Here is a 144,179-nt window from a genome sequence, read left to right as displayed (position 1 = left end):
TGAGTACCCATCTCTCCCAGTTGCTGAGAGCCATAGCTGAGTCCGAATGACGCATGGTTGAGAGGTGACACCAGCAAGCCATTGAGATGATAATGGTTATGTTAAGCTGTGTATATTAGACCCCTGCTGTCCGCCTGGGCCTGCTACTTTGGAGTTCTCGCGGGATTCCTGGAGAGTTCCCATTGGTTGGGGAAGTGCCGGAGTAGGGATTTCCGGTTGGTGGTTCCTGGAGGAGCCGAGTGGCGTTCTGGAGGGTTCCCAGGGAGCGTGTGTGGAGTGTGCTGGTGAACTTCAGAAATAAAGTTTGTTCCTGCTTGAGTGTCTCGTGATTTGTGCCCAGCCAAACTGCGGCACCCAGTCTCCTGGTCTCACCTCTCCTCCTCACCACACATCTGTAAAATGGGTATTCCAACCCAGGCAAGATCGCCTTTGAGCCCAGAGATCCTCAGGAGAAAACGATCACATTATTCTCAGCAGCTCTCTGGAGTTTCCGAAGCTCAGACAAGGATGTCGGCTTTAAAGGAGAGATTTCACCCCGGTGAAGGGTGCTTACATCCTCGGCTTTTCTCTCATCCTCTCTTCATTCTGGTTTTTTAACCCGGCTGTGCGTGTATGCGCGTGTGCACACACACCCACACAATTGATCTGAAATAACACTCATGAAATCTCAGTAGCATATGTAGAAAAAGTCATATCCCTCCATACAGATGGGGAAACTGAGTCCCAGAGAGGGAAGGAGAGGATGAATCAGTGGGTGAACGCAGGGACCAGCACCTCCGGGCCCTGGGCTTTTCTCTCTGCATCCTGGTCTGCTTAGAGGAAGCCGAGCAGAGGCGTAGTGGGACGGGGGACGGCTGAGCTGGGACCCACCTGCAGCCCTTCTGAGTGCAACCTACCCAGTGATGTGCACCACGTCCTGGCCCCAAGCCTGGGGATCGGGCTCTCTGGGATAAACAAGGCTTTTCCTCCTACCCCCAGAACACTCATCTCCCCTCTCTGACCCTTGGTGCCAGCCCCACCCGGGGAGCCTTGCGTCACCACAGTCAGGGCGCTGGGGCTTGGTGACCTCCGCAGGAACTCATCCATAAACGTGCAAACAATGGCTCAGGAAGTGCAGCCCTTTGAAGTGCCCAAGGGACGGGGGGCTCCTTTAAAGTCAGATGGCCCCTTCTCCCCTCCTGTCGGGCTTCAGAGCCCTGTCCTACTTCAGCTCCTCGGGTCTCTCCAAGGCCCTGCGGTGGATAAACCATGGTCATCATTTCCTTTTAGAGACATAGAAACAGAGACTGAAGTGGCTCTGTGGTGGCATGCTGCTGACCTAGGCCAGCTGTTTTCGGGGCTGTGGGACCTCTGTCTCACTGGGCTTCGGTTTCCTCATTTGAAGAAGCTGTTGCTTCTTGTGAGATACCGCGAGGATCCAGAAAAGTCAGCCTCTTTTCAATGGCACTTTGAGAACCATCAGACAAAACAGAAGGAAGCCCACTTTTTGGCCCCGTTATTCCAATGACCTAGTAAGTTAATGCATGAAAGAAGACGAAGCCCAGGTGTACTTACAGCTATTTTGAATGAGCCTGAGCTTGCCAACAAAATCCTTCTCCTCTGAGGAGCAGGGACCATAGAACTGAGCAGAGGACCCACCATTTGTTTCCTTCTCTTCCGAGCCACTCCTGGGTGGTGTTTAAATAGTCCCCAAACTGCTCTGTTTGCCAAACTTGTTAATGAGGTCCTCAAGGTGGGCATTACAAGAGGGAGGCAGTCCTGGTAGTTTCAAAGGCAGCCTGCCCCAAGATTGACTTTCTATTTCTGCATCGTTTAAACAAACAGCCAAGTTGACATTGGGAAAAGTGACAACATCACTTTTCCTTCAGTATTTTTAGTGTTTTGTCTTTCCACAGTTTTTATGATAAAATATTTGGTCACTGATTTGTACAGACCCGGGGGGTAGGTAAGGTGAGCTACAAATTGACAGAATTTGGATAAGAAAGACATGTAATCTGTAAAGACAAAACTCAATGTAGCACAATAGGGTTGATGGGTTGTGGAATAAATGTTATATTTTGTTGCAGTGTATTAATCAGTTCTTCATTACTATGAAAACTACCTGAGAAAATCAACTTACAAGAAAAAAAAAATTTATTTTGGTCATGTTACAGAGATTTCAGCCCATGGCTGCTTGACTCTGTTGCATTTGGGCCTGGGGTGAGTAGCACATCATGACAGAGGCTCATGATAGAGGAAAACAATATACCCCACGGTGGCCAGGAAACACAGTGAGTGTCAGAAAGGGGCCAGGCTGCATCCCAATAGTGCCAAACTGAGGACCAAGACTTTAACCAAGGGCCTTTGAGGGGAACTCCATAGCCAAACTGTAACAAGCAGGTGGAATCTATTTCCTGAGAAAACACCTATTTTCAGAGAAATCAGCTAGACCAGAAATTTGTTATAGCCTTCCATACTTTTCTGTCTTCATTTTATTGGAGCTTTGACGGGTCATCTGCTTTTCTCCTGCTTGTGAATTTGAAAGTAATTCTGAGTAAAATGAAAAATGATTTCAATCCCATCCATGCTGTTCACTGGGCCTGTGTTAATGACTTAAAAGAAACAGAGGCAGCTTCTCCTTCTCCTTCTTTTGTTTTTCTAAAAGTTACACCAAGCACAGAGAGACTTTGCTCCAACAATCTCAACTTAATTAGAGCACTTTCCAGCTCAAAGTACCAACAAAGCAGATTATGGAGTCCAAGAAATCTAGAAAAATGTTCAAGTTTTTTTTATTGACAACAACTTTATGTATATATGTGTATAAAATGAATTTAGGGGGAGTGTCTACTATGGAGAAATGGATTGAAATTGTGTAGTAGGAATTCAAACAAGTCCTCAGTAAGGGGTCCTGGCCTCTCTCAACTCCAGCTCCCTAAATTTATCTTTCTTTGGGGCCCATATATGTGCAACGATTTATGAAGCTACCTCACTTTTGGAGACTGAGCTCCTACAGTAAGCCCCAGCCCCAGACCAAAAGGGAACCCCTCATGATAGCGCCATGGCATCAAACTAAAACCTTAAGGAAGTAAAGACATCCTCAAACAGATCAGTGCTTCCTAAAAACAGGAGATTCACAGCAACCAATCAAAAGGGGCCCAGATGACCTAGGTTAGCGTATTTAGTGAAGTTCCCCCTACTTTAATCCCTACAAAGAGAGTTACCTGAAGAAACCTGATATTAACCAATCATTTTATTTTTATATTATTCTGTTTCCTTGTTCCTGCTCAATCTACCTTATAAACAACAACTTCTGCGGTGCCCAAGAGAATGTCTTTCTGTTTTTGTTTTTAATAGACAGGGTGCTGCCTGATTCATGAGTCATTAAGAAAAACCAGTTAGAGATTTGAAGTCAGGTTGTTGAAATCTTTTCTTTCAACAGAAACGAAGAAAGACTTAAAATCAAGACATTAAATGACCAGATGAAGTAGCTAGAAAAACTGTAAGCAAATGAAAACCCAAACCGGAAGAAAGATAATAATAAATATAACAGCACAAATCAATGGGAAAGGGAAAATAAGCAACAGTTATAACTAACAAAGGCAAAAGTTTCATAGAAATAACAAAATGAATAAAGCTATTAATTTTACCTCTTAGCAAAAAAATAATCATTAATAATAAGACCAACAGAGAATGAGAAAACAGATTGCCAACGTTAGGAATAAAAGGCGATCACTAAGACTACACAGAACTCAAAAGGATAAAATCGGAATATTAATGAACATCATTGCAATAAATTCAACCGCTTAGATGAAACTGATAAATTCCTTGAGAAACATGACATATTAAGTTAAAAATACAAACCCCACCAAATATTAATGAGACTTTAGAGCAATCAGCCATCTTATCCATGACTGATGGGAACATCCTTCAATATGGCTACTTTGGGGAAAAGTTTGGCAATTTCTTATAAAACAAAACCTACAGCTACTCCATACCCAGCAATTCTGCTTCTCAATATTTGTTCAAAAGAAGTAAACAATTACATTCATGAATATTCAGAGCATGTTCATTTATCATGGTAAAAATTCAGAACAATGTAACCACCTCTCATCAGAATGGATGAACAACTTGAAGTTTACTTTGTGGAGTGCTGCTCTGCAATAGAGGTATTCATCACTGTGCACGAATCCCACACATCATGCAAAAGAAGCTGGATGACAAAGAGGATCTTTATGTGTCTAATGTATTACTTTATAACTTCATTGACATGAATTTCTAAAACAGGCAAAGTTGATCTGTGGTGATAGACATTTAAACAGTGGTTCTCTCTGTGGTGATGGGGACTATGGAATGCAAAGGGACTTGAGGGAAATCGTGGGGGTGTGCTTCTGTAGTGTCCACATCCCACTTAGGCTAGGGCGGCATGATCGAGGGCCAAGAGACCAGAGAAGACCCCTGGGGATGGGGGATAAGATAGGAGGCTTACTGAGAAATGCTCACTGGGGGGATCCATGGGTAACAGGCTGGACAGGTATTTCACCAGAAAAATCCAGTGGCGACGGACTGGAGAGGTCCACCTCCATTTCACACAGTGCCTCCATGCCGCCATGATGCTTTGTCCAGGGGCAGTAGGGGGAGCCCCTCTGCCTCCATGATGTTCTGATCTGCACCACGGGGGGACTTCATAGGTTAGGTTTCAGAAGCAGCACCAGCCAGGCTGGCTTGGTCCGCCCCCAAGGATGTCAGCATGCATGTAAGAAAGTAGGTGTCCACAGATGGCCCTCACTCGCCCTAATTCCCAGCACACAGTGTCCTTCGTGATAATGTGCGTCTGGACATTCCGTCCCAGACTCCCTCTCACTGTTCCCTTAACTTGGCTGGAAATTTGAGAACAGAAAAGGGCATTTTAGAACATAGTGTTTTATGGTCCTCCTGGTCTTCAAGGAGGACACAAGTTTACATGAGTGCATCCCACTAGAGTTGTACACTTCAGTGTGTACAAACTTCTACTTAAAAGAACTATAAAATTAACAAAAAAGCATGAGCAAACTTTTCATGAAGGGTCAAATTTTATCGCATTGCCCTTTGTCTTCATATTTCTATTTCCTAAGTGCATGCTTAAAAACCTTTTATTAACCACCCCGCCACAACGTTGTTTTTTGTTTGAGACTTAAAAATGTTTTCTCTATTGAGTGTGTTGAATCGAATGTATTGTAAATTTTTTACTAATATCAAATATGAAGGTAAACTTTCATTGGAAATGTGTCTTTTAATGAGATGGTCAGGATTTCTTTCTAATCAACTCACCTATCTATTCATGAGCGTTGCTTATTGCTAAAAAAAAAAAAAAAAAGACTGAAGGCCCCTCATCAATAAATATATTTTTATTCATATAGATGTAAACCCCGAACAAAATATTTCCATGTATAAGAGATGGGAATGGAAGGATTTGTTGTAGAAAAAAATTAATTACTACTAAATTATTTGCCAAAAAATCATGCCGTGATCTATTATTTGTAATGACCTACCAGCTACCAAGTTTGTCTGTTCTCCTTTAATTTTATTGGAAAGAATCAGAACCATGTAATTTACAAAAAAAAAAAAAAAAAAAAAATTATTCCTTTGTTCCATGCCTAGGAAATTCTTACGCCCCAAGGTAAGGTATGATCTTAGGCTTCAGGATAGTTGTGAGGTGTGCTTCTTTCTCTGTAAAGAATTAACAGGAGACATAAATGTGGAAAGGGTCTTTCTTTGAGACCCCTGAAAGGGAGGCAGATTAATTTTAAGAGGTCATGCTCTCCCTTATCTCTCTTCCCCAACCAAGCTAGATTTCTGCTGGGCTCATGGTTAAGCCTAGCTTTTTCCTGAATAATTTTGTTTAACCTCAAGAAACGCTCTTCTCCACTCTAGCGCATTTCTCCTGCCTCACAGCACAGAGGGCACTTCCACACTTGGCATTAGGCACAGATCCCTTTTACATCTTAGTACCAAGTACATCTTATTTTTTTTTAATTCATCATTATTTATCATTACAGGTTGAGTATCCTTTATGCAAAATGCTTGGGAAAGAAGTGTTTCTGGATGCTGGATCTTTTTGAAATATTTGCACGTTATACGTAATGAGATCTCTTCGGGACGGACCTCAGTCTAAATGCCACATTTGTTTATGCCAAATTAACCCCAAGGTAATTTTATCCAATATCTTTAGTAAGCCTGCCTTGTGACTGTGACCCACGACATGAGATCAGGTGTGAATTTTTCTGCTTGTGGCAGTGTCCCTGCTGCCCCTCTTGAATGCCCGCCCTGACTCCCCTGGTCCCTCCTCAGGTGGACTGGCTGAAACCGCCTGGGCCCAAGATGGAGAACAGACACCTCTGACTGCGTCCTGATAAAATTCAGGAACATTCTTCCTCTTCCTTAGCCTGTCCCCTCCCCACCCCTTCTCTTATCCTGAATCTGTGACCTCCTGGCCGCCCCCTGGTGGGAAGAGGGTCTGCTCGTTCTTGGCCAAGGATCTCCCTCCCTTACTGGTTCCACCATCCTGACAGGGCAACAAGGGACCCAGCCTTTGGGGCCTTGGTAACAGCCCATGGTGGGTGGTCCAAGAGCTTCCCATTTCGGAGAATTTGGGACTTCAAGTTTTGGGGTTAGGGATGCTCAATCTGCCCTTTAGGCACCCCCCTTCTCCACTGGTCTCCGTCCTGTGAGGGCCTCGTCACCATGGACTTCAAATACTCGAATTAACGGCTGAAAGTGAATGAAGGCGGTAAGAAGAGTCTATCCAACATCTCCCCCGTCCTTCCACGATTCCCTCTGTGACTATGAGTGCCGCGGCTTTATGATAAAGCTTGACACCTGATGTGGCAAGTGGCCCCCCATCACGCACCTGCAATGTGCTTGCTGTTTTTCCATAATCTCTGCGATTTGTAGCACTTTTCAATTCCATATATACTTTATAATCATGTTTTTAGACTAAGCTGATCAGTAGAACACACACACACACACACACACACACACACCCCACACCGCAGAGGGAGCTTTATTGTAATTGCCCGCCATTTATAACCTACCAAGGAGGAATTTATGTGTATATCACATGAGGTCAGCTTGTAAATTTAATCATCTTCCTACTTTTTCCTCCTAGCTTTTACTGAATGTGTTTTGATTATGTTTCATCATTTTCTCAATAAAATGATTGTAAACGTGTTTTAGATGTACTCTTTCTTTTAAACATTTCATTTTCCAATGGTTGACTGCAAGTGTATACAGAAGTCATTCACGGGCAGTGGTCTTGCTGACTCGTGTTATTTCTGAATAGTTGTAGATTCCCTTAAACTTTGTTTATGCCTTTTATTTCTCTCCTCTCATTCCTGCGTTTTCTCGTCTTCCTGTGCTTGTTAAGACCTCCATTGCAATGGTGACTGGGAATAAGGGAAGTAGGTTCTTGTCCTTTCTGATTTTAGAGGAACATTGTCATAATTGATTTTTGCTAGAAGTTTCTGGGAGATCATCAAGTCAGCTTTTTTCTATCCTTACATGGTCATAAGTAAGTGAAGGATTTCATAAAATATCTTTCTCTGAATCTATTGGGATTGCTGTGGTTTAGATAAGTGGCCCCGAAAGACCTGGGTGTTGGAGGCTTGATCCCAGTCATGGCACTGCTGGGAGGGAGTAGATACGTTAGGAGGCTGGACCTAGTAGAAGGAAGTTAGTCAGGTGGGGATGGCCTAGAAGCAGATATTGGGACCCTGGCCCTTCCTCTTTCCCTGTTTTTGCTTCTGAGGCACAGTAAAGTGAACAACTTTCTCCACCACATGGGCCTTGACATGTGCCACAAGTGCCACAGGCCCAAAAGCAGTGGGACCAACCAGCCATAAACTGGAACCTTTAAAACCGTGAACCACAATAAACCTTTTCTCTTTCAAGTTTATTTTCTCAGGTATTTTGTAACAGTAATGAAAAGCTAACTAACAGAGTGATGATACTACGGTCTTGCTTTCTAAAGTTTATAGAACATTATTATAGGCAGAATAATGACCCCCTTTAGATTTCCATTTCCTATTTCCTGGAACCATTGAATATGCCATGTCACATGGCAAAGGGGAATTAAGATGACAGGTAAAATTAAAGCATGAATCAGCTGGTATCCTGGGTTACTCAAGTGGACCCTTGAAAGCAGAAAAATCAGAGAAAAGAATTTAGAATGATATGATATGAGAACAATTTGATCATCTTGGAAATCTTTAAAGATGGAGAAAGGGAGCCATGTGCCAAGGACTGCAGGTAGCCCTGAGAAGATGCAAAGGTGGCAAAATACATTCTCTTCTAAATCCTCTAGAAGGGAAAAATGCAGCCTTGTTGATATCTTGATTTTAGCCCAGTGAGACCCAGTAACCTCCATGATTGTTATTTTAGTCACTCAGCTTGGAATAATCTGCTATAGATACCACTACAAACTAATACAACATTCATTTAATTACACAAAATATATTTTCTAATATTAAATCTTCCTTTAAATTCTGGATGAATTCAACATGATCATAAATTAATTTTTATCATACAATTTTGAATTGGATTTAATGATTCAGTCTATATTCACAAATAAAACAAAATCATTATTTGTTATTATTGCCTTTTGGGTTTTGGTATCAAAGTTATATTCCTATATATTACAATATAATATTAGAATTATCTACTTACTGAATGTTTAATACGTGTAACATCACCTGTGTTCTTTTTGAGAGTTGGTTTTTGAGAGTCCAGGAGGTTGGTTTTGACTACTAATTGAATTTCTCTAATGATTATGGAATTATTCAGGATTTTTCTTTCTTCTTTTTAAAATATTTTTATTTTTAACTGATACAGTATAATTATATATAGTTGTGAAATACAGTGTGATATTTTAACGTATGTATACAATGCATCTTCTTTAGCTTTTTCTTAAAAATATTCATTTGATCTGAATTTTCAAATATATTGACAGAATGTGTCTCATTGTGTTTTCTTATGATTTTTAAGAATTTCTTCTCAGTATGAGCTTAGTATTCATATTCCTAAAGTGGTTTTTCTGTTTGTTGATTTTTCCCAGACATTTTAAACAACTGACTTTTTTATTTGGAGACAACTATAGATTTGCAAGTAGTTGAAGGAAAAAACACAGGGAGATCCTCTGTATGCTTCATCAGCTTCCCCATGCTAATGTGATGGGAAGTCACAGCACACATCACAGCCAGGATAACTCATCGGCGTGAGTAAGAGGCATCTGGGGGGGACTCTCCCGGATGCTGCTCATAGCTGCTCTGCTGTCCTTCTACCCCCCTTAGACTCTGAAGCCTCCGATCCATTCTCTAGGTCCACCATTTGTCATTCAAGATTATTGCACACATGAAATCATCAGTGTGAAAGTTTGGGGAGTGGCTTTTTCCACTTAGCCTATACTTCCCTGGAGATTCACCTGGGCTGGTAAACGTGTCAATCGTTGGTTCCTTCTTCCTCCATGGCGTGGAGGTATTGACGGTCAGCTGCGGTGTTTCCAGGCTTGTTACACAGGCCCACAATCCCAGCGGCTCAGGAGGCTGAGGCAGGAGGATCACGAGTTATTATGAATTAAGCTGCTGTAAACATGTATAGGTCTTTGTGTGAACAGAAGACTTCATTTCCCTAGGATAAATGTTCGGAGTGATTGCTTGGTCATAGAGTAGTTAATGTTTCTTTCTTTCTTTCTTCTTCTTCTTCTTTTTTTTTTTTTTTAAAAAAAGAATCTGCCAGGCTGTTCTCTGTAGCAGCTAGACAATTTTACATTCACACCACTAGCATTGTATGAATGATCTACATCCTGGTCGGTATTTGGTGTGGTCACTTTTTTTTATTCTAGCCATTCTGATAGGCATGTAGTTGTGTCTCATTATGGTTTTAATTTTCATTTTCCTGATGATTAATATTGTTGAATATCTTTTCATGTGCTTATTTATCATCTGTTATACCCTCTGCGGTAAAATATCTGTCTAGATCTTTTGTACATTTTCTAACTGGATTCTTTCACTTTTACTGTGGATTTTTGAGAGTTCTGTATGTATTCTAGATACTACTTTTTGTAGTATTGATTTGCAAATATTTTCTCCCAATGTGTAGCTTATCTTTCGAACTTCTTAACGAGATCTTTCACAGAGCAAAATATTTGAATTTGGATGATGTCCGATGAATCCATTTTTGTTTCATGAGATCATGCTTGTCTTCTCGTGTGTGTAACTCTTTACCCACTCTTAGGACCTGCTATGGTTTGGTTGCTATTCATCCCACAAGGATTGATGTGGGAATCCTGGTCCCCAGCATGATGAGGTTAAGGTTAAGGGGTGGGGCCTGCTGGGAGGTTGCAGGTCATTTACTTGCCATCAGAAAGGACTGATGTGCTCTGGGACTCCAGTTCCTCTTGGGCTTCCTGTCTTGGATGTGAACTCTCTTCCCGCCTTGTGCTCCCTCCACGATGCCATCTGCCATGAGGTGAGACAGCCAGGGCTCTGTTACCTGAGCTACCACTGTACCGTTGGGACTTTCAGCCTCCAAAACTGTAAGCTAAATAAATCCATTTCTTTCTGAATATCCCACTGCAAGGACCTAATTATAGTAACAGAAAACAGACAAATATGAAATGAGATGCCCACACGTTCTTTTGAACACTACTCCACGTGTGTGTGTCTGCGAGGACATTTCTAGATGAGATTAACATTTGAGTCTGTAGAATAAGTAAAGCAGATTGCCTGCTTTAAGTGTGCGGACCCCTATCCAGCCTGTTGAAGGACTGAAGAAAACAAGAAAACTGAACCTGTGCCCAATAAGAAGAAATTTCCTCTTGGCTGGTTGGAACATTGGTTTTCTTTTTTTTCTATTCTTGCCTTCAGACTTGATCTGAAACATTGGCTATACTAAAATCTCCAAACTGCAGATTATGGGACCTGTCAGGTTTCATGATTATATGAGCTGGTTCTTTGTAATAAATCTCTATCTACCTATTACCTATCTGTCTATCAATCATCTATTGTCATCTATCTATCATCTGTCATCTATCATCTATCTATCTCATCATCATCCTCTCTCTCTCTCTCTCTCTCTCTCTCTCTCTCTGTCTTTAGAATCGACTAATATTTTGACACTGGAAAGATATTAAAGAATTTTAAGGATGAGTTTTCTGAAATTCTATCTGGGTTTCCGAAATTGACTTTCTGATGTGGTGGCATTTATGATGGTAATGACTATGTTTGCAGTGATAAACAGACAAGTTTAGTCCACAGCTTGATCTAGCAATGGGTATATGAAAATGTCAACACTGGATATTGAGAAGAAGCAAGGAGCTGGGTGACTGTGTACGTGATGCTTTAGATAATTTTTCCCAAACTGACAAATAGAATGAGAAGGCTTGTTTGCTCCTAATGTCACTGGTCAAAGGATGGAAAGCAGAAGATGATCCCAGAGATTTGCAATCCCAGCTCCAGCAACATATAAATGACCTAAAAACTTACATATGAGCCCTGAAAGAGACCCGTATCTCATGTAGCTGCAGGACGGAGACTTCTGAAAATTGAACGCAGAGTCTCATCCTGCAACTTGCCGAATCACATCACAAGTTGAGCTCCCACCTTTGTGGAGTGTCTACCATTAAGGTGAAGGCACTCATTGGGAAGGAATGGGGTCCTAAAAGTTAGAATAGGGACATGTGGGAAAACGCCACCGAAAGGGGGACATTTGACCCCTAAATTCTGGTACGTGGCCAAAAATTTATACTGTAAATCTTTCTCCCAATCTTCTCCACAAGGACTTTTTTTTTTAAATCAGGGTAACTGCATTGTGGAAAAGTGACAGACCTATAGAGGATGACTGGGACATTGGCTCTGAAAGGAAGATAATTTTAGAAGACTCAGAACATCACTGGGGTTCACTAGTCAGAACAGAGGCTTGTTACGCATGCCCCTAATCCCAGGGGCTCAGGAGGCTGAGGCAGGAGGATCACGAGTTCAAAGCCAGCCTCAGCAAAAGTGAGGCACTGAGCAAACTCAGGGAGACCCTGTCTCTAAATAAAATTCAAAACAGGGCTGGGGGTGTGGCTCCGTGGTGGTATATCCCTGTGTTCGATCTCTGGAACCCACAAAAAAGAATAGAGGCTTATGGAGATCAGGTGATCAGAAGTGAAGTGTAGTTCAGTTCCATCTCCCAGGGGGTCCGGTGAGTCCCCGAGCCTTGCCTGTGGGACGATTCTAGAGTGCATGATCTGAACAGAGGATTCTAGAGTGCATGATCTGAACAGAGGATTCTAGAGTGCATGATCTGAACAGAGGATTCTAGAGTACATGATCTGAACAGAGGATTCTAGAGTGCATGATCTGAACAGAGGATTCTAGAGTGCATGATCTGAACAGAGGATTCTAGAGTGCATGATCTGAACAGAGGATTCTAGAGTGCATGATCTGAACAGAGGTATCAGTACTGGCAGAAACCTTGCATTGGTTCCCCGAAGTGTGGAGTGAGCGTGAGCATGGTGAGAAAGGCCAGTGGCTGCCAGGGGGAGAACGACCTCTACCTAGGACAAGAGTGGACCCCAGGCAAGATTGCATTCCTGGAGGAACTGGATCAATATCACCGTGAAGGTCCTGAGAGGTGCAGGGTGGGGATTCCCATCACATCTCCTGTCAACCCACCTTTTGGGCCTGATGCAGAAGAGTGACGTCTTGGAGAAGGACAGCCGACGATGGTGTCATCAACCAGGAGGGTGACCCTAGTGGCATCTTCTAGACCAGGTGTGATTACTTGAGCAGATGATCACTGTCACTCACGCCCTGTGCACAGCTACGGCTCTGACAAATGCTTTTTCCCTGTGAGTAAGAAGTTTGCTTTCAGCTGGCAAAGCAGGCAGCTTCTCGGCCCTACCTCAGGGATAAGTCACAGTTTAGTTTTCAGGGATCCTTAGCACCTTTCCCTTCCCCAAGATATCATCGTATGGGTCATTACATTGGTGATTTTATCCTGATTGGACTCACTGAGTAAGAAGAAGCTACTCACGTAGACTTATTTGTAAGAATTGTGCGTCGGAGGTAGGAAATAAATCCGACCCCAAAATTCAGGGAACCTTCGATCCCAGTGAAATTTCTAGGCGTCTAGTGGTGTGTGGGGCATATGAAAATATCACTTCTGTGGTGAGAACAAGTTGTTGTATCTCCCCTATGACCAAGAAAGAGGCTCAACCCTTAGTGGGCCTCAGCAGATTTGTAGGAAGCCTTCTTTATTTGGCTGTGTTCCTCCGGCCTGTCTACCAAGATAATTGAGAAGCTGCTACTTCTTTGTGGAGCCCAGGACAAGAGAAGGCTCTGGATAGGTCCAGGCAACTGGGCAAGTGGCCGTAACACACAGACCAAGTGGCCTAGATGGTCCCATAACTTGAGTGGCACTGATAGATAGGGATGTTGGCTGGGGTCTGTGGCAGGGATGGGTAGACCAGGACACATACCTTAGGGTTTGGGAGCAAAGACTGCTATCCTCTGTGGTGACTCCTTTTCTTCTGAGAAATAGCTTTTGGCTTCTACTGTGCCTCAGTAGAGACTGAATGCTTAACCATGAGCCATAAAATCACCACGTAACCTAAGCCGCTCATCATGAACTGGGTGTTGCTGGACTCACCACTCCATAATGTTAGGCGAATACAGCAGCAGTTCATCAGATGGAAGGGCTGTAGGTGGAATCAGGCTCGAGTAGGACCCGAAGACACAAGTAAGGTACAAAACGTGGCCCACATGCCCATGGTACCCACCCCAGCTACGCTGTGCTCCCTTTCCAGACTGCACTTCTAGCCTCATGGGGGGCTCCCTATGGTCAATGGACAGAGAGAGAGATTCAGACCTGGCTTATAATTGGTCCTGTGGGATCAGCAGGCGCCACCTCACAGTGCCAGCCATAGTACTACAGCCCCTTTCTGGAAATCCAGGAAGGATGGTGGTGGGGAAAATTCTTCACAAGGGGCAGAACTTTGAGCCGTGCACTTGATTATTTTGTTTTGACCAGACATGTGATTACAGACCATTCCCAGACTGTGGCCCATGCTTCGCCTGGATGACGGTCAGGGACTTGGAAGAAACACAATTGGAATACCAGTCACAAGGAAAACTGGGAAAGAAGTTTGTGGTTAGATCCCCCTGAACAGGCCAAATATGTGAAGGTATCTGTGTTCCATGTGACTGCACCCTGGAGGGAGAGCTCAGCAGAGGAGTGTTTTAATCATCAAGTGGATAGGATGGCCTTTTGTGGATTACAGTTAACCACTGCACCAGCCATTCCTGACGTTGTCCAGAGGGCTCATGGATAAAGTGGCCAGGTTGGCAGGATACACCTGGGCTCACCAGTATGAACTTCCACTCACCCAGGACAGTCTGGCTACATCCCATCTGCTAACAGGTGACAAACATTTCGTCTCCAGCATGGCTAAATCGCAAGGTGATCAACCTGGTGAAGGTTTTTAAAAGTGTGTCGCCCACGTCCCCAGCGGGCAACAGAGGCAAAGTCACCCCGCGTGAATTGGGCTGGCAATGAAAAGACCACACAAACACAAAATACCTTTTTGGGGGGTCAGGGACAGTTCTGCGACCTCAGGGGTCAACTCCACACTGGGCAGTACTGGAAAGAGCAAGAGAGCGAACACACACACACACACACACACACACACACACACACACACACACCCTATTTATTGGGGAGAAGACATTCAATAGAATATTCCCTCCCAATAAGGCAAGGGGTAGGATTTCAAAGGTGGAGTCTTGCTTGGAGATGTCCTGTGGTCAGCAGATTGACTGACATCTTGGCAAGTCACACCCATCTCAGGTGCTGTGTGGGATCACAGGCAAAGCGAGAGGAAAGGCACATTTGCATTGCACAGATCAAACAGCACACCAGTCCCCTCATGCGCTCAAATGTGTATAGCTCACACACACAGCCCATGGATGGCTCCAACACAGTTGGATGGCCACCATCATGGAAGGGGAAACATTGTTCTTACTGGTGGGCACACTTAACTCTAGATACAGAGTTCCTTCTGCCCAAACTAAAATATCTGGGGGTTTACACGTTTCCTGATCAACCACCATCGTATTCCACACGATACTGCTTTGGATCAAGAAAGTTCACTTTAGAGAGAACAAAGTGCAGAGAAGTGCACATTCAGCATTCATAATAATGTCCATCACATTCCACCCTCATTTCTAACCACAACCCCCTCCTTTCCCCTCCCACCCCTCTGCTCTATCATCTAGAGTTCGTCCATTCCTCCCATGCTCCCCCTCCCTACCCCACTATGAATCAGCCTCCTTATATCACAGAAAATATTCAGCATTTGGTTTTTTGGGATTGGCTAACTTCACTTAGCATTATCTTCTCTAACTCCATCCATTTACCTCCAAATGCTATGATTTTATTCTCTATTATCGCTGAGTAATATTCCATTGTGTATATATGCCATATTTTTTTATCCATTCATCTACTGAAGGGCATCTAGGTTGGTTCCACAGTTTAGCTATTGTGAATTGTGCTGCTATAAACATTGATGTGCCTGTGTCCCTGTAAGTATGCTGTTTTTAGGTCCTTTGGGTAAAGACCGGGGAGTGGGATAGCTGGGTCAAATGGTGGTTCCATTCCCAATTTTCCAAGAAATTTTCATAGTGCTTTCCAGATTGGTTGCAACAGTTTGCAGCCCCACCAGCAATGTCCGAGTGTGCCTTTTCCCCCACATCCTCACCAACACTTATTGTTATTTGTATTCATAATAGCTGCCAGTCTGACTAGAGTGAGATGAAATCTTAGAGTGGTTTTGATTTGCATTTCTCTAATTGCTAGCGATGATGAACATTTTTTTCATATATTTGTTCATTGATTGTATATCTTCTGAGAAGTGTCTGTTCAGGTCCTTGGCCCATTTATTGATTGGGTTATTTGTGGTTGTTTTTTTTTTTTTTTTTTTTTTTTGTGTGTGTGTGTGTGTGTGTGTGTTTGGTGCTTAGCTTTTTGAGTTCTTTATATACCCTAGAGATTAGTACTCTATCTGATGTGTGAGGGGTAAAAATTTGCTCCCAAGACGTAGGCTCTCTATTCACCTCATAGATTGTTTCTTTTGCTGAGAAGAAACTTTTTAGTTTGAGTCCATCCCATTTATTGATTCTTGGTTTTAATTCTTGCACCACGGTGTCTTATTAAGGAAGTTGGGGCCTAATCCCACATGATGGAGATTAGGGCCCACTTTTTATTCTATTAGACCCAGGGTCTCTGGTTTTATTCCTAGGTCCTTGATCCACTTTGAGTTGAGTTTTGTGCATGGTGAGAGATAGGGGCTTAATTTCATTTTGTTGCATATAGATTTCCAGTTATCCCAGCACCATTTGTTGAAGAGGCTAATTTTTCTCCAATGCATGTTTTTGGCACCTTTGTCTAATATAAGTACTCTACTAACTGAACTACATCCCCAGCCCCTATCATTTGATTTAATTCCTTTATAAAGTGACATTTCTTTCTTGCTGCTTGTCAGATTTTTCCTTTGTCTTTAGAGACAGAAGTTTGACTGTTATTTGTCTTGATATGTTTTTATCTTATCTGAGGTTCACTAAGCTTCTTGAATCTGTAGTTTTCAGTCATTATGTCTTTGAATATTTTTATAAGCTCACTTTCTCCTTTCCTTCATAGCCTCAGTATTATACTGTTTGCTGTAGTCCACGTGTATCTGATTAGATGACTCCTATTGCTCTATCCGCCCATTCACTAATTTTTCCCTCAGTTCTTTCCATTCTGCTCTTGCCTAAGCCTTAAATTTTGGCCATTTTATTTGTGTTTTAACCTCTGACATTTGTTTGGTTCTTCTTTTTATCTTCTACTTTCTAAAACTTTTTGCTGAGACTTTCTATTTTTTTTTATTTGTTTCAAATACATTATTAACTGCTCATTGAAGCATTTTTGTGATGGCTAGTTTAAACTATTTTCCAAGTAATTCTAACATCTTTGTCAGCTCAGTGTTTATATGTATTTTCTTTCTTTATTCAGTTTAACAACTTCCTATTGTTCTTGGAATGATGAGTAATTTTCAATTAAAACTTGTCTTTTGTTTCATTCATTTTTGCTCTTTATTAATTTTCTACTTTGATTATCTGTTCTTTCTCAACTTGGATGCATATCTTATTGTTTTGCCTTCTCATTTGTTAATAAGAAGTCTCTCCAGCTATTGGTATAGGTATATCCCATAAGTTTAATTATGTCTAAGTATGATTTTTTTCTCTGCCACATGTATTGCTTTGATGTGTTTAAAATTGAATGTATATTTTCCCCCTAAACATTTCCTATTGAGCCAGAGTCTTGCTTTCTGCTTAAGAGGTCAAATTTCATAAATGTCCTACATATCCTTTAATTGTGCATGCTATTATTTATGTCCATTTAAATCATACATTCTTTAGTTGACTTGTTCTAATATTTTACAATCTCACTAGTTTCCATGTCTGCTCTATCTATTACTGAAACATTAAATACTCCCTCTGTGATTATGGATTTATTATTTTTTTCCTTACAAATATCATTTTTTTCTTTTCACACATTTGATGTCATATCATTTGGTGGCTGTATGTTTAGCGTTGTTAAGGGCTAATTTGAAAATTAAGTCTGGATGACCCCATTCTGCTTGGGCAACTTATCCTGTGCAGAATTGGCCCCTTTCCTCATGAGCCCACTTGCCTAGGAGCTGACACCCCACCCACTTGCACCCTGACCACAGTGTCTTTCAACTATGAAGCTAATAGTTGCTCCCTGTGTCGGTACAAAAGGTGCAAGTTTCTGAGACTTGGTCCTTATGAAATATGTCTTATGATTGTACTTGCCTCTCCTGCCTCCCTTCTTTGTGTTTTTTGTTTGTTTTTAAGCTGCTCCTACCAGCGTTCAGTGTCATGGGCTGCAGAACTGTCTGCTTTCTGCTCCCTTGGCCCTGGTCAGAATCAATCCTTGGTCTTTGCTTCAGAAAGACCAGGAGTTGTATTTGGGATTTTGGAATAGCATCTTAACAGCATTACTATGTTTTCATAGAAAGAATAATTTTTACTATCATATAAGGACTGACTCTGTCCCTCTAGTATTTTTCTATTAAGATTTGTTTGTTTTAATATAAATACAATAGTTCCCCTTTGTTCAGTATTAGCATGGTATATCCTTCCAACCTTTGGTGTTCAACTTATAACTGTTGCAAACTGTATAATACTGGATTATGAACTTTAGCCACCTTGATTATTTCTTGTAATTTAAAAGTTTAATCTATCTATGTTAATCTCATTATTGGCTAATTTGGATTCATTTTTACCATTTTTTAATGTGTATGTGATATTTCTCCTTTCACCACATTTATCTCTTTTATGCCTTCTTATTTGCTTAATTTTAAAATTCTCACAACACTTTGCATATTTTACCTGCCATTTCTGTTCTTTGAGTGTTTCCTTTAATATCTGATATGGATGATTAATAAAATCTTACATAACCCGTATCTCAAACTTCCTCCTGTCCAAGATCTCAACACTGAGCATTCCCTTCTCTTGGTAAATGTTCGGGATGTGGAGAACTTCAGTTTCTCTTTTGATGGATAGCCAGTTGCTGCCTCCACCTGCTCCTCCTCCTCTTTCTTTAAAATTAACATTAAAAAAAATGATTTATCTACCTGTCCACCATTTCATGTGCTTACCATTCATGTTCTTCTGAGTTTGTTTCCCTTTTTCTTCAAGTATATACTTTAGAGGTTGCTTGAAGAAATTCTGTGTGTGACAAATTCTGTTTTCATTTATTTGAAAATAACTATTCCCAATCCTTTTAAATGAGCTCAGTAGGTGTGTTAGCTTTTCATTACTGGGATCAAAATAAACAACAACAACAAAAACAGCTTAGAAGAGAAAACTGTCATTTTGTGGGGTTCATGGCTTCAGAGGTTCCGTCCATGGTTACCAATTCCGTACTCTGGCCCCAAGGCAAGGCCGAACATCATGGCGGAAGAGGGTGATGGAAGAAAGCTCTCACCTTATGGAGGTCAGCAAGCAGAGAGAGAGAAGGGGAAGGGGCTGCAGGACAGATGAACTAAGGCATGTCCCAAGTGACCCACTTCCTGTGGCCACACCCCACCTGCCTACAGCTTACCAGTCAGTCAAGATAGACGGACTGGTTGGGCTATAGCTCTCCCCAGCTCATCATTTCATCTCTGAAAATGTCCCTGTGTTAGGAGAGCACTCATGTCCAAGCTAGAACAGTAGGACACACATTCTACACTAACAATTATTCTCTCTCAGCTATTCGAAGACACTATCCCAGCCTTCCTGCTTCTGCGGTGCTGCGGACAAGTCTTTCAATGCTGTTCACAAGCCTCTCGCGGTAAGGAATGTGTCTGCTCCAGGATGCTTTCAGGAGCTTTGTCTTTTGTTTTCTGCAATCCATGATTTTGAATTGAGATTTAAATTTAGTTTTGCAAGTTATCCTTGGGGTCCACTAAGGAACACAAGGGGTTCATATCTATCGGCGGTAGGATATCGTTGCCTTGTAGCTCTTCACATAAAGCCTTTCTCTCATTCTCACTACTCTCCAATCACAACTGCATGTGTGCCAGCTATTTTTATTCTTTTACCTTCCCTTTCACATTTCCTCTTTGCCTCCAAATCCCCCTTTCTAGTTTCTTTGCATCTATTATCAGTTTCCTGACTCCTTTTATAGTTGTATCAGTATTTAGAGTTTTACTTATTTATTTAGTGTAACATATTTATTTTCCTAAAAACTCTATTTCTAGAAGTTTCTTTAAATATAGCTGGTGTTCTATGGTAATATGTCGTTAGTTGCTCATATTTTTCATCTTGTATTTCCTTAAAAAAATTTAAAGTCTTATTTCCAATTTTACATTCAACAATTACAAAATCCAAAGATTCTGAGATCTTTTCCTGCTTTTGATTTATGCTGATTCTTGCCTTATTTCCTTGCATGTTCTGTAAGTTTAGAGCTTTGGTTTGGCTACGCTGTACTTGGTCATCCTACACAAGTTAGGTTGAAGATCTGTCCCTCCAGAGAAGACCTGCATTTGCTTCTGTCATGCATCCCAGTGAATTTCTTAATTCTTAGTTTAGGGTTTCACAGAGAATGCCAATAGTCTAGATTTCAAACCTCAAATATGCATGAGGCTAGGTCTGTTTTAAAATTGTGTGTGAGTGTGTGTGTGAGTGTGTGTGTGTGTGTGTGTGTGTGTGTGTGTGCACATGTGCAGGCACACGTGTGTATGTGGAGGTAGATGGAGTAATTGGTACTGGCCTGGCCCTCCTGTCATAGCATACCATTCGAATGGACAAGATACACGAAACGACTATTGTTAGACTCTGGGCAAAGGCAATACCAGATTGTCATCCTTAAGAGAGAAAACAAATGCAGTGAGAAAATGTCTGCAGTGGATCTCTGTCCAGAGAATTTTCTGGACTGTTTCCTGGGGTGGAAGGGCCTACAGAGAAATGTCACTTAGCTAAGCAGACAGAGATGGAGCCTGGGGAGCCTGGGGAGGCTGGGGAGGCTGCCCTGGTTGAAGTGTGGGGTGTGCTGTTTGGATAAAGAGCTCCAGAAACCTGCACAGGGATCCCTCCGAGCTTGGTGGACTCCTCCTATGGACTGAACCCCTAAGCCCTCCTCCCCAAACTCATATGCTGAAACCCTAACATCCAGCTGACTGTCTTTGGAGATGGGGCTTTTAGGAGGGTCATTAGGGCTAACTGAGGTCATAAGGGTAGGGCCCCATGCAACAGGGCTGCCGTCCTCATGAGGAGAGGAAGGACACCTGAGTGTCCTGGTGCTCCGGATGCACTTGCTCTGTCCCTCTCTCTTCCTGCACATAAAGAGAAGCCTCGTGAGGACATAACGCAAAGGCAGCCATCGACAAGCCAGAAGAGAGGCTTCATCAGGAACCAACCCCGAGGGACCAGAACTATGAGAAAATAAGTTCTTCCTGTTGAGCCATCCAGCCTTGGGTATTTTTGCAGCCTCAGCAGATAAATACAAATACTAAGCTGCATAGGTTGAAGTCAAGCCTTCCTGAGACCAGACGAAGGACACCTACTGGGGAAAGAAAAGCTACAGAGGTAGCTGTTAGCCAAGTATCTGCGGAGCTCACCCAGGTGGGGCCGGGTTGCACTTCTGAATAGGCAGAGTGGAGAGACCTTGCTAAGTACTTAGGACTTCAAAAGAGACCCAGAAAGTCCACACTGTGGGAACAAGGCTAATCTAATCTTACAGTAAGGGACTCTACAGACGCTTTCTAACAACGGTTTAAACCAAACCGTAGAAGACTCAGACTGATCAGCATATTAACTATCTGGATGAACAAAACTCAGCGCCCTCTAAGGATCACAGCCAATCGTGGACACCCAGTAGACAGCATCTATAAGGTCCCCGATACAACATGAAATCATTAAACCGGTGACAAAGGAACTGTGACTCATGAGTAGGAGAATAATCAGCTAATAGAAATAAACCAGCAGTGAGAGAGAGAGAGAGAGCTGATAAAATAGGAAGCAAAGACTTTGAAACTATTATTATAAGTATATCCAGAAATTGGAGAAATGTGTGAACATAATGAGGAAACATTATCCAAACAGAAACTATGAAAATAACCACGTGAAAATTCTAGAAGAAATCTAGTATTGGAAGGGCAACACTTATACTGCAGAAGAAACCATCAGTGACGTTGAAAAAAAAAGAGTAACAGAAATTACAGGAACCCAGGTACACCGAGAAAGAAAGTCAGGAAAACAATGACCAGAGACTCGGTGTGTTAACTTTCTTTCTGTTGTTGTGTCAAAATACCCAAGAAAATCAGTTTAAAGGAGGACAGATTTGTTTGGCTCATGGTTCTGGAGGGTTCGGTCCATGGTTGGCCTGGTCACTTTGGGGCTGGTGGTGAGGCAGGAGGTCAGGGTGGCTAGAGTGTGTGGAGGCCAGGGAGTCAGGGCAGCCTCCAGGGGCCTAGATCCCTTCCATGAGGCCCCGCCTTCTCCCACAGCACCACGGGCTGGGGACCAAGCCTTGAACACATGAGCTTCCGGGGCACATTTAGTATCCAAGCCATAACACTCAGTGACCCGTGTGACAATCCAGGGGGTTTAAGTTTGTCTAATTGGAGGAGATAAATGAGAAATATTAAGGGCAGAAAAACATTATTAAAACAAAAACTGAAGTTTTCTGCATTTGATGGAATTCTAAACTTACAGATTCAAAAAGTTTGATAGTGGGTTAACAAAGGAAATCACACCAAGGCAAGCCATAAGAAATTTCCTAAAGCCAGCAATGAAGAAAGAAGGTTAAAAGTAACCTGGCCATAAAATTATCTACGAGAATGACGAAAAGAATCCTTGTTAATTTCTCCTACGGGCCGATAAGGGAAGGAGGCACTGGAATCTTTTAATTCCTCAAGGGCTATGTGTGGATAATTATGAATTTATAAAGAAACCTAAAAATAAAGCCAATCTGGAATTATCCAGCACCAATATTCTTCGAAGATAAAAATAAAAACACATTTGGACAAAAGAAAGCTGAGAGAATTCATTTTCAGCAGGTTTATGCTAGGAGAATGGTTCAAAGAAGCTTTTCATGCTGAAGAAAAATAATGGAAAAGTGGAATTACACAGAAAGAAGTGTGCCAGAAACAGAAAATATGTACACTCTTTTTTTTTTCTGTCTCTCAACTTTTTAATTCTCTTAAGGGTAACTGGTGGAATAGCACAAAAATGATAGAAGTGTCTCTTGGGACACAGAGGGAATGTTTGACAACAGCCCAAATAATGGGGTAGGATAAAATCAAAGTACGTTGTTGTCAGGTTTACACATTATAAGTAAAAAAAAAAAAAAAAAAAAAAAAAAGTCTATTTTATTTGAAAATAAATGTATTGACATAAAATAAAACCATTGAAACTGAACAAATGAATCATTAAAATAAACAAAGTAAATAAGCCAAAAGAAAATATAAAATGATACCACTCTTAAAAATTAATCCAAAAGAAATAGAAAAAGAGAAGGAAAATTCCAGGCATAGATACAACTAATAGAAAACAGAAAGCAAGAGAGTAGACTCAAATCCAACCACGTCAATAACTACATTAAATGTGAGTTGGAGAGAAGACGCTCCCATTCAAACACAAAAGCTCTGAGAGAGGATTTTAAAACTCAGGATCTGGGACTGGGGATATAGCTCAGTTGGTAGAGTGCCTGCCTCGCATGCACAAGGCCCTGGGTTCAATCCCCAGCACCACAAACAAACAACACAACAACAACAAACTCAGGACCCAATTGGGCCACAAAATATCCATTTGAGATGTATATTGCAAATAAAGATACAGACAGGGGAAAAGTACAAGAATAGAAAAAGACAAATCATGCCAACCGTAATCATAACAAAGCTGACACGGTTGGCATGACTATGAATAATATGAATATCAAAAATAATAATAAGAGAATTAGATAAGAGAGTTAACTAGTCAAGATTACATAAAAAAAATAAAGTGATTATAAACCCAATGACAGAGCATCAGACCAGCTGACAGCTGATAAAACCACAGCATAGTTTGAAACTTCATATTCCTGTGTCCATAATGCTGAACAAGTGGACCAGAGAATTATTAAGACAATACCAAACTCCCTTAGCACCATCAACCAACTGCCTCTGTATTTATAGATCACGACGTTCAGTAATTGCAGAATACACGTTCTTTTCAAGTGCACACACTCATTCACCAGGATGTAACACAAATGGACCAGAAAGAGAGGGTTAAAACTTAAAAAAAAAAAAAAAACTGAAATGGAAAAAAATGAATCAGAGGTTTCTGCTCATTCTAGAACTCAGGCCAAGACAGAAAAACTCCCTCATTGTCTTTCTTTGCCAGAAGACGGATCTCTCCAGTTCAGGTTTCTCTGTTGCTGGCTCAGCCCCTTTCAATGTCTGCTTTTCTCCTCTGAGATCTCAGTTCCAAGTCCCCACCTGATATAAAAACCTTATCTTTTGTCTCCCATGGCCACAAGACACCAACCCTGTGTTACTGAGGCTGACAGATGTCTCCAAGACAACTAGCCTTTACATAGTTTTTGGCTTTCATTTATTTAAAAATATTTTTTTCTTGTTAGTTGCCAATGGACCTTTATTTTGTTTACGTGCGGTGCTTAGGATCGAACCCAGTGCCCCACACATGCTAGGCGAGTGCCTGCCACTGAGCCCCAGCCCCAGCCTTCAGATTTTCTTTTTGTTTGAGGAGCATTTCCCTCTATATCTTGCAGGCTCATCTGTGCCTTTCAAAATATGCCTGAGATATTTTGTTGACCATTCTAAGGATTTTGTGGCCAGAGGGTTCTCAGATTATCTAGTTGACTTCTTTCTGGAACTGAAATAAAACCTGACATGTAATTCTTTAGTTATTTGATGGGTTCAAATTACATTGGCCTAATCAAAAGTTCCCTCATTTAGCGCCAGACAGCACTGGGTTTGAATTCCAGCCCTGGTATTCTCCCATTATGTAATTCTGAAAAAGGAATAAGACTTCTCTGGGCTTTGATTTATAAGAGTTTTAGAAATCATAACTCCAGGTTTTCAAGTTTGCTGTAAAGATTTTCTCTATTCTTGCAGCATAGGACACACAAGAAGCAGAAGCAATGATGCTATCATTCATCCATTCATCAAATATCGAGTGTTCACTATGTGTTGGGGAACCTTTTACATACAAGGATGTAATAACATAAGTGTGCATGCAACTGGAATATAATTCCAGATAATTTTAATAACAAGAAAGGTAATAGGATTGAAAATGTCTGTAGAAACACAGTAGGCTTTTCTTATCCGTGATGGGTAATTCCTATTTGATGATATGACATTTGATTTAAAATCTGTAGATGAAAATGTTCTAAAATTAGACAGAGGTAATTGTTAAATAAATACACTAAATTATATACTATAAATGGGCAAATTATATTCCAATAAAGCTACTGCATAAAAATGAAAGAAGAGAAAGTGGGGTGAAAATCTTGGGGAAAGAGCATTCCTACTGAGGGACAGAGTATGGACTGAGGCTGGAATTGGGCTCAGCCAATTTGAGGGAAAGAAAGATCTGATGTTGGGAGTTCTGTGATGGAGGATTTTGAAAAGCAGTCGAGATATACTCTGCAAGCTGAAGCTGACCATACAGGGCTTTGTAGGAGTATTCTGGATGTTTTCCAAGTAGCAATGGATAGCTTTGGAGCGGAAAAAACAAAACAAAACAAAACAAAAATCAACCTGCCTGGAGAAGAGATACCTGGGTTATGCTCTGGAATGGTCATTGTGCTTTCTCCAAGTCAAGAGAATTGATGAGAGGGGGAAAACCAGAAGCAGCAAATGAAGAGATTCCCCAACAGCTGAAGATGAAGGACCTCATCGCAATTTTGACTTTGTCCTCAGTTTCCTCAAATTCTACTTTATTGATTACACACTTATTCTGACAGGAGAGGTGTGACTAAAAAAAGCCAGGAAGGGATCAGTAAGTAGAGAATTCATGTTGCACCATAAGGAAGACGATCAGCGTAGGATCCTGAAGTTCATCTTCCTTTGGATTCAGAGTGACCTGGACTATTATCCTTATGGGAAGTCACGGGATCTTCAGCTGACCTCGCCTGGGCCACAGAGGGTCAGGAGTGTCACCCTCACTGGACTGGTTTTTCAGTCTTGTTCCCATCTCCACCGCTGATCTCAGAACCCTCCGAACCACCTCTGCTCTCTTCCATTTAAGAACCAAGTCAACATTCGATATCTGGAACCCATAAGAAGGAAAATACTTGGCAGATGTAAATCTACAAATTCTATAAAACATGCTGCTTTATAAACTTGGTTAACAGTACTGCCTCTAGAATCATGCAAAATTTGGCTTAATTCTAAGCTCTTCCATTCAATGAATGACCTAGGAACAGTTCTAAATTTTGCCAAATAAAATTAGGGAGAAAAATATCTATGCTTCACTGAGTGTTCAGGTGAGTTGTTTCTGTAAATCACTTAGCACAGTGAGTGATACAGAGCGAGTGCTTCAAACTGGTAGCTATTATTACAGTTGTGTTACTTTTACAAGGGGAAAATAAATATTATAAAAAGATAAAATCCACTTGCCTTTAATCCCTACATGAAGTTTAAATCATCATACTCTATGTAATCTAGGATAATTCAATTTTTTCCTGTAATAAAATTCATTTAAAATAAATTTTAACAATTACAAAATCTTTAGTAGATTAACTTAACATTGACAAAGTATAAATAAGTCACTTAGCAAACTATTTCTGATGGTGAATTACTATGAAGTATTGATGAGTATGTTTTGAATACTCCCAAAATGAAAATCTAACTCCTACGTTCAGTGTTAGATGAATGTTACACATAGTTACATATACATATATGTACATGTGTTATAGATTTCTGAAGAAATATTAGGTATTTTTAAGATTTACTTTAAAATTTTTAAAATTCTAAAGAATATGACATTAAAGAATTCTATAGATTTCTGAAGAAATATTAATTTTAGAATTTATTTTATTTATTAATTCTAAAATTTATTTTGGAATTTTAAAGATTTTAAAGAATTTTTGTGACAAAGAATTTTAATGACATTGAAGTTATTGTACAAGTAAAAAAGAGGACATTATTCAGCACATACAATGTTATTTTGAGAATGCAAGAACATCAAGACAGAGGTGAGATAAGATATGCTAAACGTATAATAACAATTGATTTAAGGTGGCAGAAGTAAATGTGATTTTTTTGTTTATTCTTTTCTCCACTTTTTCTCTTTTCTAACATGCATCAATTCTTTTCTAATAATGATCAGAAAATGATGCAGCTAATGTTGCAAAAACCAACAAGCTGAGTATCAAAATGCAATGGAAATAAATTGTTAAGAATATGTGGATCTCCACACAGACACTTGGGAACTGTGCTGGGAGAGAATGGTCACCTAGACCCAAGACTTACATTAAATGGGATAAAGAGGACCAGGACTCTTCCAAGTTTTCTACCAGAGTTTGTGATATGTGTAATGAATATGTATCAAGAACTCTGGGAGCGCCTTCATCCCATCAAGCAGTAACAGAGCATTTAATTAATATGCCAATGTAATGATTCAACAAAAACAAATAAGAAAGTTTATCCAAGTGAGTAGGAAAGAGAAAAAGCCCAAGATTGTAAGCAAGTTCGCTTTCCTAGGGAATGGTTTCTTAGTGTGTTTTGATCTTCTTTGCTGATTGCTAAGAAAGCCCATCGGTCCCAATAATTACCTTCAACTAACCACCTTGCATTTGAAGAGTCTGAAGAGGAGGGTTCCTGAGTCTGGGAACCTCATGCAGAGAGCAGAGCAGAGCCTTCTGAAAGGGAGGCAGTCTTCTCCCTCAGAGGAACCACCAGGGACTGGCACATGCCGTCTCCAAAAGGCCAAAAGTAGCAAAGGAAGTTTAAACATGCATAATACAAGCACCCTGGTCTGTAAGTGTCCAAAGTCATTATCTTTCAATAGAACTGTTTGGACTGAAATTTTTCTGATTTATAGATTTTAGGGCCTAGTATTTCTCTCTTCAAAGAAAGCACAGGGCATTTCACGCTGCATAATTGTCACCCTGGCATTAAAGTATATTCACAAGTATTCCTTACAACCTAACCTTGCACCAAAGACAGCTTAGTAATAAATGGCTTTTAAGTAATACCAGCATAATTAAAAAAAATTTCACATAATGGTCATGCCTTACTTTTCTGCAAAAAAATTGGCATAAAATCTACGACAATTATCTCACTCCAGTAAGACTGGCAGCCATTATGAAGTCAAACAACAACAAGTGCTGGCGAGGATGTGGGGAAAAGGGTACACTTGTACATTGCTGGTGGGACTGCAAATTGGTGCGGCCAATTTGGAAAGCAGTATGGAGATTCCTGGGAAAGCTGGGAATGAAACCACCATTTGACCCAGCTATTGCCCTTCTCGGTCTATTTCCTGAAGACCTTAAAAGAGCGTACTATAGGGATACTGCTACATCGATGTTCATAGCAGCACAATTCACAATAGCTAGACTGTGGAACCAACCCAGATGCCCTTCAATAGATGAATGGATAAAAAAAATGTGGCATTTATACACAATGGAGTATTACTCTGCACTAAAAAATGACAAAATCATGGAATTTTCAGGGAAATGGATGGCACTAGAGCAGATTATGCTAATTGAAGCTAGCCAATCCTTAAAAAACAAATGCCAAATGTCATCTTTGATATAAGGAGAGCAACTAAGAACAGAATAGGGAGGAAGAACATGAGAAGAAGATCACCATTAAACAGGGTCGAGAGTGGGGAGGGAAAGAGAGAGAGAAGGGAAATTGCATGGTAAAGGAAGGAGACCATCATTGTTATACAAAATTGCATATAAGAGGAAGTGAGGGGAAAGGGGAAAAAATAACAAGAGAGAGAAATGAATTACAGTAGATGGGGTAGAGAGAGAAGATGGGAGGGGAGGGGAGGGGGATAGTAGAGGATAGAAAGGGCAGCAGAGTACAACAGACACTAGTATGGCAGTATGTAAAAAAGTGGATGTGGAATCGATGTGAATCTGCAAAATGTATACGGGGTAAAAATGGGAGTTCATAATCTGCTTGAATCAAATGTATGAAATATGATATGTCAAGAGCTTTGTAATGTTTTGAACAACTAATAATAAAAAAAATACCCTCCCCAAATTAGTATATAAAACCACAGTGCATTTAACAGATTTAATAAACTTAAATCTTCACTTTAAATCTTAAGAGGAGAAAAGTGTTTCTGGAAGAAGTCACTGTTAAGAGGGACACGAGGAGAGGCCTGTCTAGTTGTGATGACTGCTGAACACAACCTGTGTCGGGGCACATCCAACCCCTCCAAAGCCAAGTTCTGTATGAATAATAAGGATTGCTTCTTGGGGGTAATGAGTTTTTACCATGTCTGACATTTCATGAAGCTAAAATGCAAATAAAATGACTCATCAACTCCTCCAAGTGCAAACACATCTCACACATGATATTAAGAAGCATAGTACATGGTGACAAAACGGCAAAGTCAATAATGTTTACTGTGGCAAGTTGGTTTATTCAGCAACAGAATCATAAAATAGAAACATTACATTTGAAAGTGGAAGTAATGAGCATAAACCATTATTTTAAAACAGAAAAATGATAGGATCATTTTTAAAAGTCCTACAGAAAGAAAGCCTTTAATTTATAATGCTATTCTTTAATGATTAATAAAAATTAGGTGGGTTTTTTTCCATGATAAAATATCATGGTACCTGAGTATTACATACATTCATCACATATGACAGACACTATTAAAATTATTTAGTAATTATTTTACCTAAGCAATTGTTTCCACTCACCTTAACACCTTTTCTAAATGCTTTCAACATATAAGAAGTAAATAATTACATTTACTTATAGATGAAATTTTCTGGTGTTCAAAAGTTACCCAAGTACATATTTACCCATCAATTTAGAAAACCAACTGCTTACTATGTAAAACCTAGTTTAAAATCGTGATACTTGATCAAATATAATCTCTGACATTCTCATGATACTTCTCAGCTTCAAAAATGACTTTTAAAAAATAGCTTGGGGGTGAATCATTAATACATTCTGAAACATAGCCAAAACAAAGAGTTTGGTGTCAAAGGCTGAATTCAGAATAAGAACAAATTATTTATGTATATTATTTTAATAAATTGGTTCTTTGTTCAAAATCTCAAACATAAGTGATACTAGCAATATGCATACATGAGACCTAATACAAATGGCACTTCAGGGAAATTATTGCTTAACCTGGAGGAGAAATGTTACCATTGGATTCCTGCCTGGGGCATAAACTGTGGTTTTGCATTAATAAAGTAGGTTTTTCAATTCTCTGGCATTTAGTGACACTTTGGAAGCTTCCTGCTTTCCATGTAGATATTTCAGACAAGCTCTAAAATTGGAGAAGACACTTAACAAATAAAACTCCCTCTTGGATGATAAAATATATTAATTCTACTATCACATAAATAGAACCAATCTGATTTATTTATCAGACAAGTGCTACCTTCTGAACCATCCAATCCAAATTAAATTCAACTCTGTGACAAACAATTCATTTTCTCATTAGGCAATCAATGTTCCCTTCAATCACAGCGATTCCCACCTAGCCTCTGGCCACAGCAGTCAGCTTTCAAACAAGTCCTAACCCTGTAGATCACGTAAGAAGATATGGTTTCCTTAGAAGTGGGTTGAAAGAAATCTGCAACACAGATGCATGTTAAAGAGAAAATGAGCCCTCTCTCCCCATAGTCAGTGACCCAAGAAACGAAATTTAGATGAAAAAATGAATCTGTGGAGTGCAAAGATACAACACTTTGCCATGCTTCTCAGACTCTTCTTATTTTCAGAAAGGGGAGGAATTAGAGAAACACAGTATTACTGGTTTTTAGAGGAAAGTGGATTAAACAGTGTTTGTATTTTTTAAAACTCTTTCCAGTGTTGATTATTGCTGACTAGTAACTAGGATGGCCAGTGTATTCATTTGGTTACGCTAATGAAACTGGAAAATCCATAAAAATATACAGTACTTATCACTGGCAAACAAACCAGTAAAGCATAATATAACATAGAAGAGAAGGAATGTCACTTCATATCTGCTGGTTAATAAAAGCATTTTTAGTAAGAAATCTTATCATTTTTATAAAAAAGCTTCCCAATTTTAAATATCATTCCTCACATGCACATTGGAAATACTATCAATTAATGCTTTTATACTTTCAATATTCTTCATGGGGTACTGCGTTCAGTCATCTTTTTTGTCCGAGGTCCGATCTTCATGATCTTCAGGACAGACTTTATTACTTGCAACCGAGGCGGCTGTCTGGACTTCACTGGGCAGTGAGTACACATGGCTTGTCTGGAGGTCTAAGTACGTTGTGAATATCTTAGCATACTCTGGATGTCTTAAGGCAAAACGTTTGAATTCCTCTGGAAGAGGAGGAAAGAAAATCAATAAATTGGGTGAACCTTCTTTCGACAGGATGTAGATTAACAAAGGACTTTAATCATACAGTTGGAAAACTCTGTCACTCCACTCGCACACATGGCTCAGGGGAACATAATTTATCCATCGCTTTGGAAGACAGTTTCCCATTAGCTACTCAACGTGAAGATACACGTACTCTGTGATGCATTAATTCTATTCTTAGATACACCGCCCAGAGAAATCTGTGCAAATGGTGTTCTTGGGGACATGTAGGAGAATGTTCATTGCAACATTATTCATAATAGGTAAAAAAATGGAAATAACTCAAAGGTCTATCAACAGCAGAAACTGATAAATTTTATGTTCATGGAACATAATAAATATTATACAGCAATGAGGAACAGCCATGTGACAAAAACATGTGGGTGAATCTTAAAAGGGTAATGCTGATTGAAAAAAGCCAGATACAAAAGAATACATATTGTAAGAGTCCATTTATATGAAGTCCAAAAAACTTAGACAAGACTAAAATACAGTATTTAAAGGAGCACACATCTGTGGTGCAGTGGTAAAGCAGGGCAGAGACTTCCTGTCTGTGTCTCCCTATGCTGCCCAGGCTGAGCTCAAGCTCCCAGCTCAGGTCATTCTCCTCTCTCAGCCTTCTGAGGAGCAGAGACTATGGGTGCCCAGTGCCCAGATCAGAGATGCCCCCCTCCTTTTTCTTCTTTTTAGTACTGGGGATTGAACCCAGGGGCACTCAACCACTGAGCCACATCCCCAGCTCTTTTTATGTTGTATTTAGAGACAGGGTCTTGCTAGGTTGCTGAGGCTGGCTTTGAACTCTTGATCCTCCTACCTGGGCCTCCTGTGCCACTGCGCCCTTTTAAAGTCCCGGCAACAGGCCCCTCCTTTACAAGTGAGGAAGGGGTTGTGGTTGGGAAGGGGCACACAGGGTTCCGGGATTCTGGAAAAGCTCTATTTCTTGATCTGAATGGTAATTACATGAGTGTTTGCTTTATAAAACTTCATTTTGTTCTATGTTTTATTTCATTTTCTGTATTTTGAGTAATAAAAATATTTATAACTTTTAAATTATTTCTTTCAGTAATACATTTTTTTTTCAAGTTGTTATCCAGGATTTTCTATTATTAGTGGCTTTGAAAGCTATTTTAGCACTTAAGTCTGGTATAGAAAGATCAGTCTTAAAAAGCTGAGCCCTGGCTTATCATTGACAACAGCCTGGAAGGCATATAGAATAAGACCTCTGAGGAGTGGACTTTTTTTTTCTTTTTTATCAAGTGTTTTAGATTTAAGAGCTGAAACAGAGGTGTAGAAGGCTTACTAAGGTAACTACCAGGATTTGAATCTTAAGACTCTAGTGAGCTAGGGTTTTGTAAAATACAATGTTGCCCTCGAGTTTGAAGTTTCTCTATCCTATTCCACATGAGTCTATTTTGCTGAGGGAGAAGAAAACTAAGTGACTTTCAGGGTACCCGAGCGTGACAGTGGATTTACAGAAAGAACTTCAATTTAAGACTTGAACTAAAGTTCAAAAGATTAAGATCATCTGTTGGGATATCAGTGGCCTTAAAGAGGATCTCATTTCCAGTTGGCTAAGCGGAATTTGGGTTTTGACTAATGGAAAACCAAAAAGAGTTTAAGGGATCACATTTATGACACATGTCAACACCTATTTTTAAAATGAAATTATCAAGTACCTCAACATTCCTAAAAAAAAAACTGGACTTGTATAATATTGGGGAAAGAGACATTCTGTATATTCTGAAAAGAAAAAAAATGACTGAACTTCATAAAACAAAGCATACTTCCCTAAAAGGACAAATCATTTTTAGTATTATTTTTCTTTGAAATACTTATGCTGAATAGTTTTTCAAAATTTGGTAATCCAGAGTAATAAAGAATCTTCCTTGTGAAAGGAAAATGGCCACAGAATTAGTATCCATGGGTTTATGAAGTTTCACCCTGGTACAAGTACTCCCCCCATTTCATCCTTTCGTGTTTTTTAATGCACTCAATAGGTTAAGGGCCCTAGGCACTTAGTTACCTAAAAGGAAATGTGGGGCAGCCCAAAGGACAGTAGTTAAAAGCCAGGTATGAGCTGCTTTCCCATCCCAGGGAGTCAGCAAGCTGAAACTCTGAGCGTCCTACAGGGAGGGGAGGTAATGAAGAAATTCAGGAGCCCCCTCCGGCCTGAGGGGGAAGACTGGGGAAGATAAGCCAGCCAGACTCTCAGGGCCACATCAAAGCCGGGGCAGGAATGCAAACGCCAGGGGAGCTAGCTCCCCGTCCTTCAGCACTCCCTGGCCTGTGTGGCCGTGTGGACCTGGGCCACCAGGAGAAGGCATAGGCATCCACCACAGGCCTTCCTCCATGATGTTCCCTCCCGCACAGGGGCTGCACAAGAGATGGCGTGAGACACGAATGTGAAGGCTCACACAAGCTGCCACGTCAACATCAGTGACTGTGACTGTGTGGCTCCTATCATTGTTGGTCCCTCGGTCCACACCCTCTACTGGGGATGTAGTTACAACCAGCTTCATGAACGTGTTCAGGGTTGTCATGCCAGGCTGATGGCTGTCACATGCAGCAGATCTAAGAGGCACCAAGGTACAGTCAATAGTGCAGGCTCTGATGTTCTTTGGCTCGATGATCTTAGAAAATTTACTTATATTCTTTGTCCTCAGTCAAATAAAAGTAATTAAGAACACTGATTAAACAGGCTTGCTGTGAAGATTAATTGAGTTAATGTATAGAGAATGGTCACAAGATGCCTAGTGGTCAGTAATCAGGTATTGCTTCTGATTGCTTCTGCTGTCACACCACTACCTCTACCATCATCGTGGTCACGGTTATTGCTACTATTAATCTCAAGTTAAGGGAATCACTGTCGTAGGAGCCTCGGTTCATGGTCTAGACTCCCTCCGTGTAAACCAGGAGCTCCTACTACCTACTCACCATAGGAAACAGAGTCTCCTTGGGCAATCTCCTTGAAGAGACCAGAAACATCGAGGTTGGGCAGCCCAAGGGAAGCCTGGAGAATGGTAGAAAACTCTTCCTTTGTTATATAGCCATCCTCATCAATATCAAAGAGCTGGAGGAAAAATAAAATAAAATATAAGACTTTGTCTCCTTGATCCTTTGTGGGATGGAATGATCTTGGAAAATAAACTCCAATAATTCAAACATTCACGGTGCCCAGGCAAGATATATGAATGAAGAAAGTTTGGGCTCAGCTACTCCGACACTTTATGTTTAGTGGTAGAAAGAACCAGAATTAAAATAGAGGCACAGGGACATGTGAATCCTGTGGGCTTCTGGAGGAGTTGTCCCAGAAGATATCAGGAATGGCAGGCGACTACCTGGGGCTCAAGTCAAGGGCCCGAGAGGCAGATGGAAATCATGGTAGATATAAAGCATGTCACCTAATCCTGTAGACGATGATGGAGGGCAGGTGAACGAAAGGCAGTCTTGGAAGTGGGGTGTGGCAGGAGGTGAGTGAGGCTACAGACAAGAAAACCAATGAAGTTTGGGGTAGATAAGCAGGAAAGGCAGGAGGGGCAGAGCTGATGAGCAGCAGAGATGGGACCTGCAGAAGAGGTGTGCAGACAAAGAGGAAGGCTCCAAAGATGGCTGAGGCGCTCTAGGCGGGCAAGTGGGTGAAAGCAGGTTATGTGACCCCAGAGAGGGAACGAAGAGCAAGGAGCGAGGAAGATCAAGAGCTGGACCTGGGCAGGTTAAATTTGAGCCAGTGGAGCCAGGAGAAAATGAGGGATTCAGATATGGCTTTAGGAGACTGGTGAGGCGTGAGCTATGAATTCAGGTGAGAACTGAAGCCTTGGGCATGTCCGCGCTTACCCGTGGCGAACATGCAGTTAGGCAAAGCCCTGGGACAGCGGCAGGCGAGGTGTGTGAAGAGCAGAGAGTCAGACAGACGGAGAAGCATTGGAAGGAGACCAGGAAGAAGAGTGCATACCCTGGACGCTAAGGGAGGGATTTTGTGCTGGGGAAAGAGGTTCTGATGGTGGTAACAGCCACCAGAGAAAAGTGCCATAGAAAGATCAAGCAGGAGGTAAAAAGGTTTGCTCGGATTTGGTGACTTCAGTCCAGTTTCAGGGAACTGGAAGCCACGTGGTCCTGGGAATCAAGGGATGGACAGAAGAGCAAAGGCAGCTGGTATGACCGCATCTTTTAAGAAACTAGCAGTAAAGGGTGGAGATAACTAGGTAGTAGCCAGGCACAGAAGGAAGCTGTCTTCAGGAACGTATGAAGAACGTGTCATGGGTGGAGGGAAAAAGGCAGCCGAACGGGAAGGCTGAAGGTCAGGAATGGGAAAGGCTGAAGGTCAGGAACCAAAGGGGGCAACTGAGAAGCAGTTCACATCCCAAGGTCTCCTAAGACTTCAGTGGGGCCAGCACCGACTCCTCACAGGGGCTGACCAGAAGTCTGCAGGTCACTGTGCGTGTGTCAGCTCTTAACCGGCCGCCACAGGCCCGTTCCGTGAGGGCCACTGTCAGTCCCAGCTTACAGACGGGAGAGTGGGGGCCCAAGACACTTAGGCACCTTTGCTCAAGTCCCACAACGTGTAAGTGGCAGAGCTGGCTTCAGATCCAGACAGATAACGTCTAGAGTTCCTGCTGTGGAGGTCTCTACTTCTGGTTGAAAATAAGATCAAAACCAGAGAAAATCAGAAAAAAATATGGTATGAAAATTATAAAAGAACACCAGGCTCACAGCGAGTAGTGTTTTGATCATTCACACACACTGGGCGGGGGCATGACTTCTTGTCCCCAGAGCAGAAAGCACTGATTATAGGTCATTTCCCACCACTCAGCTCTTGACCAGGCAGGAGATGGTTGGAGAGTGAGAAGAGAATCAGCGAATGAAGAGCCACGGTCCTTATGCACCTTGGACTTGGGACAGTAACTGCGGGATGCAGTGGCCGCACCGCCCCTCATCAGCGCTGGTGCTTCTTCAAGGCCTTCCACTCCTGAGCAATCCCCACAACCTCTCTCCACAGCCCCGGCCCTGCCACATGGTGACCCTCCCTTCTGCACAGGCTCCCTTCACCTCCTTTGCCTCTCCCACACCTACCCCAGGCCCCTCCCTCACCATGGCTCCAGCGTCTCCCTGCTCCAGTTCCCAGACTGATGGGAAACCCGCGATCTGTGCCCTGGTGGAAAGTCTGACACCCTGGTTTCCTCTGGGGGAATGGCACCCCCTACCACTTTACAGAACCCTGCAGGACTCTGCATCCAAACCTCCTGACTCTCCCACCAAACATGTGGCCCAAGGCCATTCAGACCCTCCCTGGAGGACGAAGTATGAACTGAGCTGCAGCTTGTTCACTTTAACTATGGGGGCGCCCAAGGGAGGGTTCCCCAGGGCTCGCAGCAGGGATAGTTGCTGGTGCCCAGCTCTGAGCTCCCTTTGTCCACTCCCTGGCCCTACAACTAATGCCACTGTAGTGTCGGCCAGTCTCTCTGTCATTCACATATGAAAAACTCCACTAATATTTTATCTCTAAAGGTCACTGTGAAGGTGAAGTCAGGTAAAAGACAGCAGTTACTGCAGAGGCAGCCCAGGAAAGGATGGGGAAGGGTCTTATGTTTAAAGGATCCTGTTAACCAAGAAACAGGAGTATGTAAAAACATCTCCCAAACAAACACCCCTGAAAACAAAGGTTAAAGAAGATTAAAACAAAACAACAACAAAAACCAATCTGAAGCATAATCCCTCCTTACTGGAAAAAAGAGCTAACTATAGCTCTAAGTCTTCCTTTCTTCCCTCCCCCACCTCCAAACCAAAATCTAGGCTAGACAAAATTCTCACGACTTCTTTAAAAACAGTAATTACTATACTTAAGGGTCAAATTTTCTATCAGGTCTTTCATTGGTAAACCAAAGGTGACTCTTTGCCCAGCTAGACTTATAATTACACATACAATCCCATAACAGAAACAGAACTATCTGGATTGGAATAAGTTAGTTATGTGTGTAATTTTAGGGTTTGATGATGCATAAGTCTGTAAAAGCTGAAGGTTTTCAACTTTTTCTGAAGTTCTGGCCCTTGCCTTATGACCATCTGCTAAGAATCAACCACTTAGATTGGTTATAGGCCTCACAGTTTACTGAGTTTAAACCAGCACAGGATAAACAGTAAGCTCAGGAAAGCTGTTATCAATGATGGAGCACATGAAATTCCTGAGGTTTTCCCTGGTGGCCTCCAAGACATGAGAAAGAGCTCTGGGTGGCAGAGCCCTGCCAGGAGTCACCGTGGGACAGCCTTCTCAGAGACAGAAAGAGAAGAGCAGAAAACAAAGAGCATGCGCGAGTGTCCATGCCCACAGCTTGGCCAGCCAGGAGGGAGACAGAGACTGTGCTTCACTCACGAGGGGCTCACACGAGATTCGGACCCGCAGGAAACATCATGTGCAAATACAAACAGATGAAGCACCTTCACTCTCACAACGAAACACACTTCTCCATTTCTACTCCTGAGGGGCAAATGAAGTCTGGGTCCCCACAATTCATACTTTCATCAAGTCCTTCTGGGGGCCAGGGACACGGATTTTACTTATTTGCTCCCAGTTAGATCCCTTGCCTCCATGAAAATAATGTGCTAACACAGGAAGGTGGGAACGTGGAGATTCAGGAGGGTGTCCACCTGACATCTTGACAGCAACGTGAAGTCGACCTCAGATGCCACTTAACATATTTCTGACATACAGAATGAGAAAATAAGGGCAGGTCGAAATTTTCCAGATGGTGAATCAGGATGACTAGTGACAAATGGTATTTATAAACCTCCACTTGATGGCTTCAAAATGGAAAGGCTGAAAAGAAATAATCTTTAAAGTTAATTTATTAAATCGCCCATTCTTCCACCTACATGTTGTTTCCTAGCTGCTTCCATTTTTGCTTAAACAAATGAATACTTGTGTTTTCTTTATTCTCAGGAGCAACTGACTTAATCACATTATTCTCCTGTAGATGTCACAGTAGATCTATAAACTCGCAGGACAGATTCACTGATTTTCAGATAATACACTTAGCGTCAACACTTGTTGACCAAGGTGCTATCAGTGGGGTTGACAGTACCTTAAATGCCACCTGGATGATCTCCTCTGTGTTGGCCGGGTGACACAAGACGGCCAGGCCAATCACGTACTCTCTGAAGTCGATGGTGCCATCATGGTTCTGTGAAAGGACGGAGGAAATCGATTAGGCAGGTCACTGTTGAATTACTGCTAATCACGTCACACGGTGAAATTGAAATATGCCACACATCATCATGGTGCCCTCAGCCTGTCTGGAGGAAAGTGCCCTCTTGGGTGGAATGGCAAGCACGTGGTCCCATCATTCCCAATTCAGAAGAAAATTGCATTTCCTGTTTATCAATAAATATAAGTATTTTATTAATGAGGCCATTTACTGTGGACCTCCAGCATCCAGTGTGGGTTCCCAGCTCAGTCTCACCTTGACGGGATCCCCTGTGGAGGCAAGGTCTAGGACTGTCACACTTAGTGCGACCAAAGCATTAATTTCACCATTGCAGGTGCTCCTTTCAGGATGCCAGCACCAAAGGGTCACCAAAGGGTGTTATGGGTTACTGAGCAATCTGCCACATCGAGGACATGGGAAGGGAAGGAAAAGGTAAATGAGGCCTGAGTAGAGACTATATTCTTCCTCTCCTTCTGCTTTAATTTGCAGTAAACCATCAGCAACTGGAACAAACTTGGGCAAACTGGAAGAAACGGTTCAATAGCCCCTTGGGAGAATCAGGTCCCAGAAGATCCTGTGTTTCCAAGCCAATAAAAATGAGCTGTAACTAGTAATGATACACCCCGGAGGGCAGTTCATGATAGCAACATAAAAGAAGAAATGCTCATTCTATTCCAGGCTGTGTGAACACACAGTCTTCCTTACACTTTCACCTGGACAGGAACTCGGAGAGGGTGAGAACAGAAGAGAAAGCTCAAGACAAAGACAAAGCAAAGAGGGATGAGGCAGAAACCGAGGGAGGACCAACTGGAGAGAGACTGGAGAAGGAAGAGGACTACAAGAAAGGGAAAATGAGAGCAAGAGAGAAACCTGGAGAGAGGAAGCGAGAAGAGGGGAGAGAGAAAGAACCCGTCAACAAGTGCAGTGATTATGTTTCCAGGTATTAGAATCATTTTGGCAGCAAAACCTTTAAGTAATAAATTCTCAGAAACACTGTGAGCCAGTAACAACAGGGCTAGAGCCATACTTCATTTGATAGATTAATAAATGATGTTTGGCAATGACAAGAAGGTGATGTTGGACTGTGACTAAGTATCTGCACTTCAATCAAGAGCTCCTTAATGGCAAGGACTGTGTTCTTTGTGTGGCAGTGTATTTCCATTGCCTAGCACATAGACAGTTGCTAAAATTAAAAAAAATATATACTTTTTTCTCATCTGTCCTTACCTACCACTCTGAGATCAGAACTTAACTTTAAAACAGTATGGCAAGCATTCTTCATCGGGGTTTCATGAATGAACTTGGGAAAGGAGGAAGCTGTGGAGCATCTGAAAAGGTGTATGCACATGTTTTTTAAATATGTATTTTTTTTAGTTGTAGGTGGACACAATGCCTTTATTTTATTTTTATGTGGTGCTGAGGATCGAACCCAGCGCCTCTCGTGTGCCAGGTGAGTGCACTACCACTGAACCCCAGCCCCAGCCACAGCCCTGTGTGTACATTTTTCTTAGGGAAAAATCTGGTAGCTTTCATAAGCTTCTCAAAATAACTAAGGCTCAAAATGTCAACAATTGCTTTCACCATATTGCTTTATCTTACTGCAGGGTGGAAACGAAAAGGAATGATAATTTAATTTCACTTTCCTACTAGAGAAGATAAAAACAGAGGTTTCAAGATTTCCCTAAAGTAACAGGGTTTATTCCCAAGATGAAAACTCGGGTCATGTGACTGCCATATTTGTCTGGAAGGTAGACAAGTAGGGAGCTGACTTTTTTTTCTTTTCTTTAATCAAGTTTATTGAGGTAGCTTTTACATTCAGTAAAATGCATCCATTTTAAGTGGGTCGTCTGATTGACACATGGTGCCCCCTGGCAGCCACCAATCAATACTGACATTACATCCCCTGAGAAGTTTCAGGAGGCGGTTCTAGGGAATATAATTTCCTTCTAGGGCCACCACCCTTCAATTTTTTCCGTGCACCACGGAGGGCTGTTTTAAGGAGTCTTAGAGATTGAGGGGCTGACCAAGTCATAGCCGTATAGCTCGACACCAAAAGCTTTCGGTGGCTCTTCCCACTAATCAAAACAGAAGTCTTACATAGAAGTTCTGAAGAATAGATCTAAAAATGATGTCTGAACGCTTAAATTATAATAAAAGATTGCCTGTAGGATTGGAAATCCTCCTTTGAATTTACTTTGTACCTCTATTGTGAGATATCCAAATTTTACCTACACTCCCAAACCTTATGCATAACAGAGGTCAAGAATAGGAACTCACTCTGTGAGGGAGAAGGGGATCAATAATAGGTCCTCGCTATGACCACGAGTCACAGAACAAGGTCAAATTCTAGACCCTTAATTTTCACTAACAGTCTCTTATTTATGAGTAGTTTTGACTGACAAAATTATATTAAGGTAGACCCTTGACTTAGTCACATTAAAAAGTCTATGGAAGTTTTCTTTCTAGTAATGTTCAGGGAAAAAAAAAACAGCATATAAATTATTCTAAGGGATTATCTTACTGTATTAATAAAATAAGACATTGCAAAGGTTCTAAATTCATAATAAAATTTGGAACTGGAAGGAATCTTACAAATCATCCAATTTCTTCATTTTTACTAATAAAAAAAATCCCTGAGATATATATTTCTCTTCAGGTTACAAAACTCACTATTGCTCTAACTGCAACTATAATTTAGGTAGTCTGAATGCCAGTCATTCAAAATAAAGCAAGTGGCTTGATAAAATATATCTAAAAACAGATAAAAAGTTAATAGCAATATACACTGATTTTTATACTTATGAATCAGTTTCATGACACAAATTAATTCACAAATCTATGGCTCTGTCTTTTAAATACTTACCAAGTTCCCTTGGAAGAATTATAAACTTAATAAAAACATCTAGACTTGAAAATCTCTTCAGGGCCATATTTCAAAGTTATTTGGAGGCAGTCCCCAACCCATCTATAATTTGTCCCAACCTGTCGCTCAGGTACAACGCAGAGTTGGAACCAAGGAGTTACTTTGAATCATTTCAAAAAGATGTGTGACAAAGCTCCAGGATGTGGGCCTCATCTCCTTCAGGTCAACAAGGTCAGAAAATGGCCACCCAGCTCCTTCTATCTGCTTAGCTTCCAGGACCAGAGGAAGGTTCCAGGCTGCTTGTTCATTTACCGCCCATTCAAGGAGTAAATGGCCTGATTCTCAAGTTTCAATTCTCTAAGGTTATTTCACAGTTGGACTTATTCAACGTTTCTATTCATATGGGATAAGATAATCTTTATAACTTTTTAAGTCTAGCAATATTTAAGGCCATGTTTGGTATACATTTGGCAATGAAAAACTCTAAAGAATAGGGACTATTTTCATTTTATTGTGTTTTTATAATTGATATAAAATTGTGTCTCCATATAGAGATAATCAATGTTCTCAAAGTAAGTTTAAATGTTTATATAAAACAGATTTTACTAGCCAGCAGCCAACAAAAGTCTTCAAATTGTTGAAGGTAAACTACAATTCAAAGAAATGGTATCATTAAAATACAGTAAATTCTAAGTTATCCAAAGAATCAGAGAAGAGAAGTCTGTTTACTGGGATTGAATCTGTTTCTACCACACAGATAAGTGTGTCACCAATTTTCTTGGAATTAAATATTTTTAATTTACTTAGCATTAAAGCAAACACTTTAAAAAAGTAATTCTGGAAGTTCTTCAAGATCAATACACATTAACATCAGTACCCTGCAGTTGCTTCCACAAATATTTTTTACATCCCCATTCTGAGTATTTGTGCAATGCTGATAAGATTTCTGACTGAGATTGCTTTGTTAGTCAGCTTTCCAAAATACATGCAGTGCTCCTCAAAAATATTTAAAAAGTGACCTTGAGGATGACATAGGAAATTTAAATGTTTTTGAAAGTTTGTGGCTCTTAACCACAAAGCTCCCTGATCCTTTCCCTGCTTTATCGGGTTGAAGAATTTAGTGGATTACATCAAGACGAAGTTATTGTTTTCAAAATCACACGGGATATTTTGAAATTGAAAGTATAAATGGTACAACTTCACATATTTTATCACTAGTTTCAATTTACTACATTGATTAATATTATAAATTTTAAAATAATGGAATAGATACATCAAAGACCTGCGTCTTAGGCTATAGTAGTCTTCCATATAGAAATGGACAAATTTTTAAAACACTGTCAACATTGAAAATATTCCTCCAAAACATAAAAGATTAAATGAAAACTAAGAAATTCAATCACTTAGGTTTGGACTGAAATTTTTAGTAGCCATGCTGGTGACTACATACAAATTTATACAAATTTTACCCAAACTTAGAAAGAACAGAAGATACACTGGGGTTACTTCAGGATGCTTTCTCACCTGCATGCTAGAGAATCATAGGGAATCCCTCAACATGAAGAAGAGGGGAAATAACACCACCACTAATGTGAGATGATTGTCTTACCTTTTAATAAAGCAGTTACAATGATGTTTGACGCAAAAATTTAACTACACATTGTCCTTCCCACAATCATCATGTGGGAAAATTCAATTAAAAACTTGAAATATTTTGAGTCCTTAGAAGACATCTTGGCAGCCTTTTCCTTTCCTGGCTGCTCCAGACCTGACATATTCCTGGCTTCTTCTTGAATATTAATGTGTGGTTGCTGGCAGCAGCCTCATGCTTATATAACCACACCTGGTCTAAGCAGCTTACCAGACCAAGTTGAGTTATAAGTCCCTTGAGGAAAGTGGACGTGCTCTCTGTGCTTGGCTCAGCTCAAAATTACATGTGTGTGGTGTTTCATAAATATTAAATGATGGTGAGCACCCAGGCCCAATTCCAATCTCTCTCAATTTCTCTGGGGATTTCTAATAGGCCAGTTACATCATTGCAACAGTTACAACTTTCTTCTGAATGAGTCAAGGGAAGAAAGAAGAATTCATTTTCCAACTCAGGAGGACCCTGCGAAGAAGCCTGGGATAGAGGGAATGCATTAAAAAACAGAGCAGCAGAAGGGATGGGAACCCATTCAATAGCAGCCAGGGGAGCTGAGCACTTGCAAATGCAGCCTGTCTTACTGAGCAGACTCACCAGGGGATCCTGGATTCTGCATTCTCCACTCTAACAGCCTGTATCAAAGTTATAAAACCAAACTAAGGGTCATGCTCAAGAACGGCACAACTATCTCACCTCCTGGGTGGCAGTTTCTCAGCATCCTATCTTCCTTCTCCTGGACATAGGCAACACTGACTTTCCTGTTTGGCCTGTTTTGGCTGAGACAGATTTGAAAACTATTACAAGGAGACAGCGTACTACAAGTAGCAGTTAGGGCTGTCAATCTTGGCCGGCTCCTCAGAATCCCCAGGGGAGCTTTCAGAATATCCATCTGCACACCCCACCTCTAAAGAGACTATTTTAAGGTATTTGGAGTTGGGCTCAGACATTAGTATTCCTAAAGACCTCTCTTGGTGAATCTAAACTTCAGTCAGGGCTGAGAACCACAGCAACATTTGTTCTCTATATTGCTTCATATTCCATTTAGCTAATTACTATTTGTTTTCTTTGTTAGTTTTTTCCCCCTGCCTACAGTTTTAAGATAAGCAAAAGAATTTTCCTTGCTCTAAGGTAAGGCAAGACATGACAAGCACTGTCTAAGATCAACCAGGCACGCCTAACTTTGCATGATGTACATTTAAGAGTGATCATTTTGATTCATTAAGGCAACTGAAGACATTTTTGAACTAAGGGCATATCCCTTTATTCCTCAATGTCGAGGACATTTTTTAAAATAAATATATTAAAATAACCCCAAATTGCTCTGTTTATTTTACTAGAAAATAGAACTAAAGAATTCTAGAATTTTAGCATCATTTTTTTAAAAAATCTACCTTTACATAAAATCCCTTAATTTCATATTTCTGAACCTGTTTCTATACAATTAAATAGGGTTCCTGGAAAGTACCTTTTATTTTTGTACATAATGAAAAGACCAGATGTGAAATTATGAGAAAAACAGATTTTAAACTTCTCTCCTTCCATTTTTAAAAGAAAATATACCTCTGGAGTGCTCTGTTGATTTATTTCAGGATTAAAAAGAATTTCATTATTAACAACAGTCACAACAAGGACAAAGTTCCAAATGGTTGGAATTCATTCGCCCAATAAGCAACCTCGCCTGAAATTCTACTCCACTAGAACTCTCCCACTACCTCCCCACTACATACATACATACATCTACGAACTCCTGCTATCTCCCGGGCTGACATACAAACCACTGAGCAGTTTTCATTAAAAATCTGTTTTAATTAGGCAGCTAAGGGTAGCCCGGTATCAGAAATGTGCAGGGCTCCTGAGAGGGCTCGACGGGAAGTGACAGCTGTTGGGCAGGGTCACAGCAAGCGTGGGCAGAGTGGCAGGACCTTCAGCAGTCCTGTCCTTCAGGGAGCCTCCTGGCTTCTCTGCCCACTTCAGGAATACATGGTCAGCTGCAGCCATTCTTGGATGGACACCTGAATCAGGCCATCTGCATCTCTATCCAGGGACTTGAAAGCACGGAACATGGCGTCCAGGCGGACCAGGCAGCTGATGAAGTCGTTGAAGTCCATGCCCCCGTCCTCGTCGACGTACCGGCGGACGATCATCTGGTAAAGCTGTTCGTTCAGCTGGAAGCCCGCTGCCTGCAGAGCTTCCCGCAGCTGGGACCTCCCCAGAGACCCGGAACCGTCCCTGACGTACTGCAAGTAGACGCACTGCCACTTCTTGATGTTGTTCCACAGGTACTTGAACTCCTCGAAGCCCAGCTTCCCCGTGGTGTCGCTGTCCATGACAGACACGATGCTGCGGCAGGTGTCCAGGCTAAATCTGGCGGTCTTCAGATGCTGGTGCTTAGCAAGGACTTTGTTGAGAATGTTCATCAGGTCAGTGGCACCCACCTCCATGTCGGGTCCAGCCAGCTGCGCAAACTGGTGCCGGAAACGCCTCACCTCCTCGCTCTCCGAGGCTTCCACGGTGGTGAAGTGCTGCTGGGTGGGCGGCGGCGGCTCCGGGCTATAGTGAGCCGCAGCAGCCTCGCTGATCAGGTTCACGATGCCCCCCACGATCCCGCCAATGCTTCCTCCTCCTCCTCCTCCTCTTCTCTGGACGCCTCCTCCAATGAGACCTCCAAGAGCTTCTCCAAGACCTCGATCGGCCCCTTCCAACAAGGCCTTTGCAAGAAACATGCTTTCAACAAGCAAAAGTGTAAAAATTTCAGCAGCTTTTATCTCCTATACCTGGGAGACGGTACGGGGAGAGCGGGGGTGGAGCGCAGGTAGCTCAGGTGTGGGAGAACTGGCTTTTCAGACCTGCTCCACAGCACCACGCCTCCCCAAGGGAAGTCTCATCTCCACCTGAAGCTGCCTGAGGCCACCAGGTCCTAGCACCTGCCATACTTTTAGAGGGCCTCAATAAAATTGTTTTTGATTCTTCCAGATAAATATTGATACATTATACTATCGCCACACATGAGAATATTTTACATAGAAAATGTAAAACTATACATTTCTACCTGCCATTGCTTTCTTAGTTCTTTTTCTCAGCACCTGAAAGGCGCTATGCAAAGAAATCATCAATTTCTTTTTCTAAGGGATATTTGTCATAAGGGGAGTGTCAAAGAATTATTGAGCATTGGAAAGATACTTACCAATATCCTGACTAGAGCAGAGATTTTCAAAGTCCAATGTTCTTAAGAAAAACCTGGAAGAGGGTTTTTAAAATGCCAGGTGCCCAGGTCCCACCCTCAGACATTCTGATTCTGGAGCCCTGCTTGGGCGGGGTCCATGATTATTTTGGGATTTTTTAAAAGTATATCATTTATACAGAAAAACATACAAACTGTAACTGTACAGCTCAAAGAGTTCCATTGATGGTACATATCTGTGTCCCAGCACCCAGATCCAGAAACGAGCCTCACTAGCACCCCAGAAAAAGCTTCTTTCTTCTTATTCACCTCTGCCAAGGTAACTGATATCCTGACATCTAGCACCATAAATTAATTTTTGCATCTTAATGAAATAATATAGTATATACTTTTCGTCTTCAATTCACTCCTCCTCTCATCCTAATCCTACCTCCTGTCTCTATGAATTTGACTACTCTGTATGGCTTATAAAAGTGGAAGTATGTAGCATTTGTGTCCTCTTTGTGACAGGTTTACTCCACTTAATGTCTCTGACGTTCACCCATGTTGTAGTATGTCTCAGGATGTCATTCCTTCCTGGGGATGAACGATATCCCATTGTGTAAACATGCTCTATCTTTCCATTCATCCGCTGGTGGACACGTGGGCTGCTTCCCTCTTTTGGCTATGGTGAAGAATGCAACTAAGAACATGGGTGTACAAACACCTGTTTAAGTCCCCAATGTCAATTCTTTTGGGTATGTGCCTAGAAGTGGAGTTGCTAGAGGATATGATAATTCTATTTTTATCATTCTGGGGAACTCCCATACTATTTCCCACGTTGGCTGCAATATTCTATTTCCCCCCAGAAGCTTGATGTTGAACATCTTTTCTCTTGCTTACTGGACATACGTTTTTTCTTCTTTGGAGAAATGTCTATTCAAATCCTTCGAACATTTGTTAAAGACTGTCGTTTCCGCATTGAACAGTTTTTGTACCCTTGTTGAAAATCACTCTATCATATATACAAGGGTTTATTTCTGGGATCTCTATTCTATGTTATTGGTTTATATGTCTCTCTTTATGCTTGGACTTTAATTACTATAGATTTGTAGTAAGTTTTGATATCAGGAAACGTGAGACCTCCAACCTTGTTCTTGTTTTCAAAATTGTTTTGGTTATTTCTAGATAACTTGAGCTGTAATATGTATTTTATAATTGGTTTTTCTATTTATTTTTCTTTAAGCGCTTCTTCTCCTGTTTCTCCACTTTCCTTGAAATCTCAGCAGCCGCTTCCTCTGCCTGAACCACTGCTTTCTTTATGACATCCAGATTCTTCCATGGAACCTCTCCAGTCTCAACAGAAGGACAGCCGCTGCTCCTCCACTTGTCCTTGAAGCTTCTCCCCCAGTACACTCATGGGAACATCAGAGAAACAATTGATCTGTGAGGTGATACTGCATTTGTTTTCCAGGTACCGGGAGATACTGCCTTTGTTCTTGGCAGCTGCTGGGCCAATGAAAGTAGAGTGGAAAAGGAGTCCCTATTTTGGTGTGTTACCCCTGGTCTTCAGGGCTCTGGAAATTGGTCCCTTTGCTGGGCCCTAGGAATCACTCAGACACCAGGACTGTGGTTTTTCTATTTCTGTAAAAAAAAATCATTGCTGGAATTTTGTTTGGGTAATACTGGCATCTTAAAATATTAAGTCTTCTAATTCATGAACATGAAACGTCTTCCTATTTATTTGTCTTTAATTTCTTTTAGCAATCCTTTGTAGTTTTCAGTGTACAGGTCTTTTAACTTCTTAGGTTTATTCCTAAGTATTTTATTCTTTTTTGGATGTTACAATAATGAAATTGTTTTCTTAATTTCCTTCTCATATTGTTCACTGTTAGTGTATAGAAATGCAACTGCTTTTATGTAGTGATTTTATATCCTGCAACTTTGCTAAATTCATTTCTCAGCTCTAACTTTTGTGTGGAATCTATAAGGTTTCTACAAATACAATCACGCCACCTGTGAACATGGATAATTTTGCTTCCTCCTTTCTAATTCACATGGCTTTTATTCCTTTTCCTTGTCTAACTGTACTGACTATGATTTCTACATTATGTTGAATAGAAAAGGAGAAAGTGGATATACTAGTCTTGTTCCTTGTCTCAGAGGAAATATTTTTGATCTTTCACCGCTGAGTCTGACATTGTCTGTGGGCTTTTCATATATGGCATTTATTATGTTGAGGAACATTTTTTCTATTCCTAGTGTGTTGAGTGTTTTTATACTGAAAGGTATGGGATCCTGTCAAATGCGTCTTCTGCATCAGTGAGAAGATAACGTAACAATGTGATTCTCCCCCACTTCCTTCTCATAATGTTACGTATTACATGGGTTGATTTTCACATTCTGAACCATTCTTGCATTCTAAGAGTAAATCCTACTTAATCATGCTGTACATTCTTTTAATATGTTACTGATTCTGTCTGCCAGTATTTTTATATCAATAGTCATATGGAACACTGGTCTATAGTTGTAGTATCTTTCTAGACTATGTTATCAGGGTAATGCTGGCCTCACAGAATGAGTGAAGGGATCTGGCCCCTAGCTTTTCTTTTTGGGGAAGTTTTTGACTACTGATTCAGTATCCTTTCTAGTTATTACAGGTCTTTTCAGAATTTCTTTTTTCCTTCAGGATTCAGTCATACTAGATTGTGTACTTCTAGGAATTTGTCAGTATCCTCTAAGTTATCCAATTTGGTAGCATACAGTTATTTATAGCACTTGCTTTTAATCCTTTTTATTTCTATAAAAGTTGATAATTATGTTTCCTCTTCTATTTCTGATTTTTTGGCTTGCTTCCATACTTGGATGCTTTCTTCAACATTACATTTGTGAGATTTGATTTTCTATTTTTAATAAGCATCTTCAGAAGTCAGTCTGTAACAGGAAATCCCACGCATACTTTGAGAAACCCTTACCTTTGATATTAGGTAGAGTCAGAGTTCTAGTCTTCCAAGTATTCAAAAATTGTATTCGTGAAATCACGGACTTACAGACTAAACTATTGTAGCACTTTGGGTCTTAATTTCAAGACTGCAAAATGATGATAATAGCATCTCCCCTGCTTACTTCAAAGTAATTCAAATGAGACTTTTACATATCTATAAATATGCCACAGTGAAACCCCAACATTCTCTATAAGTACTATGCACCAATAAAAAATTTTTAAATAAAAAAAATTCAATCTGATTTATTATATCAGGTCTTAGACCCAGTGCTTAGGATACAAATGCAAATACAACAGCATTGCTGTGCTCAAGGACCACGTAGATCCACAGGGACTAATTGTAGTTATAAGCTGATGACCATGTTCACATTTCTACTATTAATACTAATCTCCTACATTTGTATAAAATATGTTTTGGTATCTAGGTTTCATAAAATTCCTCTTAAAGACATAAAAGTATTCCAGATGAGAAAAAAAGAAAACAGAAGAGTTAAGCAAGAATACATTTTCAAGATCATTCGTCTAATGCATTGTAAATTAATTTTTAAGCCATATAGTGCTAGAACTGAGTAATGATGAGTCCTGCTATTATTTGGGAAAGAATAGTAGCTAGGGGACATTGCTATCTTTAGGACATGGGAGAATATCATGTCTCCTTCTGGTATAGCCCGTGGTTTAAATAAAACTCTCCAATGACTAGTTTTATTTTTCATGGGTTCAATGAAATGATCTCTGTGAACACCAACAGACAAAAGTCTTCCTTAACCACAAAAAAAAAGTACCACAAAAAGACTGCCTGGCTTTTAGGATTCACAGAGGCCATCTGGCCTTGGACGGATTTAAATGCATGCACAGAAGCTTCTCTCAGAGGAAACTGAATGGGCTTTGTTTTGTAATAGTGCAAATTAACTTGATAGCATCCACTATCATACAATGTGCTTCCTTATGCCCACCTGAAGTGGGTTTTTTTGCTACAATTTAAATTCAGTCCCTCTTATTTATTTTCTGTGAAGAAGGAGGACATTTGGTTAACAGTTTCCCATAAGCCATCAGAGAATAAAAGACAGGTATTAGATTAACAAGCTTTTTCTTCTCTGGACTATCTAATCCCCTAAGGCTATTTATTAGAACATTAATAACAACCAGAGTTCCATCTTGGAGGGAACTCTACAGTCCATCCTTGGAGAAAAAGGGTACAAGAAGAGGCCACACCTAATGGAGAATTTCACGCAAATTTGTGAAGGGAGAGTTATCGAACTTTAAACAATGACGTGAATGTTATCAAGGACATTATTCACAGTAGCCTAAAGTGGAGACAACCTGAGTGTCTACCAACTGGAGAATGGATAAACAAAACAGAACACATCCATATCAAGGGATACTATTCAGTAATAAATTAGAATGAATTCTTGATACATGTTACATAGATGAACCTCAAACATTATGCTAAATGAAAGAAGCAGGGGCTACAGCTCAGTGGTAGAGCTTACCTAGCATGTACAAAGCCCTGGTTCAATTCTCAGTCCCATAAAAGAGAAAAATAAGTAAATAGAAGGAAAAAAACAAACACAAGACACCATATATTTTAAGATCTCATTTACATGAAATAGCCAGAAAAGAAAGGCAAGATTATAGAAAGATAGATTATAGAAATTAATAAAAAGTAGATTGATGGTCGCCTAGGGCTGGGAGATAAGTAGTTGACAGGAATTTACAGTTAATGGCACAAGGAGTCATACTGAGTTGATGAAAATGTTCTAACACTGATAACACTGGTGATAGCTACACAACCTGGTAAATGCATTTTTTAAAAAATCATTGCATTTGGGCTGGAGATGTGGCTTAAGCGGTAGCGCACTAGCCTGGCATGTGTGCGGCCCGGGTTCGATCCTCAGCACCACATACAAACAAAGATGTTATGTCTACCAAAAACTAAAAAATAAATATTAAAAAATTCTCTCTTTCTTTAAAAAAAATTTTTTAAAAATCATTGCATTATATACTTGAAGTAAGGAAATTCTATGGTATATAAAATATGCTTTGAGGAAGTTTTGTTTTTAAGTCAATGCTAACAGCATACACCCACCTTCCTGGGCTAGCAGCCCTTCTGCAAATGAAGAGGATGAGCAATGTGCTCCCAAGGCTCCTCTAGCTCTCGAGTTCTATGAGTCTAGATTTCCAGCGACAGCAGCGGCCTTCTCTTACATTCAGTTAAGGGTCCTTTTGGTCCCTGAGCCTTTCCATGCTACATATCAACTTAATCATTCTGTATCTTGAGTCTGGTTCCATTAATTTTGAAGACAAGTGTATTTACCCTTATTCCCACTTTGTCACACTGACTGTTTTTCCAAAGAATTCCTGATCTCAACCCATCAAGTAGGTGGCTCCTTCAAACAATTCCAAGAAGGGAGAAAAGAACCTGGTTTAGAATAACAGAAGGACTTACAACTCTGAGTTTGGGTCAAACCTCTCGATCAAGTGGGAATTTCACCTCACTGCAATGTGATCAAGACCAGACTCTCCTAATTTGTTGATAAGAATGTCACATTGGATGAAATCAAAAGCCTTTCTAGAATCCATATAGATAATATCTATTTTTCCCTTATCATTTTGGACTGTCACTTTGTCATCAGAGGAAATTAGATGGGTCTGACACAATCCATTCTTTACAGAGCTCTGTTCTTTACTTCCTTAAGGTCTTGAAGGAGGTCAATCATTGATCATCTGCTTTAGTTCAAAAGTCAAGATTGAGTTTTTTGCAGACTCCTTCACTTCCTCTGTTCATCTCCCTGCTATACAGGCATTGAAAAGACAAAAGTAAAGTACACGATTCTCAGGTCTAAACAGATATTTCTAGTACAACAGCCCTCAGACAGAGAAAATATAGTGATGGGCTGATGGGAGTCAAGTCAACCTGAGAACTGAAGAGAAAAGGGCTCAGATATATAGAATGACTTGGCTTTCAGGATGACTGAATAGAAAAGTTCACCTGTTCCACCCAGAAAATCATAGCCTTTACTAAAAAATTATATAATATGAATTAGAGTGTGCTTCACATTGCAAGTCCCAGCAAACTGAGATTGGAATCAAGATGCGTTCTCATGTAAACTATTTAATACTGTATTACTTATCAAATCTGAACTGCAAATTTAAATGATAGAGATTTTACAGTTTATTTTCAATCACTAAAGCCACCTAGGTATCCTGCCCCAACTTTCAGCATGAGAAAAAAACCTGTAGGAGACAACGCCATCCCTCCTGAACAGGAAGGGGCAGAGGGGACGCCTGTTATTACTGGCACTCCAGACTGACACTTGAACTGATACCAAGAACAGGACAGGCAGGAAGAACTTGGGGTAAAGAAACATTCATTCCACATAATGAAACATAACAAAAGATTTACAGAAGTTTACAAGAGCCCCAAAGCCTGGGTTGCCAAAGTGCTAAAGTAGACACAAACTTTTCCTGTCTAATATTTAAGCAAAGCACACTGCAATGCCAGAAGCAGCGAGCGAGTACTAGCTAGCAGAAACAAGAAACCTCATGGCACTAGTCCAACTGTTTTTATAGAATGGCAATAATAACCGTCTAAATTTTACTAGGCAACGTTCTATTATATCCTAAGAGGACTGGTAAAAACAAAGTAGGCTCAGACTACAGCTGCGGAACTGAAAATCGATCTTCCTCCTCCTTCTCCTCTCATGTGTGAGGATGAAGGATATATCACTAGTTAGAGTGGTGGGAGGATATTAACAAGAGGAACACAGATTAGTCCAGATTAAGATTCCCAGTGATCTGCTTTCAATCCAATGTGAAGATCCCACAGGTTAACAATGGTCACTGTAAGAACAGACAGGCATCCTTCAATCCATTCCTTAAACCTGCCAGCATGTTTTGTTTGCATCGGCTTACGCGATATACCAGGGATCAGCAAATTACAGCTGTTGGCCAGATCCAGACTGGTGCCATTTTTGGAGATAAAGTTTTATTGGGGTGCAGTTATGCCCATTTGTCTGTGCACTGTTTATGGCCGCCTTCATACCTCAGTGGCAGAGATGAATATTTGCAACAGAGACCTTATGGCCTGCAGAGTCAAAAATATTTTGCTTCCAAAATACTTAGCTGACTCTGGAATATAGCTTGAAATATAGGTTGTGAGCAGGGATCATGCACGCTGTTGTGGCATGGTGTCAGGTGGAACATTAAGCTGGACACATCCTGAGATGGAGGGTGGAAGGTGTGCTAGTAGCAAGAAGACAGACAGCATGGTGTGTTGGCAAACTCACAACAACAATTACGTTCTTACTGAAATATTTGAGGGCTATCTCATAGTACACGAGATACTGCTATGAGGGCAGCATACGGGTCTACTCAACTGCACAGTTTAAGAAGAACAAAATGAATGACACAGACACTTTTATAACTGTAAAAATGACTGCTTTGTAATTGCTTCTCATTTAGACTGTATTATTTCTTAATCTCATTAAATGCTTTTAAATCCCGTCGAGTGTGCTAGCAAAATATGTGGTACTTAATTTGAATTAGGAATATGAAGACACTGAGAGAAGGTCGTGATTTTAAACCACTTTTCCAGGCTTCAGCTCTGGAGAATCCCTAATTAGCCTCTGATCTGGAGTATTCAATACATATTCATGAAGATAAAGATGCTATCTTGAACCCAAAGATAAAAAGATTTGTTTTTTGTTTTGTTTTCCAAAGAGATCGAATCTTTCTAAAGAAATTATTCCAAACTAGTAAACTCTGCTCTGCTTTGGATCATGAATGCCATATTTTTGTTGGACCTTCAAATGGTCTGTCACCAAATATTTGAGATTCTAAAGAACATGCTAGAAGGATCTAATAACATTTTTAAGGACAAACTAAGGCAGAAACTGTTATGAAGTTTTTGTAGACTAGCCAAGAACACACTGAGAAGAATGAGGGAATGATGGAGAGAGAACCAGATCCCTTCTCCATCCCCCAAATCTGAACCACACCTGTAACAGACTTGGAAAAGACTAAGAAAGGAAAATAAAGGGGTGGGGGAGTGGAGAGGAAGGCGATAAAATGGGAAGGGGGTGAGGGAGGGGCTTTGGGAGTTTGGCACTGCAAGAAGTTACAGCTGCTGGAGAGCGACAGGAACTCAGCCCTGTCTCTCCCCCACCCCAGCCCTGGTAAGCCTGAATGCAGCCAGATAGGCTATTCCTACAGAAATCACCGTGGAGCGCCTGAGCCTCCTTGCTCTTCCCATCGAATGTTCCTCAGCAAGGTCCCTTTAACAGACTGAACAAAGGAGACCGGTGTGGAAGCAGGTATGTGCCCAAGGTGTGGCAACATTGCATAGCTCAGCTTCTCAAAACAGAGAGAACCTCACAGGCACAGACATGCAGGTGTGCTAAACAGGGGGAGCGGGAGGGAGAAACAAGAGCCTGAGTCATTATTCTCCCTGATCTTCCAGTAGGCTGAAGAGCCACAAGAAAAGCATTTTCTAGACCAGCTTAAGGTTCATCTCTGGGGCTACATCACATTATTTAAAGAAGTGAAGAAAACTCAGTTATAAATGGTATCAGAGCCTATGGAAGCAGCCACGGAGAAGCATGACTGACCAGTGGGCTACACTGCTCTAGGGTCTCTAAGCGCCTGGGTCAGCTGACTGCTCCAGTTCAAAGTGAGCCAATGTTTTAATGCTCGCTTTGTGCCCCGTCCCCACTCCCAGATCTTCCTAAAATTAACAGTGCCATAGAAACAGTGGGGCTGTTGGTGGGTTATCATCCATCATCAGAAGTCAGAACTAGTGTCCTAACAATTCTGTGACTGCAAACTATGACAGTTTGACACCTCAAGAACAGGGCAACCTCTACAGATACTGTGTTTAATCTTGATTTTAAATCCCAGTGAGCACAGTGTCCAAGATGTGCTATAAACCCCGTTTTGGGTCCCTCTCATTTCCCCCCATCCTGTCCTTGTTTGTATGTCCCTGCCATATTCCTTCCTGACATCAGATTCATACAGAGAAATGCCATTTCAAATTGCATGGTGTCTACAGCCATCATGGTAGCTGCCACATAAATCTTGTAAAAAGACAAGAAAATATACAAGGAAAAGGGTATCTCTAATTTCCCAGTTTACAAAGTTAAATCCAATGACATCCTTCTCCTTTCCCCTAAATCTTCATTACACTTTATAGTCACACTGTAGCATCAAAACATGGTCATTTCATGAGGGAGAACAAATTATTTGTATGCTGTGAGCAAGCAATGACGCAAGGCCCAGGTCCTACATATAGAAGGAGGTTGCTGAAGAGTACCACGGTAAAGAATCATTCATCTGTGAGATCACAGAATAAGTCATTAGGCACACTGGTGTACTCTAGGAAAGAAGAAAAAAACCAAAAAGTCAAAGAAACAAAAATACCCTGTCCTATCTGTCATCAAGTTATAATTTCTTTGCAAAGTACCTTTTTCTGGTAGTTAATACAGGGGCTTCCAGTACCAGTCAAAATGGAATAAACCCAGTTTAGCCTCTCTCTCCCAATTACAACGAGAATCACTGAACAAAAGTACAAAAAGTAACTACCTCTGCCCAAGCCACCCCAGCAGCAGGACTGGTGAGGAAATTCAAAACTTGGAGAATAATCAGTAAGGATGTGAAACCATGGAGATCAAAGACAGGAGGACATCTTTAAATTGTTAGAAGAACAGTCAAGTTGGAATTCTACCTACAACACAAATGTCCTTTAAAAACAATTGCAAAACAGTCATATACTGAGAAGGAAAAATAAAGAGCTCATACCCTAGATATTCACCCAAATGAAATTAAATTAAAATCAACATTTATATAAAGACCTATACACGAACATTTAGATTATATCTGTATTCATCATTATCCATGACTAGACACAAAGCAAATGTTCTGCAACAGAGGAACAGATAAACTATGGTATATCCATACAATGGAATATTACTCAGTAATAAAAGGGGAGAAACTATTGAGACATACAACACTCTGGCTGAATCTTAAATGCATTATGCTAAGTGAAAGGAGACAGACTCAAAAGACCATAATAGTGTATGATTCCATTTATAGGGCATCTGGGAAATGTAAAACTACAGGGACGAGAGCTAATTAGTGATCACCAAGCATTACAGGTAGGACCAAAGCTTGTCTACAAATGAGTAGATAACTACAATGGGATTATTATTTTTTGGGGGGGGCGGGGTATAACTGTTATGTATTTTAAACATAATGGTAGTTACCAGCCTCTATGCATTTGTTAGAACTCAGAGAATTATAACCCAAAGAGTGCATTTTACTACTGATTTTATATGCTAGAAAACAATTAAAAAGCAGAGAGTTTAAAATCTTGATATATTTTCTAGGAAATTTTTTGACAATTCAATTGCATGTACTAATTACATGTATACTTAAAATTAACAAGCAGCCAAGAGTTTAACTGAAACCTTTGTTACAAAATTGAAACCTTTGTTACAAAGCATCGTCCAAAAATAAAATCTATTTGATCTTCACATATTTTTGGATAAATCCAGAAACTCTCAGGACAGAACATTATCACATGAGATTGATATGTAAATTTAGATATAAACTTTAAAATTCTTGACAATTATATAAACTTTTCCATTTCCATATTACAAATGTGGCTATATGGACACAATATTTATTTATCACCTGGTATTTAAAATAAATAGACAATATCATAAATGTTGCACACATACATTATTATTGTTGCTGCTAGGAAAATTAAATCATGTAATTAAACCACAAGCTCAGCCTTGATTCTTTTTTCTTTTTTGGTATTGGGGATTGAACTCAGGGGCACAACCACTGAGCCACATCCCAGCCTTATTTTGTATTGTATTTAGAGACAGGGTCTCACTGAGTTGCTTAATGCCTTGCTTTTGCTGAGGCTGGCTTTGAACTCTCCTTCCTCCTGCCTCAGGCTCCCAAGCCACTGGAATTACAGGCACATGCCACCACGGCTGGTGTTCAGCTTTGATTCTTCTAACACTGGTCTAAAGTACTCTGAATACCTGCCATATTCCTCTTGCTCTGTAAAAACTGATAGAATAAAATAAGATTGAATTTTAACATACCCTGTCAAAGAGAGCAAAAAGTTGTCTCAAGACATCGGAAACAGGTAATTTTAAATACTCAGCAAATTCTTCAATTCCAATTCTTCCACCTTTAGAGGAACGTGCAATAGACGCATATTCATCCAAATGCTTACGGATGCCATCCCAATCCAATCTAAACAAAAAAATATAAATGTTACTAGTTCTTTTCAGTTGACATGGACATTTTATAGACAGTTCTAGTCATTTGACTGAGGGAAAAATATTTTATGTATTAAATATGAATCTGATACATTTTTTCAAAGGAAATCAAATGGGAGAATCAAATGGGTATTTAAAAGTATGTGTTGAAAAGAAATAAAACAGTGTGTTGGAGATTAAGAAAATTTTAAAAATACAAATACATGTTGTACATTAGGCAAGCATTTAGTTTTTAAAAGCATATCTGTATAACTCAAAATACACTAAATATCTGACAGAGAAAAAGTAAATAAGACAAACAATGGGGTGGAATAATAAATGACTTATGAGAAGAAAATCAAAAAGCAAATTTTAACCTCAACATTATTAGCACGTCAATAGTATTTACTGAGTTTTTACAAAAGGTTATAATTCTTGTTTCAAGGAAATTCCAGGATGATAATGAAATTGTATTTCAGAAAATGTTGTGAGAAGGAGATTTGGTAGACTAGAACTTCCTCAAATGTGAGAAATTCTCAGGGTGATAAAAATACTGGAAAATATACAGAAGCTTACCTCACATCCTGCCTTTGCCTTGTAGAACTAAACAAGTAGCCTAATGCATATTTACAAATCCAATTTCAGTGACTGGCTACATTTATCAAATCAAGGGAACATTGTGAACATAATAACAAAACATTTTGTTATCTAGAAGATATTTTTCTATATCTATATACATTTTCTATATCACTTGTTGAAATGTTTTATGTTAATATTGAGCTTTGATATAGTAACAGGTTCTGCAGCTCCTTCCTAGGGAGGATGCCAAGGTCTGTTAAATCAAAGTTGTACAGATTCCTAACAGGGTCGAGAACAGGATGAACTGAACATGAGAGGGTCTGAGGGTTTCACCTTTCATACCAGATAGCTCCCAGGGAAGGTTCTAAATGGTTTAAATTAGATCACAAAAATACAAATTTTTTTAAAGGTACCTTTAAAAAAAGTAATAATAACAAAGACCCAGAAGAGAAGAAAAAAGTTGACCTAGGCAAGTACTGAATGTTCAACGATGGTCAGAATTTCCATTACAAGGTCAATTTATGTTCCCCATGGGAAGTCCTGACTACCATATGCCAGTACCACCCAATGATGCTGTTCTCCCTGAAAGCAGAGGGCAAGACTGAGCAACTGTTCTGAGCTATTTGAGTAGAGAGGCAATTTGTCTGGATTCATGCTTACTATCTTTTGGTTTCTTCCTGGGACTGGTGAACAGATCTCCGGAAGGTTTTCTTTTCTTTTTTTCGCATTTGGATCCAGGGCTTCATATACGCTAGGCCAACCCTCCACCACTGAGCTGCATTCCCAGTCCTTTTTAAATATTATTTTGAGGCAGGGTCTCACTTACATTGGCAAGACTGGTCTCAAACTTATGATCTTCCTGCCTTTGCATCCCAAGTAGCTGGGATTACAGGTGAAAGCTAACTATTCTTGAAAAAACAAAACCAGATGAACAAAATAGTCGGTAAATTTACGACCCTGGCTTTCCTGACAAACATCTGATCCTAGAACTGAGCATCAATAAAGGAAAAGAAAATAAGCACACAAGATTTCAGATTCCTTTTGGACACCTTTATGAAAGTACAATAATTTTAAAATGTACTTACTTTAATTTCTGGCTAATTTTAGTAAATTCCACCAACCCGGCTTCCATGGGCAATGTTAGCTGTCCTGCTGAAATCATCAATCTGCAGTCTTCATAGGTATGATCTGTCACGGGTATCCCCAGAGCTCTAGAAGCATCAAGAATAAAACTGAAATTCAATTTTTTTTTAAATAGGAATGATTTTTCATCAGCTCTGAACTGTTCAACAAATAATAGCAAAAGGAAAATTATTTACTACTTTTTAGGCCAGTAGCTGTGGCTTTCTTTGCCAGAAAGACATATTTTTCTACTTCTTCAAAGACTTAACTGGGGCCCCTAAACTGTTAGGTCTGCATGCTTCTGTCCATACAGCTGACAATTTCTGTTTTGTTGACTTGAGTTTCACGGAAAGCAATCAGAAGACTTATGTCCAAGTTTTTCGGGAATCCTTTACTAACTGTGAACTTTCTGACAATTAACCCAAGCTTCATTTTTCTTGGCTGCACATAGGAACAATTACTGTCCAGGTTTAAGGACAAAATAAGAATGCTAGTAGAGACACTGCTGGAACAGTGTGCACTGGATGTGGACCGTCCATCTAAACCCTTAGCATCTGTGCTTCTTCATCCTTCATAACTAGAGGTCACCTTCTTCCCGAAAGCAACCTTCTAAATTACTGAAGCGAATTGATACTAAGCTGATATTTCTTGCAGACGTCACCTCCCTTTCCTCAAAGGAAACCACAACTCCTCTCTACCTCACCGCTGCTCAGTGAGACTGAGGCTGACAGCAGTGAGGTGGATCAGAAAAGATGTGTATTAGTGAGAACTGCAAAGCACACCGAGTACAAGAAGAAAGGCTGTCCACACATGGTAATCATTTCCTGAAGCTTCTCCTTCACTAAAATTTTATCTGCAAATATTTGATGAAAATCATAGGATTATGTCTTCAATTTTACTTGACTTTGTTGAATCACTGCTAGGAAGACTGACTGACTGAATGAGTACAATTAGAATAAAGCAGTTTTTCTCTATACATAGTTTTTCTGGGCTGTTTTTGATTAACACATATTTTGGTGTAAGAATACTTAAAAGGGAAAATTAAAATGTTAAATATTTCAGGAATTATAATAATAAACAGAACAGCATAATAAAGAAAAGGTTGGGTTTGGGGAACAGGAATGTGGATGTGAGTTCCAGCCCAGGCACTATCTATGATTTGGGGTGACTGTTCCCAGAGTTCACGTCCTCTCTCCCTCACGGGTGGCTGAGAGGTGACGCCAGGCAAGCGAAGGCTCCAGCACAGTGCTTGGTGACCCTCTGCCTCCACCACTGCAGCCACCCCCTCCACCTCACCTGCTTTGCTCCTTTCAACTTCCAGATGCTTTTATCTCCTCCTTTCCTGCTGAGTCTCACAGCAAACAAAGCCAGGAGACGGGCACTTCCCACAAGGGGAAGGAACTTCGGGGAGGACTTTGTGCAGCTGATCGAGGTTTTCCTTACTCTTTAAATAAGGCCATTATACCCTGCTCCTCACAAATTAAGAAAAAGCTGCCTAAACAAATCCCTTCTCTACTTCGGGGCACATTTTGGGGAAGCCAAAATATCTGGTATAAATTATCTAAGTTCTCTGTACTTGTTTTGTAACTTTTGGACAGAAACTGGTATGAAAACATCAGAAACAAAATACAGAAAAGCAAATTTAGTAGCTGGTTTAGAAATTAGATAAAATAAGAATTCTTAAGTACACCTAGAAACAAAAAAAAATTTTGATAATACATTTGTCCTATTTTGAATATAACATTATTATTCTGCTATAAAACATTAAAATATATATGTGTACATATGTCAGAATTACATTAAGATTATGTATGCATATATATATATTATATTTATATCTCAATCAGAATAATCAGGCTATAAGGCCAATTTCAGCTATATTCAGAGTTCCTGTTGAATTCTTACTAAAGAGAAAAAAATACTGCAGGTCTGTTAGCTCCAAACCTCCTACTGGTGACTGAGGGAGGTGGTGGCTGGGCGGGGGTGCACATCTGGAGGGCCAAGGCTGCCTGGGTGGTGTAGCAAAACGCATGCTTTCATTACAAGACGGGGTGATTTATCTAATGAGAATACCAGCCAGCTAAAACACTCTTAAGTGCAGGAAAATATATGCCTATGTTTTGCAGTTTCTAAATCCTAAATTTATAGCCATTCCTTCACAAGAGTAACCTTTTTCCTTTTCTGTGCATCTTTTCAAACCTTTGCAAACTTCCCCTTTGTGGTGCTCACAGCCCTGATGACTCTGAAACCCTCAGGGGTGGGCAGCTGCAGGGGAGCTGAGGGGAGGGGTGGGGTGCTCAGCAGGAGCTGCGGAAGGCCATCACAAGGCGCTGCCTGCAATGACGGGCCAGCTGGGGAGAATCCACCTGTGGACAGTGCCGACTGGTCTCCTCTGGCTGTGCTATCCTGGTCTTTCAGGTAAAGACTCACTTTCATTAGTTTGAGGCTGAAGCTGGGGAAAATATATACATCCCTGGGCACGTTATTTTGCTTATGTACCAAGGTAAGTTGAAGACTGAGGCCCTCAGTGGGGCTGGGGGAGGAATTTGAAAGCTATGTTAAATGATATTTGCCAATGATTTTCAAATTATTTACTGTTTGAAATCTTATACAGTCACTTACTCTGCCATTAAATTGCGGACTCTACTGGCAAAAAGGACAGGATCGTTTTTTTCTGCATCACTTGGTACTTGAACAGGCATAAACTGAAAGACAAATACAACTTCCATAAAAATTCTTAGGCCTAAGACATTCAAATGATAAGTAAATTAATTTATAAACATCAATAAGTAAGTCAACCAATAACAGCTGCCATCCATTAAGCACCTACTATGTGCTGGGTACTTTACATTAGGGGCTTTATATGATTAGCTCTCTCACCAATTCCCTGGGGCCAGCCATACCATTTTCATTTGATGATGAATAATGGGACTTGAAGGGGTTAAGTAATATAGCCACAGCCACAGATAAATGGCAGGGCCATGGTGTGAAAAAAAGAGAAAGTTTTGTATAAGGAGATGCCACTTCTTCCAGATTGTCCTGTTCTCAAATCTCGTTAATCATGTTGAAGATTATGGGCACTGGTGACTCAGAGATGCTTAAGCAAGACAAGACCAGGTCCCTAGTTTTGAGCAGTAACTTCAGCGGTAAAGAGAGGAGGCACCCAAAAAGAAGAGGAGGAGAGCAGGGGAAGGCTGGAGGCCCCCACAGTGATCCACGTAAGGCCTGCACTCAGTCTGGGATGCAGGAAGCAGAGCACGGGTGTGTGCAAGGCACCTTTAAGAAAAAACCGTCGAGGACTTACAGAAGCACATGCTATATGTCATTTTACTTTTCAAATTCATTTTACTAATTTGTCCAAAGGAGAGGTGGGCATGGTGCACAGAGAGCCCTCAGCCGCCCTCTGCTATGTGAGCCTGGAACAGTCCTGTAGTCTTCCAGGGTCTCAGGCCCCTCCCCCGTCAGTGAGAAGCTCTACCAGATGATCTAAGGTCCTTTCTGTAGCTTTCAACAGACCATCCAGTTATTGTTCAAGGTGGAAAAACAAACTAAGCCACCAGAGGTCCCCCTATCACTTAAGTATCCAGAACCACAAACTCAACGAATAAACAAGACAAAAAATTACCCCCGATCCTGAGAGTAAACATTTTTCTATTTGCTTTAGTAGGAAGCTCAAGGAAGCAGAAAGTTGGTTGAAAATCAATGCTCATAAAATCTCCTGCAAAACGGTATAAGGAAGAAAGTTTCAATGCCAAATAATTCTTCATTTTTTAAAAAAGCCAAGTGACTATTTTTAATGTACTTGATTTATAGGTCATAAAAGCACACACTGAAAACCCTGAAAAATAAATGGCTGCTAAACTGTTAACCAAACATCATACTGCGAACTGTGGATTTGGTTTCTATCCGTGCAAGCAATATTTTCCATAAAATGATTTTTAATTACTCTCATATTGGCAAGGTATTTTATTTTTTGAGGAAATACATTCCAACTGGAGTATAAAATAACTAAAAGCCTGGGTTGGACCCTCTTGGGCCCTGAGGGCACCATGCCTCCTGAGAAGCAATTCAGTGGAAACTCTAATAAACAGTCCCCTCTCCTAGGATAAAATCTGGCCCTCCAGACTACATTTCCATTTTGTACCAAGTCATTTAAGATTCATAGCGTGAACACACACCCCTTATTTGGAGAGGAAGATTAGCCAAAAAGAGGGGAACTTGATGGCTACTACCTGGTATGGCCCTTAGTGCACAGTTAAATAAATACCCCAAGGTCTGTGGGACCCCAACTTTCCTTTCCACCTCCATCTTCTCTCATCATGCTCAGTACTCACACTGATGGCCCATGTGACATCTTATCACAGAGTCACTTCATCTAGTACACTTTTCTCAATTCCACCTCAGCCATGGAAGCAAATGTGACCCTTCCTCAGTCAGCGTCCCCATCGGCCACGAGTACTGCTTCTCCCCTCATCTGGTCCCTCACAGACTGCAACAACGTCATGGTCACACCAGGACCTACTCACCCCTCCTTACCCGCCCCGCTCTGGCAACATCTGCCTGGGCGTGGGAGTCAGGCACTTCCTAGAGCCTCTCCGTCACCTGGACACTCTCACTTCTGCCCACCTACAGAGACCACCACAGACCCCCTGGATCCCACCCTCTCCCTCCTGTTAGAGACGGGGGTGGGGGGGGGGTGGGGGGGGGAGGGAAGCTAAAGGAAGTCACACCTGCTGCTGCTGCTGCCTCTCAGGTTGCAATCCCATCTTGACCTCACCCTCCCTGACCAGCAGCAGGCCACTTCCGACTTCTGAAAGACGATGGTCTCTGGGAACTTCTATTCCCTTTGCTACTGCACCTGAGACGGCTCCCCCGCCCCCACACCCCCTTAACTGTACCACCCTTCCCAGGTGAGGACCAGACTAGCTGACACATTTCCCACAGTAACACCTCTAGATCATGCTTTTGGCCCCATAGTCCCCCACCTCCTCTTGGGCCTTAAACAGCACAAGATATTTACAGCTCCCACTAACCAGAGCCAGGCCCGGACATCAATGCTCAGAAAACTCGTTTATTCAATGTGTCTTGACCACATCAAGCACATTCCTCTCTGCTAAATAAATGACGAGTGGGAACAGGCAGACCGATGAGCGATGACACTCTGTTCAATCTTTTCTTTTTTCTTCTATTAGAAAAGAATTTAGAAGATCAATCTTAACAAATGTGTGGCTCTAATTCTTCCTGTGATTTTTCTTTAAGTCTTCAAAGACAGAAAATGCAAAAGAAGGAAGATATTTATGAGTAATTCAATGCTTCTTTCCCAAAAGAAGAGAGAGATACATCCAGATGAGAAGGGAAATAAAAGCTAACAGGCACTGAACACTTGCCACACGCAGCACATAAGAAACCTTATTAAGTCCCCGCAACCCTACAGAACAGACACTACTGTAACCACGGTCCAGAGAGAACACAGGCTCAGGGAGGTTGAAGTAATTTTCTTGAGTACAAAACAGGTAGGCAGTAACAGAACCCGAACAGAACTGCCAGCTAATAAATACTCTATTTACAATGCTCCATTCTCTACTAGTATTCATACATTTTAACCAAGTCCAGAAGAATTAGCTTGGTTAGAACAGTATGTTTTGGGATGGGGAAGGTGGCGAGGAGCGTGTAGTTGTAAGATGGAAGTTGTCTAAAAGGTTTATTTTAGATTCAAAATTACAAATAATTCTTAATGTATCTGGTTATTTTGATAAGTCTACAGCAACCCAATGACTCACCCAGATTTCTACTCCTGTGAGCTCTACTCAAGTGCCTCATAGAGATGTACCTTTTTAAGAAAATCTTTGATACTGTATTTTTATTGCACCTTTTCTGCCTTTAGATTTGCAAGTACTTAGCACTGTTAAACCACCCACTGTGTTCAGCACAGGAACATGCAACACAAGTCTGTGGTGAGCATGCACCAGCCACTATATTCCCCATCTCTCAGTAGTGTAGTAGGCTCCCATCTAGGTCTGTGCAAGTGCACTCTATGATATTTGCACGTGGACAAAACCGCCCCACAACACCTTCCTCAGAGTGTGCCCTCATTGTTGAGGGAGAGACACGACTGTTTTGACCTTCCTTATGAAATTGGCTCTTTGAAAACTAAAAAAGTGACATTTAGGGCTGGGAATGTGGCTCAGTGGTAGAATGCTTGCCTAGCATGCCCAAGACCCCGGGTTCAGTCTCAGCACCATACCCTCACACAAAAATAAATAAAATAAACAGCTGGACACAGTGGCACATGCCTATAATCCCAGCGACTCAGGAGGCTGAGGCAGAGGGATCTTGAGTTCAAAGCCAGCCTCAGCAACAGCAAGGCACTAAGCAACTCAGTGAGACCCTGTCTCTAAATAAAATACAAAATAGGGCTGGGGATGTGGCTCAGTAGTTGAATGCCCTTGATTTTAATCCCTGGCATCCCCCCCCCCAAAAAAAAATAAACTAAATAGAAAAAAGTGATTTATCTGTATAGGTGCTAACCATGACACTCATTATTAACTACAGTCCTTTCCTAAATCAGATACTATTTTCAAATGAGAAAAGAATTCCTTTCTATTACTGAAGGCAATGAATTGCTCAGCAGGATTTTGGGCCTAATGCCAGCCACTATAAGCCCACTAAGAGCTTTGTAAAGGAATTTTACAAAGCCAAATATGTCTACATGGCGACAGATAAATCATTTTAATGCACGTGTAATACACTGAGTGGCTTCTAACATACTTTGAATGCATCCTGAGATACAGCCCATAAAGAAGTCAAGCTTGCATTCAGAAACTGGCTGGTGGCCCCATGGTCTGACTTACCACCAACCGTCTCTTGTCAAGTCCTCTAGGAGGCTCTTAATTTCTGCCATATTTTGCAATGCTTCTTGCTGGCTAACTTATTCCCAATGCCCTGATAAACACTTGGCTTACAGGCACAGAGAACACACGTGGCCGTGAGGGGGCTGCTTGATGAGGTGGTCACTTTTCCACTTTGCAATGTTACTATTCAAAGGGTAATTTTCAGTGAATCATTTCCCACAGTCGTCATTGCTCAAGGATGCCCAGAACAGTTCCACAGGGCATGAGGTTTGGAACTTACCTTTTTAATATCCAAGAGTCAATAAAATAATATCTTTTCCAAAAATAAATCTCTCTGTTGGTGAAGCAGAGAAGGATGGAGAGAAGGAGATAAGAAAATTCCCTATTATATTCACTAGATTTCAAACAAGTGAAGAGTTTGGTAATCATCATTCCTGACTAGAGACGTGTGAAACTAAAGGACACGGCCGTCGATATTCTGAGATGTCCTGTGACTCACAAAATGAAGAGTGACTAGAAGAGCTCTTTAATAATCCTCTCAAAGTTCACTGTACAAGCCACAAACTTAAGACTATCTTCTGGAGTGATATATCTTGAATTAGATTTATCTAGTATTCAAGAAGTTCTAAGTCTGTGTCTAAAACAGTAACAAGGATTTCAGTCACTTTTAAAGTAAAAGAGAAAAGAGGGGAGCACTCCCAACCACCAAGACACTGAAACGGGAACAAAAAGAACAGAGACCTCAAACCAACCTCTATGTGGGAGGCTCAAGTTCTGCCTCCACAGACGGGGTGGAAAAGATGGACCTCAGTGGCAGGGCCCAGCTGCTCACAGCCTGAGCCAGGGCGTGGACAGACTCAGGGACTGAAGGGCTGAGATACACTTTTTAGTTATATCTGAACAGTGGGGAATTTAAATATTCAGATATCATAAAGTAATTGGAGTTGCCGGGTGAAAGGCAGCATTGTAAAAATAATTACATAATAATTAAAAGAAGATGACTAAAGTGAAGTCCCTAAACTCCCACCCTCTCACCCCACACCACAATTCAAATACATCAAATCCCCACTGAGTCAACTGTTTTCAACCGGCTGAAAGCCATTTTGTTCCTGAAGCTACAGAACAAAGGGTATATTCTTTTCTTTGGCCAGAAAATATTATCTAAACAGGTCTCAGAAGCAGCTGGAGAATGCAATATTGTCATTTTAAGAAGAAAGAAAGAAAGTCATGACACAGAAAGGAAATGTGGTAATAGCAGTCAGGGCAAAAATGAGGAATTTACATACCTCTGTTGTAATGTAGTTTGACCGCTGACACTTGTGCGGAACAAAGGGGTACAGTTCTTGTGCACTTCCACATCTGTTGCTAGGTTTTAGCTGGAGAGCAGTCAATTTGGAGGAAAGGACAGAGGTAGGTGTGTGTGTGTGTGTATGTGTGTGTGTGTGAGAGAGAGAGAGACAGAGAGAGAGAGAGAGTGTGCGTAATATCTTTCACATTTGCAGAGAAGACAGCATGGCTGTTTTAACTACGGGCTTTATTGTTTATTTAGAAAAGGAGAACTGGACTAGACTACCTGAGCAGCTATTGCAAAAGAAAGATCTGTGCTCAGGGTATCTAGGAATTGTATGATCTGGGACTTCCTGAAATATACTCTATGGAACATTGGTTTCAGATGATATCCAGAGAAAAATGGCTTCTGTGGTCCAATATTTCAAAGGCCCTAAAAAGTACTGTGAAAAGAGACCTAATCCATTTTGTTTACCCTGGTATTTCCTGAAGGGAATGGATTAGTTGTTGTTTTCTCCTAGAAACATCCAAGAGCTGGTGCTATGTTTTTTGGTCATGCTGAGATGCTGAGCTGGTTTTAAAACAAATGGTGTGAAATAAAACTAACAGTTTCAAGGAAGGCAAGCAACATGCAAATCTCAAGGAACATTTCACTGAAGTTAAACTCATTCTGAAATATAATTTGCTCTCCTATATCATCTGGAATTACTGACAACTTCTAAATGGCTGAGTGGCTAAACCAGCCAACAAAGCAAAATAGACTGTTATGAATTGAATTCCACAGACCCGAATCCAGAGCTCTGTATTACATATGCAAATTGAAGGTTTTCATTCTGTTAATACAGGAACGCAATTAGAAACAAGGCGAGTGTCTTCAGACCCAATATTCTAACCCTCTTTAGCAGTTCCCTGAGGGTATCACTTGGTACCTAAAACCAACCTCCAGAGTCTTAAAGATCTGGCCAGAATTTTCCAAATGTTCTCCTTACTCTGCAGCTCCCTGTCTGCCACTGAAACTCACATCAAGAGACGGCCACCTCCCAGCAGGACTGCCTTAGGCTCCCCATGTGGAATGACTCTGTAAGGGAGAGCTTCTGCCTTCTTAGCTCTCCCCCTGACTTTCACAGGCCTCCTCTTCCAGGACTTGTAGGCTCCACCAGCTACTGTGGGCTCCCTCTCTCCTTTTGTCAGGGAGCAAAAGCACAAGGCATAAGAGATGTGATCAGGGGACGCAAATCTGTCCCGCCAGGGTTGTTACATCTTAGAAGTTTCCAGAAGTTAGATTAGAGGTGTTTCCCTAATATGATTCCACAGGTTCAGTTTGACAGTATGGATTTATATGATTGAACTAGGGGTGCTTTACTACTGAGCTTCATTCTCCACCTTTTTTTTTTTTTTTTGAAGCAGGGCCTGGCTAAGTCACTGAGGCTGGCCTCAAACTTACAATGCTCCTACCTGTTTCCTGGGTTGCTGAGATTATAGGTGTGCACCACCATGCCCAGAAAGACAGAGCTTATTTTAAAGGTGGTAAAACTTCACATCTGGTCTCTCCAGACTAGAAATTCAAAATTAAAGGAAAAGCCAAATCTCAAGTTCCAAGGTTATATTTTGAATGACATACCTCGATTTCCACCTTTGTGAAGGGCTGGCAGAAAGTCAGCACACAAAGCTGGATGCTGAAAAGAAAAAAAGAGAGGGCTATATCTTTATGTGGTAATACAAGTAGCATCTAATGTTACTCCATAGACTTTGTCTACACAAGAATGCCACCACAGAACACTTAATTCACATGCAAATACACACACACACACACACACACACACACATTTATGTTTATATACATATATTTACTATAATGCTACAAGTGCATATAAATGCTACACCACAGGTCAAATACTTCTTGGACTGAGACAACCATTTTAAAGTTAAAATACCAAATGCCATACCAAATATGCATTTGCGAGTCAGAACCACAGCTCAGCAGTGTAAACCCCAATTTGAATTTTCCTTGACAACAACGACTCAAAGGCCTAAGCTGCTGGAGAAGCTATCCAAAGGCACATTTTTAGGGAAGCTCCTGAGTATGGCACTGTTTCTTGAAAGTGGTTAGCTACCTCTTCAAAGACAATTTTTGGAGCCCTTGGGAAAGATTTCTGTGGGATTTTTTAAATTTAGCCTCATTAGTCAGCTGATTCAGAAATCAGGCAGAGTGGATTAGACTATATGTTTAACAAAATGACCAATCAACCCTTTTCTACTAGAAAGGAATTTAAATACTGTTTATTTGTAAAAATTACTTTAAGAGACATACTTGAGGAAGTGATGGGTCAAACAAGAACTTCAGTTAAAACAAGAAATTTCGGAAGTAAATTAACCACTTCCATTAAATATGTTATCGTTTTGGGTCAGGGTCTTAAAATGTGGCATTTGGAAAACACAAAATTGTGCTTTTTAAAGATTTTGTTTGTTTATAAGTCCTAAGAAATCCCTGATTCTTCAAGTATCTTTTTTCACGGTTTCCTGAATTCATTCTCTTGTTTTCTTTTTTCCTTTATCACATCTTCCCAGGTTAGAAGACTAGATTGAGCCACTCTATTTTCTATCCCATTCCCTCTCCAGAAAGTAATTTATTTGATTCACGTCAGCTTCAACTGTTATGTAACCCACACCCCCCAAAAAAGACATACTGACCACACCATGAACCCAGAGTCACTATCTCTATAGGGAACTAAATTTGGAAAGGCCCGAAAGATGACACACATCAGGAAGTATAAATATGTACACACCCGATTTTTAGGAACATCTATTTCTAAAATGTTCGTGACGCTACTTATTTCTCCTAATTCTCTCTTGTATAAAAGCTAAGAACCAGCTACTCATCATCATGGTGGCATGAAGTCTAATGAATAAACAGATTTCTTACAGAGTAGAGGATAATGTACTGTCTACACATTCCTTACGGAAGCATAACAGGACCGTAATTGTTTCACATGTGCGAAGGGTTATTCCACTGACCCATTCGTCACCCATTCTCATTAAAATGTATTATTTCAAAGAATCTGGCAGAGTCCTTGAAGGAAAATGATGATTTCCTTTTAAATATTTCCAAGTGGTCATCACCTATCAGACTTTACAAGTGGAACTAAACAAAAGATCTTAAAGGAAAATGCGGTTCTACAGGTTCCGTTCTTTTTCAAGGCCCATTTTTAGTTTGGTTAATAGTGAAACTGTTGCTGTCCTCACTCAAGTGCTTAGAGAAACTGCTGATCCCTGCACTTTCAAAATTCAAGAACGGAACTGAAATCCCAGTGAGCTGGTTTCTCAACTTACATCAAACACATCCCAGCTATCGCAGAACGTGCAACTAATATGATCTGAACTGCTTAAAACAGGGTGGTAAAGTCTCGATGCAGACCCTAGAGGATGCTCAATCTGCAACGGAAACGAAAGTGCGAAACTCAAGCTAAATATGATGGAAACTGGTCACTGCAATGCTCCTTATAAGTCAGAAGACAAAAACTTGAGGAAATAGAAAAATAAGAAAATAAGAACCTTGAGGCCCATTTGAACACTAGTTAGAATTCTCCACATGGGAGATACCAGGGGTTACTGGGCAAAGTCATGATGCGCTCTGCAGACATCAGGTACTTAAGACTGGTTCAAAATCTTTATTTTTTTGTTTTAAAGAAGAAATAAATGATCTTTTATTTTCTTCCCTGAAGTAAAATGTATTTAAGCTAATCACAGACAGAGATGACTTACAATGTATATCCTTGCCATGTCCAGGTCACAGTATCCTACAATGACAAAAGTATTCAAGCAGTTATTTCAGAGGGAAAACATCGAATAAAACAAAGACCTCATCTTTTTTTTATGATGAACATTTTTATGTAATTTTTAAAAATTTATATAGGACAGCAGAATGCATTATACTTCTTATTATATATATAGAGCACAATTTTTCATATCTCTGGTTGAAAGACTTAATTAAAAAAAAATTAGTTATAGACGTCACAATACCTTTATTTATTTACTTACTTATTTTATGTGGTGCTGAGGGTTGAATCCTCACACATATGAGGAAAGTGCTCTACCACTGAGCCACAACCCCAGCCCCAAAGACCTCATTTTAATATTGGGATTCAAGTATACTTTTCCTGAAATTAAAAATAATGCATTGAAAAATGAAACAAGTACATTATTATTAAAAGTGGTGAAACTGACCTATGAAATCTTAGAATATGTATCTACATAGCAAAATACCCATCTTCCTATGTCACTATGGATCTTTTTGTGGAACAAATTATTCTGAATTTTTACAAAAACTAGTACACATGCTTAGCTATTTTCTCCCAAGATGAACATATCTAGAAAACAAATTTACTTACAATAAACAGAATACATCAGTTCAAAAAAAGAGGAAGGGGTTATTTGGGAGAAAAGATTAAAGTAATGCATACTGAAAGAATTTGAGTATACAGGAAAAAAAAATCAACCCATAAACAGAGGTGCAACGAGCAAAAATTTGATAGTTCTAATTTTGTTTTTTTATTTTAATTTTGTTCATTTTAATTTCATTTTTCCAAGGTTGAGAAAATAGCCACTGAATAGAAAAATGGATTGATGGAGAATTGTTAATATTTTTAATATTCTTTTTGTAATTGACTCTTTTTAGTTATACACAACATTAGGATTCATTTTGACATAATTATAAAAGTATGGAATATAATTTGCTCTAATTCAGTCCCCAGTATTTTCCCTTTCCCTCTCCTCCTCCTTCCCCTGTTCCCTTCCCTCTACTAATCTTTCTGCTTTTTACCTTTAGGGTTTTTTCCAGTGTCTTTGTGGATAGACATGATGGTGAGACTCACTGTGGTATATTCACATATGCACACGGGAAGGTTGGGTCAGATTCACTTCACTCTTGTTCCCTTGCCCCGTCCCTTCTCCTGCCTCCTCAATCCCTGTCATCTACTCCACTGATCTTTCTTCTATTTTGATGGTATCCCCTATTTCCTTTCTTTCTCCTTCCCCCACTACCCCCCTGCCATCTTGGACTACCTCTCACATATGAGAGAACATTTGACCTTTGAGTATCTGAATCTGGCTTACTCCACCTAGCATGACCGTCCCCAGTTCCATCCATTCACCAGCAAATACCCTAATTTCATTCTTTCTTAAGGCTGAGTTATACATTTTCTTTATCCATTCATCCATTAAAATGCAGCTAGGTTGGCTCCATAGCTTGCTGTTGTGAACTATGCTGCTATAAATTTTGATGAGGCAGTACCCTATAGTATGCTGATTTTAGGTCTTTTGGATACATACCAAGGAGTGGGATAGGTAGGTCATATGGTGATTCCATTCTCAGTTTTTTGAGAAATCTCATATTGTTTTCCAGAGTAACTGTACTAATTTGCAGTTCCACCAATAATATATGAGTGTACCTTCCCCCCACATTCTTGCCAATACATTATGATTTGTATTCTTGATAACTGCCATTCTGAATGGAGTGAGATGGAATCACAATGCAGTTTTGATTTGTATTATGGATATTTTTTCATATATTTGTTGGCAAATTGCATTTCTTCTTTTGACACATGTCTGTTTAGTTCTTTTTAAAATTTATTCATTTTTTAAATTTTGGGGGAGGCAGTACCGGGGATTGAACTCAGGGGCACTCGACCACCAAGCCATATCCCCAGCCCTATTTTGTACTTTTTATTTAGAGACAGCGTCTCACTGAGTTGCTTAGCACCTTGCTTTTGGTTAGGCTGGCTTTGAACTTGAGATCCTGCCTCAGCCTCCTGAGCCGCTGGGATTATAGGTGTGCACCAGTGAGCCCAGCATGTGTTTAGTTCTTTGGCCAGTTTACTAATTGCGTTATTTATTTGTTTGTAGTTTTGGTGTTAAGTTTTTGGAGAATTCTCAATCTTAAATAGCGTAGATAACTAGCAGTTACCTCCTGCTTTTTATATAAATTCTCTAACAAACAAAGTCCTCTCAGAACCAAAGCATTCCCCCCCAAAGTCTCTGGGAAACAGTGGCACGATCTACATCCGGAGAACAACATACCCAGCTGTGTGGAAAACAGCATTTCCTGAGCTAACTCTGGACTTTGTACAGGGTGTTAAGTGCTTTCATATATTTCCTTATTTCATCAAGCTACCAGCCACGGGTCACACAGCTCATAAGTACTGAGCCAGTAATTAAAGATCAAGCTTCTCTCAAATTTATCCTGCTGTATCAACCCTTCTCCATCATTAATGACCTCTAAATCAGGAAAAGTCTCCTTCTAGGCTTAATTAAAATTACAAAGTTCTACTATCCTGTCCAGTGAGACCCTACATCTGGGACTTAATCAGACAGTGACAACAGAGGCTAAGAAATGTCTTCCTGAAGCTTCATAAGAAGAAAACAATATTTAATATTGGTATCAACAATGTGCCTATCTTGAAAACCAGCCACGGCAAGCAGAATGAACCTGCTGATTCCTTCACCATTCATCTATCCTTTTCCTTATTCACACAGGAAAAGGGGTCTGAGAGCAGGAGTGCTGTTTGGAATATTTAAATTGCTCCCACAGAAGAACCCGTGCTTACCAGCTTGTTGGGGTATCTGAGGAGGATGGGCTGCACGGGGACTCCGGGAATGAAGGCTCCTGGAACCACATGGGAATTTGTCATATGGTTTTCATACAAATAAGAATTTTACAATAAGAAAAAAATCAATTATAAATGCTATAAGTACGCTGATGGCTTACAAGTACAGATCACAGAATCTATTTGCATGTGTTGGCAAATGCCTAGTGTTTACCAAAATGAGGAATTTTTAAAATTAAGAATCATTCAAGCAAAATATTTGATCCTGTGCTGAAGGCACTTACATATTTCGTTCCTCATTTGTGTGCATTTTCCAAATACCTATTATTCAACAAGATTTGTTTACAAAGCAGTAATGACAAAATCAAGATGAAGAGAAATAAGAATATCTAGATAAAGACAACTCCTTGAAGTGAAAACTACCACAGTTGCCAGAAGTGAGCTATCACTTCGGCGATGTACATTCGAGCAGCCAAACAAAACCATTAAAAAAGGGTCAAGAGTTATGCTCAGGACCACCTGCCCAGTATTAAAAAGGGAGTGAATCACGGAGGGCATTTGAAAAGCCATAATAAAACAGGGACTCCACTTCACATCAGAGTACTCTGGGGATATGCAAGTTTTCCTTGGAGAAAAAGAAAATTATCTACAGTTTGTGTGTGTAGATACACACACACACACACACACACACACACACACACACACACACTCTCACACAAACTCACACAGACCCTATAAGGAAGAAGAGGTTATGATACCAAAAGAGAAAGTGAAGGAGTTAAGTTCTGTGGAATCACATAAAAAACTTTTTTCAGATAAGAGGAAATGCTCAGAGCAATCTAAAGCATTACTTTGTGTATTGCTATCTATAATCATTTGAGAAATCTTCCACACTACTTTGTTATAATACATAAATTAATTTATCTCACCTGGTTTAAAAGTAATCAAACAGGAACGATTAGTACAAGTACCTTCTGGGAAAACTAGTATCTTGGGAGAAAAGGAATAGATTTAATATTTCAGTCTAATGAATAGATTACCTCTTATTCGCTTTCTTATGACTTCACAAACAGCTGCGAACGCTTCGAAAACAAAAATGAAATAAAAAGCTAACACTTGATTCTACTGAAAGCTCGAACCAGATTATTCAATTTTCTTCTAAGAGAAATACAGTTTGGCCATTTAGGTTCTTAGAAAATAAATTTAAGCTTTGAATGGAGAATATGCTTAATTTACAAACATATTACATTTTTCTGAATGATATTTTTACCAATGATCTGAATAAATTTAAAAGAAATACGGAGGCTGTAAGTCTTAGTCAAAGTATACACTAGGCAAAGCATATTAAATTCCCTCCTTGCAGCTACACATCCTTACCCAAATAACCACCTACTTTGTCTCAGTTTTCCCATTAAATGATGTTCACTCCCACAACAGAGTTCACAGAGGTCTTGAGGACAAAGGAGAAAATTGCTTCATGCTGACCTGACTTAGCCGATGGATGGAATACAACTTATTATCTATTTTTTGAAGACGTGTTTTAGCTTTTAATGTATCTCTTTATGTTTTCCATGTGGAGAACAAGAAGTATGATTAGTTCCTCCGTTAACCGACTAGATGGCAGCTTGGTTTCCTGAAGCTTTTAAAATTTAGTTATGAGCCAAGTGCTAAGAACATCAAATAAAAGTAAAATTCTTGCACTCAACGCAGTTAGTAATATGTATTTTATAACAGAGAGGGAAAAGATTATTGAGTTAAATTGCTATAATTGCAGGTTATTTCTAAAATAAAAATTATTATGCATGCAGTGTAATTCCATCCTCCAAACTAAAAAATGGGTTTCCTATGAAAGATATAATGTTGTACTCAGTGGAAATTCTATAGCTCCATCACTAACAAGGAGCAGCCATGGAATGAACCATAAAACCTCCGAGCTGGAAGGGGCATTAGGTCACCCAGCAACAGTAATGTTGAATGTTTTCTACAATAACCCCACCCGCCCACTCCCGCCCTGGAATAGCGGTTGCTCAGCCAATGCCAAAAAATTCTAGAGATCCCAAAGCAAGACTATTCTTCCTCTGGACAGAAAGAAAGTTTTTCCTCAAACAACCAAAATGAGGTGAAATCTACCTTTCAACTCCCACCTACTTATTGCAGATATACTTTTTGATCCAAAGAGAAAAATCAAACCCTAATTACAAATGCTATTCTTCTCAATCACTGTTTAAATCGTTCCTTAGAAGCCTTGGTTTCTAAAGCCTCCTGGTCAGCCATACTCCTTTGGTACTTTAACATCTGCATGTCCTCTGCAGGACCATCAGTATGCTAGAGGTCACCTGTTGTCATCTGGACAAAGATCAAGGGACATTACCATGCAATAAATACTGCCCTCCCTAATCCTCAGCCAGCACTGTGACAAAGGGCTGCAGAGACGGTGGGTGATTTTGATACACCCTCTGAACTAAGAAGCACCACCCAAATACACTTCATAAAAGATGAAAGAGCTGGTGGGGCGCGGTGGGGCACACCTGTAATCCCAGTGGCTCTGGAGACTGAGGCAGGAGAATCAAGAGTTCAAAGCCAGCCTCAGTAAAAGTGAGGCACTCACCAACTCAGTGAGACCCTGTCTCTAAATAAAATACAAAACAGGGCTGGGGATGTGGCTCAGTGGTCGAGTGCCCCTGAATTCAATTCCTAGGACCCCAAAAAAGAAAAGATGAAAGATCTGCACCATTTTTTCAGTGAACCCAACATACTGTTGAATATAATGGGGCTTTGAAATTTCATACACTAAATTATACGATATAGACATATTAATTCATGGTGATTAAATTCGGAGATAGAAAAACCAAGTTTTATGATGGGGAAGTAGAAAATGGCTGAAGAGTCTGGCAGATAACAAGGATAACACAGTGAAGTCCATGAAGGAGCTCAGGTGGAGGAGGACTTCTGATTACTCACTAGTTCATTCACTCTGCATCCATCATGCTGAAGACACCTGGTGTGGGCGTCCACAGACGTTAGCATCTGTGGATCCACACAAGAAAGTCCACAGATGGGGGGTCAACTCAATATGGCTAAATGACCACCGACTGCCTTTTACCTGGGGCCATTCCCCTCCGGAGGTCGCTCGCTTTATTATTTCATTTATTGTGTTCTTTCGGGAATCCGGATCCACACGGGACACCAACACTGGCTGCACGGCCCGTAAGAGACCTTTAAGATGAAGAAAAAATCCAACCAAGCATTTTTTTTTTGACTAAAGCCAGCATAGCAATAGTATAGGATAAAACATAAGACAAAATGGAAAACTGAAATGATAGCAAATAAACAACTAAAAAATACTGCAAAGTTTATTAGAACTTAGTTTCTAGTTTCAAAAAGAGAGGTGGAAAGTTATATCTAAAAAGATCTCATGGGCTGGGGCTGTGGCTCAGTGGCAGAGCACTTGCCTAGCAGGTGTGAGGCACTGGGTTCAATCCTTAGCACCACATAAAAAATAAATAAAATAAAGGCATTCTGCCCATCGACAACAACAATTTTTTTTTTCTTTTACAGATTTCATTAATGTAACAGAAGTATGTGGAGAGCGGATAATATGAAAAGAGGCAAATACAATTTTTCTCCCCAGTGGTCTTCTGCCTTGACAGACATTAAAACTTTGGAATATTCAAGATTGTCGTGTTGAATTTTAGGAATATTTTGAAAAATGATTATCTAAATTCACAGTGCACATAAGTAGAAGGCAACTTTACACATTTTACTGAAATTTTCAAAAAGTCAGTGTTCTCGACAGCTTCCAACCACACGCAAAATAAGCCTCCATTTAGCAAAAGCTCATTGCTACACACTTTCCAGGAAGATAAAAACACATTACATACAGCATTGTGGTCACAGTCAAGAAACACAGTGCCTGGGCTGAAGGACACGGCTTCTAGGACTGCTACCACTTCTGCAGAGCACAGGGGCCACCTTCACCCCCTCTCCCTTGTCACCTGAGAGAGAATCCTGGACAACTGGGAGCTGTGACTTGGAGACTGATTCCTTAGGGAGGGACCAAAGTATCTGATGGGAAAAACACTTCACTTGCTTCATTATTTCTTACGGCAGGAAGCGCTGACTGTTCCTCACCATGATTTTCAGAGGTCCCTCATGGACTCCCAGAGTAACCAGGAAGAAAACAAGGGTTTGGAGAAAAGACTCCGTACGCCTATCAGCCTAACACCTGAACAGAAATTCATGAAAAAGCACGTAAACTGTGCATTGGTTCAATTCTCTCTCAAAATAAATAACTAAATAAATAAAACAAAACAAAAAACAAGAATCAGCATGTCCAGTATTTGAACACTGGTCTTCCTCAGCCATAAATAAGAACAAGACAGGATGATATGATAATAAAAATAGGTATTAAAAAGAATGATGAGGCTATAGATTAATAAAGTCTAGCCTTTTTTCATAAATTCATTCTTTCCATATAGGACCTAATTATAAGAAGAAGAAATATGTTGAAATATTTTAAAGTTTTTTTTTAAAAATTTACCAAAAAAAACCCAATACGATTATTTTAATTTCAAGCATAAGCATGAAAATATTTCATCTGTTACCTCTCAAGTACTTACTGCCAATCATAGGGATCTGGACAGTTTCATACCGAGACACCAACGAAGGCAGTCCAGACACAATACAGGCAATCCCATCAAAGAAGGACGAATGAGGGGCGACAACAAAAATGGGTGCTTCCAAAGCGCTCGCAGCCTTTCCTTTCACACTCACTTTAAATCCCATGGAAAAGTAGAGGGCGTAACCCAGATACCTCAAAACCAAGTGAGTAACTGTCCTTTGAAAATAAATGCAGAAAAGACATAATTAGCTTTGCTGATCGAAGTTAAGCAGCATGGCTTCACTCTAAAATACAAGAAAAAAAAACGTGTCAAAGAATTGCATTTTAAAATATAAGCTTGGGAGATGAACAGCTAACACTTACAGGGAACTCTTACTGTAGGTGCCAGTCACTATCCTTGGCCTAATCTATTGAAAAGTTGGTATTATTTGTTACTATTCCAATTTTACAGGTGACAATAGTGAGGCATGGAGAAGTAATTTGCCCCAGGATATGTAGCTATTAAATGTCTCCATTGCTCTGTGACTATAAAGTGACAAAAATGAATTTTAGCTGGGTGAGGCAACACACAACTGTAATCCCAGGGTCTTGGGAGGCTGAGGCAGGAGGAACATAAGTTGGAGGTTAGCCTTAGAAACTTACCTAGACCCTAAGCAACTTCATGAGAATCTGTCTCAAAATTTAAAAAAATAAATAAAAACTGAGGAAGTATCTCAGTGGTAAAGTATACCTGGGTTTAATTCCTACTACAAAAAATAAATAAATAAAATTTATTTTTAATTAACACATGTTCCCCACTGAGACAACCAAATCAGTACTGCCCTTCAAAAGTAGCCAACTTAGGAATCTCTATTTGTGTCATGAAAATGCTGCTAGTTCCCCAACACTTTTAGACCCTTCACCTGAATTTGTCCTCAGAATTACTTTAGGAATAATTTTTAGAAGCAAATCTCATCTGCATTGCTTAGCCCTTTGACATCATGAATCTTCAGAAGTAGGGGTTGGGGACATAGCTCGTGACAGAGTGCTTGCTGAAGTGCTTGAAGGCCCTGGCTTTGCTCCCCAGCAACCCCCATGCTTCAGGAAATAAATTTGTATCTTGAAAACAACTTCAGAAATGAATTTAGCATCTTACTTCCATGGTCCAGAGAAGCACCTAAGGGATTCCAAAAATCTAGTTGTTTACTTTTTAAAATTAGCCATTGGAGACTAATTTTCATTAAAATCATGCCTGGGCCCATGGTGGACACCCAAGACAGGTAAAAGAAATCTCTGATTTGACAAGCTTGCCGGAGAAGGAAACCCAAGCAGATTCCCAGGAGCACAAACACAGACTGGAGATTTTCGTAAACGAATTAAACATATAGCTTTTCATGACAAGTAAAATAAAATATGCACAGTTGTCCCTTGGTATCCATGGGCAACCCTTGTGGATAAAAAGTCTTCAAATGCTCAAGCCTTTTAAATAATATGGTATATAATAATATCTGTGTATAACCTTGCTTTCAATTGCCTCAGCCTATTTGTAAGATCTAATCCATGTAATTGCTACGTAAATAGGTAGTAAACTGCATTGTATAGGGAAAAACAAGCAAAAGAGTCTGCACTTGTTCAGTACAGATGTATTTTTCCGATATCTTTGATCCACAGTTGGTTGAATCTGCAGATGTGGAGGGGTGACTGCATACTGCTCGCAAGGTATCTTAAGGAGAGCAATCAAAAATGGGCTTCTGACCTACGCCAACTTTCTGGTAATAATACAGTGAGGAATTATCAGCAGCTAGCCTCTGGGGAAGTCTGTGACTTTTATTTCTTAGCAAGAAGTGAGACACAGAAAACCAAAGTACTTTTCCAAAGAGCTCCGGAAATAACACAGCTCTCCTCTTCCCCTTTAGTTTGGACAGGAAATCTCTATTCACACATGGGTATGAAGTGCACCCCTTCACCAACTTTCAAACATTTCCAAGTATTCCTATTCAGTGCCATTAGACACTGACATTTAAATGTTTTAAACATTAAAGTCTGAGGCCACATAGTAACTTCAACATTGCCTGATTGAGGGGAGTTAGTGAAAACTATTTTCACAGAGAAAGGTAAAACTTTATTTTCTACTATTTTTTATATTTATTTTCTGGATTCTGAAGGCTACTTCTCCCATCCTCCTAGACTTACATAAGCCACTAACAATAGAAACCAAAGAGATAATCTGAAAAAAAAAAATCGGAGAATCATGAAAAACGTGCCTTGAGGTGTTGTCTTCTCCTGCACAACCTTGATTATGACACAGAGCATCATGACCTGCCAGCACGGGGTTCACCTCCACCTCAAACCAGCCTCATGTTTGATATTGACATTAGTTCACTAGAACACGCACTGAACAGAAAACTGCACATCCTTAAAAGTTTCTAGAACAGTATTTCCCAAAATTTTTGGAGGACGTATCCACATTTGAGATTTGGATTAAGGAACATATCCTTGTGTGATGGGGAAGGAAAATCGGTGCAAAATTTCAAGAGAGTTCGCTAGTGTCCTAAAACAGATCTATGGATTTGGAATCCACATCAGGAAGCCCCATGTTGATGACACACAGGTGGCGACCATTTGGCTCTGGCCGACACGAATGAACGTTCATCAGCAGCTTCATTCATTATGATCAGTCAGTTCTCTGATGCCAACCTAACTGTGGCAGAATGGAAGTCTAACATAAAATGTTAACATCTGGAAGAGTTAGACTGCATTAATGATTAAGCTGTATTACGATAATCACTAAAGAAATTAAGGAAAAATAATATAATTGATACACTTATATGCCCCTGCAAAAAGCATTTTGTTACTGTGGGGAGACCAAAGCAATTGTGAAAATAGGAAAAGCAAAATATAGCAAACTATTTTACAGTTGCAATATTTGCAGGTATATTGGTGCTGGGGTTGTGGCTCAGGTGGTAGAGTGCTCGCCTGCACATGTAAGGCACTGGGTTTGATCCTCAGCACTGTATAGAAATTTAAAATAAAGAAATATATGCAGGTATACTGAATGACTATCAGAAATGGGGATCTCTCTCTCTCTCTCTCTCTCTCTCTCTCTCTCTCTCTTTCTTTTTGTACCAGGGATTGAGCTCAGGAGTGCTTAACCACTGAGCCACATCATCCCCAGTACCACCCTGGCCCTTTTTTTCCCATTTTATTTAGAGACAGGATTTCATTAAGTAGCTTAGGGCCTTTGTAAATTGCTGAGGCTAGCTTTAAACTTGCAATCCTCCTGCCTCAGCCTCCCAAACCACTGGGAGTACAGCATGTGCCACTAGGATTATCATTTTGGCAATAATTCAGAAAACAAAGTCTTTTAACATAAGAAAATTATAAAGTCAACAGATGATTAACAGAAATGTGTTTGGGCAGTAATCTCTACATAAATTAAGGTCCGTTTTATCAAAGAAATGAATTATTAAATTTGGGTAAGTTAAATAAAAATACACATCAGTGATTTTTTGTCATCTGGATCCACCTGACTTCTGGACTATGTGTTTCTTACCGTCTCCAGTCGGTCACTGGGTAAGTCGGCTTCTCGGGACAGCAAGCTATGAAGGCGGCAGCAAATGGCCAAGATAATAAGAAAAGCAATCCAATCAAAATGACCCGAAGTGGGAGCAGGATGATTCCAAGAAGGAAAGCCTGAAAGTCAAAGTGGATAAAAACAGATCGACTGACATCATTTTAACATGTTGCTATGGAGCTGAACCACGCAACAGGAAAGCTTAATGCTATTCATGCATCTACCCACAGATGAACTGGGTACTGTGCTGCCCACATTAGAATGTAAACACAGAGAAGAACAAGCCATGGCGTTTGACCTCACAAAGCCAATCACATACTGAAGAAATAGTGATGAAAACCTGAAGAGAGCTTGACCTGTACACTGACCAGAGTGAATGGAGAGGCTGAGGAGACAGAGAAAGGGGTGTCTGATTTGGCAGTCAGGGAAAGCTTCCTGGAGGAGGTGCTGAATGGTCTTGCAAGACAAGCAAGTACTAGCAAGATAAGAGGGAGAAAGTGTTATCTGACAGCTACAGGTTGAAGGAAGAATGTGAATGGAGGCACCAGAGTACGAGAAAGTGAGTGTGCTATTGAATATGCCTGCCAGCCCTAACAATAAGGAGATGGAGGAGGATAAAATAAAAGAAAAAAATAAGTAATGCAAATAAGAACAGCAATTAATACATGAATGCTTCCTACAGGCTCAGGCTGTAAACAATGGCATGTAGTAATTCATTTAACTGCAATCTGATGTCAAAGACAGAAGTAGTACAGAGGGTTAAATTAAATTACTTAATAAGATCATATAGTTAGTAAATGGCAGAACCAGGATCTGAACCCAGTTTGGTGGCCTTTACTTATACCACACTGCCTTTCAAGTGAAATAAATTCTCCTTAGGTATAATGCACTGTCTTTTTTTCACATAAAAAATGACACTATTTAACAGTGCCTCTTTCTATCTCTACTAGCTCTTATGTCATCAAATAACTTATAAAAAATGCAAAAAGTATTCTAGTTACCCGATCTCTGCCAACTTATTTGAGTGCATGTGTATGTCTGGTTCAAACATACATACAAGAAAAAGGTCAGGTCTTCACTGTGTAATTCAGTGACCTTGATCTTGATCGGCATGTACTCGTGTAATTGCCACCCAAGTCAACACATGGAACATACCTACCACTCTGGAAAGCCAGCTTGTGCCTCTTCCAGTCCCTGCCTATACTCCTGGGCAACAGAGGATGAATTTCTGTCACCACAGCTTAGACTGATGTGTTCTTGAATGTCACACAAATGGAATCATGTGACGTAACCTTATATGGCATGCTTCCTCCACTTAACATACTTCTTGGTTGAACTGGGTTGTTTTGCATAACAGTAATTCATTCTTTTGGACTGCAGAGTATTATTCCACTGTATAACCCTTTGATGATCTGTTCACTGATAAAGCCACTGTGAACACTCTGATACACGCCTTTCTGTAAATATAAGTCTTCAGTTTTCTAGGAGTGGAATTGCTGAGCCATAGATGTTAATTAACTTCTCTAAGGAACTAACAGTTTTCCAAAGTAGTTGTATCATTTTAAAGTATCACTGGCAGTGTGTGAGAATTACATTGCTGTATATCCTGGCCAATCATTGTTGTTGGTAGTTTTTTGAAAAATCAACTTGTTAAGAGACAATTTACATAAAATAAAAGGCATCTCTTTTAAACTCTATATATTATGAGTTTATCAAGAGCATAGACCTATGAGTATGAATGAATATAATCTATTCATTCATCTATCCTTCTGTAGACACCCAACCGTCTAATTGTGTTATTTTGAAATAAATCTTGAAATCAGGTTGTATGTGACATACAACTTTTTCTGCTTCAACATTTTTTGGGGAGTAAGGTATTCTAGATCCTTTACACTTCCACATAAATTTCAGAATTAATTTATCAGCTTGCCAGACTAATAAAATCTGTTAGGATTTTTATTGGGATTTCAATAAATCTATAGACAAATCTGGAAGAAACTGTCCTCTTAATAACACTGGTTCTGACGGTTTATAAACATGATTTATTTTTCCACTTACATGAGTCTTCATTAATTTCTTACAGCAATATTTTGTTGTTTTCAGTGTAGTAGTCTTACAAGGTCTTGGTTAAAAGCATTAAGTATGTAAGGTCATTTTATTGTTATTATTGTTTTGTTATTGTTATTATACATGCGATTATTTAATTTCATTTTACAACTGTATCCTCGTAGGGTATAGACATAAAATTGATTTTAAGTTCTGATCTTATTTCCTATGACCGAGCCAACTTGATTTATTAGTTCTAGTGGTTAGTTGTTTTGCAGATTACTTAGAAAGTTCTTCATACACAACCATGTGCTCATCTCTGAATAAAGACAGGTGTACACTTTTCTTTCTGGTCTATATGCTTTCTTTACTTTTTCTTGTCTTATTGCACTGACTAGCACCCCTAGTTCAGTGCTGAATAGAAATGGTGAACAAGATAATTGCCTTGTTCCCAACCTTTGGGGAAACCATTATATTAACAGGAAGTACTTCATAAATATCCTGTATCAGGTTAAAAGTTTCCTTTTATTCCTCCTTTATTGAGAACATTTTTTATTATCATCAGTGTGTGTTGAATTTTATCAAATGAGCAACAAAATTTATGTATCTGACAAGATCATAGATTTTTACTATATATTCTGCTAACAAGGTAAATTACACTGAAATTGAAATTTTGGTATGTTAAATTAACATTGGATTACTGAGACAAATCAAACTTGGAATATATATGATATACTATACTTCCCAAATATTGTTGTATTTGACCTGATGACATTTTGTTAAGAGACTTTATATCTAAAACCATGAGAGATATTGGTCTATAATTTTCTTTTCTTGTAATATCTTTTTTCAGATTTTGGTATTGAGGTGATCCTAACCACATAAAACTTGTTGGGAAGTATTCCACCCTTCTCTACTTTCTGAAAGAACTTGTGGAAGTGTTTTATTGTGCTCTTAAAAGTCTGACAGAATTAATAAAGTGAAATAACCTTGGCAAGGAGTTTTCTTTAAATGTGTGTGTATAATTCAATTTTTTTCATAAAGATCTAGTCATATTTTCTAGTTCTTCTATTCATTTTGTTATACTGGATGGATTCTTGTCCTTTCCTACATGTTTCAAGTTTTGATAATAATCTCTTAATAGTCATTTAATCTGTAATGAAATATGTTTTTTTCATTCCTGATACTGGTAATTTGTATTTTCGCATTTATCAGTCTTGGTGGGGATATAACAATTTTCTTAACTTATTCAATTTTATTAGTATACCAACCAAACATTTGAATTAGTTGACTTTCTTTGTGGTTTGCTTTCAATTTCATCTCTTGTATTCATGTTCTTGCTTTGAGTTACTTCTTGTGTAATTTATCATCCTCCTAGCTTCTGGAAATGAGAACTTAAAATCATTACTTTTGAAACTGTTACTTAAGTATTTAAATCTGTCCATTTACCTCTATACATTGCTTTCCCTGAATCCCATAATTTTGGTATTTTGGATTTTCATTTTCTATTTAGTTTAAAACATTTTAAAATTTTCACTGGTGATTTCTTTTTTGACCTAGGAACTCTTTTAAAGTGCTCAGTACGATGTCTAAATATGTGGGCAGCCGTAATGTTAAACAAGTGCCTCTGATTGTTTTCAAAACACACTGAGAAAAGGCTGTGCTGGATGAGCCCCACTGCAGGTCCAAAGAAGCCTTGCAAATGTAGTCATGCAGGCAGCCACCAGCCAGGGCAGATGATGACATTTGTCTGGGAATGGTTCTCTGATGGAGTCCCAATCTTATTCTTTTCCCTGTAACCACCACAGGGGAGGCATGGTTAGCATGTGTAATCATGTGTGATCAGCTTCTTTATCCTTCTAGTTTTTCCTTCCTTCCAGAATCCCTGAAGGCTTTTATGCAAATACAGTTTAGGGATCTGCTGAGAATGTAGGAGGAATTTACATGCCAATTAAGGGGCTCCTTCCTCTCTAGCTTCCTCCTTTCTGGTACTTCCTTCCTCAATTTCCAGTCACTCTGACTGCCGTGAACTCTGTTCTCTGTCGTCTCTCACAAAAGACCAATAAGACTGAAGCTGTCTACCAATCCCTCCCATGGTATCAAGAGAGAAGAACCCTTTGGAAAAAAAGAGGGGACACAGGGAAATTTCACACAGTATACGAACAAATCTCCTCCAGTTTCTTTCTTTTTTTTCTCCAGAGTACCTTCATATAGTTTCTTATAATCTGATCAGGACTAATTGTAATCTATGAGATTGTCCAGTTTAAGCTACTACTACTCCACCATCCCTGGGACCAGAACTAACCCTGTTAAATTTCTTCACCTGAAAAACTGACTTATGAATACAGTAAAACTTAGCTATCATTCTATTTTCTGTACGATAAATTATAAATAAAGAAGACATGGAGGAGTTCCAGAACTATTACTAGGAGAGATCTTGTTTGGCCTTTATTGCACTAACACATGGAATTATATATTTTGTACTTCTTTTTTTTTTTTTAACTTTCTCGGTGAAACGTAAGCGTTAGATGAGCAGGCCCTATTTCTGTAGCTCACTGCTATATCCTCAGATATTAGTACTGCACCTAGTGGAGGCATTCAGCAAATATTTTTGGTCTGAATGAATGGCCCCCAAATTACAACCAAAAACTCATTTCAATTCTGCTCTCAATTGAGGACATAAAAAGGAAGCTACATGCCACAAAATAACAAACTCTTAAGTAGTCAAAAAATGGACCAGGGATGAAATTAAGCCCTAAAATGAGTTCCAAAAGTGACAACAGTTCTTAAGTAAGACACTAGTCATCATTCATTGTCTTGATTTGAATCTGAGTGAATCCTCTTAAGTATTAATTTGTCATTCTTGAATGAAAGTATGTCCATCCTTTAAAATAAATAATGCAGACAACACTGTTCTCAGCCATTACTCTTTACTGGCTAAGGATGTGGCTCAGGGGTTAAGTGTCTCTGGGTTCAATCTCCCACACCAATAAAATAAAATAAAATAAAATAAATTTTTTTCCTCTTTACCCAGAACATTCAAGCCATTCCAACATCTTTGGTATCATTCATCAAGAGAGATTTTAAAAATTTAATAATCAGACCATGTTCAACTCATTCAATCTAAGCTAATTTTAATAATATATATAATTTATAGACAACTAATAGCATAATGATCAATATTTAGATCAGCATACATTACCTTCACTTAATTCTAACCTTCCTTTGAGGTTTATTATTTCAATTTAATAGATGAATAGATCAGGGAGATTAAGTGACTTGGCCAAGTCACAAATACCTAAGTCTTCAAAGACTAGTGCCTCTCCAATCTACCACAGCTCTTATAAGAGTTCTTTCAAAGCATTCTAAACAGTCACAGACCAGGTGATTAAAAACAGACAACAATAACCACAACACACACCAAAATTAGTAATCTACTGTAGGTGCTATACAAATATTTATAAGTATGCCACATTGAATCTTGCTCCAAAATATGAAGCCAACAGGTGAACATACTTTCCATTTACACATGACTGATCTGACTAAATTTAATCCTGAATGGTCAATATATTTAGAAGTGCTACAGTCTTGTCAAGCTACCAAGGGAACATCTGTCCATTTAAAGACACAGATCAACTTTTCAAACTAGTTTCTTTACAAGGAGGTATTACTACAACTCTTCCTTTCCCTTCCTCCCTCATACTCTTTTTTCAACCAGACATCTACCTCCCATTATCCTACCATCCCATACTGCTTAGCTCAGCACTAAACCTGCCCTCACAGGACAGCACAATAGTCTCGGCTGTGCATATAAAAAGACTTCAAAATTACAGTCCTTCAATCCAAAATAATGAAATCTTTGAGACAGACAGGGAAAGAAAATAAAAATAAAAAAATTATTCCCCTGCAGGACACACAGGACAAGTATATCTTGCAGAGTCTATCTGATTCTTCAATCAATAATTTCATCACGAGGAAGTCCAAAAAGCGAGACTGCGTAAAAGCAGTCCTTTATCAGATAAGGGAAGGAAAGCAAACTTCCTTTGTGGGAACAGCTACTTTTAACCGTGGCTCCCCCTCATCCTCGAATCTAGGAAAAATGTTTGGGTGAAAGCTGAGGAAGATGGAAAACCCTCAAACGCCCTAAACGGATACGTCTAATAAGTCACCCCTCTTTCTCGATTCTGAATTTCTAGCCAGGATGTCCCAGCTCAGCTAGATCTTTCCAGCCTTACCTGTTCCAACTCCACACCTGGGTTCCCAGCCTTCTCCCTCCTTACTCATCCCAAGGCAAAAGGAAAAAAACAACCCTCCCCCAAGCCCACTCTCCCGAGGTAGGTCTGCCTCCACCTTCTCCCGGGACTCAAATCCAATCCAGCCGGATCGCCCAGCTCGGGCAAGGTGGGTCTCCGCCTGCTCAGCCTCCTGGCCTCCGGAGGCTCCTCTCAGACCTGCCTCCTCCGCACCTGCGCTTCTCCCGCCCGCAGCGTCCTCCACCCCCAGACCCGCGGCCCTCGGACGCCCCCGGGGGCTGCCCCCTTTCCCGCAGGCCGCCCCCCTCTGTCACCCGCGCCTGCCGCTCACCTGCAGCAGCCTGGCCGTGCCGAGGCCCGTCTGCTGCACGAAGGGGTTGGGCACCGGCGGCGGGATGAAGGACGCCTGGCGAGGCACCATGGGCGGCCGATGCTCTGCGGCCCCGACGCCCGAGCCTGGCACGGTGGCCGCCACCGCCGCCGCCTCGGAGCACCGGTTCATGGCCGAGCTGGGCGTGGGACCCGAGCGCAGAGAAGGAAGCCGAGCGCGCAGGCCGGCGCCGCAGCCCAGACCCAGCCGCAGCCCCTCAGGAGTCCCAGCCCGAGGCGCCGCTGGGGGCCCTCTGCGCACGCGCCAAAATTACCTAGGCGCCGGCCGCCCCGCCCCTGGGCTGTGGCCCCGCCTCCCTTAGGTACCTGGCTCCTCCCCTTCTGTAATCTAGTCCCGCCCCCTCGGAGATGACTGCTGTCTTTCAGCAAGATGACTGTGAAGGGTAGCATTGTAACCTTAATGCTCCAACCAGGGGCACTTTAGGCGGAGTTCTCTGCTTTAGGGCCAGGCAAATCCGGGGTTTCACTTTGTCTTACTTTCTGGCCATGAGCTGTGTTCATGATCCTCACTGCCTCCTGTAAATCCAACAAGGCTAGGAGCAACACCTTCCCCTGGGCTGTTCCAGCAAGTGAATTGAAATCATTAGGGGGCTTTGCTCTTGTGTAAACCAGTTTGAGTTCCAAGTTTGTAGGCTAATATAGACATTCGTACCAGGGATGGAAAATGCTCCTCATAAATCTTATGGAATGACTGGGGAATGGTTCCCCAGAGGATGTAACAGAGCTGCTACTAGAAAAGGCAAAGACAAGTTGACTTGCACAGTAGATGAGGAACCCGACTGAGAAAAAGGGAACGATTTGGGCGTGGCTCCATTTCAACCTGAGGAAGTACAGGGGCCTGTCTGGGCCTTGATGGGTGAGGGCCTGGGGACACAGGAGTTGTTCCAGGACCTGAGACCAATGGATTGATCTCCAAGTGGCTAGAGTGAAAGAATGAAGATGGCTCTTCTGGGTCTCTTATTTTTCCAAATAAATTTCATGATTGCTTTTTCTATTTCTATGAAGAATGTCGTTGGCATTTTAATAGAAATTGCATTAAATATGTATAATGCTTTTGGGAGTAGGGCCACTTTGACAATATTAATTCTGCCTATCCAGGAACATGGGAGATCTTTCACCTTCTGAGGTTTTCTTCAATTTCTTTCTTTGGTGTTCTGTAGTTTTCATTGTAGAGGTCTTTCACCTCTTTTGTTAAATTGATTCCCAGGTATTTTATTTTATTTGAGGCTATTGTGGATGGGGTAGTTTTTCTGATTTCTCTTTCAGTGGATTCATTACTAATATATAGGAATGCATTTGATTTATAGCTGTTGATTTTATATCCTGCTCTTTCTTTACTGAATTCACTTATTAGTTCTAGAAGTTTTCTGGTGGAATTTTTTGGGTCTTCTAGATATTGAATCATGTCATCAGCAAATAGTGATAGTTTGAGTTCTTCTTTACCTATTTGTATTCCTTTAATTTCTTTCTTCTGTCTAAATGCTCTGGCTAGAGTTTCAAGGGTGATGTTGAATAGAAGTGGTGAAAAAGGATATCCTTGCCTTGTTCCAGTTTTTAGAGGGAATGCTTTCAATTTTTCTCCATTTAGAATGATGCTAGCATTGGGTTTAGCATCAATAGCTTTTATAATGTTGAGGTATGTTCCTTCTATCCCTAGCTTTTCTAGTGTTTTAAACATGAAACTGTACTGTATTTTGTCAAATGCTTTATCTGCATCTATTGAGATGATGATATGCTTCTTGTTTTTATGTCTATTAATATGATGAGTTACATTTATTGATTTCCATATGTCGAACCAACCCTGCATCCCTGGGATGAATCCCACTTGATCATGGTGCACTATCTTTTTGGTATGTTTTTGTATTTGATTTGCCAGAATTTTATTGAGAATTTTTGCATCTATGTTCATCAGGAATATTGGTCTGCAGTTTTCTTTCCTTGATGTGCCTTTGTCTGGTTTTAGTATCAGAGTGATATTAGCCTCATAGAATAAGTTGGAAGGGTTCCCTCCTTTTCTATTTCATGGAATACTTTGAGGTGTACTGGTGTTAATTCTTCTTCTAAAGTCTTATAGAACTTGGCTGAGAGCTATAGAAACAAAAACAGCATGGTATTGGCACCAAAATGAACTTATAGACAAATGGGACAGAATAGGGGACACAGAGAATAACCCACATAGATACGGTTATCTCATACTAGACAAAGGTGCCAAAAACATTCACTGGAGAAAAGATAGTCTCTTCAACAAATGGTGCTGGCAAAACTGGAAATTCATATGTAGAAAAATGAAATTAAACTTCTCTCTCTCACCCTGCGTAAAAATCAACTCAAAGTAGATCAAAGACTTAGGCACTAGAACAGAGACCCTGTGCCTAATAGAAGAAAAAATAGGCCCAAATCTTCACCACGTAGGCCTAGGATCTGACTTCCTTAACAAAACCCCTAAAACACAAGAAGTCAAGGATCAATAAATGGGATGGATTCAAACTAAAAAGCTTCTTCTCAGCAAAGCAAACAATCAATAATGTGAGAAGAGAGCCTACAGATTAGGAGAAAAACTTTACCACTTGCACCTCTGATAAAGCATTAATCACTAGGATATATAAAGAACTCAAAAAACTTAACACCAAAAAAATAAATAACCCAATCAGTTAATAGGCTAAGGAATTGAACAGACACTTCACAGAGAAATACAATCAATTAACAAGTATATGAAAAAGTGTTCAACATGTCTGGCAATTAGAACAATGCAAACCCAAACTACACTAAAATTTCATCTCAATCCAGTCAGAATGGCAATCACCAAGAATATAGGCAACAATAAATGTTGGCAAGGACTTGGGGGAAAAGGTACACTCATACATTGCTGATGGGGCTGCAATTTGGTGCAACCACAGTGGAAAGCAATATGGAGATTCCTCAGAAAACTTGGAATGGAACCACCATTTGACCTAGCCATTCCATGCCTCGGCTTATACCCAAAGGACTTAAAATCAGCATACTACAGTAATGCATCCACGTCAATGTTTATAGCAGCTCAATTCACAATAGCCAAACTTTGGAACCAACCTAGTGTCTTTCAATAGATGAATGGATAAAGAAAATGTGATATATATATATATATATATATATATATTTTCAGTGGAATATTACTCAGCTTTAGAGAATGGAATTATGGCATTTGCCAGTAAATGGATGGAGATGGAGACTATCATGCTAAGTGAAATAAGCCAATCCCAAAAAACCAAAGGCCGAATGTTTTCTCCAATATGCAGATGCTAATACACAACAAGGGGGACAGGGCACTGGAGAAGAATAGAGTTACCTTAGATTAGGTGGAGGGAAGTGAAGGGAGGGGAGGGAAGAGGATGTGGGGATAGGAAAGGTAGTAGAATGAAACAGACATTATTACTGTATGTAATTATGTGACTACATGACCAATGTGATTCCACTACATGTACTCTCAGAAAAATGAGAAATTATATCCCATCTATGTATGATATATCAAAGTGCATAAATGCATTCTACTGTCATGTATCACTAATTAAGACAAATTTAAAAATAAAAAAAAAGAATGAAGATGGCAAACCACTTATCCCTACTGATAAACTCTGCTTGCAGCAGGCAGGGAACCAGGAAAAAAATCAGTATGGGCATTGGTATAGCTCCTCCTCTAAATGTATCCACCTTTGAATCTCAGAATCATCTAACCCTATCAGAGAGTTGTGCAACCTTGAGTTAGTCAATCTCTCTGAGCTCCTTGCCTCATCAAAGGGATTAATTCCTGCCCCCATAGGATTATAGTAAGGATTAAATCAGGTGTAATGTACATAGAAAACCACTCAAGAAATGGCATGTTGAGGATCAGCTGAAATTTCTCTCAATGTAACAGAGATCCTGATTAGCAGTGTATTCGAGCTATGATGTAAGCTTCCCAGGCTAGGTGGTCTTCAAGTAGGGCTTCCTCATACCTTCAATGGCAGCATATGCTGGGGCTCTTTTAGTCAGATACCTGCAGAAAGTGTGTCTGTTCGGGGCGATCAAGAACACAGATCAGTAGGCAGGCTGTGATAAAAGAAAAGACCACTTTCGGTCCACTGAGGTCGCCCCCGTGCTGTCCTGAGCGCTGCTCACCTGTTTCCCCACCAGCCCAACCAGGAAAGGCCTGGAGGCATCAGACTATCAGACAGCTGGCAGGCACCTCTGAAAAGAATCCAGGCCTTGGTTGCTGTTTGGCAGCAGCTGGGGGCCTTCTACAGGAGGAGAGCTGGGGCGGGTAGCCGGGCCAGAAGGCCGAGTGGGCTCCCCTGGTTCTGATCACAGCATCTGTGTTCAGAAAGCAAGCAGGTTACTGTCCTTCGGGGTGACCGGGGAAGGTCTTGTGGGGTAGGTGGAGGGCCATGTTGCTGTTGGAGATTCTGGGCTGAGGGTCAAGTTCCTCCTCTAGGTCCTCCTCTGGCCTTGCCTCCATTCTGTTACCTAACAGCTACAGGACCCTGGGAGACCACTTGTCCCTGGCCCTAGTTTCCACTAGTTAAAATAGTCTCCCCCTCTTGAGGTGGTTGCCAAGGTTGAATTAAATGATGCATGTGGAGTACCTGGCACGCAGCAGGCTGCTCATGAAGCGGGGTGACATGGTTGCTGCTCACTGTCAGCGCCAGCGTTGGGACAGGTATCACACTAGGAAACAGACCCAGAGAGAAAACCGACCCGGAGCCTCGGGTATCATTCAGCCGGCAGCTGGGTGGAGCGCTTTGCGCATGCGCATCAGAGACCCCCCCCCAGCCCCGCCCACGCTGAGGCTGGCTCCCGCGGTTTCTTCGGGCAGCTCTGATGTCGCCGGCGCGCACCGTCCCTACCCCTCCCGGGGCACACTGGCTCTTCTTCAGTTTCCTCTTCTGGCATGGGCTGCAGCCCCCTCTGGGGGCTGAGAAAGAGACGGCGACACGGCCACTCAGTTGGTGTCTTTATTGATACTGGTCACCACTTCCCATGGGGAACGGTTGAAAGGGGAGGCGGAGGAGCGGAGCGGGAAGCCGAGGCTGGGTCGGCCTCCATCCAGTGGAGGCTGCGCGTCGGGAGGGCGTCCTAAATGGAGTGATCGGGCCAGCAGCGCTGGGTGGGCTGGCATGTGTCACTCGGTGACTTCAGACCACCTGAGCCCTTGTGTCCGGGAATGCCATAAGGTGGAAATAAAAAATCACAAGAAAGTGCACACAAAGCAAACTGCTAACGTAGGGAAGGTTCTAAGGCAGCCAGCAGTGAGAAGCCAGGTGTCTAGGGTGGCCACCTGGCCACATCCCTACCCCACGGCCCCATGCCAGGCTGTCGGGCCGCCAGTGCCCTCTGGAGACAGTCTCTGTTGGCTCTGAGGCTGCTGGGAGCCACAGAGGTTTGTGGGGCGAGAAGAGCCCAAAGTGAGGCAGCACCAGGTCAGCCCAAGGCAGGGCTGCATGGACAGTATCAGAGCATCTCCTTGGTGGGGGCTCTGAGGGGTGTGAGACTCGGGGGAAGGGACACCGGGAGGGGTACGATCCAGCACCTTTCTTTGGGCAAGGATGAAGGCTCTCTCTGGACTCTTAAATTACCAGGTGAGGGTGAGAATGCTGATTAGCTACAGAGCCTAGGGCAGAGGCACAGGCCCCGGGTGTGGGAGGGACCCACAGGGAGGGCCTGTGGAGCCGGAGCAGCTCAGCAGCCCAGCCAGTCGGATTTGATGCTTCCAACCTTCACGCTCTTCAGACTCTGGTTCTCCAGCTTCAGGTAATAAGCACCCTTGAAGAAATAGCTGTGACCTGGGACAGAGAGGGAAACGAGACTGTGACCACCCATCCTGAGATTCTGGCACTCCCAGAGGATTCCTGGGAACTGGAATGTCTGCCTGGCACAGGGAAGAAGGTTTTGAGCCAGAAAAAAACCCTTCTGGGGCCAAAGGAAGGGAAATGCTTATGGGAGTAAGGTCTAGGATGGGGACAGAGACACCAACCTCTTAGAACTTGTGATGGATTAAATTAGATAATATGCTGTTAGGAATAGTGTGAGCACTCCCCTTGGCACAAGCATCCAACCAAGCACTTTCCTACACCCGAAGTGGGCAACCAGGAAGCATCCAGCCCTCCCAGGCCCACAGATGGCTTTTATTCGGCTCACACGAGCTTCTTTGTTTTTATCTTTCATTTTGAGTAAGTTGCCAACATGTAAACATCTGGAAATGTCACAGGAATATAGACTTCTGGCTTCTTTCTAAAATAACTAGAATATCTAAGAACATGAGATCTCAATCTGTGCAGGCTGACAACTGTCAGAAGCTGCAAAGCAACTGGGCCCTCCTGCACACTCGCTGGTTCACTACAGACCTCACTACTCCCTACTGTCTCTGCCTCCTGTCTCACCTGTGCTGTGTGGCCCATCCAGGCTTCAGAATCTGTCAACTCCCCCTCATATATACGATCCTACTTACTTTGTTTCAAACTCTAGCACACAGTAGGTGCTCAACAGATGTTCAGTTGAAGATAATCCTTAGCCTCACACCTGACCGCACACTTAGCCTTGCACTTGATGGTACAGTCCTTCTACTTGCTCACGTAGGACCTGGAGTTCAGAGCTCTGTGCTGAGCATATAGTAGGAACTCCAAAGGATCTTGAGAAATTGAGTTGAAATTGCCTCTCCAAAGCCAACTTGAACTCATTTCCAGGGCCCTAGAAAGCTCACAGGGAGCCTTCTCAGGATACAGCTTTCAAATCTCAGTTCTATCCCTTGCTGATGATGCTGGTTCTATTTGGCTCAGCAAAGGAACAGACAGAGAGCCTGGCAGAGTTGGCCTTGTCCCCAGTGGAGCGTCCTTCTGCTGATGGGAGGCAATCGAAGGCCTCTTGCAAAACCCTAAAGGGCCTGGACCAAGCCCCAGAATGAATCCAGGGCACCAGGCCATGTTGCTGGCCCCCTAAGGCCTCCCTCCCTGCCCCCACCCTGGCTGGAGGCCCTGCAGCTGTGTGAGGGGCCTTTTTAGGTCTCACTGCCTGGAGCCTGGCTGGGGGAAGAGAGGTCAGGGGTCTGGACGCCTTCCCAGCACTGGGCTGAAGGGGCTGGTTTGTTTCCTGGGGCCCAGCATGCCGGCCCTGCACAATGAAGGAGTGTGTGCTAGAGCAGAACGGCCCCCCCGGCTGGGGGTGGGGAGTCCTCGAAAGCGGACAGAGGCCTGGGGGGCTCACCACCGCCCTGCAGGTCCACAACGGCATCCAGGTTGTCCGAGATGGCGTTCCAGGCATCTGCGATGAGCTTGGGAAAGCCGGGATCCATTTTCTTCTTTACCTCATTGTATCTGTCAGGAAAGAGAAGGAGACACGGTGGACCAATAGGCCTCTCGGAAGGCCACTCCCCAAGATCTGGAAGGGAGAGAGGACCCAGAGGATGGCTCCTGAGGGGGCCTGGGAAACCCTGCCTGGCCCTTCCCAGAGGCACCCAGAAAGAGGGCAAGTGCCAGGAGTCAGGCCAGGGTCTGAAGCCCAACACCACCACTCGCTAAGGACATAAAAAAATCTTGTGATCGCTGCCAAACAGGCATGCAAAGTATCTGCCTGTCCCTGAGCCTAGGACTTGGTAGGTGTTTGGGAAATGTTAGTCCCTTACAAATCCCTGCTGCAATCTGAGGAGCACTGGCCCAGGGCCCATGGAAGGGGACCCGCCCCACAGTTGTCACTGTGTAGTTTGAACAAATTGCCGCTGCCTCATCTGTCAGGTGGTGATGACAACCCACGTCCTGGGAGATGACGGTGGCCGGGAGGGTGAGGCTACAATGCAAGGAGGTGGGTGTGAGCCAGGCCTGTTAGTCACAGGGCGGACTGAATGCCACCCATTTCTTCTCCTCCAGGAGGAACACAGTGGGATGGCATGCCATGTTGGCTTGGAAGGGGACTCTGTGTCTTCTTCTTCCCTTTGCCCCTCTGCGCCCGCCATCTTGAACAGTGCTGCTCATGGGCTGGCACACTGCCTGGAGAGGTTTCACGGGTGGTTCTCCTCTGCAGCGTGGAGCAGGTATGAGGATATTTGTGTTCCAGCTTCCTAACCTGTGTGTCTTCGACCTTCTTGAGCGTCATAAGCATGGGGCTGAAAATAGCACTTACCTAAAATGAGAAATCCGGGTGCCATGCACAGCTTCAGGCCAGGGTTGGGCACTAGCCCATAAGGACCGACACCATCATTTGCCTCCAGTGTATTCCTGTCACTTTCACTCTATTGTAAGCTCCACGAGGACAGGAGGTGAATGTTCCCTGAACACTGCCTCCCGGCACATAGAAGAGGTTGCGTGTATATCTGTGGACTCAGAGGAAGCTTCACGGTATTCTGGAAGCTGCTTCTCACCTTCCGTCACTCAGGGACTCTCTTTCCGTCTCCAGTAAGTTCTGCCTCTGCAGTCTCAAGCTCATCAATGACCTCTTCTGGGAGAGATGTGTCCTTTGGAAGCCCAGCCCAGGGCCTCTGAGCAGCCCTTTGGCTCTATCCCTTCCACAGAGAGCTCAGGGAGCTACCTGGGTAGTACCGGTGGTCCACCTTGGCCCCTGGCTTTAGGAGGAGGTGGGCTTGATATGGAGAAGGCCTGGAAGGCAGATAACTTTGCCTGGAAACCCAGCCGGGCACTGCCACAGCCGGTGAGTCAGTGTGTGTGCATGCACACTCACGCTCACACGGGAACACATCTGTTATCGTGTGTCTCCACACATACGGTGCGTGGGAGGGGTGACTGTGGAAATCCTTCCAACACTTGCCAGGAAGACTGCAGGGCTTCCCGATTCTAAGATTCCTGTTTGTGTGATCCTGTGCCCCTCGCCATCCAGGGTTCTCAGATCTGAACCTCGGAGCACCTGGGAAGCTGAGATGCCACTCGTAGCACGTGGGTGTGGTTGGGAGTGTCCCAGGGCCTGTGGGCACAAGGCCCGCTCTGTGGCTTCCTGACTGACTGTTTTCCTTTTGAGGCCTGAGATATCAATCAGCTTAGGTCGCTAAGTGTCTTAGCATTCCACCCCGGCGCTGGCAGGCTGGGGACATAAGCAGCTTTTAAATCAGGGCAGCTGGGGCAGGGCAGGGGGCCTTGGAGGAAGCAGGATTGTTTGGGGGATGGCAGATAGCATGTCCCTCTGCGGAGCTCCTGGGTAGGACCCAGATGTAGTGACAGCCACAGAAGAATGGAACACTAGTGGGGACAGGTTGGAAAGTCACCCCCATAGCCTTCGTGCACCAGTCTGGCCTTCTTAAATGACCAAATGAACCAGAAATCACAGTGGAGAAAGCAAGGGGTGGGCAGAGAGGAGAAGCCGCCACCCTGGCTCTGTCCAGCTTATTTCTTGGGGCCTCAGATGTTAAGTGTCAACAATTGTCATCAAACTCCTAAGACCTGGGCTGCCTCTTGCCAACCATTCCTGGACATGGGGCTGTCTGGGTCCTTAGCCCTGATAGTGGCCTCTCAGAACTGGACCCTTCTCTTCAAATGACCTGGAGCAGAGAGAGAGCCACCTGCCTCCAAACTGTTCCCCTGCCAGTCGGCTCCCACAGCTGCTGGGCCCGTGGTGGACACTCCAGAGAGTTCCTGTTGCTTCTGCAGGTTCCACTGTGGATCCTGGCTCCTGTGGGCGGCGGCTGCCTTTGCATGTCCCCTCTGTCACCCCTGCACTCTTGTGCCCACCTCTTGGGACTCCACTACATCAGGGGCAATGTAGACTAACTAGTATGGTCTCTGGGAGAGCCAGGGTTCGAAGCTTCACCTTTCCCCACATGGCATTGGGACTTTAAGTTAGGTGTTTAGCCTTTCTGCAAAATGGGAATAATATCAATCAGTGTCTCCCAGAGCCCCTAGAACAGTGTGGGACACGCAGTGTTGACAGGAGCAGCTGTTATCTTGTCTTCATTTTATTCCCTCCTTCTTCAGTGAGTCAACCAAAGAGACGGGCTCCAGACTAGACACGAACCCAAATAGAAGGCAGCTATGAAGGCCAGGAGACTCTGACCAGCGTTATGCCAGCCGTGTGCACAAGGATGCTTCACTCCTTGGTGACTTCTTAGAAGGGATGCAGCCCTGGCAGGTCAGAGGCCAGGGGGGGCATTCATGGCCCACTGACCTCTGAACTTGACCCAGGAGGCATCAAGCCACAGTGTCTTCTTGCATGCAATCCACTGCACTGCTCCCCTGCCCACAGCTTCCCTTACCTCCAGAATTTGTCTCCAGCAAAGATGTATGTCTTCTTGTTCTTGCTCCAGTTGAAGGCGGCGTCCACTTTCTGCACATCAGGGGGCAATCCCAGGCTGGTCAGCGGCTTGGGGTAGCCTCGCTCCAGGGTGCTGGCAGAATAGACCCAGTACTCATTCCCTGGGGTGGAAGAGAGGGTGCGTTGGTGGCTGGTGCCAAGTCCCCCAGGCCAGGCTGTCCCTCCCATCATCTGTCTGGCACGGGACCCCACGACAGCCATTCTCAGTGGGGGACAGCTTCCTGCTCACATAGGGGTTCAGCGCTGGAATTGGGCCCCCCACACAGGGTTTTATTAGTCAATTACAGAACAGAGAAAGTGTCTGGCTGAAAAGGTCAGTGTGAGTCGGTGGGCGAGATGGAGCCCACAGAGTGTCATGCCTGCCACAAAAAGGCACATGCCCTGACAGCCAGCAGCTGCCCTGGTCAGGACCCAGGGTTGCCGTGGATGGACAGGGGAGTTGGCTGGGGGGAGAACAGCTACACATGGTCTTGATGAGCCTCTCGCACTCTAGAAAGCCTTCACTGAGCCCCACCTCGGGCCAAAGCAGGGACCCATTTGGTGGCCCCATCAGAGCTCGAACCTTATCCCCTCCTAGCAGCCTGAGGATCTGTCTCCCTCTGCATTCCCAGAGTCCAGCAAAACCCAGGACATAGTACATGCTCAAATAAATGTTTTGCACCCGATCTGGAAGATTTTTCGAATTCCAGAGACTCCCTTGTGCTACTATTTATTTATAATTTTTGCTTTCAGTGAATTCCACTGGAAATCTTTAAAAATAAATTTCTTTAAAGAACTTTAGGGGACTGCCTCAATGTCACGTATCAAATAATCTATTCCTATACTAACTACCTCTGTTCAAAAAACAACAACAACAACAAAAACGTGTAAGCTAAAAATGAAAAACGGCAGTTTTTAAAAATTCGATCTCAAGCACCCGCCTGCCAAAGGCTCAAGCTCTAGAAAGATGTCAGAGGCACACGGGCTCTAAAATGAGATTTCTTCCTTCTTGAAAAGGAAGCAGAAAGATCGAAAGATAATTCAAAGGAAAGGAGATGTTTCCATGGGGGTGAAGCTCCTTGGTGTCAGGTGACAGATGAGTCCCATGCTCTGGGAAGCGTTGCTGAAAGAAGGAGCAGAGGCACACACAGGTGCCCGGGGACTGTGGCCTGGGCAGAGGAGGGGGCCTGGGCCATCCCACACACCTGCAAAGAACACGGCCTTCTCCTCCTGCGGGGCCTCGTACACAGCGTCGATCTTTTCCGGAAGCTCAGGCCAGAATGTGGCCACCAGCAGGGGCCCCATAGGCTTGTCACGTGGATTCACTGTCCGCCAGATGAACCTGGGGACAGGAAGAGGACGCCTCTTAGGAAACCACACCTCCAGTCACCCAGGAGCAGCTCTGACCACATGTGCCTCCCCAGGCCCACCAGAAGCACCCCAGCAGTGCTCCTGTGATGTGAGGGGGAGACAAGATGAAAGGAGGGCTGGAGGAGGAGGGAGGGTTTGGCAGAGTCCCTCCGCAAGGTGCTGGGGCTGAGAAGAGCCCCTTTGCTCCCTGCCCCCACTTCCTCGGGGAAGCCTCCTCTGGCGACCTCGGCCGACACGGTGTTCTTCTTTTTCTCAGCTTCTCAGAATCATCAGTTCTAAGAGTATCTTATCTTATCCACGGAGTACCAGACACTTTACGTGCCTTGTAAAATTTAATTCTGAAAAAGAGTCAGTCTAGTTTGCACACTTGATGGTCTACCCGGCATCTGCTATCTATTTCCCTATCACCCTTTCTCTGAAAATTCACATGTAGGCCCCACCCTTCTCCACCACCACCAGCAGCCCCCACTGCCTGTGACCCAGGCCCTATTCTAAGAGTAGATGCTGATAAGCCAATGGTCCTCAGAGTGTGGGTCCTGGGCCAGCAGCAGAAGTATCATCTGTGGATTTTTTAGAAATGCAAATTATTAAGTGCCCCCCCACCCCGAGATCTATAAAGCAGACTCTCTGGACTTGTGGCTGAGAATTTGCATTTCCGTAACCCTTCCAGATGATTTTAATGCACACCAAAGTTTGCAAAGTTCAGGTCTCAGCCAATCAGAGCCCACCATTCCCTGGCGATGGTTACCGACTCAGCAGCTACCATGACTCATGTTGGCACAAGATAGAACAGATAACTTGTATCTCATCATCTCACTTCTAGATGTGTGGTGCGTGTGTGTGTGTGTGTGTGTGTGGTATGTGTGTGTACATCTCCGCTGGATTTGGGGACCCTTTCACTCCAATTGCACTGACACTGTTCTCCTAACCAGGGGAAGACCCAGCCTTGGGATAAAGGTCAATGCCAAGAGTGGCACTGCATCAACACCACGAGTCAACGACCCTCTTCTGCCCCTGGAAGCAGCCTTACCCCTGGACACTGTATCACATAAAAGCAATTTCTCTCCACTGCTTAAGCCCTCATGAGTTCCCAACCCAAGTGGAGGGTAATTGGGTTCCTTGCAGCCAAGCACCCTGGTACAGGAAGGTGTCATGACCCTGATTTGGCCAATGAAGCACAGAGAGGTTTTGGACTCTAAAAGCCAAGTTGAATCATCCTGCAGTACCATCTTCCTGCCCTCCCAGCGTCTAGCACTGATTTCTGCATATGTTCAATGCTTAAGTATTTACTCATTAATTCAATGAGTCGCATCAAAGTCCTTTTGGAAGAAAGTGTGATATGGCAGGTGGGGATGGCTCTGGCTGGGCCCCTCTGACCTCTGCACGCTGCTCAGGGCTTCCTGAGCAAGAGCCCCAGGCTAAGGACACTGCAGGAGGGCACGGTTCCCACCCACCTCTTCCCCATCCCACCAGGGGGCTGCAGGGTGGCCCTGGGGCCTGATGATGCTTGATTCATCATTGCATTTTGGGCCTCTGTTCTCTCTGCCTCTGCCATCTCCCTCCTGGGGAGGCAGGGAGGGAGGGCATCTGCACCCTGGCACCTGGCCCTGTGCCTGGAGCAGAGGAGGCTCTTCACAAGTTCACGCTCCCTGTTCCTCCCTGGGTAAGTCAGGAGCTTTCACATGTCCATGGAGAGGCTTTGCAATTTTCCCTGTCTCTTGCAATAACCAACCGGTCACCCCATCGCCACCCATCAGAATCCTACTTCCTTTTAACGCCTGTTCAAAGGCTGGCTCCCCTGTGAAGCTTCCTAGGTTGTCCACAAAAGCACTTTGCCAATGCCTCTGCAGTCTCGTTCCTTTCATTCTGTGCCATGTGACTATCAGTTTTTTATGCCTGTTTCCCAAACCAGACTGGTGAGGCACAGGTTTTAATGTGCATCAGAACTATTGCAGGACTTTGCTACCATGCAGATTCCAGGGGGGCCTGCCTTCAGAGGGTGCAGCCAAAGGGCTGGGGGCAGAAGCCCACCTTTTTAAAAAACAGTTTTGTGGATGCATAATGGTCGTTCAATAAATTGCATACATTTAAAGCACAGAATTTGATAAGTTTAGAATTATGTTTACCTTGGGAGGCCATCACCATAATCAGAAGTAGAAATGTATTGATCACCTTGTGCCCACTTATCCTCGCATCTTTCCACAGTTGACCTCTGATCTGCCTTCTGTCACTGCAGGTTAGTTTGCATTTTCTAGAATTCTACATAAATGAGTTATATAGCATGTACTCTTTTTTTTGTGGGGGGTGGCGGTTACTGGGTATTGAACTCAGGGGCACTCGACCACTGAGCCACATTCCCAGCCCTATTTTGTCTTTTATTTAGAGACAGGGTCTCACTGAGTTCCTTAGCACCTCGTTTTTGCTGAGGCTGGCTTTGAACTCGAGATTCTCCTGCCTCGGCCTCCCGAACCGCTGGGATTACAGGTGTGCACCACAGCACCTGACTACAGCATCTCTTCTTGCCTAGCTTTTTTCACTCAGGATAATCATTTTGAGATTCATCCACACTGTAGTGGACATCACCTCTCGTTAATAGATTCTTTCTCATTTCTTTTAATTTAATTTCAATTAATTTCTTTTAATTTCTGAGGAGTAATCCACGGTGTGGGTTTGGCACGATTTCAGACACCCACACATTTAGCACTCATGCCCCAGGTGACTCTGGTACAGGAGGCCTATGAACCTCCTTTTAAGAGCACTCATCTAGACATGGAGCAGGGCCTCTGTCCCCAGTGCAGTCCTTCCCCGCCCTCCAGCTACCAAAGCCTCCAAAGCAACTGGCATAACAGATGCCGAGTAATTAGTGGTCAGTAGTAATAGTTAATGTGACTGAAGACACTCACTCCATGTCAGGCATTGTTCTAAGCACTAAGCCCACCGGATCCCTGTGAGATATGTTGGAATACTAGCATCATTTTATAGATGAAGAAACTGAGGTACAAAAGAAGGTACTTAATTAAGTTGCTATGATTAGGCAGCCGGCATGTGGGGAGTCTAGTGTTCTAATGCCAGAGTTCGTCTTCCCCATCGCTACACCCTACGAATGGGTGAATAGATAGAGCGATCCATGGGCAGAAGGAGAGGGGATGAGGGGTGGGTGGCTGGCTGGATGAGTGGGTGAATGCATAGATGGATGAGTGCAGGTGAGTACGGGTGGGTGGGCGGATGATGGAGAGATCGATGGACCCTCTAGTGAGGACCTAGACACTGCTAGCCATTATCCAGGAGTGGAGGGCATTAGGGCGATGCTCAGACCTTAGTTAAGTGGGGGGGGGGGGGCTTTACGCATAGCATGAGGGATCTGGTCCCTCCCTGCCACACCCAGAGCAATTAGGCCATTGGAGAGCAAGGCCATTCAAGGAGGCCAATGGTAGCCTGGCTTGATCTCAGTTCTCCCCTCCATTTCACTTTGGGATGACCCCATACACGGCCATCCATGCAGCTTTGCCACCCATCCTTTAGAACAGACGTTGGGTGTGGCCACGGGATTTGCATCAGTGAAATAGTCTCAGACATGATGTAAATGGAAGCTTTCAATGTCCTTGTGTGGTGGGATTTGGCCTCTTGCATCCTGTCATCTGCCACGAGTAGCCACTGACCCCAGAAGAACGAGTGACATACAGAGTCTACCTGACCCCCCACTGCCCCTGGAAGCCTAGACACCCAGGACACCCACAGAGCTGAGGGTGCCAGCTACAGACGTGCGTGTTGTGACACAAGGCGAAGACTGGTCGTCCTGGGGCCCCCAGGGGGGTCCTCAGGAAAGGACGGGGACACAAGAATAAAGGAAAGGGGCAGAGGACAGAGGGCAAGAGGGACGAGACGCGAGCTCCTACACTCACCGGTCCTTGAAGAAGAAGATCTCACCACGGATCTGAGCGATGCCATCAAAGACAATGTCCTGTTTGCAGATCTCAGGAGTGACAGGTCCCAGTGTAGGGGTGGGGCCGGTGCCAGTGTCGATGTCAGTGTCAGGGGAGACCCCTAGGGGTGGGAGGGACAGCTGAATTTAGATTCTCCCCGGCTCCAAGGGTTGTCCCCCGCAGGCTGGACCCTAAGGCTGCCCACGCATCTGGCTAAGGCTCAGAAAGAAATGTCCTCTGGTCTAGGGTTTGCCCAGGACGGAGAGGGGAGTGGAAAGAAACAAAGCTCACACACACTGTCGGTGCTCTTCCTTCATGTCACCTGAGTGGGCTCTCGCTGCATCCCCAGGTGGGGGTCATCACTATTCCCAGCTCACAGATGGGGGAACGGGGGCCCAGGAAGGTCGAGACATGGGGGCCGGAATTCAAACCTAAGGCTCAGGTTCTTATGGCGCCAAGAGTCAGGGCAGTCAGGGGGCTGCTTGGGTGTCCAGCAGCAGGGGTGTGGCCACTTCCTCAAGGGCAATGCCTTTACTCTCACGATAAGCAGCCACATTGGAGGACACTGAGTCCAGAGAGGTAAAGACTTGCTAGATCTCCTGCAGCTGGTCAAAGACAGGGGCAGCTCTGGACCCGGCACCTCTAGGTCCAGATCTTGGGTTCTTCTCCAATTGGATGTTCCCCAGGCTTTTCCCCAAACACCACTGCACAATTGTGGCCTGGTTCAAATTTTATATACATATACATACATATCTATATATCTATATCTGTATCCATATATATATGTATATATTTTTTTTCCTCCCCAGTACCGGTGATTAAACTCAGGAGTGCTTATCCACTGAGCCACACCCCCAGCCCCTTTTTATATTTTATTTAGAGACAGGGTCTCACTGAGTTGCTTATCGCCTCACTAAGTTGCTGAGGCTGGCTTTGAACTCAAGACCCTCCTGCCTCAGCCTCCCCAGACACTGGGATTCCCGGTGTGCACCAAGGACCACTACATATTTAATTTCTTTTTGTGAAGAAATGCAGTGACTTTTTAAACTCTAGTTAAATTTACTGTGAGCAGATAACAAAAAAAATGAATCATTGATATCAGGGACTTGTGGTCATACTTCTATTAAATAAAATCATATTAAGAAGGCTAGAAACTTCCACTCCTATCTCATGAAGGTCTCGCCACACAACAGGAGACTCCAACTTGTGGCCAACCAACCCTCCTGGATTCTAAACCCCCCTGGGTGGCTTAAACCACAGGGTGACCTGGGGCCTGAAAGTCTACCGTTCTCAGGTCACAGTTACTCACACAGAGCCTGGAAAGCCCTGGAAAGCGGGAGTCCGAGGCGCCACCGGGAAGCACTGCTCTGACCCACGCCAGGACCAGGTCCCCACCACTCCCGCCTCCAGCCCTTGTCACCAGCAGTCCTGGCCAGATGGGCCCTCCTGCCCCTCACACCCTGGGCCCCCCCAGGTCCCACGACCCCCCAGGTCCCCCCGCCCCCAAGCTGAGTCACCGTAGAGCTCCTGAATGCCCCTGATGTCGTCCTGCGACAGGCGGAAGTTCTTGGTGTAGGTGTAAATGGGGGCCATCAGGGCCCCGGGGTCCTGTGAGTGCTCCAGCCCCATGGCGTGGCCGAACTCGTGAGCTGCCACCAGGAACAGGCTGTACCCTGAGGGCCGAGGCAGGCAGAGAGGGACAAGGAAAGATGAGACTCCAGTGAGATGGCCCAGCCAGGGGGACTGGGGCGGACAGCCTCAGGGCGGGGCGGGGAGCCCTGGAAGCTGCACTACTGACTTCTCATGTCCTCAGAAGGCCTCTTGCTTTTTAGTAGGGTCAGCCAAAGTCCCCATGGCCCGCTCCAGAGGGGGCTGCAGTGTCATACAGAAGGGAAGCTTAAAGCACCTGCAAATCCCCTTTGCTAAAGTTCAAAGTCCCATGTGTTAAAAATTGTGCTTCCCGTCTCTTTGTGTCTCTTTAAAGAGAAGGAACAAAACCTGCTCCTAAACTCCTGTCTCCAGAGAGGTAGGAGGGGGGGCTGCCGGGCCAGCCCGTGGCTCTCCGACTCCTGCCCCAGGGAGAGCGGCGAGCGCCATTTCCACCTGGCCAGGCTCAGCAGACACGCCCCAGGGTGCGTTCACTGATCCCCCGCCCCCCAAAAGATACGTTCAGGTCTTAACCCTGGGAACATGTGAAAGCGACCTTATTTAGAAATGAGGTCTTTGCAAATCAGGTCACACAATATTAAGGTGACCAGACACCGGAGTGGAGTGGCCCTTGCTGCAGTAGGGCCCATGCCACGACAAGAAGAGAGACGGAGACGGCACGGAGCAGAGGGGAGAAGGCCACGTGATGAGGGAGCAGAGAGTGGAGAGGGGCAGCCCTGGGGGCCCTACGGGCACCCTGGGTTTAGACTTCTAGCCTTCCAGGAGCATGAAAAAATCCACTTATGTGGGTCGAAGTGGTATAGCCACTTTGTTGTGGCAGCCCAAGGAAAAAAATTCAAAGTCACGGTCCAGGCAACGGAGAAGCCCACCCTCAGGTGCACAGCAGGTGAATCCAGCCGTGTCCTTGCCAGGCCATCGGCAGGGTAAGAAAATGGTTTGGGCCAGCCTGTGGCCCTCGCCAAGCTCCCTCTCATTGTGAGGAAACAGACACGCTGACCGAACCCAGCAGGCCCTGGGCCAGCCCTCTCACTGGTCATCGTAGGCCCTGTAGCCTAGAGTGGACACAGGACCCAAGCACACTGTTCCTCGGGGAGGCCATGGCTGTTCCTGGTGGCTCTCTCACCCCAGCCTGAGGCCTGGGGGGTGGGGTTATCCCAGCTGGCTGTGTCCCCAGCACAGATGGGGACCACCACTCACAACCTGGCAGAGGACAGCTGATGGGTCAGGATGGTCTGGCGGCTCAGGGAGGGTCTCCTTTGCCCTACGGTCTGCTGCCTGCCCAGCTCCTTGAGGCTCTCAAGTCAGAGTGGGGAGGTGTCCAGGGAGAATCGCCCTCTGGGACTCCACATGCTGTGGTAGCCTCAGCCCTGGAGGTGTGGCCGAGGTGGCAGGCAAGGTCTGGAACCGAGGCCAGCTCGGGGGTGCGAGGGGTACTGTCTGGAGGCTGCGTCTGTCCACCTGAGGGGCTGGGCAGGGTCTCTGCTCTAGGTGCAGGCCTGGGGTATGTGTCCCTGACGGGGGCAGGTGGGTGTCCGGGGGCAGTGTCGATGCTGGAGGTGTGGAGAGAATGTCCATCTGCCCAGTGAAGGGCCTCCTACCTTGGTCGGGGCAGAAACCCCACTTGCGGTCATCGTCGTAGTTGGCCGAGGTCGCACACCACATCTTTCCGTCACTGCGGCCGGCGCTGGTGCAGCTCTCGTGCTTGTTGCCCAGGAAGGTGAAGGGGAAGACACAGGGGGCCCCTTCTGAATTCCCTCCAACAGTGGACATGGCTATGGGCAAGGTGCATGGGTCAAGGTCACCAGGGGAGGACAGCATGATGCTGATGTCCACAGACCACGCTGAGACACCCCAGGCGTGGCAGCAAGCACTCCCCAATCCCTGCGCCAATCACCCTCTCTGCCAATCACCCCTCTGCCAGAGGACCATGTGCTGCCCCCTAGGGGACCCAGGCCCGGGGAAACTGAAACTTGGAGAGATTAAGAGCTTGGCCAGGGCAGGTACTGCCAGATCCTGGAGCTGGCACTAGCTTCCTGGGGCTGTGAACCCAGGGGCAAGACACCAGGAGGTGGGGCAGGGCTCAGGGTCCCAACACACTCAACTAGAGAGCGACCCCACCAGACCTCACCAGCAGGGTCCCGCAGGAACCAATCTCCGAGTCAGGGCCTGAGGGTGGCTTGCTGAAAGAGGCTGGAGGAGGGCGGGATGGAGAGAGGGACATGGAGACAGAGAGACTGAGGGGAAGCAGGCCAGGAGGGGCCGGGCGGACAGAGGCAGAAAGAAACACCCAACGTGACAGCTGGTGTCACCAATTTGGCTGAACTGAGGTGACATTGGGGTGACACCAATTCTGCTGGACTGCGTGAATGCCTCACGTGGGCTCTGACTTCTGCATCAGAGCCACCAAGGTGGCTGGCACCCACCCTGGGGAGGAGGTTGGGGTGGTCAGGCAGGTTTCTGAGAGACAGCAGGGTGCTGGGCCCTGTGGACAGGGGAGGCGGGAACACCCACCGGTCTCAGGGCAGAAGCCATACTTCTTGTCGCGGTCGTAGTCCTCGGTGGTGCCACACCAGCGGTAGCCGTCCGTGCGGCCCTCGGTGGTGCAGCTGTTGTAGGAGGTGCCCTGGAAGCGGAAGGGGAACTTGCAGGGCTGTCCATCGGCGTTGCCACCCATGGTGAACAGGGCTGCGAGTGGAGGAGAGAGGGTGACTGAGAGAGAGTTCTCTGCCCGGGCACTAGCCGGCTGGCTGCCACCTGCCAGGTCACACCAGCGAAGTTGCTGTGTGGTTAAAATTCAAACATATCCTCTGCTGATGGGTAAGGAGCTGCTTCTCCAAGCTCCTGGAGAGAGGACCCCTGGCCCCCTGGCCCACCTCGTCCCTGCCCTGGGACCTTGTGGACACCAGCCAGGAAACACATGGCACTCAGCAGGACCTCCAGAACCCTTCCCCAGTCCTAAGTCACCATCCATTCTGCCTGGTCAACACCCACTCCATGTGGACTGCTAAATATGCCATCCATGGTGGGCATGTCCCCATGAGTCTCTCCATCTGACAGACAGGGACACTGAGGCTCAGAGAACACCGGGTTCCAGAAGTGTTTCTGGTCACAGGAATAAGGACACGGATGGAGACTGTAACTGACAACTACCAGCACATCATCTCCACTCCTCTCACACACCATCACATGCACGGGTGACCCTATGTGGCTTCACCTCCTGTCAATCAGAGGCCCTCTCCTGGACAGTCCCTCTGTGGTCCCTGCAGGAGGGAGAGGAGGGGACAGGAGGAGGCTCTGCCCTTGGGAACTTTTCAATACACTCTCCAGGCTCCCGCTCTGGCCTCCCCAGGGCAGCCATGCTGGAGAGCTGGGGAAGAAGGTGGGACCCACGATGTGACCTCTCTCTCTCTCTCTCTTTCTCTCTCTCTCTTAGGTTCTTCTCCTACTCCCCCGTCCCCTCCTCTGTCCCAAAGCTACAAAATGGTGTGTCTCTGGAATTGCCAACTAGCAAAACCACAAGTGCGTAACAAGGACCATCTGTGCACAATGGAGCCAGCGGTGACCTCACCAGTCCCAGTTAACTCCAGCATGGCCAGGAAGGAGCCCAGCCCTCCTCCCACCACGGGACCCAGGACCCTCTCCTCTCTGTTCCACTCTCCCCTGAACAGGAGACACTGTCCCATCATGCCAGAAACCATGGCACCTCAGGAAGAGAAACACACAGAGTCCAGAAACTGGTGACCTCAGATGGGGAAAGGTGAAGTGTTAATTCAACTAGGTCCAGCCCCGGGCCTCTGCCACCCAGAAAGCCCTTGTCTCTGCTCAGATCCTCCCTCCTGGGTCCAGTTCCCAGTGAGGGGGGCGGGAAGCAGACACTGAGTCAGCAGTCAGGAGGGTCTGAGTAACAGGAACCCCAAACAGGCACGTGGTGCAGGCCCACACCTGGCCACAGACCAAGTCGACCGCTCGTGTCCAAGGCAGGGGAAACCCTCCCCAAATTATGAAATACAGCGGCTTCACCTCCTCTTCTGGGGGCCCCCTGTTCCAATTAGAACAGCCGACTCAGGGAAGGTTAGTGTCACCTGCATGTCCCCCCGGGAAATACAAGGTACAGAAAATGTCTTCTTTAACAATGTCTGGCTTGTTATGGTCGATGGCTTGAACGCCTACTTAACGCAGCACTTAGCTTTGGTAATAAAGTGTAAACAGGAAGACAACTCGCAAGCTATTTGCTTCTTCTGTCAAGATGGACGCTGTCTGGTGTTAAGTCACAATGGGGACAGAGACACTCGTCATGGACATGGACATGTACAATTATAGCCCCAAATGATGTAGAGACTTTATAGGAACTGAAGATGCTTTATCAGATGGAGAAGAAGGTAGCATTTAGACACATTTTCAGATTTTTCTCCCATTTTCCCCAAATCTTCTGGGTTTTTGATCAGGAGAATCATGGAGCATGCTGACTCGATCCAATATGGAAGACTATAGACTTTTTTATAATTTTATGATTGTAAGGTGTGTCAAGGATGGTTTTAGAAAGGATTGAGTCAATATCGTTACCCTTTTTTTTGATCCCGTTCCTTCTCGATGGCTTCAAAGATCTTTGAAAATGTTATTTCAAATGCTGACAAAAACACACCCAAAAATATCAAGTCAAGCTTGATGTCTTCGCCAAAACAGAGATATCAGCTGGACAACAGGACAGAGTCCACAAGAGCCAGACAGCGGGACTGCTAGCCTGCATGCGAGAGCGCACGCCCACACACACACACCCCGCAGCTCTGTCAGCGGGACCTGTGCAGGAACAGTGGCCGATAGTCCCAGGGTTGAGTCCCCAGCCATGTCAGGTTCCAGCTTGGTCTGAGACCTGCCTCCCATCCTTCAGCGAGACTTTCCACCCGGCTCCAAGCCTCTTTCCACCTGACTGGAGTGTAGAAATGGTCCCACAGAGAACCCCTGGCCACTTTAGTGGCTCTAACTTTGTTCTCACGTATGTTAGAAAGAATAATCAACACACTAAACCAGCCACTTCACAAACAGTGATGCCAACCGTGGCCTTGAAACACCTGCACTGATCGAACCAAACTGGGAAGGAAACCCGGTTTCTCAAGCCACCTGATGTCTCAGCCGACCACAGATCCCATATACGACAGTGGTCCATGGGGCCACAGCTCCTAGTGACATCGTCGCCATCCTAGCACGGGTAGGTACGATTTCACACAACAGTGGAACCGCCCACCAATGCACCTCTTAGAATGTGTCCCCATCATCACGGGACACCAGGCTATGATGACGCAGGTGAGAGAGACACAGCAACGGCTCAAGTCGGGACGGCCTGGGCTGGGGTCCTGGGGGGACCCTGGTTGACCGACCTGTGGGGTCTGGAGATGGGGCTGTAGCAGGGAGCCCCCAAGGCTGGGGCCTGCGGTGGAGAGGGGCTGCTCACCTTCATGGGGGCAGAAGCCGTACTTGCCGTCCTTCTCAAAGTTGTAGGTGGTGGAGCACCAGAGGAAGCCGTCGCTGCGGCCCGCGTCCGTGCAGCTGGTGTACTCGCGGCCGTTGAAGAGGAAGGGGAACTTGCAGTACTCCCCGTCGGCGTTCCCGTACTTGACGCGGACCACTGGGGCGACACGGGGCAGGGTGGGGGGTTCAACCTCCTGGCTTTCTTTGGACACCAGGCTTCCGAGTCACCGGGGCTGTGACTTCCCTTCCCTTCCATCCGCCTGGTCCCACGGAAGCAGAGGGGAAGCCCCAGGTTGCTAGGGAAGCCATGGTCCTGTTGCCAGGTGACAGGAAGCTGCAGGGGACTGGCGAGGAGGCCTGGGGCAGGCCGAGGGCCACCATCTTACCTTGCCCTTCTCCCAGGGTCCACAGCTCATCATCGTCAAAGTGGGAGTCTCCCCCGACCCCCGTGCCCGGGGCGAAGGCGTGAGCCAGGAGCCCGTCCTTGCCGTCGAAGGGGTAGCCGTCGCCATGCTCTGGAACACACGGGCCTCAGCTTCTGCTTACCCCGTGGACCCGGGGGCCGTCCCTACCCCGTCTGCACTCCTGCACCATCTGCCATCTGTCCCAGCCCCTGACCCACCGGGGTGACCCAGGGATGGTGAGCACAGGGCGTGAACGGAGCTTCTGTGGCCTCTCACCATCGTCCGGTCCACACGACCCCCTTCCGGGCACCACCTGCCTTCGCTGACTGTGCCTACCCAGGGACGCCGCACCCACCCACAGGCCTACAAAGCCACACCCATGTCCTCGCCACTGACTCTCGCTGTCCCCAGGGTCTACCTGCCCACACTGCCCTCTTCATGGTGTCCCTTCCTTCATGTCACATTGTCACCCACATTCACTGCACTCACCCCCGGGCCTGCTTTGCTACTGAGGTCTAGCCCTCCTAGCACGTCTACACTGATTTTGTGCCTGTCCCCTGGACCCATTGCCACACCACCCACCTTCAAGTCTATGTACCGCCAGTGCCCACACCACCAGCCCAGCGGTGGCCTTGACCCCAGCTTCCAACTGCTAACTCCCATGTCTACACTGCTCCAGTGTCTGACCTTCTAACTACAGCTCCTTACAGGGCCATCGGCCAGGATAGCCACTAGCCTCATGGGGACCCTGAACACTTGAAATGGGACCTGTGTGGCCAAGAAACTGAATTTTCATTTAAAAAAAAATGTCTTTAGTAGTTTCAATTTAAATAGCCACGCGCACTCAGAGCTGCCCTTTGCTCAACAGAGTAGCCACTCAGGGCTTCCCTGGCTCCAGCGCGTCCGTCCCCTGAGCTCCCGGCCACGGGGCTCTGGTGTCTGCCTGTGCTGTGCTGCCCCCGCTGGACCATCCCCGTGTCTACTCCTGCTACTGCGACCTGAGTCACCCAGGATCCCCAGTCTCTCTGATGTCCATGCAGCCCCCTGGTCTCTACCCACCCCCCAGCCCCCGCCAGCCCCTCTTCTGCCTACCCCAGCGGCCGAAGTTGATCATGATGTCAGCCTCTCCGTCATGAATGCGAGAAAACCGGAGCGGGGTCACGGAGCTCCAGACCTGGAAGGCGCGTGCGAAGGCATCGTCCACTGTCTCTGGGTCCAGATCAGGAGTGTAGCCAATGATCCTGGAGGGGTGGACGGGCAGGTGAGCACTCAGGCGTGTGTGCGAGGGTGTGCGTGTGTGAAGTGTGCTTGTGTGCGAGGGTGTGCAAGTGTGAAGTGTGCTCGTGGGCAGGTGTGTGTCTGTGAGCATGCAAGTGCATGCATGAGCACAGAGGCTTCCCTCTGAGCTGTGTGATTTTAGGCAAGTTTCCTAACTTCTCTGTGCTTTATTCCTTTCCTTTGGGATGAAGCAATCTGGCACCACAGCCCACACTGGAATACTGCCTTCCTACCCCAAGGTCCCTCCAATAAGAGTAACAACTAATACTTATTACACTCTTGCCACACGTCAGACTCTGGAAGACCTTTATTCATACTCCATCTAGCTTAGTCCCACAATTAACCCTATGAGGAAGAGTTTTTAATGCCCCATTTTATGGAGTAGAAAACCAACATTTGGAGCCCCCAAAATTAAGAAGCCCAGCCAGGTGCAGTGGTGCACGCCTGTAATCCCAGTGGCTTGGGAGGCTGAGGCAGGAGGATGGTGAGTTCAAAGCCAGCCTCAGCAAAAGCAAGGCACTAAGCAACGCGGTGAGACCCTGTCTCTAAATACAATACAAAATAGGGCTAGGGATGGGGCTCAGTGGTCGAGTGCCCCTGAGTTCAATCCCCGGTATCCCCCCCCCCAAAAAAAAAAAAGCCCAACACCCCCTGGTTAGTGAGTGTGTGATCTGAGTCCAGGTCTGTCTGACTCCATTTACCAAGAGCCTTGCATGCAACCCCCCTGAGATGGTCAGTCCTGACTAAAGAGACCTCGTGGGTCCCCTGAGCAGAGAAAGCCAGGCCCAAGGACACCCTGTGTCCCTCAGCCCCATGGCCCTGCCTCCCCCAGCCCTGCCCTGGCACCTGTAGGTGATCTGGTTCTTGTCCCACTTGGGCTTCCGGGGGAAGAAGTTGTAGTTGGCCACGTCGGGGTTGCCACACCGCGGCTTCCGCATGGTCTCTATGGTGCTCTGGTCCAGCTCGCCTGTCTGGGGCAGCCCGAAGAACTTCTGCATCTTCTTCAAGGTGTCTTTCAGCACAAACAGGTTGCAACTCTCCTTAGGGCAGCCGTAGAAGGTGTTCAGGTATTGCTGGAGGAAATGAAGAGTCGGGGGAGAAGGAGCCACAGTCAGGTAGGTATCACTGACCAAATCACGCTCCAGGGACCCGCCTCCAGCGCTGAACCAGAGCTGTCACTCACTTGCTGAGTGACATAACAGCTGTAGAAAGCACAGCCCCACTACTGTGCAGGGAGCTTCTATGTGCTCTAGCATTGAAGTCATTAAACATCGACACATTCACTGCTCACGGGAATTGCAGATATTATTATCCTCAGCATAAAGAGGGAAAAAATGAAGCACAGAGGAGAAAGTTGCTACAATCACACAGCTCAAAAATGGCAGATCTGGATTCAGGACCAAGCCATCTGACTCCAGAGCTCACAGTGGAGCAAAACCTTCCAGCACCTGTCCTTTATCCCTGTCATCTCAGCTAGCCACCTACAGCTGGTGACTTAGGGATTGTTCTCCTCCCTTTTCTTCACCAAGAGCTTCAAGGGTTATGAGTTTGAGCTCCAGCAGCAGACAGAACCTGGCTTCAAATCCTGGATCTGACATTTTCAAAAACAAAGTGGTCCTCTTCTTCAGTGGCTCTTGCCAAAGGAAACCCCAAACCAAGCAGTCCCCCTGTAGAGGTTCAGGGACCAGCCGATTCATTTATCAGATGAATGCATGAGGGTGTCTATCATTTGCCACTCCTCAACTACTGCTGGGGACAAGCCGATAAACAAGACAGGCATTTCTGGTCTCTAAAGTTCAAATCCCAGTGCAAGGTAGGGGAGGGGGGCTGATGGATCACACACAAGTAAGTGTGAAATTGAGTAAGTGCTAAGGTCCATGTTGGAGAGGTGAAAGGAGCCAGGAGATCTTACAACAGTGGCCCTAACCTCATTGTGGGTAGTTAGGAAAGGGGTAAAGAGAGTCTAACAACAATCACCATAGAAGAGCAGTAGGGGTTGCTGCTTACTGAGTGTTCACCAAGTGCCAGGTACCCTTAGAAGTGTCAACACTAAGTGTCTACACCATGACTTCTCTTTTCACCCCAAGATGGGTACCATTATTACCCTTGGTTTGCAGGTGAAGAAACTGAGACTCTAGAAGTTAAATCAGCTGCTTGAGATTATGAGGCCAGCCTGGCCCAGAGGTGCACGCCTGTAATCCCAGCCACTGGGCAGGCAGAGGCAGGAGGATCTCCAGTTCAAAGCCAGCCTCAGCAAAAGGGAGGCACTAAGCAACTCAGTGAAACCCTGTCTCTAAATAAAACACAAAACAGGGCTGGGGATGGGGCTCAGTGGTCGAGTGCCCCTGAGTTCAATTCCCAGTACCACCCCCTCCCCCCAAAAAGAAAAACTGATTATCAGGGCAGTTGGTTAATGTACTCCTTGACTTGAGGCAGGGAGTCTAAGCCCAGAGCCCCTCTTCTGAAGCACTGCTCTGGGCAATCCAGACCTCTACTTGACATGGAAGGTATGAACTCAGAGACCACTGTCATGGTCCACAGTCCCACTCAGGCCAACCAAAGGGCACATCACTATGCCAACCTGAAAAAAGTAGACCTCTAAACATTTAAGATCTCCCACTGCACCCACCCAGGGGACAGACGGTGTGTGTTGGGGGGCAGGGGTGGTGCTTGGAGTGGGCAGAGGGCAGTGGGTTCCTGTTCTGCACAGACTGGGGCAGGGGCTGCCTGGAGGGTAAGGGATTTCGAGGGTGACAGAGGCAACCGGGAGACAGATGTCCGGTGGTCCCTGAGTGGGCCACGGCCCGCGGTGCTTTCAGGGCCAGGGGAGATGCTTTCTGCCGCCTGGCCCGCGGCTTATGCAACGCGGAGGCCAGGATGCTCAGCGAGCCAAGAGCGCGCGCTCGCAAAACAACATCTGAGCCGCAGCTCGGGAGCTCCTCCAGGAGGGAGGCTCCTGGCCGCTCTCCGACCCCGGCAGGGCTCAGTCCGCCCCCGCCCCACGCGCCGGGCTCACCCGCGCCTGCCACTCCCTCCCCCCACCCCGCCCGCCCGGGCCGCCGGGTCCTCGCCGGGTCCTCGCCATCGGTCTCCTGACCCTTGGAGAAGTTCGAGGAAACTTTCCGTGGCTCACCCGTTGACCTTTCTGGCCAACTTGCCCAGTAGCCAGGGGAAAAAGATGTGCCCGGTTTCCCTCCTGCCCCAGTTATGTGCCTAGGGGTCCCCTGGAGCCGAGCGGGGACCAAAGATCCCTCTCCAGAAGTGTGCCCAAGTTCCCAGGAGTTTTCCAAGCCCCATTCTGGTCATCCTCCTGTGGACTTTTGTTCATGCAAATGATCCGCCAAAGCACCACCTTTCCAAAGTCCCCCGTTTGCAAAAGGGACCTCATAGGCTGTTTGCCAAAGGCCTACCAAGATGCCTGCCAAGGTTCTGATGCCGGCTCCCCAGAGGGTCCAAGGGAGGTGTAGGAGGCCTGCCCCTACCCACCCCCCAGACACCCAAGCACTCCTTATTTGCAAAAAGAGCCCTTTCCAAACCTCTGTCAAAGCACCCACCCGTCTCCCCCTGACCCTCCGCCTGGATGTTGTCCTTATGCCCCCCCCCCACGCCCCCATGTGTCCTGAAGGTTGCCAAGTTGCTGCTCCGGGCTGTGTCCACTCACAAAGCTCCGCACTGTTTACAAAGCCCAGCCCTCCCTCAGCTCGCCGAGGACCCCCCCCCCCCAGCTGCTTCTGGGACCCTCCCCCGCGCCCGTGACCCCCGCGGGGGACCCCCATCCTTCACTTCCGAAGTTGGTCTAAACTTGGCTCCTGAGGCCAGCGCAGCGACTCACCACCGCCAACTCTTTGTCCGTCTTGGGGGCGACATCGCCCGGGAACTTGATGATGGGGGACGGCGCGGCGGCGGCGCGGCCCAGCAGGCAGCCCAGGACGCAGAGCGCACGCAGCGGGCGGGCGAGCGCGACCCAGGCCCCTCGCGCCGGCATCCTTCAGCTCCCGGGCCCCACGCGTCGCCGGGGGTCGCTGGCTCGGTGCGTGTGGCCGCGTCGCCGCGGGGCTGGAGCTGGCAGCTGCAGCGCAGTCCCGCGTGCAGGGGGCTCCTGGCTGGGTCGCCTGGGCGTCGCGTGGCTCAGCCTCTCATGGTCCGGTGCCCGCGCCCTCAGCCCGCGCCGCGGCCCCTGGTCTCGCAGGTCCCGGTGGCCTCCCTTTTGTATGTTTAAAGCCCCAGAGGCTCAGCCTCCAGCCGCCGCCGGAGGGAAGTCTGGATTGCAGCGGAAACAAGGGAGGGCAGCGGCCAGATGTGGCCGGCCGGGCTGGGAGGGCTCTGGCGGCGCGGCTGGGGGAGGGGGCGCGCCGGGCCCGCCCCTCCGCCCCGCCCCCACTCCCTGGGCTTTCTCTTGTTTCCAGCCTCCGGTTGCCCCAGGTCTAGGACCTGGCTACCAGGGCGACCTCCCCACCGTACAGCTCCAGAGCACAGCTGAGGACCCCTGCCCATAAACATCTGGCGGGATGGCTCTGGGCCCTCCGTGTCCTGAGGTGGAAGGGCAGCAAGGCTGGGGAGGACTGGAGGGAAGCCCGGGGGTCAGGACGCCCTGCAGGCCCCTGTGGGCAGGGATGGGATGGAGCGGTCAGATGACCAGGGGCATTGAATGATGAGCAGATGTTTAGAGATTTCAGATGTTTAGAGAGGGAGGCAGAGGTGAGAGGGAAAGAGAGGGGATCCAGGTGGGAAGTCTAGCTAGCCTCCTTCTCTCTCTCCCTCCCTGCCTACCCCCCCCATTTTTTCATCCCCCCAACATGTAAGTGCTGGCTTGGCCTCAATCCTAGTGGTAGAGGCTACATAGACCTAGAGGAGCCTACACCCAGAGTCTCCCAACATATGTCCTCTCCCTCTCTCAGGGAAAGACAATTCAGTAGGTGACAACTGTGTGGGACCCCAGCAGGCTGCGGGGTGCCTGACCTCAGCCCCTAAACTAGTCAAGACAGTCAGGGAAGGCTTCCCGGAGGAAGCAGCCCCTGAGCTGGCACCTGAATTGCTAAGGGGAGGGGTGCTGCGTGGGACTGGGGGAGGTGTCTTCAGCAAGAGGTACAGAGAAGGACTGTCCCTCTATCTGAAAGAGAGGAGATCTGGCTGGAACGCTTCAACAAGGACCAGACTGGGAAGAGGGGGGTGGCACTGGGGTCAGTCAGCAGGGACCAGTTGGAGGTCACCGGACGGAAGGGTGAGGGGGCTCTGCCTATGAAGAGGGTGTTCTGGGTCAGCCTCTGCAGCTTGGGTCTCAGGGGGCTTCCAACAAGCACAGACTTGCCCGGCAGGCAGGGCTGCTGGCTGGCCAGAGTCCACCTTCAAGGAGCCTCTGGGGAGGGACCTGGCCCCACAGGAGGCAGCAGCCAGTGAGCAGCCTGGGTTGTGGGGACGGCAAGTCTGAGGTCAGCTGGGGAGGGGGATTGCTTCCAGCTCAGCCCCATTTGGCTTGCGTCCATGTCCTGTGGATAGCCGGAGAGCCAAGCGGGAGAGCCTGGCGCAGGCAGGGAAAATGGAAAAAGTTGTCTCACGAAGGCAGGGGTTGCAGACTCGTGGCCTGTGCGCTCAGCCCCAGCGCATCTGGTTCTTTTTTTCCCGCCAAAAGACTGGGGATTAAACCCAGGGCTTGGCACATGCCCTCTGCCACTGACCCGCATCCTCCGCCTCCAAATAGTATTTTGAAATTTGGAAAACTTCATGTTAAAAAAAAATCAGGATTCCCGTTTTTCTTTTTAAAATGCCCCCCAATCTGTCAATACTGGGAGCCAATTTCCACAGGGAGTCGTCAGCAGGAGCAGAGCAGTGGCCTCTCTTATGACAAGGTGGGGTCGGGTTTGCCGCAGTCCACACCACTCTCTACTGCTCTGCGCGTGACCCACTTCTCAGTTTTGCTCATTACATTACTCCTGGGTGTGAGGTTCTGAATGGTCTTTGGAAGTCCTGGAACCTGTGCTTTGGGGCTCCTCTGGCGGGGACAGCTGGCTTTGACTGTATCGATTCCCAGCCTTGCTGGTTTGGGCATTCCAAGGGCACTGGTGTCCACCGAAGGTGCTTGGTGCCCATTTAGTGCTGCCAGAAGTACAGAAGCCGCTCCCTGTAGAGAGGCCTTGGTGCCCAGCAGAGCAGCGACAGAGTCCAGTGGCCTGTGAGAGCAGGGGCAGGATCAAGTGGTAATGCACGTGGTGTTGGACGTGGTGCCCACTCCCTGTGGCCCCCTGGGAGTCTCTTCCCATGCCTGGTAACCCTGCGGCAGGGTCACAAAACGAGAGCAGCCAGATCCACTGCTGAGTTACATGCGAAAAACAAATCTTACCTGATAAACCTCCGAGCTTGGGGGGTACATTTCCTACAGTCGCATCTTTCAGCCAATCCTAGTATAGATGTAAAAGGGGCTGTGTGGCAGGTAGAATTGTATCCCAAAGAAAGATAATGTTCAAGTCCCAGCCAGTGGTATACGCCTGTAATCCCAGTGACTTGGGAGGCTGAGGCAGGAGGAAGGCAAGTTGGAGGCCAACCTCAGTAACTTAGCAAGGCCCAGAACAATTTAGCAAGACTCTGTCTCATAATAAAAAATAAAAAGGGCTGGGGATGTAGCTCTGGTAAAGGGCCCCTGGGTTCAATATATATGAATGCAATGTGTATCTATATATTCAAGTCTTAACGCCCACGAGTGTGTGTCCTCCTAGGGAAATAGGATCTTTGTAGATATGATCATGTTGAGACCGTACTGGATGCCGGGTGGCATTACTGCAGTAACTGGTGCTCTTATAAGAGGATGGAATTCCGGGCACAGAGGCGCACAGGGAGAACCCCGGGTGACCCCTGAGATCTGAGCAGTTCTCCTGTAAGACAAAGAATGCTGAGGACCTCCAGAGGCTGGGAGAGGGGAGGGAGGGTCTTCTCTAGAGACTTCCGGGGGCGTGTGGCCCTGCAGACTTCCAGACTGTAGAACCCTCAAAAAATAACAGCAGTTGTCCTAAGCCACCTGTGACTCAGTGCTTTGTCACAGCCGTCCTCGTCGTGAGTGAGGTTAGGACAGGATGTAGGGATTTCTCAGGCTACGGCAGGACTCTCCCTCACGGTCCTTCACCCATCCATCTGGGAACTCCTTAAACAGCACGGCTCTGGGTGCCGAGGTTCAACAGCATTAGGATGACGCTGGGGTTTTTTGGGGGTGGAGAGGGGGTGGAACTCAGGGGCACTCCACCACTGAGCCACACCCCCAGCCCTGTTTAGTCTTTTATTTAGAGACGGTCTCCCTGAGTGGTTTAGCGCCTCGCTTTTGCTGAGGCTGACTTTGAACTCGAGATCCTCCTGCCTCAGCCTCCCGAGCTGCTGGGATCCCAGATGGGCGACCGCGCCCGGCCTAGGATGGAGTTTTGCTGCAGAGACAGAAACAGCCCTGCAGGACACTCGCCCAGGACGACAGGGCTCTGGGGGAGCGAGTGGCCATCAGCTTTCCGTAGCTGCCCCTCAATTTTCCTTTGGGGGACTTCCTTCCCCCCAACTCCAGGTCTGTGGGGGTCCTGCTTCTCTCCTCCTGTCCCCACAGTGGCTGTGCCGCCCAGGCCTGGGTGACTGCAGCCAACCCCCTGCAGCGGTGATGATCCCGAGCTGGGCTGTGGGTTCACTGGAGCCAGAGGACATGGGTTCCGGGGCCCTGGCTGGGGTTTGTGGGGGGCCTCTGCATGGGCAGGGTCCAGGCTTTCTGAGGTCGGAGCCACATGCAAGAGGGCAGAGCCAGGAAGTGGAGAGACAGACAGACAGACAGACAGACACGCTCCCCGGCTCCTGCCTGCCCTCGGCCAGGAGCAGACAAGCTTGTCACTGTGTGATCTGTGAGTCCCCTCCTTACAACTTGGGGTTTTGTTTTGATTTTGCTTAAGCTGCTTGGATCGAGTTTCTGTCACTTGAGTCTTGACTGACGCCATGAGAAACGGTAGCTGTGGAGCCAGGGCACTGCCCGCCGGGTTCTGCCTCCACGGTGGGCCCCAGGCCCGTGGGTGGACCAGGACACGAGGCCCGCAGGAGGGGAGGCCCTCCCGGGGCCACTGGGAGCCCCTGCTCCCCGCCCCTGGCCCAGGCCCTCGACTCCAGCCACCAGAAGCACCAAAGGTCACGGCTCAGAGCCTTTCACTGCTTCGACTTCCTCAGAATAAAACCTGGAATTGTCCCCAGGAGCAGCAGGACGTCCACCACCTGTGGGGACCTGTGGCAGCCACCAGGAGGCAGGAGATGGCCGCCAGATAACGTGTAGTGACCTTGGTGACAGAAGGATGCACTCCAACGCCCAAGGTGACAGACAGGGATGATGCAAGAACAGGACCAAGAGCACAAGGCTGTCACCACCCCAGGCCTGGAGGGGACAGTCACTGGAACCAGGAAGGAGGGAGAGGAGCACGGAGCAGGGGCCCTGGGGGCGGCGGCTGGAAAGGTGCTCCCCTCCTCCCCCCTCACCTCTCACTGGCCCCCAGTGGCCGGACCCACCGGGGCCCAGACACAGGAAGGCCTGGGCATGCTGTCCAGGGCCAGGGCAGGTGGCGACCCCTGGGGACAGACAGAAGTGCCCTGCGGGGAGGACCCCAGCCGCCTCTCCTGCACACCCACCCTGCTCCCCTGAGCCTGGCCACGCGGCCTCACTCTGTTTTGTAGGACGGTGGCCCTGGTGACCTCCGTGGTGGCAGCTGCTGGGCTGCTCTTTCAACAGTGGCAGGACCTTCGGGTCAGCCTCTGGCTTGGAGCCCTGGACATTCTACTTCCCGTCAGGCTGCAGCCCGTAGCCAAGCGCAGCAGGACAGAGAGCTGCCCGGGACCCCCCAGGTCCCCTCCACCTCTGCACCCACCCACCCAGCGCCCAGGGCTTCCTGGGCTGGCAGGGCTGGCCTTGGGGGTCTCGGCTCACACACGCCTCCCAGGGAAGCCCTCCCAGACTCACCTCTTGCCTTCGGGATTCACGTCTTGTTTCCTTTCTGGGGGTGACGATTGTCTTACAATGATCTTGCCACTTTCTTACTTCCTTATTGACTTCTTGGTTGATTGTCCTGACTGGAAATTCAGCCATGTCCCCAGTATCTAAAACAGTCTCACATACAGTAGGTGCTCAATAAATATCTGTGGGCTCCATAAACGGTGGAATAAGTGAATGATTCTCCTCTAAAAGTGGGGAGGTGGGAGGCAGGTCCAGTAACCGCAGGTGGACATGGTGGGGTAGTTCCCAGGGTGGAAGGAAAGGGCGGAGGACGCTCTGCAGGCTCTGGCCTGGGCTGCCCAGGAGTCGTTTGGGCACCAACACAAAACTCTGGGGCTTCTTTTGTGAAGGTGCAGACTCCATCCCAGTCTGCTCCTTCTGTCACGGGGAGGTCGGGTGGGGACAGACAGCATTAGACTCTGGGGAATCTGAGAGTAGAGTTATTCATTTGTGATCAACAGCAGGAGAAATGTCGTGTTGACTCCAGGTGGGACTTCCCAACAGTGAGGAGAAGGAGTGAGGAGTGAGGTCTAGAAGGCCAGCTGAGCCATCTGCTTCCCTAGAGGACCTCAGGGAGACGGAGGACAAGCAAGTCTCCCTTTGATCTAGATTGGGTTGGACGGACTCAGAGACAGCCTGGAGATCCTGGCCAGGTTGGGAGGGACAGGCGGGCCCAGGTCAGGGCTGCAGGCAGAGGTGGGTCCTGGCACGTCAGGGAAGGCCTAGCCAGTATGGCGACCCCCGGGACCACTAGCGATGGTGTCACTCAAATCCTTGTGGAGTGGCTGCCAACACGGGAGGGGCGGAGCCTATGGCCCTGCCCGGGTCCCCAGTGCCTTCGAAATGGGAGTCCTGCAGCCAAGCATCCCCTGCCCTCACTGCCCGCCACTCAGGGGCTTCCTGTGGCCGTGTCCATGTTCCCCAGACGTCCCCTTGACCAACCCACTACCCTGAGCATTGGCTCAGACTCACCTGCAGGGAGCCTTCTCATCCCCAGCCCTTAGCTGCAGGCATGCTCCAGTGCCACCGCGGCTTGCCGCTGTGACGTCACCTCATGGAGCCCCGGGGTGCTGTTGGGTCAGCCCCAGGAGGCCAGTCCTGTGAGGAGGTGGCCCCTGGTGACTTCCACCTCACTGGGCTTTGCTTTTTTATTTGTCCAAACTCCTCATAGCCGTGCCCCGGGGCTGTACTGGGGATCCGTTACTGTTCACTGAGCTGTTAACACTGTTCCTAGTGTGCATGCAGTAGGTACTTAATAAGAGTTCACCACGGTCCCTATGGAAGTGTGTCCCCTGCCCGGTTCACCAAGGAGGCAGGTGTGTGCGGACGGTCTACCACGTGGCGCGCCTCTCTCGCTGGGAGTCAGTACCAGGACCCCTGTGGGCTGAGCTCTGGCGGGTCGGGGCTGGACGCCCGTCACCCTGAACTGGGACTGGGCCTCCCCGGGTCCCGGGCTCCTTCCTTCAGGGGACTCCCTGGGCAGGGAAGGAGAGTGTCCTTCAGAGCGCGGGACTCCAAGGCGGGCTCCGTGCAGGCAGACCGCGCCATCTGGCGGTCACGATTGGCCAGGCAGCCTCACGGCTCAGCGCCTCCTGGGTCAGACCGTTCTCTGGGGTTGTGCCTCCATCTAGTGGCGATAATGCACCATGACACTCCCGTCCGCTTCAGCCTGGCAACACCTGAGCAGGTTCTTAAAACTCCAGGCAGGACCCCTCCTCAGGGCGACAGAATCAGAATTGGGGGCGTGGGGGGAAATGCAGCCACAGAACTTACATAGTAAGTAAAATTCCCATTAGACTTTGATCTGGGAAACCTTAAGAAGCACGACCTCAAAGGGGCTTCTGGTGGGGTTATTCCTGCTCCCTGTGTGCAGGGACAGCGTCTGCTCCCCGTGTGCAGGGACAGCATTGCTCCCCGTGTGCAGGGACAGCATTGCTCCCCGTGTGCAGGGACAGCGTCTGCTCCCCGTGTGCAGGGACAGCGTCTGCTCCCCGTGTGCAGGGACAGCGTCTGCTCCCCGTGTGCAGGGACAGCGTTGCTCCCCGTGTGCAGGGACAGCATTGCTCCCCGTGTGCAGGGACAGCGTCTGCTCCCCGTGTGCAGGGACAGCGTCTGCTCCCCGTGTGCAGGGACAGCATTGCTCCCCGTGTGCAGGGACAGCGTCTGCTCCCCGTGTGCAGGGACAGCGTCTGCTCCCCGTGTGCAGGGACAGCGTCTGCTCCCCGTGTGCAGGGACAGCGTCTGCTCCCCGTGTGCAGGGACAGCGTCTGCTCCCCGTGTGCAGGGACAGCGTTGCTCCCCGTGTGCAGGGACAGCGTTGCTCCCCGTGTGCAGGGACAGCGTCTGCACCCCGAGTGCAGGGACAGCGTCTGCTCCCCGTGTGCAGGGACAGCGTCTGCTCCCCGTGTGCAGGGACAGCGTCTGCTCCCCGTGTGCAGGGACAGCGTTGCTCCCCGTGTGCAGGGACAGCGTTGCTCCCCGTGTGCAGGGACAGCATTGCTCCCCGTGTGCAGGGACAGCATTGCTCCCAGTGTGCAGGGACAGCGTCTGCTCCCCGTGTGCAGGGACAGCGTCTGCTCCCCGTGTGCAGGGACAGCGTCTGCTCCCCGTGTGCAGGGACAGCGTCTGCTCCCCGTGTGCAGGGACAGCGTCTGCTCCCCGTGTGCAGGGACAGCGTCTGCTCCCCGTGTGCAGGGACAGCGTCTGCTCCCCGTGTGCAGGGACAGCGTCTGCTCCCCGTGTGCAGGGACAGCGTCTGCTCCCCGTGTGCAGGGACAGCGTTGCTCCCCGTGTGCAGGGACAGCATTGCTCCCCGTGTGCAGGGACAGCGTCTGCTCCCCGTGTGCAGGGACAGCGTCTGCTCCCCGTGTGCAGGGACAGCATTGCTCCCCGTGTGCAGGGACAGCGTCTGCTCCCCGTGTGCAGGGACAGCGTCTGCTCCCCGTGTGCAGGGACAGCGTCTGCTCCCCGTGTGCAGGGACAGCGTCTGCTCCCCGTGTGCAGGGACAGCGTTGCTCCCCGTGTGCAGGGACAGCGTTGCTCCCCGTGTGCAGGGACAGCGTTGCTCCCCGTGTGCAGGGACAGCGTCTGCACCCCGAGTGCAGGGACAGCGTCTGCTCCCCGTGTGCAGGGACAGCGTCTGCTCCCCGTGTGCAGGGACAGCGTCTGCTCCCCGTGTGCAGGGACAGCGTCTGCTCCCCGTGTGCAGGGACAGCGTCTGCTCCCCGTGTGCAGGGACAGCGTCTGCTCCCCGTGTGCAGGGACAGCGTCTGCTCCCCGTGTGCAGGGACAGCGTCTGCTCCCCGTGTGCAGGGACAGCGTCTGCTCCCCGTGTGCAGGGACAGCATTGCTCCCCGTGTGCAGGGACAGCATTGCTCCCCGTGTGCAGGGACAGCGTCTGCACCCTGTGTGCAGGGACAGCGTCTGCTCCCCGTGTGCAGGGACAGCATTGCTCCCCGTGTGCAGGGACAGCGTCTGCTCCCCGTGTGCAGGGACAGCATTACTCCCCGTGTGAAGGGACAGCATTGCTCCCCGTGTGCAGGGACAGCGTCTGCTCCCCGTGTGCAGGAACAGCATTACTCCCCGTGTGCAGGGACAGCATTGCTCCCCGTGTGCAGGGACAGCATTGCTCCCCGTGTGCAGGGACAGCGGTCTGCTCCCCGTGTGCAGGGACAGCATTGCTCCCCGTGTGCAAGGACAGCGTCTGCTCCCCGTGTGCAGGGACAGCGTCTGCTCCCCGTGTGCAGGGACAGCGTCTGCTCCCCGTGTGCAGGGACAGCGTCTGCTCCCCGTGTGCAGGGACAGCGTCTGCTCCCCGTGTGCAGGGACAGCGTCTGCTCCCCGTGTGCAGGGACAGCATTGCTCCCCGTGTGCAGGGACAGCGTCTGCTCCCCGTGTGCAGGGACAGCGTCTGCTCCCCGTGTGCAGGGACAGCGTCTGCTCCCCGTGTGCAGGGACAGCGTCTGCTCCCCGTGTGCAGGGACAGCGTCTGCTCCCCGTGTGCAGGGACAGCATTGCTCCCCGTGTGCAGGGACAGCGTCTGCTCCCCGTGTGCAGGGACAGCGTCTGCTCCCCGTGTGCAGGGACAGCGTCTGCTCCCCGTGTGCAGGGACAGCATTGCTCCCCGTGTGCAGGGACAGCGTCTGCTCCCCGTGTGCAGGGACAGCGTCTGCTCCCCGTGTGCAGGGACAGCATTGCTCCCCGTGTGCAGGGACAGCATTGCTCCCCGTGTGCAGGGACAGCATTGCTCCCCGTGTGCGGAACAGCGTCTGCTCCCCGTGTGCAGGGACAGCATTGCTCCCCCCGTGTGCAGGGACAGCATTGCTCCCCGTGTGCAGGGACAGCGTCTGCTCCCCGTGTGCAGGGACAGCGTCTGCTCCCCGTGTGCAGGGACAGCATTGCTCCCCGTGTGCAGGGACAGCATTGCTCCCCGTGTGCAGGGACAGCATTGCTCCCCGTGTGCAGGGACAGCGTCTGCTCCCCGTGTGCAGGGACAGCGTCTGCTCCCCGTGTGCAGGGACAGCGTCTGCTCCCCGTGTGCAGGGACAGCATTGCTCCCCGTGTGCAGGGACAGCATTGCTCCCCGTGTGCAGGGACAGCGTCTGCTCCCCGTGTGCAGGGACAGCGTCTGCTCCCCGTGTGCAGGGACAGCATTGCTCCCCGTGTGCAGGGACAGCATTGCTCCCCGTGTGCGGAACAGCGTCTGCTCCCCGTGTGCAGGGACAGCATTGCTCCCCGTGTGCAGGGACAGCGTCTGCTCCCCGTGTGCAGGGACAGCGTCTGCTCCCCGTGTGCAGGAACAGCATTACTCCCTGTGTGCAGGGACAGCGTCTGCTCCCCGTGTGCAGGGACAGCATTGCTCCCCGTGTGCAGGGACAGCATTGCTCCCCGTGTGCAGGGACAGCATTGCTCCCCGTGTGCAGGAACAGCATTGCTCCCCATGTGCAGGGACAGCGTCTGCTCCCCGTGTGCAGGGACAGCGTCTGCTCCCCGTGTGCAGGGACAGCATTGCTCCCCGTGTGCAGGGACAGCATTGCTCCCCGTGTGCAGGGACAGCATTGCTCCCCGTGTGCAGGGACAGCGTCTGATCTCCGTGTGCAGGGACAGCGTCTGCTCCCCGTGTGCAGGGACAGCGTCTGCTCCCCGTGTGCAGGGACAGCGTCTGCTCCCCGTGTGCAGGGACAGCATTGCTCCCCGTGTGCAGGGACAGCATTGCTCCCCGTGTGCAGGGACAGCGTCTGCTCCCCGTGTGCAGGGACAGCGTCTGCTCCCCGTGTGCAGGGACAGCATTGCTCCCCGTGTGCAGGGACAGCATTGCTCCCCGTGTGCGGAACAGCGTCTGCTCCCCGTGTGCAGGGACAGCATTGCTCCCCGTGTGCAGGGACAGCGTCTGCTCCCCGTGTGCAGGGACAGCGTCTGCTCCCCGTGTGCAGGAACAGCATTACTCCCCGTGTGCAGGGACAGCGTCTGCTCCCCGTGTGCAGGGACAGCATTGCTCCCCGTGTGCAGGGACAGCATTGCTCCCCGTGTGCAGGGACAGCATTGCTCCCCGTGTGCAGGAACAGCATTGCTCCCCATGTGCAGGGACAGCGTCTGCTCCCCGTGTGCAGGGACAGCGTCTGCTCCCCGTGTGCAGGGACAGCATTGCTCCCCGTGTGCAGGGACAGCATTGCTCCCCGTGTGCAGGGACAGCATTGCTCCCCGTGTGCAGGGACAGCGTCTGATCCCCGTGTGCAGGGACAGCGTCTGCTCCCCGTGTGCAGGGACAGCGTCTGCTCCCCGTGTGCAGGGACAGCGTCTGCTCCCCGTGTGCAGGGACAGCATTGCTCCCCGTGTGCAGGGACAGCATTGCTCCCCGTGTGCAGGGACAGCGTCTGCTCCCCGTGTGCAGGGACAGCATTGCTCCCCGTGTGCAGGGACAGCGTCTGCTCCCCGTGTGCAGGGACAGCGTCTGCTCCCCTTATGCAGGGAAAGCATTGCTCCCCGTGTGCAGGGACAGCATTGCTCCCCGTGTGCAGGGACAGCATTGCTCCCCGTGTGCAGGGACAGCATTGCTCCCCGTGTGCAGGGACAGCGTCTGCTCCCCATGTGCAGGGACAGCATTGCTCCCCGTGTGCAGGGACAGCGTCTGCTCCCCGTGTGCAGGGACAGCATTGCTCCCCGTGTGCAGGGACAGCATTGCTCCCCGTGTGCAGGGACAGCGTTGCTCCCCGTGTGCAGGGACAGCATTGCTCCCCGTGTGCAGGGACAGCATTGCTCCCCGTGTGCAGGGATAGCGTCTGCTCCCCGTGTGCAGGGACAGCGTCTGCTCCCCGTGTGCAGGGACAGCATTGCTCCCCGTGTGCAGGGACAGCGTTGCTCCCCGTGTGCAGGGACAGCATTGCTCCCCGTGTGCAGGGATAGCGTCTGCTCCCCGTGTGCAGGGACAGCGTCTGCTCCCCGTGTGCAGGGAGAGCATTGCTCCCCGTGTGCAGGGATAGCGTCTGCTCCCCGTGTGCAGGGACAGCGTCTGCTCCCCGTGTGCAGGGACAGCATTGCTCCCCGTGTGCAGGGACAGCGTTGCTCCCCGTGTGCAGGGACAGCATTGCTCCCCGTGTGCAGGGATAGCGTCTGCTCCCCGTGTGCAGGGACAGCGTCTGCTCCCCGTGTGCAGGGACAGCATTGCTCCCCGTGTGCAGGGACAGCGTTGCTCCCCGTGTGCAGGGACAGCATTGCTCCCCGTGTGCAGGGACAGCATTGCTCCCCGTGTGCAGGGACAGCGTCTGCTCCCCGTGTGCAGGGAGAGCGTCTGCTCCCCGTGTGCAGGGACAGCATTGCTCCCCATGTGCAGGGACAGCGTCTGCTCCCCGTGTGCAGGGACAGCGTCTGCTCCCCGTGTGCAGGGACAGCGTCTGCTCCCCGTGTGCAGGGACAGCGTCTGCTCCCCGTGTGCAGGGACAGCGTCTGCTCCCCGTGTGCAGGGACAGCATTGCTCCCGTGTGCAGGGACAGCATTGCTCCCCGTGTGCAGGGATAGCGTCTGCTCCCCGTGTGCAGGGACAGCGTCTGCTCCCCGTGTGCAGGGACAGCATTGCTCCCCGTGTGCAGGGACAGCGTCTGCTCCCCGTGTGCAGGGACAGCGTCTGCTCCCCGTGTGCAGGGATAGCGTCTGCTCCCCGTGTGCCGGGACAGCATTGCTCCCCGTGTGCAGGGACAGCGTCTGCTCCCCGTGTGCAGGGACAGCATTGCTCCCCGTGTGCAGGGACAGCGTCTGCTCCCCGTGTGCAGGGACAGCGTCTGCTCCCCGTGTGCAGGGACAGCATTGCTCCCCGTGTGCAGGGAGAGCGTCTGCTCCCCGTGTGCAGGGACAGCGTCTGCTCCCCGTGTGCAGGGATAGCGTCTGCTCCCCGTGTGCAGGGACAGCATTGCTCCCCGTGTGCAGGGACAGCGTCTGCTCCCCGTGTGCAGGGACAGCATTGCTCCCCGTGTGCAGGGACAGCGTCTGCTCCCCGTGTGCAGGGACAGCGTCTGCTCCCCGTGTGCAGGGACAGCATTGCTCCCCGTGTGCAGGGACAGCGTCTGCTCCCCGTGTGCAGGGACAGCGTCTGCTCCCCGTGTGCAGGGACAGCATTGCTCCCCGTGTGCAGGGACAGCATTGCTCCCCGTGTGCAGGGACAGCATTGCTCCCCGTGTGCAGTGACAGCATTGCTCCCCGTGTGCAGGGACAGCATTGCTCCCCGTGTGCAGGGACAGCGTCTGCTCCCCGTGTGCAGGGACAGCGTCTGCTCCCCGTGTGCAGGGACAGCGTCTGCTCCCCGTGTGCAGGGACAGCATTGCTCCCCGTGTGCAGGGATAGCGTCTGCTCCCCGTGTGCAGGGACAGCATTGCTCCCCGTGTGCAGGGACAGCGTCTGCTCCCCGTGTGCAGGGACAGCATTGCTCCCCGTGTGCAGGGACAGCGTCTGCTCCCCGTGTGCAGGGACAGCATTGCTCCCCGTGTGCAGGGACAGCGTCTGCTCCCCGTGTGCAGGGACAGCATTGCTCCCCGTGTGCAGGGATAGCGTCTGCTCCCCGTGTGCAGGGACAGCATTGCTCCCCGTGTGCAGGGACAGCGTCTGCTCCCCGTGTGCAGGGACAGCATTGCTCCCCGTGTGCAGGGACAGCATTGCTCCCAGTGTGCAGGGACAGCGTCTGCTCCCCGTGTGCAGGGACAGCATTGCTCCCCGTGTGCAGGGACAGCGTCTGCTCCCCGTGTGCAGGGACAGCGTCTGCTCCCCGTGTGCAGGGATAGCGTCTGCTCCCCGTGTGCAGGGACAGCATTGCTCCCCGTGTGCAGGGACAGCGTCTGCTCCCCGTGTGCAGGGACAGCATTGCTCCCCGTGTGCAGGGACAGCGTCTGCTCCCCGTGTGCAGGGACAGCATTGCTCCCCGTGTGCAGGGACAGCGTCTGCTCCCCGTGTGCAGGGACAGCGTCTGCTCCCCGTGTGCAGGGACAGCATTGCTCCCCGTGTGCAGGGACAGCATTGCTCCCCGTGTGCAGGGACAGCGTCTGCTCCCCGTGTGCAGGGACAGCATTGCTCCCCGTGTGCAGGGACAGCATTGCTCCCCGTGTGCAGGGACAGCGTCTGCTCCCCGTGTGCAGGGACCGCGTCTGCTCCCCGTGTGCAGGGACAGCGTCTGCTCCCCGTGTGCAGGGACAGCATTGCTCCCCGTGTGCAGGGACAGCGTCTGCTCCCCGTGTGCAGGGACAGCATTGCTCCCCGTGTGCAGGGACAGCATTGCTCCCCGTGTGCAGGGACAGCATTGCTCCCCGTGTGCAGGGACCGCGTCTGCTCCCCGTGTGCAGGGACCGCGTCTGCTCCCCGTGTGCAGGGACCGCGTCTGCTCCCCGTGTGCAGGGACAGCATTGCTCCCCGTGTGCAGGGACAGCGTCTGCTCCCCGTGTGCAGGGACAGCGTCTGCTCCCCGTGTGCAGGGACAGCGTCTGCTCCCCGTGTGCAGGGACAGTGTCTGCACCGGTTCCCGGTCTCACGAAGCTCATCACTACCTGTTGCACCTGTTGCACCGTTGACCTTAATAGGGGGAAGGGCGGGCTGGGGCTCCCATTCCAATTTAAAATAAAGGAACCTGAGCTATCCCTGGGGGGGACCGTCCTGGCCCCAGGTCATATGAAGCTCTTGTTTGTCACCTGTTTACTGCTGTAGCTACCTTGTTTGCCTGTCCTTCATCCTGGTTGGAGTGAAGGTGAGGTTGGGCACCAACCTCCATCTGAGATGAGACATGGACACCTTATAATAACAAGAGCTGGATTTGTTCCGTGTGTCGCGGTCCTGGCCCGTTCAAGGCGCTTTACATGACCTGGTTCATCTGAGCCTCCAAACAGCCCCTGAGGACATATTATGGAGGTGACTATCCCTTTACTCATGAGGAAACTGAGGCACAGCGAGGTTAAGAAACTCACTGAAGGTTACACAGCGAGCATCGACCTAGGAAACCTTCTCCAGAGCCTATGGTCTTGGGCCTCTGTCACCCAGTGACCTAGGAACAGACAAGGTGAAGCTCTTGCACCTTGGACGACATCATGTGGTCCCTCTGGACATCCTTGGCCAAGGCACCCTGTCCCTTGGGGTCTCTTGGTTCCCATTTGTTTATTTGCCTGACAAATGTGTCTGAAGCCCCATCCTGGGGACTGCAAACATGGCGGAGGTCAGCTGTCATCGTTGCTTTCCTGACACATTTCAGTAGGAGATGAAATGGACAGCAAGAAAACGAGGTGATTTTAGGCCATTGGATTTTAGACCTGTGAAGGAGGTGATTGACCTGGATCATCTGATGGGGCAACGCGGGGGTGGGTGGTCAGGGGAGCCTCTTGGGGGAGATGACATTATATCTGAGTCCAAAAGATGGAAAGAGACCAGGGTGGTGTGATCTGGGAAGAGTGATCCAGGGACGAGAAAATGGCAGGTGCAAAGGCCCCGGGGCGGCACAGGCTTATTGTGTTGGAGGACCAGCAGGTAGACCAGATGGCTGGAGAGAGTGGGTGAAGCCACATTGGGCATCTGTGGGTCAGGTCACCACTGGGAAGGCAGACCTGGGGACCTGCACACCCTCTTCAGGGGCCAAGTGGGTCCTCCAAGTCTTCTTAGCCTTCCTTCCCCTGTGGCCCTGAAGGGACGGGTTCACACTTGTCCCTCGTGGGGTTCTGACATGTAATGCAGAGGGAGCCGGCCGCCAGGGCTCGCTGTGGGCCTGGTGACCCTGGTGCCCGCCCAGGCTGGCTGACTCTGCCTCCACCCCAGCCCCACCCATGAAGCCCCCTTGGGCCTGAGTGAGCCGGAATCCCCTTCCGTTGTCTGCACCCAGGGCCCCTCGGAGGCAGGGAGGGAGTAGAGGAGCGGAGGCTGTGAGGCCAGGGAGCCAGACCAGGCTGGCCAGCCCAGCAGGGACAGTGGGGTCCTCACCCTGCTCCTGTCTGTCCAGGTGGCATCCCGCCCGTGGGGAGGGGCCTAACCCGCAGTCCCTGGCCCGACATCGCCTGCCCACGCCATCACCGGCAAGCAGTGGACACCCCGGCCGAGGACAGAACCCTGGCTTTGTACTTGGAACTCACTGTCTGCTTCCAGAGCACAACCCGCCCCCGTGGGGCCTCTACCTGGCTCAGGTGGACAGCGCCCAGCCTCTGTCCACGCTGTGCGCTGCACCAGAGAAGAGTCCAGTCAGAGGCAGGGGCGGGAGGCCACCAGGACACCTGCAGGCCACTGGCCAGGAGCTGAGGGTGGGGCTGGGGGCCAAGTTTGGGGGTGCGGAGAGCTTCCTGCCCTTGGATTCCGGAGCATCAGGGCCATCCTGCGCGCAGCAGCCAGCTGGTGACCCTAATCCTCTCCAGCAATGAGCCTGGCCCTTGTTTTTCTAAGAATCCACTCAATCCCCTTTCCTGTAATTCCAGCCGGTCCTTCCCCCGGCAGGCGGTGGCCACAGCCGCCCTCCTCCCTTTTGCCACCCGGGACCTCGGCTCCTTCTCTTTAGTGACCCTGCTTGACTTCTGTCCAGCGCCCTCCCGGCCACCGCCCTGACCTTGTGACCTTCCACAGGTGCTGGGGCCGCGCTCTCCAAGTCTGGCCTCTCTGTGTGGCCCATTCCTGTTCTCGTCCAATCAGCTGCCTTCCCTGCTGGGTGACCCTCACAAAGGGGTTGACAGAGGCCACAAATTCCATCAGCCCAGGAATCAGCCCCCACGGCAGAACCAAGAGGGGCTCCTGTGGAATTGTAGGCAGGTATGAGAGGGTCTGGGGGCCTGGAGAAGGGCTGGGCTTCAGAGTGCACCTTCGGGGACCCCCTGGGCATGTTCTCCAGTGGGCCAGTTGGAGGGAGGGAGGCCAGCCTCCCCGCTGGGCCTCCAGGAGCCCAGGGGACCTACCCAGGGCTGGTCACTGGCCTCTCTGTGGTTGGGTGGGGTGTGATGGGGGCAGAGGGGCAGTTCTCCCCAGGCTCCTGCAGCCCAGGCCACAGGCCACAGGTGAGTGCCCAGCCCCACCCCTGCAGGAGCCTGCAGTCAGCTGGGGATGATTGACAGGTGTCAAGGCCCCAAGATGAGCCTGAAGCCGAGGGGAGCCTTCCTCGTCAACTCCAGGCAGAGTACTGAGTTGGAGGAGGGGTCAGAAGGGCCACCCAGGGGTAGCACAACTAGGGTCTCCGAAGGCCAAGCAGGGGAGGGTGCCCCAAGATGGCGGTCGGCCTGGCCTGGCCAGTGTGGAAATAGGTCCCCTTAGACTTGGGAAAGGGCCCTGCTGGAGGGGCCGGAGCTCATGTCCTGCTGGAACAGGCCCTCCGACGTGTGCTCTGTCCCCCACGTCTGCCTGGAGGGGGCCGTTCCTAAGTCACATGATGGCCCTGTAGGGCAAGCGGCAAGGCCGTGGTGACAGTGAGAGTCACTGTCCCCAAGCCACAGATTCAGGTCCTGGAGTGAGACACACAGGGGCCAGGGACCGGCCACAGCTGCAGGCTCACTGTCCAAGGCCACAGAATGGCCAAGCCCCACGTTCTAAAGGGCGCGGTTCCAAGTGAACCACGAGTTTCCTGCTTGCTCTTTGGCAACCCTGGCCTGTCGGACGCAGGTGGCCGGAAGGCCTGGTGGCTCGGTTGGCGGGAGCTAAGCAGAGGTGTCCCCTGTTCACTTGCAGCTCACCCCGGGGCTGCCCACTCCCTGCCTCTCACACCCTGAGCTCACCTCGCTTGGGCCGTGGGGAGCGGCAGCAGGTGGTTGAGCAGGTGGGGATTGGGCCCGATTTCTGGGTGAGCTGCTTCTCCAAAAACAGCTACAAGATGAGCCGGAAAGAGTCCAGGGGGAGGCTGGGGTCTCGGGCAGGAGGGCAGGACACGCTGGTTCCTAGTAGTGGGGTTCGGGCCAGGCTCTTTGGTGGGAGGTTAGAAAGAGCCATCACCGGTTGCTGTGGCTAGAAACTATGATGTTCCCACTGCTGGCTGCCTCAGAGGCCGCATTGGTCACAGGGGACATTTAACCAGGGCTTTTCGGAAGCGTTCACTCATCCCTTCAGAAGACATCTGCTGAGCCAGGTAGAATTAGGGTCCTTATTTCGCAGATGAGGAAACCGAGGTACACAGGAGTAAAATAGCCTGGAGACATCCAGAAACTAGCAAGTGACTCCTGGTGGTACCAGGGGGCGAAACAGCATCAGGATTCCCCTCCTCTGTCCCACCCCAGCAAGTTGGAACTGAGCAATTTTTGTTGGACCAGAAATGGTGTTTACCAGGTCTCTGATCCCTCTCTATTTTTGTGGGATGGTAAAGGGAAATCAGCTTGAAGTTTTTTTTTGTTTTTGTTTTTTTAAGCATGAATTGGTGAATGTATCGGTTAGCTATTGCTGCCTAACAAGCAGCCCCAAGACACAGAGGCTTTAAACAGCAAGCATTGATTTCTCACTAGTTCGCAGGCTGGCTGGCTGGGCCTGCTGATCGGGGCTGGCCTTGGCTGATGGGGCTGGGCTCTCTTTTTCTGCAGAACTCCTGGGTCAGCTGGGAGGGGCTGAGCAAGGCAGGTCCTGCCGGGATGATGGGGCTCTGCTCCGGCAGCAGGCCAGTGTGGGCCGGTCTTCATGGTGGAGGCGGCCTTCCAAGGGAGAGGACTGAAGTCCCCTGAGGCTTGCTCAGGACAGAAGGCACGTGTTCACTTCTGACCTTCAACAGGTCACATCAGATTCCGTGGGGGAGGGGCACGGACTGCACTGCTAAATGGGATGGAATTTAAGTCACATAATAAAGGGCATGGACGAAGAAAGGGGTGGGGTTGGGGCTTCATATATATATAAAATCCATCTACCAAGTTACTACTATTGCCAGCTTCTTAACACATTTCCATTATTCTCAGTGGGCTGAAGCCAAATACCAGGCACCTCTGTCTGGTTCCACAGCCTCATCAGGTCTCTGTCTCTCATATCTGTTAACCACCTGGCTCCTGCTGGTGAGCTGGCCACCGCTTTCCGCAGTTCCCCCGACTCACGCTCATTAGCCTTCTATGGCTCCCTATGGCCTACGGGAGAAATCCAAGCTCCTTAGCTGGGCACCAAAAGCTCTTTACCATCCACATTCCGGGCTCACCTCCTGCCTCTGCCTCATATCCTTCCCTCCTGCTCCCTCTTACACCCCCAAAGCCCTGCCACGTGGTCTTAGACACAGACTCATTCCTACTGCTCCTTAGAGGCTGCCTACTTCACAGGCTCCTCCCCGGGCAGGAGCCCCCCTCCTGCCTGGGAAGGCTTCTCTCTGGACTCAGCTCGACATCAGGGCTGCCAAGTCTCACTCCAGCCTTCTGGGCCTCCTCTGACCCACTATGATGAACCCTCTCTTGCCCTCCGTGTCTTTAAGGGAGCTGTGGACCCGCCCTCTCACCCCAAGCAGTGCCCCTGTGGACACACCCGCTGCCCACCGCTCCCTCTCTCACCAGAGAACCTGCAAGTCCCCGGGGAGTGAGGTCCCCGGACTTCCCTGCAGGGGCTGCCTCCACCTCTCAGGACCTCAGGTTCACCGGGCAAGCTGCTGGATGACCTCTCTGAGCCTCAGTTCCCTGTGCTGTAAAGGAAGTTTGCCGCCCGTCTATCTCAGGATGCCGTCTGAGAGCGTGGAGAATGCACTTGGCCCAGAACATAGTAGGTGCTTGATAAACAGTCGAGGAATGAACACATTTAGCCCAGTCCCAGGTCTTTTGCAGCCTCAGTGCCTCCCAGTCCCCGGTTGGTGACACCATTTCTGTCCTTCAGCCCTTGTCCACGTCCTGCTCACTTGCAGAGAGGCGGATGAGGGGAGAAACGCCTACCCACAAAGTACTTGAAGTTATTGCTCTTGGGGGATCAGAAACCAGAGATTAGCTGCCTGTCTCTGTCTCACAAACAAAATCATGTGGTGGCAGCTTTGGGTGCAAAAATACGACTCTTGTCAAAAGGATTATGTGCACTAAATCCAGCTAGAATATGCTGTGATCCTCTGTGCGTGCGTGCGCGCGTGCGCGTGGGTCTGTTGAAAGCAAAGCCTCAATAATCATACGTTTACAACTAATAAATTGGGTCCTTTAATTCCACTGCCATAAGCCTTTGAAATATAATCTCTCCTTTCAGACTTAGGGAACATGACTTTTTATAATTATAATTCTCCAGCGCACGTTACCACTTATAATTAAATTCACTTTTAAGAAATCTGAGGCTTTTTCTTTTTTTTTTTTTTTCCTTTTTTTTTTTTTTTGGCGGATTATCTGTTCATTCGATGTCACGACGGCGAAATGAATGTATAATCTGTTGAATACACTGGGTTCGTTTTTGGGGGTAAGAAACACACATTCCGCTGTTGATCAAAAGCCACGACTTCAGATAAGATGAATGATGACCACGGTTTCTCAGCAACAGGCTCCGGCAAAGATGGGGCAAAGCCAAACGTGTCCCTCCCGTCCCCACCTCCCCGAGAGGGCAGCCAGCCCCGGGGACGGAGAAATGCATCTGTGACTTGAAAAGACACGAAAGTTAACTTATGGCCAAATTATCTGCTGGAGATGACGCAGGGTTGTAAATTTTGCAGAAGCAATTGACTGAAGGCCCCCTGGCTGGAGGATCCGAAAGCAGACCCTACAAAAGACTCCAAGTCGGCTCCCATGTGCAGATGTGAGGCCAAAGACAGGGGAGAGATAAGCAGATAAGGAGACGGGAACCCTGCGTGCAGAGAGGCAGGAGGAAGCGGGCGCTGTGGTCTCACGGTACCGCCTGCGTCTCAGGCTTGCATCCCGTGTGTCCTGAGCTAGCGTTGGGTCATTCAGCCCAAGGTCAAGGCTACGTGCTCCTGAGCGGGCATGTCCCCTGCGTGGCCTCGGCAGAAGGAGGTGCTTCCTCAATAGCCATGGGGGATTTCTCCACCGGCAGCAAAGCCTTCCAGGGTTACCTCCTGGCTCCTGGCCCAGGACATCTCAGCTTAAATGACATTTTTTTCCCCCTCTAAGAAGGGCAACTTGAATAACGTAAGGACGTAGCATGAACTGGAGGGTCTGGGTGGGTTTGGGCAGAGGCATGAGAGAGGGCACTTCCCGCTCTCAGGACAATGAGCAGGAGTCAGAGGCCCCGGGGCTTCATTGCTGTGTTAGTGGTTTCCAGGAGCCCAAGGTCAGGAGGGCTCATGTGTGTGTCTCTGGGTGTCTGTGTGAACATGCGACCTCGAGCAAGGGTCTGAGTGTGTGTTTGTGCCTCTGTGTCTCTGCTTGTGTCTGTGTGAGGTGTATGTGTGTCAGAGGGTGTGTGCATGTGCCTGAGTGTTTGTCTGTCCATATGTGTGCGTCTTAGTCCAGTCGAGCTGCTATAACAAAACAACGCCCGCCAGATGGCTTACAGCAGAGACTGATTTCTCACGGTCCTGGAGGCTGGAGCCTCCGAGACCAAGGTGGGTGCGGATGTGGCATGCGGCGAGGGCTGCTTTCTGGTTCATACCCTATGGCCTCTTGCTGTGTCTGCATGTGGCCGAGGGGCCACGAGGTCTCCCTCCAGCCTCTTTTCTCAGGGCAGCCGGTCTCGTCCACCTCCCAGAGGCCCTGCGTCGGGATCCCCTCCCCTCGGGAGCTGAGGTTTCAACATATGAATCTGGGGAGACACAAACCCTCAGACCATCGCAGCCTGTGCGTGTGTGTATGTGTGTCTATCCGTATGTCTGTGTGTCTGTGTGTGTCTGGTGTATGAGTGTGTCTTTGTATCTGTGCCCGTGTTTCTCAGAACATGCCGGGTGTTTGCATGTCTGGAGTCCCGTGTGCCTGCGTGTGATTAACCATCAGTGAATGATGGTTTCCCTGCACCAGACAATCTACTAAGGTTGCACCTACTGTGTGCAGTCTCTGGCCAGGCACTGGCCTGGGGCTGCAGAATTGAGAAGTAGCCTCCTCCATGGGGTATAAGGGGCATCAGGTGGGGGATGGAGGAGGCTGCGTCTTCTCAGAGTTCTCCATCAAGAGCCAGGGGGCAGCCCAGGCGCCACTTCTCTCCAAGAAGACAGGGGATATCACTTTCCTAGGATCTTCTCTGACTAAAGACACACAATGTGGCGATTTTAGCAGTGACGGAGGCCCTTGGTGTAGTCAGGGCACAGAGAGGAAGTCAAGGGAGCAGGTTCCATCAGGGGAGCCCAGGAACAGCAGTCAGCCAATCGGGGGTGTGTGTCGGCACAATCACCCTTGGACTAGGGCCTGACACAGAGTCAAGAACCAGGGCAGAAATGATCACGATGACGACTCACAGACTCACAAAGATTTTCCAGCTTGTGCAATGGGAAAAGAGAAGCCTGAGGAAGGGAAGGCACCAGCTCAAGTCCACGTGCAACGCAGAGGCTGAGACAGGTTAAAGACCTTGACTTCTGATCCCTGGCCTCTACTTAAAAAGCAGCACATAGTACTATTTAGAACTCTGCCTGCTGCCTCCCTGTCTGAAGCCAAGGGTAGGAACAGAGTGGGTCTGAGGAGGAGATGGGGGGTGTGGGCTCGTTCCTAACTCCATGGTGAAACTGGTACCTGGAGTCACTGGTGGGCATTCAACGGGTGGATGGTGCACAGGTGGGCATACGGGACAGATGAATAGGTGGATGAGTAAAAGGATGGGTGAGTGGACGAATAGGCAGATAGACAGATGATGGGTGGATGGATGGATGAATAAATGGATGGATGGTGGGTGGATGGATGGATGGTGGATGGATGGATGGATGGGTGGATGGATGGATGGTGGATGGATGGATGGTGGGTGGAAGGATGGATGAATAAATGGATGGACGGAAGAATGAATAGGTGCGTGGATGGCTAGATGGCTGGCTGGCTGGCTGGATGGATGGATAGATGGAAGGATGAGTAAGTGGATGGATGAGTAGGTGGATGGATGGATGATGGGTGGATAGATGGATGGATGGAAGAATGAATAGGTGGATAGATTGCTAGATGGCTGGATGGATGGAAGGATAAGTAGGTTGATGGATGGATGATGAATGGATGGATGGAGGGTGGATGGATGGATGGTGGATGGATGGGTGGATGCATGGATGGTGGATGGATGGATGGATGGATGCTGGATGGGTGGATGGTGGGTGGATGGATGGATGATGGATGGATGGATGGATGAATGCTGGATGGGTGGATGGATGGTGGATGGTTGGATGGTGGATGGATGGATGGATGGTGGATGGATGGATAGTGGATGGATGGATGGATGGATGCTGGATGGGTGGATGGTGGGTGGATGGATGGATGGATAGATGGATGGATGGTGGATGGATGGATGGTGAATGGATGGATGGATGGTGGATGGATGGATGGTGGGTGGATAGATGGTGGATGGTTGTATGGTGGATGGATGGATGGATGGATGGTGGATGGATGGATGGTGGATGGATGGATGGATGGATGGATGGATGGATGGATGGATTGCAGTCAAGAGAAGAGACAAGGCTGAGAGCTAACAGTGCTCTCCAGGACTGAAGGCCAATGTTCATCTCTGTATTTATTTTATTTTTTGCCCTAGGGCTCCCACAGGGTTTTAAATACTTAGTAAGTCACCTGGAGGAAACTAGATTTCACCTCTTAAAAATGCAAATAACCAGAAGACCCATGACAGCAGGTTTGAATTCCACATGTAGGTCTTTTGAAAGGAGGATTTCTAGTTCCCCGCAGTCCCCGCCACTCCCTATTGCCTTCACCTGCCTCCCATTCTCAGTTTTGTTCCTGGTCTAGCCCGCACCCCAGGTCTTGGTGTTCTCAATTTCTGAATTAAAGGAAATCGTGTGTTGCTGGCTTTACTCTCAGTTCACGGGCCCGTGCCCAGCTGCTGTTTTCTCTTCTTCTTCCCGACCCTTCCGGTCTACCCTTGGGTGGTTCTGGGCTGTGCACCAGGGGATGCTAACCGGAGCCTCGGCACCACCTTAGAGAAGCCTCCCGCAGGCCTCTGCAGCCTGCCTCCCTCCAGATCCCCCAGGGATGGCCCATGGTCTAGACAAGGGCTCCCTCCTGGCAGGAAGGAGGGCTGGGTGCTCAGAAGACCAGCAGGCAGGCTTGAGGGAAGAGGCAGCCAGCCTTCCGGAAGTTAAAAGGGAATGATTTCTGAAAATGTCCCTTATGCACTTTTGTATTTCATTGACATTTTAATTAAGACGGGAGCACTCTTTGGGGAGCTCTGCTCTGAAGTTGAGATCACTTTAATATGCTGCCCGAGTACAAAGCTGGAGATGAATGGAAGCCTGGGGTTCTCATATGGTCCCTGGTACTTAGCGACTCTTTTTTCACAATGCATTATGATGTTAAGGCGGTTTATGAGTTTCTATTGGCTAAGTGCAGCCATATCAAATTAGAATTGGGCTCAGTGGATTTTGCTCTAAGAAGATTAAAGAGCACCCAGGCCCTCCCTGGTGGGAAGCAGGTCCTGGGATCACCTCGAGCTTTAGCAGCCCCTTTGGGGTGACCAGGGTTGTTGCACAGGGCGGCAGTGACTCTGATGGAGAGGCCAGGCGAGTGGTCATTTGGTAGAGGTCACGTGGACCAGGACCCGCGCCTCCCGGGAAAACCTCGCCGACTCTCACCTTGCATGTTTTGCTTACAGAACCGTGCATCTGTTTTGGTATTCAAATTTATTTTCTCTGGGTGTCTGGAACCTGAAGGTGATCAAAGGTGCATGGTGTGAGGCATTCCCAGCCTGCTTTCATTCAGAGCGTCGGTTTGATGTCGCTCAATGGTTGGTGTCTGCCGAGGCCCTGGTTCTCTATCAAAAGAGTTTTTTCCATATCATCTAAGTTTTGTGCCAAATGTCTCCCACAAGTATTGTGACTGATATTATCAGTTTGAAATCCTTATTTAGCCTCCAAACTATGAAATAAATGAAGACCACTGACATAGAAGTTGTTACCAAGGTTTGGGTACTTTGGGTAAGTGGGAAAAAAGAAGAGTCATTTAATAAACATTGGTGGGAAAGTGGTTACACAGCTGGGAAACATACATATAAGATGGGATCCCCACCTCACAATTAACCTCCCAAATAAATTCCACATGAAATGCTTTTATACCTACAATAAAACATAAAAGAATTAGAGAAAATATGAAAGAAATTTGATATAATCTCAGAATGGTTAAAAGGTTTTCCAAATATGACTGAAACGGCAGAATTCATTAAAAAACATTGGTTAATTTTTCTACAAAGAAAACTTTATAAGACTGTGAAACAAAACATAAACCTTAAAAGTATATGTAGAAAAATATTTGCAGTTCATATTCTCCAATGGTGGATTTGCTGAATATATAAAGAGTCCCTACAAACCAATAAGAAAATATCCAACAATGGAACAGAAAAATGTGTTGAGAAAATCAACAGGATATTCACAGAACTATTTGTCACTGATCAGATCGGCAATTACCACAAATTTGGATAATGTATTTAGGAGGTTCTGAAGAAATACGCAGTCTTATTGGCACATGTTTTACCTTCTCTGGATGGATTCATGAGAAAGAAGTGATTATCTCTAAGGGGAGGAACAGGGTGATATATATGAGAGAGACGTTCATCACCTTAGAATTATTTTAACATATGCATGTATCACATACTAAAATAAAGAAAGAAATAATATATCTGCATTTGCAGACATAATGTGTATATATGCTGATATAAGTGTATATCTACAATATAGATATGAGTCAGATTATGATATAAATATAGTTGAAGAGGTACGTATATTGAACCGCTGGCTTGATTCTTGAACTTATTTTTCCATTAATAGTTGCCAATATAAGCTCTAGCCCAGCAGGAAACACCTTTGGAATCCATTATATTTTAATTAAAAAGAACCATTCTCCTTTTTCCTTCCTCCTTTGCCTTCCAAACCCCTCACAACCTCAGGTCCACGAGAACAAAGGTGAATGGCGCTAAAGGAATGAAGACACCTGACCCCACTGAAGTGAGCCAGGAGGAGGACCCGAACACCTGGTCATCCTGGTTTCAAAAAGAGGGAAATTGGAGAGAATCAAATGACGGGCCACCGGGGCCATAGGGTGACAGAAGGAAATGGTTGGGCCAGGCGACACGATGGCGGGAAACATCTCAAGTCTTCGTTTCCTGGTTAGTAAAATGGAGATGATGATAAATACTTCTAGGAGACTGGTCGATGCTGATTGAACTGAACAGTGTTTTCATTGGTAAAGGGGAGAGAAGCATCTTGGTCTCTACTGAGAGAAGTGGAAGTGGGAGGCCGAAGAAAGGGTCAGTCCGTGGTGGTGGCCTTGGGGTCGGTGAGGAAGCAGGGGCAGGAAGTGGGGATATCAGGGCTGTATCAGTCCATTTTCAGCGGCTATAACAAAATACCTGAGGCTGGGTACTTATCACGAAAGGATCTTTACTTAGCTCACCGTTTTGGAGGTTGAAAGTCCGGGTAGAAGTGCCTCCCATTGGTGAGGACCCCCGAGCTGCATCCATTACCCCAGGGTGGATGGCATCATGGCAGGAGCGTGCACCAGAGGAGGGGTCACACGGCGAGGCAGGTAGCCAAGGAGATCCTGGGACCAGGCTTTTTACAGCAACCAACTCCGAAGGAAAGTAACTCACTCACTGAGACCAAGGCCATCCCTTCAGAGGGCAGCACCTTCGATGACCTAACTCTCTCCCCTTAGGCCCCGCCTCTTGGAGTCCTGTCACCTCTTACCGTCTCCACACTGAGCACCCAGCTTCCAACAGTGATCCTGGGGGGGAGTCCTGTCCCACCCATAGTCGGCGGGTGGGAAACGGGGCTTGGAGTTGTGGCCCAGGGAGCTCAGGATCTGTGTGTGCAAGGTGGGATGGGGTGGGGGGATGCAAGGCCCCTGAGGTTCTGCCTTATATCCACCGGCTCATCTCGACTCTGTATCCCTGATTGCTGACAGCACCAGGGGCCTGGGGTAGGAAGACTTCTCAGTGAGCTTAGTCCCAATTCCACGGGTTCGTTCCTGCAGAACGTCCCTCAAGACCCCTTTGGTGGAGGGGGGGTCTTGGGTTTCTCATCTGTAAAGGGAAACGGCTTTCCCTCCTGAGTCGTTTTATGTTTTTGTTTTTAAAGACTCCGATGGGGAGAGGCACGAGGAAGGGGTGTCAACGGGAAGGAGCCCCCACATCGATACTGACCAGAACTTTCGAGCTTTCTGTCGGTTCACCCTGGCTCCTGGGCAGAGGGCCTGCTCTCTTGGGGCCTCTGCCCGGCCATCTGTGCCCCCCGTGTCCCCCCTCATTTGCCATCTCAGGGCCAGTTCATTGGCCGGCCAAGGAGCCATGGGGGTGGTGAACCACAGCATTAAAATAGAAACATAAGGATGACGGAGGTAATGGGAATGACAGGTCTTGAGGCCACCTCTGTGCTGGGGTCAGGAGAGGCTCTCTGCAGAGGTGGGTGGCACAGGGGACGAGAGACGAACAGGACGGGCAACTGACAGGTGGCTCTGCTCCTCGCTCATGGGGGGCGTGGCCTGTGGGGTCCCTTCAAGCTCCCCTCTCTCCCCCCCTTCAGCACCGAGACGGGGGAGGGGGAGTGGGGGATGGCTTCAGGTGGCTCTGCTGAGCCGCTGGGTGGCCGCGCCCCGTGTGGTCCCACCTCTACCCACCAGCAGCTCACGTGGCCTGGTGAAGGTCGCAGCCTTGACCTTGCAGGGATCGTTCCTCTCTTAATTTCCTATCTGCTCCACTGAATCACCATGGCAACAGGCATGGGAGACTGCCCTCCCACCCCCAGCCTCCTTTCTGTTCCCCCTGCTCTCAAGTCTGAAAGGAGTGGGCCGAGAGAAGCCCACACTCAGTCCCAGG

At 46.2% G+C, this 144,179-nt stretch overlaps 3 protein-coding genes across 4 annotated transcripts; all 3 read right to left on the bottom strand.

Moving 5' to 3' along the window:
- Positions 1-29,263: 29,263 nt before the first annotated feature.
- Lpcat2 (lysophosphatidylcholine acyltransferase 2) lies at positions 29,264-88,648 on the bottom strand. 2 transcript variants are annotated; one of them, XM_076838020.2, is made up of 14 exons: positions 88,478-88,648; positions 81,827-81,966; positions 78,293-78,510; positions 76,777-76,889; positions 74,603-74,663; positions 73,674-73,732; positions 70,834-70,868; positions 68,693-68,747; positions 61,556-61,638; positions 58,897-59,022; positions 57,074-57,227; positions 38,168-38,266; positions 34,026-34,161; positions 29,264-31,051 (listed from the first exon to the last, which is right to left on the bottom strand). In XM_076838020.2, the coding sequence occupies exons 1-14, from the start codon at positions 88,646-88,648 to the stop codon at positions 30,867-30,869; spliced, it is 1,635 nt and encodes a 544-aa protein (XP_076694135.1). In that variant the 3' UTR covers positions 29,264-30,866. The 2 variants fall into 2 exon arrangements, with proteins under 2 accessions (XP_076694135.1, XP_076694136.1); XM_076838021.2 differs by having other exon boundaries at positions 58,933-59,022.
- Capns2 (calpain small subunit 2) lies at positions 44,769-45,521 on the bottom strand. Its single transcript, XM_076838023.1, has one exon. It carries the CDS (start codon positions 45,519-45,521, stop codon positions 44,769-44,771), a length of 753 nt encoding a protein of 250 aa, XP_076694138.1.
- Positions 88,649-93,490: 4,842 nt separating the features above from the next.
- Mmp2 (matrix metallopeptidase 2) lies at positions 93,491-117,187 on the bottom strand. The gene is made up of 13 exons (XM_076837632.2): positions 116,718-117,187; positions 113,732-113,958; positions 112,700-112,848; positions 111,590-111,718; positions 111,187-111,360; positions 108,249-108,422; positions 107,336-107,509; positions 105,587-105,742; positions 104,049-104,190; positions 99,981-100,117; positions 98,738-98,897; positions 95,749-95,858; positions 93,491-94,331 (listed from the first exon to the last, which is right to left on the bottom strand). The coding sequence occupies exons 1-13, from the start codon at positions 116,868-116,870 to the stop codon at positions 94,228-94,230; spliced, it is 1,989 nt and encodes a 662-aa protein (XP_076693747.1). The 5' UTR covers positions 116,871-117,187; the 3' UTR covers positions 93,491-94,227.
- Between the last annotated feature and the right edge of the window lie 26,992 nt (positions 117,188-144,179).

Source organism: Callospermophilus lateralis, chromosome 18 (assembly GCF_048772815.1).
Source record: "Callospermophilus lateralis isolate mCalLat2 chromosome 18, mCalLat2.hap1, whole genome shotgun sequence".
Taxonomy (NCBI): Eukaryota; Metazoa; Chordata; class Mammalia; order Rodentia; family Sciuridae; genus Callospermophilus; species Callospermophilus lateralis.
The sequence above is the reverse complement of the archived record's forward strand: the minus strand, read 5'-3'. Positions and strand labels throughout refer to the sequence as shown.

Bases quoted from the DNA above. Each gene is read 5' to 3' on its own strand.
- Capns2 (XM_076838023.1), bottom strand. From the start codon at position 45,521: ATGTTTCTTGCAAAGGCCTTGTTGGAAGGGGCCGATCGAGGTCTTGGA.
- Lpcat2 (XM_076838020.2), bottom strand. From the start codon at position 88,648: ATGAACCGGTGCTCCGAGGCGGCGGCGGTGGCGGCCACCGTGCCAGGC. The intron at 68,748-70,833 runs GTAAGTCATCTC...TTTTCTTTTCAG, and splicing joins ACATGGCAAGGATATACATT to CATCCAGCTTTGTGTGCTGA. The intron at 61,639-68,692 runs GTATGTCATTCA...TTTGTCTTTCAG, and splicing joins TCACAAAGGTGGAAATCGAG to TTTATGCCTGTTCAAGTACC.
- Mmp2 (XM_076837632.2), bottom strand. From the start codon at position 116,870: ATGCCGGCGCGAGGGGCCTGGGTCGCGCTCGCCCGCCCGCTGCGTGCG. The intron at 107,510-108,248 runs GTGGGTGTTCCC...CCTTGCCCATAG, and splicing joins TGGCTTCTGCCCTGAGACCG to CCATGTCCACTGTTGGAGGG. The intron at 95,859-98,737 runs GTAAGGGAAGCT...CTTTCCTGACAG, and splicing joins GCTGGAGACAAATTCTGGAG to ATACAATGAGGTAAAGAAGA.